The following is a 144,179-nucleotide window of genomic DNA, read 5'->3' as shown; positions in this document are numbered from 1 at the left end:
ATTAGGATATGTCCCCAAAACCTTCAAACTGCTTGTTATTAAGCCTCTCATCAAAAAAAAAAAAAAAAAAACAACTTGACCCCAAAGAACTAGTTAATTATAGACCAATCTCAAATCTCCCTTTACTGTACAAGATACTAGAACAGGTTGTATCCTCACAATTATATTCCTTCTTAGAAAAAAATGGTATATATGAGGATTTCCAGTCAGGATTTAGACCATATCATAGTACTGAGACTGCTCTCCTTAGAGTTACAAATGATCTGCTCTTATCATCTGATAGTGGATGTTTCTCTCTTATTAGTTTTATTGGATGCTGCGTTTGACACAATTGACCACAACATTCTTTTGCATAGACTTGAACACTTTGTTGGCATTAATGGAAGTGCATTAGCATGGTTTAAATCGAACTTATATGACCACCATCAGTTCGTAGCAGTGAATGGAGATGTATCATATCGATCACAAGTGCAATATGGAGTACCTCAAGGCTCAGCACTAGGGCCGCTACATTTCGCGCTTTAAATGTTACCCTTGGGAAATATCATCAGGAAACATAGTATTACAGTAGCTTTCACTGTTATGCTGATGATACTCAGCTCTATATTTCTATATTTCTTCAAACCAAAAAAAAAAACAGAAAAAAAGCTGACTCCGCCCCCTCTGCATAGAAAGAAAGTTCGAGAGAACACAAGAAGAGAAACGGGAGTTAGAAACTGCGCGAAATGGTAGTTTTGTCGTGGAACAAATTGAAGTAGATTTGAAAGAACATACCTTTATCCTGTTAATCCGTGCAACTGTTGTTGTGCTGAAGCGTTAGGTGAACGTTGCGTCATCCGGTGAAAACCTGAAAGAAAATAGGAAATATCATTAATACACAAAGGAATCGGTGAGTTAAAATGTTTATTTTAATATACATATCGAAATATGGTGATTCAGTGGTGTATTGGCGTATTTTTGAGGGAAAAATGTTCAGTTTTGTATGGAGTAAATGTATACACTGTTATAAAAATATGTACAGAGCTGTAAAAAAAAAAATGTATGTGAGTGTGGATTGATTAAGAATATTGTCCTGTGTGTGCGCAGGCAGTTTTGTTATCTTAGAATTTAGATTCTGGATTCTTCCGTTCGAGGACTGCTTTATGAACACTTCAAATGTGCACTGTGTAAAGATGGCGGGCGACCCTTGAGACAACCAAAGACACTTACCTTTTGCATTCCTGGACATCTTCATTGCTTCCAGCTCATTATTTCATTGGGCTCTTGAAGGTTTGGAGTATTTACAACATTTCATTTTTTTTTTCTGAGCACATGATCATTCTTTATAAGGAACTGAGAAAAAAGAAGAATATCATTTGTTATTATCTGGACTGACATTATCGAACTGTGCATTCTAAAAGGATACTGAACAGATTTTTGTTAATGCAATTTTATGTTTATGGTGTAAATCTGTATATGTGATTTCACATACACTGTAATTTGTTTTTGTTTTTTTTCCCCAAATGTGTTGTTAGAATTGGTTTGAGTTAATTAAAGTGTTAAAATTGAGCTAATATTGACATTAGCTCATAAGTAAAGGAAGAAATTTAGAATTTGAACATTTTGAGTCGAGAACCAAATTTAATTTATTTTGAGGGAAATAATCTCTTCTGTAAAGTTCCATTTAAAATTAATTCAGTTACCTTAATTGGTTAAAAGTCCGATTTTAAGTTAATTTATGCACCTTTGATTTACATTTCTTTTGTTTGTTTTTGTTACTTTCTATACAGTGTTATATATACATTCACAATTTGTGTATTCTGCCAGAAATCTGGAAGAAAATCCAAATCTCACCTTTATATAAATAAGTACATTTAAATCCTGTCCTTGTGTGTGTGTGTGCGTGTGTGTGTGTGTGTGTGCTCTTGCCTCTTACAAGTTCTTGAGTCTTGAGTATTAATCTGGTCTAATACGATCCTGAAAGTAATCTAGGTCAATTCTAGTGACCCATTGTTTTTTTACTATAAGTTAACCCCTAATCGGCGGACGGGGGTTACACTATTTGTGGCGAGTTCAGCCAGGAGAGGCAATAGAGAACACACATTTACTAGTATTCACTTAAAGTTCCCGTCTTGAGAAAACTAGTTATTTCTTTTTTTTTTCTTTCTCCTCCATCAATCATAGAAATAGTGACAAAAAAAAACACAAATAGAACAAAATGGAGGTTGTAGAGAATGAATGCGTGAAAGTCCCAAACGCTATTTTAATTACTGGCATAACTGAAACAGGAGTAGATGAGGAAATATTGGACTTTGAGAAACAGTACGGGTCAATTAACAGCCTATTAAGTGATACTAGCCCAGAGTCAAAGAAGTCTTTAATAGTTGAATTCAACTCAGGGCTAGCAGTGCGAACCCTCCGGACAATGCTCCCATATGTCCAACAGGCACAAGATGATCCCGAAGTCTCTTTCCATGTAACAGCCCTGTCAGATGTTTATGTTCAGAAAATGGGAGAAACCACAACCCAAACTTACCTCAATGAGCTGGAAGCATTGGCAAGCAGCAGTGGAGAAAGTTTTGAGGATGTTTTGAAGGGCGTGTTAGTTCATATTCATGAGAGGGTTGTGCCAAAGCCGTATTCTGAACCCGCTCTTGTTGAAGTTGATGACACTTTGCCTGCTCATTCGACTGCTCCATCCCAAACTGATTTCGCTCCTAAACAGTCTCAGGTGCCGATAAATGCTGCACGACATTGCACAGTTCCACCAGCATCTGCAGTCGCAGGCCCAGAATCCCCATCACTTACAGCCAGTGACTTAAACCCACCTGCAGTGCAAAAAGTTTTGGTAGAGCATCTTGTACGCACTAGTGACTTTGCGATATCTGGGAACTCACCAATAAGACTCCGTGCTTTTTCTGGGCGAACTCCCCATCCACCCAATGAAGTTGATTACAAAACTTGGCGTACCAGCGCTGAACTTCTCTTCCAAGACCCGACAGTCTCTGATTTCCACAGAGTACGCAGAATCTGTGAGAGTCTCTTGTCCCCCGCCGCGGACATTGTAAAATCACTTAGTCCTACAGCATCGCCTTCAGCCTACATTCAACTCCTTGATTCTGCTTTTGCACCCATCGAGGATGGCGATGAATTATTTGCTAAATTTTTTAACACATTTTAGAACCCAGGTGAAAAGCCATCTGCTTATTTACAGCGACTACACGTGGCATTGCAGACCACCATGCGACGTGGTGGAGTCCTTAGCTCAGAGATTAACAAGCATCTGCTTAAAAGCACAAATGCTATTTTGGGGATTTCCGTTTTTCATTTTTCCTACCTAATTTTGAATGCCTGCCTATACTAATGCTACAGTGTAAGCTCAGAAAGTTTGGTATAATTTCAAAGGAAACCCTTTGAAATTACATAAAACACTGTTGAAATTGATAAAAATGACAATATATGCTGTCTGTGTTATAATAAATAGGGGAAAAAACAAGGCGCTTTTTTATTTTATTTGTGTAAACTGTTGTTATACCAAGTTTGAAATGGTATAACTCAGGCATTGAAGGGGCTGGCAACTTCAGACCAATGTCTTGTGCTTGTTCCACTTGTCGGCTATTAGAGGAAAACAAAAATTTCTTTCTATCCTAATCTATGCAAAAGTTATTCTATTCCAACTGAAGGAAGGAATAATACCATTTTTGTATAAAATTTTTGTCTAAATAAGTATGAAGTCATCTTTTGCACACTTGCAGTATGGAATAATGTGATCTCTGTATATTATTTTACAGGAAACACTCAGAAGTTACATAAAAAGCTGCTGTTTGTGACAAATAGTATTATTTATGTTGTTTCACATATGATGAACCATCTCAATACAATGTGCTTTTTTTGTGTGTGGGTTTTCTGAACAGTCTTTGAAAGAGAATAAGTCAAATTACACAATAGCAACATGCATAAAATTATAAAAAATATCTGGTCTATCACAATCTAAAATAGAATCCACAATCACCAGCTTCATATCGTTTCATTTATGTCTATTCTGCATCGTGTAAATATTGGGAGACCTCACCTGTCTCATTCATATATAATATTTTGATTTTTTATCAGCGTGTCTGTTTGTTTCGGTTCTGATTCAGCGTAAACATGCTCCCCGAAGCTTTTGTGCAAACTTCGGAGCGTCAACAAACTAATTTATGTTTATTCCCCCAGTACTGTACGGATTACTGTACCTTCACTGAGATGCGGTCAAATATTGTACGATATTGAAAATAAACATATTAGCTTATTGCTACCGGAGCTTCCAGGCCTCAGAATAAAGAATCATATGTATAAAAGGCAAGTAGCACGCGTATAGGCTTACCAGATGCCCGTCCTGACCTCTCCACGGCGAAGGTGGCCACCCATAACTTGTTTTATGAATATTATGCATTATAAATCCGGAGATTCGGCCGCTTGTAGTTTCGCCTCGCGTGGCCTTTGTTTAGAAGCAGCAAAAAACTCCGTTTCCCAGACACCAGCGCGTCACACGGGCGGAAAGGAGTGGGCAGTCGCTGTCCAGTTCCTGTCACCCCCGCTGGTGCTGAATCACACCTTCGATTGGAGGGAACGACTTGTGAATGGCAGCAATTAGGACAAATAGCGCTTCACAAAAGAGATCAGACATCTATAGCAGAAGAAAGGCTTTTAGACCCATCTATATGAGTTGAAGATCTTGTCAAACATACAGCCCTTGGAGCCCTTTTGCGCACTTGTACAAAACACTTTATATCTCAGCAATGGAAGCACGCAGAAACGTAAAAATGGTCTTGTTTGAAAGAAGAGATTCTAATCTAAAAGATTATATCGAGTATATAGGTATGCGTGGCTGTTTGCGGCTGACTGAAGCGGTGCAAAATGAATAAATAATAAGGTGAGAAATTTTACATCGCGATTCTGTTGAAGATCATTCGATCTGTGATTGTCACACAATAAAATGATCTACATCATCAGATTCCTGAGAATGAGAGCTTTCTTGTGATATATGACTTGACTGTTTTGTGAAAAATATTTTAAATACACATTCTTACGAAAACGTATTCGCAATCGTTAGATGGAAATTTATGGGGGGGGGAATATATTTCTTAGCTTAATTTGACTACTTTATGTATCATAAAACCCCAATTAATGGTATTCTTTGTAAAGAAAACACTCTAAGCTTTCAAATGAACCCATTTTTGGGCAAATACCATATAAGGAAGGATATGCAAATGAGACACAAACATCTGGCATTCTATTTTCGGACCCGGTGCCGGGTCTGCAGAGTTTAATTAAACAGTTCTGTAGAGGATGCTGGGAGAGTTCCTTGCTTTTAGAGTTGCAATTAGAACAGAGGAAAGGTTCACCACCGTCCTTTGCAGAGCTAATGACAATGTTACCTACTGAGGAGAGCAAACACGCTTCAAAAGGTTTACGGATGAAACAACACTTGGGAAGTTCTAAGCAGCGTGTCGTTGTACAGTCTCAAACAGCTGTTGGAGAAGATGTGGCTCAGTTACATTCTGTTACTGCTCAGTTAGCAAGTCAAATAACAGAGCTCCAAAGGCAGCTTGCAGCACCAACCTCAAAACAGTCCAAAGACAAATCAAATACAAAGATGAGTGCTGTCAAACCTGGGTATAAGCAGAGCACAAGTAAAAACAAAGCTGCAGACAAATCACAGCCACTTAGACCTAAACCGGGCTACTGCTTTAGATGTGGAGAGGAGGGGCATATTGCCAGTTCATGTTCAAATGATCCAAATCCCACATTAGTGGCAGAAAAGAGAGAACAACTCACAAAGCGTCAGAAACAAGGGTTCTGCTGTATGGCAACCTCAAGCCCTGTTTAAACTAGGCGCAGTTCCTGCTGCGGGACAAACAGGAACTGAGACCGAATCAGAGTGTCCCAAACACCATAAAGCATTGATGGCACAAGCACAGGTGAACTCACGACAATAAGTTTTACCCAGAGGATTAATTGGGGCCAGATGCACTGCCCAGGTAGACATAGCAGGAATGACATGTGACTGTTTACTCGACACTGGCTCCCAAGTCACCACCATCATGCAATCCTTTTACAACAGAAATCTTGGTGACCAAAAAATTTACCCTTTAGATTATTTGCTTGAGGTTGAGAGTGCCAATGGCCAAAATGTCCCCTACCTTGGATACTTTGAAGTTACTATCACCTTTCCCAGAGATTTTGTTGGAATCAGAATGGAGGTGCCTACCTTAGTTCTTGTTATCCCCGATCTTCCCTCTGCCTTTCAACCGTCTTTACTGATTAGTACAAATACCCTGGACGAGCTCTACAAGGATTTTTCACAACAAAAACCTCGTTACTTTTCACCCTCATATGGGTACAAGCAAATCCTTAAGATCTTGGAGTTACGCCAAAAACAAGGTGTGGAAGGAAATGTTGGGGTAGTGCGTTTACCTGAAAGCAATCTCGAGTGATTCCAGCTGGTCAAAGCACAGTTCTTTGTGGGACAGCATCTGTTCGAGGAGTGTACCCCGAGAAATGGGTAGTCATCGAACACCCATCCTCCTCTTCTTTACCTGGTGGCTTGTTCGTTAAGACATGTGTAGTTACCCTTGGGGAGAGTAAGCCTTGTCAATTACCTGTAGTGATCTCCAACCCTACCACTCACGACATCGCAATTCTTTTCAGATGCATTGTTGCTGAACTAAAGGCTGTAGAGTCTGTGATCTTAAATAAACAGTCCAACAGTGTGGATGAAACAGAACCCACTCCAAAGTCTTCTCTTGAATTCAACTTTGGTGATTCGTCCATTCCACCAGAGTGGAAAGACAGGCTTATTAGACAGTTAAGAGATATGCCAGAAGTCTTTTCTTTGCATACTCAAGAATTTGGATGCACTGATAAGGTTAAGCATAAAATTAACCTTATGGATGAGACATCTTTCAAACATCGGCCAAGGCCTATACATCCAGAAGAAATGGACGCGGTAAAGAAGCATTTGCAGGAATTGCTTGATGCGGGTGTCATACAAGAATCTGTGTCCCCCTACTCTTCACCAATTGTTGTTGTGAGAAAGAAGAGTGGTGACATTAGGTTATGCATAGACTATCGAAAGTTAAACCAAAGAACCATAAAAGAAGCTTATGCCCTCCCAAAATTGGAGGACACCTTTATGGCTCTGACGGGATCTAAGTGGTTCTCAGTACTCGACCTGAAGTCTGGTTTTTATCAAATTGAAGTCGAAGAGAAGGACAAAGCAAAAAACTGTCAAAACCTGGCCGGTTCCTAGGAACTCGAAAGAACTTCGGTCCTTCCTAGGATTCGTTGGTAATTACCGTCGCTTTGTCAAAGATTTTTTAAAAAAAGTTAAGCCCTTGAATGACTTAACTTCAGGATACACCCCTACTCGCCAGGGCATCAAGTCGACAAACAATGGCCGTTATCGAAACCCAAAGGATTTCTTCGGAAGTAGGTGGACTACTGCTTGCCAAAAGGCATTTGATCAGATCATTGAGGAGCTCACTACTTCCCTTGTATTAGCATTTGCTGATCCCAAGTTACCATATATCCTGCATACAGATGCTAGCACGTCAGGACTAGAAGCTGCTCTATACCAAGAGCAGGATGGGCAAGTGAGGGTTATTGCTTATGCAAGTCGGGGACTTTTATCCAGCGAATCCAAGTACCCTGCCCATAAACTAGAATTCCTAGCTTTGAAGTGGGCAGTCACAGAGAAGTTCCACGATTTTCTCTATGGCAGCACCTTCACGGTAGTGACAGACAGCAATCCTCTAACCTATGTTCTGTCCACTGCCAAGCTGCATGCGGCAGGGTATAGGTGGTTAGCAGCACTCTCAACTTACGATTTCAAACTGCAGTACAGGTGCGGAAAGCAAAATGTTGATGCCGATGGGTTGTCTCGGCGACCTCATTCAGAGCTTCCTGAAAACGATACTTCTTACGATGAGCAGAACCGAATACTTACCTTTGCTGAGCATCTCACTGCAGAAGCTGGAGAGCAAGAGATCACTAGTGAGGTAGTAAGAGCCATATGCAACAGTCGTCTTACCCAATGGTGTGAGTATTCACGTGACTTACCTGTGGCCTTCATAAGTTATCTGACAATGCAGTCAGCTGCCGTGCCTGATGTGTATTCACAAGAGGACCAATGTGGAGGACTACCTACTCTTCCCCATACATCTTCAGAAATCCAAAGAGCACAACTGGCCAATCCCTGTATCAGAGAAGTCATTACCCAGACTCAGACTGGAGAATCCCCTTCAGGAACTGTCCGTAGTGCTTTGCCTAGGTTACCTTACCTTCTTAGGGAGAGGGAACGACTGGAGTTCCATGACGGAGTCCTTTATCGAAGGAGGAGTGTGGCTGATAAAGTCATGTATCAGTTGGTATTACCTGAAGAATTCCACTCTGACGTCCTTAATCATCTGCACGACGACCTCGGTCACATGGGAATCGACCGTACTTTGGATTTGGTACAGAAACGATTCTATTGGCCCAAAATGGCTTTGGATATAGAGCATACGATCAGAACATGTGGTCGATGTATACGGAGAAAAGTCCTACCTAAAAAAGGCAGCACCGCTCGTGAACATTTCAACCAATCGTCCCTTACAATTGGTATGCATGGACTTTCTTACCCTCGAGCCTGACCACAGTAATACAAAGGACGTGTTGGTAATAACTGATCATTTTACTAAATATGCCCTTGCTATTCCTACTCCAAATCAGAAAGCTAAGACTGTTGCGAAGTGTCTGTGGGAGCAGTTCATATGTCATTATGGTTATCCCGAACGCCTTCAAAGCGATCAAGGCCCTGATTTTGAATCACACCTAATCAAAGAATTGTGTGATATTGCTGGGGTGCGGAAAGTCAGAACAACCCCATACCATCCGAGGGGAAACCCTGTTGAAAGATTCAGCAGAACTCTGCTAAATATGCTTGGAACCCTGGAAGCCAAGAAGAAAAGCTACTGGAAGGAGTTTTCCACTTGCACACGCTTATAATTGTACCAGAAATGAGACCACCGGGTTTAGCCCTTATGAGTTGATGTTCGGGCGACAACCTAGGCTTCCAGTAGATTTAGCATTTGGATTACCCCTCAGAGATAAGTCAGATGTGACACATTCTCAGTATGTAAAGAGCCTGAAATCAAGCCTTGAGGAGAGTTTTCGGATCGCAGCTGAAAATTCCAAAAAGATGGCTGAGAAAAATAAAACTCGTTATGACAAACACGTGACAGCATCAGAGTTGAACAAACGTGACAGAGTTCTAGTGAGAAGCGTCAGATTGAGAGCGAAGAATAAACTTGCTGAAAAATGGGAGGAAACGGTATATGGTAGACCATATATGGTAGACCAATGTGGGGATTTACCTGTGTACAAAGTGTGTCCTGAGTCTCAAACAGGGCCCATTCGAACGCTGCATCGCGACTTGTTGCTTCCATGCGGAACCCTTTCCTCTGATGTGAGTGAACTCGAGTCACAAATTTCAGTTCCCAAGCGCAAAACTCGCAGTAAAGCGTTCTGTGAAAACCCTGAAGAAGATACTCCTGATTCAGAAGAGGACGTTTACTATTCAAAACCCCAATTTGAAGTTGTAAGTGAGTCTTATACAGTCCATACTTCCGGAACAACAGAACTTGGAAAGAAAGACATTACCCAATCCTTGGAAAAAGGCTAAGTGAGGGAAATGCCTGAATGTCAGGTTAATGAAGACCTACCTGTTAACCTTGATGAAAACTTACCTGAGAATCCTGGAGATCAACCTGAAAGAGAAGAATCTGTTGACTTAACCCATTTATCAACTTCAGTAAATCCAAGCTTTAATGGAGAACCTTCTATGCCAGAGTCCAGTTCCGCTGGAAAAGAGTTAAATGATGCAGGAAATATTGAAACCAACACAGAAACCTTCGAAGATGAAACACACACAGAATGAGTTGAGGAGGTTCGAGTAAAAGAGAAACCTAGAATCTTGACCTACCCTAAATTGGGAAATCCCTTGATAACCATAGTTCAGTACCTTCTCAAAGGCCTGAGTGATGCCTTCTCGGAGTCCCCGCAAGATTATTCCCAATTGAGTTTTTCCACATCACAGAAGAGTGCAGACACTAACAATATGCAAAGGGACTTGCATGATTCTAGGGGGGGGGGGGGAGGGTGTAACCCAGGTTCAAAAACATTTGTAGTGCGAGTCAGTTTTATGAATACAGTTAAGGTTAAATAATCCAAGAAATATGAAGTAAATAATAAAAGAGATAAAAAGCTGAAATACACATTTTTTTTTTTTTACATTAGATAAGGTTTATTTATAATATTAGTTAATATAAATAGTTGCAATAAAATATTATTTTATTTTGAGCTCTTTGTCTGTGCTGCGCAGGTGAGCGGCCAATCAACTGTGATTAGGAAAAAAAGCTGACTCCGCCCCCTCTGGGAAGCTGCGTAGAAAGAAAGTTCGAGAGAACACAAGAAGAGAAACGGGAAACTGCGCGAAATGTTGATTTATTAAAAGTAATTTGTAGATGTTTTGTCGTGGAACAAATTGAAGTAGATTTGAAAGAACATACCTTTATCCTGTTAATCCGTGCGACTGTTGTTGTGCTGAAGCGTTAGGTGAACGTTGCGTCATCCGGTGAAAACCTGAAAGAAAATAGGAAATATCATTAATACACAAAGGAATCGGTGAGTTAAAATGTTTATTTTAATATACATATCGAAATATGGTGATTCATTGGTGTATTGGTGTATTTTTGAGGGAAAAATGTTCAGTTTTGTATGGAGTAAATGTATACACTGTTATAAAAATATGTACAGAGCTGTAAAAAAAAAATGTATCTAAGTGTGGATTAAGAATATTGTCCTGTGTGTGTGCGCGCTGGCCAGTTTTGTTATCTTAGAATTTAGATTCTGGATTCTTCCGTTCGAGGACTGCTTTATGAACACTTCAAATGTGCCCTGTGTAAAGATGGCGGGCCACCCTTGAGACGACCAAAGACAATTACCTTTTGCATTCCTGGACATCTTCATTGCTTCCAGCTCATTATTTAATTGGGCTCTTGAAGGTTTGGAGTATTTACAACATGTCATTTTTTTTCTGAGCACATGATCATTCTTTATAAGGAACTGAGAGAAAAGAAAAATATCATTTGTTATTATCTGGACTGACATTATCGAACTGTGCATTCTAAAAGGTTACTGAACAGATTTTTGTTAATGCAATTTTATGTTTATGTTGTAAATCTGTATATGTGATTTCACGTACACTGTAATTTTTTTTTTTTTTTTTTTTTTTTTTAAATGTGTTGTTAGAATTGGTTTGAGTTAATTCAAGTGTTAAAATTGAGCTAATATTGACATAAGCTCATAAGAGACATTTTGAGTCAAGAACCAAATTTATTTTATTTTGAGGGAAAGAATCTCTTTTGTAAAGTTCCATTTAAAATTAATTCAGTTACCTTAATTGGTTAAAAGTCAGATTTTAAGTTAATTTATGCACCTTTGATTTACATTTATTTTGTTTGTTTTTGTTACTTTCTATACAGTGTTATATATACATACACAATTTGTGTATTCTGCCAGAAATCTGGAAGAAAATCCAAATCTCACCATTATATAAATAAGTACATTTAAATCCTATCCTTGTGTGTGTGTGTGTGTGTGTGTGTGTGTGTGTGCTCTTGAGTCTTCTGATGAGTATTAATCTGGTCTAATACGATCCTGAAAGTAATCTAGGTAAATTCTAGTGAGCCATTGTTTTTTTACTATAAGTTAACCCCTAATCGGCGGACGGGGGTTACACATGCAATAAAACAATAAAACTGATCTGGAGAAGAGATCTTCAAGGAGTGTAAACAACACCTATTTACGACCTTCTTCCTCCCTCTCCTCTCCCCTCCTTGCCTCTGACTCTCACTCTTCTCCTCCAAAAGCAAGAATATCCATATGCCATGTTATATCTTGTGAAAAGTTTTTTTTTTTTTTTTTTTTTTCACTTCATGTTTAGTATCATTTTAAAGGTCTCTGTGCGATTGGTAAAATGGTCTCAATTTCACAATAGTCATTTATATTATGAGAAAGATCAAGAACTTTTCTAGAATTGTGTTCTGCTGAGAAGGAGGTGTGTCCCCCTTTAGGGTTCTTTGAGGATGTTTTACTCCAACCAGGTTTAACCCTCATGTGACTGTGGGAACCTATTGAACCAAAATGACCATTATGTTTTTACAACTGATTTGAAGATTTCTTTGTGGTCTGGTCTGAGTATTTAAGGGGAGTGACAAAACAGTACAGGGCGATTCTGTAGTCAGATCAGCCCATAGTGTGGAGTATATCTCATATGCTCCATACTATGTATATCTTTCTGAAGTCGGGTATATTAATATTTACTCAAAAATGTATTTGTGTTGAACACATTGTGCCCAAAGAGCACATTGTATAGTTGTTTGTGTTACTACCCGTGCAAATTGCCTAGTTATTTTTATTCTCTAAAACATCTGAGTGCTTTGCTATACATTTTAGAACACATGTCTTAAATTAGAATAACTGTTATATGTGTGACTATGTTAAATTTGTTTCACTCCTGCGTGGATCACGTGGTCGTTGCCCATATGACTACAGTGTCTTTGCAGGAGAGGTTACAATGTGATTCGCAATTGCACTATCCTTTCTAAATTGGCTTCTAATTGTTTCATTATGTAATTGACATGATACAATTCTACCTGACTAATAATAAAATTGTTATATTTGATTTATCCTAAACTCCTAAATTTTGTTACTGCAAATCTATGTCTAGGATAGGTCAAACAGAAGGCTCGAGAATGACTAGAGCAGTAGGCACATCATCGGAGACCCTCTGATTTCTCTATATCACTGCTGTTAGCAAGTTGTATGGGAAAAGACTAAATAAACTACACTTTTGTCATAAGGAAGCAGTAGGCGGCAGGCAAAACATGTATTACTCTACCTACATCCTCTGACTAGCATCAGAATGGCGAGTTTGTGATCGTAAGATCCACGTGGAGCTAGTGTGAGACTTAAAAGAGACATTAGGTCGCCAGTGAATGGATAATTGAAAGTATAGTGAGTCCAGAATAATCAAATATCAAAATTGATACATAATCAACCTTTGTGATCAGTGTTTAATTAGAAACATTGTCTACATTTAATGGTCACATGAAATTGGAGTAAGATTGAGCATGGAGCTAGACTAAGATTTAAACTAAATCCTGATAAATTCAGAAGCGCAAGTAAAAGACTGAATATGCATTAAACCTTCGACCAGGCCGCTGGATTCTGCTATTTGGGCTGGCGGGTGGATCCTTACAATTTTTAGGCTGCATTCATTAGGAAAATCCGGAACTGGGAACACTTCCCATAACACACAATATACTTGCTTAATCATTAGAAGAATGGCATCTACGCTAATATTAGTCTGTTTCTCTCTTATTCCGAGGTCAACATAGCCACCAATTCCAGTGTGTATTCAGATCACAGGGTCACTGCAATCACCCGGATCCAGTACGTATCCAGACCAGATGGTGGATCAGCACCTACAGAGGACTTCTACAGCCCTGAATATCAGTGGAGACCAGGACAACTAGATGAGCCCCAGAGACAGATGAGAACTGACCCCCAACTGAGCCTGGTATCTCCCAAGGTTTTTTTTTTTTCTCCATTCTGTCACCGATGGAGTTTTGGTTCCTTGCCGCTGTTGACTCTGGCTTACTTAGTTAGGGACACTTAATTAGCAGCAAATTCGTTGATTGCACAGATACTATTTAAACTGAGCTGAGCTGGATGATGACATAGTTGAATTTAAAGATGAACTGCCTTTTTGCTTTATTGACACATTATTTTCCTATTAAATGCTGTTCAGTTGCTTTGTTACAATCTATTTTATTAAAAACGCTATATAAGGGAAGATCCCGTGACGCCTCGTACGTGATGGCTGCAGATCTTTAGAGCTCCTAGTACGCTCCCTCATTCTTTGATAATTAACAGGTCAAAGTAATCAAAGTGAGCATTCTAAATATACCTTTCGACAAGATGAATTGTAATAAAGCTGCATCCTCGCCTGCGAAAACCCTGACCGGGAAACGAATGAAATCTTCGACTTGCAGCGAAGACATGACGGACGCCATTACGCTAGTACTGACGAAACAACAAGATACGTTGGAAGAAGTTGTTTGGAAAGTGGTACATATTGCGATGAAAGATGTGACACAGTGCATGCAGTCCCTAAGGGCGGAATTTCACTCACAGATGACAGTTGTGCGTGGGCTTATCGACAAGGTGGATTATGTTCAGCGTGAGACGAGAGGCCTGAAACAAGATGTCGTCGGATGCAAAACGGATGTATCTAAGCTTCAAGTAAAACTGGCAGAACTGGAAGATCGAGAAAGACATAATAACGTACAAATTGTTGGTCTTTCACCGAACCGTGAGGGAGGTGATGCGATACGTTTTCTCCAGGAAATGCTTCCAAAATGGATCCCCTCGCTTTCAAACAGGCCGATAGAGATCGAACGAGCCCATTGCATCTACAGACAGCAGAGGTCCACGGAGACAGACCGCATTATGATCTTTATAGTGTAGAGATATCAAGACCGTCAGGCTATCTTAGACGGGGCCAGAGAGGTGAGCAAGAAGGGACCAATTCTGAATGGTGAGAAACAGCTGACTTTCGCCGATGTCAATCCATACGAGATGGACAAGAATTGAAACGATAATTAACCTGCCATCATTACTGGTAGGGCTGTTCAAGGAACTGTGTTTTGTTAGGACATTTTGTTACTATGGATGAACCTGACAAGTTTCAAATATTGTTACGTCTTTAAGGTTATTAGCCTATTGTTTCTAAATATGGCGTTCAGGTTTTAACGTTAAGGTTACTTTTTTGGTTCCAGATGGACATTAGAGTTTTGAAGTGTTTAACATAAGAGTTTGTTTGTTTACACATGGGAGGGAGCGGTTGAGCCTCAGATCAGTGGAACGTATGATATCGTCACGGATCCGATTCACAAACGGGGGAATTACCAGTGGTCGGGGGAGGGTGGGAGGGGGGAGTTTCGTCCAGCCATATATTTATTTATTTATGTTGGTAACGAAATGTGCAATCAAAGAAGTCATGTTTAAAACAGTTCATTATTTGACCTTCAATACAGTTCAAGTTTACAGTCTATTTGATAATGGTTAATATCTCTGTTTTATCTGTCAACATTAGAGGCTTAAATAGTGCCATAGAGAGAACAAAGTTTCTGGATAGTTTGCGTAGACACTGTGTAGATGTGGCTTTAGTACAAGAATCTCATTTAAAATCAACTGACGTTCCTCGTATGCAAAATAAATTTTATAAAGTTGTCGCCTCATCCAGTGATGGCACAAAAACAAAAGGATCTCTTATACTCATTAAACGGAATTTGCCCCTTGCGATTAAAAAATGTAGTAATGATAAATCTGGTAGATTGAGCTATTTCTGCACAAATATTCAAGGAAAGAAAATAGCTTTTGTCTCTGTCTATGCACCAGCAGTTTTTGATGTAAATTTTTTTCAGTGGTCAACGAATCAGTTGCTGATTTTAAATGATTATGCACTCATTATTGGAGGAGACATGAATGCACTTGCAGATTTGATGCTTGATAAATCCACCACTATATTTACTAAATCACAAGAGATAACATCAACAAATTTTAAGTCTTTTCTGGGAACCTTTAACCTCATAGATGTATGGCGTGTTCAGAATCCATCGATTAGAGATTATACTTTTTTTTTCTGCGAGGCATCAGACATATTCTAGAATAGATTATATTCTATGTTCTCGTGAATTCAGGATGTGTTTTGAGGGCGTTACAATCCTACCTGCAGTAATATCTGACCACAATCCACTGCTGACAAAATTTAGTTATTGCTCACATGATAGATCTCCAAGATGGCAATTTAATACAACTCTTCTACAAGACTTTTAATGGATTTTCGATAATAATTTTTGAATATAAATCTTAATAGTGTGAATAATCACATGATGGTATGGATGGCTACAAAAGGTTTTATCAGAGATTTTGTTATCTCCTTTTCATCTCATTTAAATAAAGTAAGAAAAGCACAAATTGAAGAATTAGAACAAATCTGCCTCTCCAAAGAAACGGAGTTGAAGAAGAAATTCTCAAAATCAGTTGAAAGTGCATTAAGGGGGGGGGGGGGGGGGGGGGTGAAATGCTCGTTTTCACTCAATATCCTGTTAATCTTGAGTACCTATAGAGTAGTACTGCATCCTTCATAACTCCAAAAAGTCTTTAGTTTTATTATATTCATAAGAGAAAGATAGTCTGTACCGATTTTTCCCGGAAAAACACGAGCGCCTAGAGGCGTGATGTGTGGGCGGTGCTAAAGAATCACGAGCGCCAGTAGGCTTTTGCGTTGAGAACGTTTGGAAGCTGTGACACAGATCCAGAGGCTGAAATTTAACAAGAGCAGCGTCAGCAAAGGCGTCTCTATGTGGTATGTACTGAAACTGTATATATTTGCTTAGCGGTTTTGGAAAATGACTAAGTTCCACTTTGTCGTCTTTTTTTTTTTTTTTTAAGCTGTACATGTGGAAAGTGCAGTTTGATGACAACATCGCATGTTGTTTGATGTGCTTACGCGCTGATAGCTAAGTTAACAACACAGAGATATTTGAAGCAGTTTTACTCACCGCATGTGGTTCCAACACACGATCGTGACCCTTTATCGTTGGGACTGCATTATCCTTAAGAAATAAACGATGTGCAAATCCGGCGTCAAACTGGGCCTTGTTTGTAAAACAAGCATCTTCGAAATGCAGGGAACAAACAAAAACACTTGCACAACTCCGTTGATGCTCTGTAAAAATAAACTCCATCCACTGGTCCCTTAATGCTGTTTCTCTTTTGGTAATCTGTGCAGGGTTGTCTTGCCCTGGCAACCAAAAACACACTTCTTTTGTGACTTTTCGCGACGCTCTCGCTCTGATCAGCGAATGCCTGTTCCCAGCCTCTCAGTGCTCTGCTATACGGGAGCGCGCGCTCTTCCGGGAGAAGTGCCTTAGGACCCATATAAGGAAATTCCGCTCCATCTAACGTCACACAGAGCCATACTCGAAAAAAACTTTCCGAAACTTGTGACAAACCGGAAGAGGTTTTTTTGGAACAAAAATACTCCTTCAAACGTACAACTTAATTTTTGAAACTTTGTCCATGTTTAGCATGGGAATCCAACTCTTTAACAGTTTTAAAAAAAACTCAGTATGCATGAAATAGCATTTCACCCCCCCTTTAAAGAGTTCCAGGTCCAAGTTAAATGATTTGCTTTGAAGAAAGGCTGAATTTATTATATAGAGACAAAACTATTATTTTAATGGGGCAAAGACCCAGTAAGTTATTGGCTTTACAACTCAGACAAAGTGAAGCTAGAGCTATAATTGATACCATTGATTCGCCTACAAAAGGTTTAGTAACCAATCCTAGAGAGATAAATAAGACTTTTGTAGAACATTTTAAAGATCTGTATCAACCTAAGGACAGTGCAGATATGGTTGAATGTTATAAATTTCTACAAGACCTTGATCTACCACAATTAACGCAAAGTGAAGCTCAGCAAATGAGCCAACCTATAACACTTGTGGAGCTGTATGCAGCGTTGAAAACGGCAAAGAAGAGGAAATCACCTGGGCCAGATGGGATCCCTCCAGAAATAATTTTACATTTTTGAGATATATTAGGACCAATTATGCATGCAGCAATAAACATGGCAATCCAAAATGGCCATTTTGAAAAACAAATGAATACAGCTCTAATCTCTTTCATTCCAAAAAAAAAAAAAAAGAGGCAAAGATCATACTAAATGTTTTAATTTTAGACCAATCTCTTTAATAAACTCCGATTTAAAAGTATATGCTAGGGTATTAGCTATACGCCTTGAAAAATATATTGGTAAATTAGTTCACAGTGATCAATCTGGCTTTATTCCACATCGTTCAGCTGCAGATAATATACGTCGGTTGCTACATATAATTAATGAAAGTAAAGATAAAAAGTCCCCTTATGCAGGTATATCCTTAGATGCGGATAAAGCTTTTGATAGATTAAATTGGGATTACTTATGGGAGGTGCTAGGTAAATTTGGTTTTGACAAGAAATTTATTAATATGGTACAAGTAATTTATAACAATCCATCAGCAAGCATAGCAACAAATGGCCTACACTCCCAACCATTTGATATCTTAAGAGGAACAAGGCAAGGATGCCCCCTATCTCCAACGTTATTTGTCTTATTTTTTGAGCTAAAGGCTCCAGGGATAATGCAAGACCAAATTTGTTTCATCTCAATTAAGGGTACCCAGCATGCCATATCTCTCTATGCAGATGACATTTTATTGTATTTTTCAGATTTTGGCACAATCCTAAACATACTGGAAATATTTAACTGTTTTGGGAAATTTTCTGGATATAGGATCAATTGGTCCAAATCATCTCTTTTACCATTAAACAAAAAAGCTCAGAGTATGCAGATAACAACAGATATCCCAATCACAAATCAGATAACTTATCTAGGGATTCTTATTCAGTCTGATTTAAAAGAAATTGTACATATAAATTACGACAAAGTTTTTCAAAAGCTTAAAACAGATATTGACAGATGGAGAACACTTCCTGCATCACTGCAATCCAGAGTCTCAACTGTGAAGATGAATATTTTACCTAGGGTTAACTTTCTTAGTGCCATGATTCCATTGCCACCTTCATCAAAATGGTGGAAAAAACTGGACTCCTTAATTCGTACTTTTTTTTGGAATGGCAAACAACCAAAGTTAAAATTGGCTACATTACAACGTACTAAAATGGAGGGAGGTCTCTCTTTGCCTAATTTTGAGTTATATCATAAAGCCTTCCAACTGCGTGCAGTCAAAAAATGGTTTAACACTATGATTCCCACACCCTGTAGAGAAATAGAAGAAGCAATTGTCAAACCAATTAGACTTGAAGATGTACTTTTTTCTGGACTCTCTTTAAAGTACTGCAAACAATCATTTGGCCCCATCATAACGAACACAATTAACACTTTTAAAACAGTGGAGAAATTATTAAGATATGATAACAAATGGCATCTGCAGACTCCTTTGTGGCGCAATAGGAATATTAAATGTGATTCTGAACCATTCACATCAGAACAGTGGTCGAAGCAAGGAATAAGGACTCTTGCTTACATATGGGATGATAATGGTATGCTTAGTTTTCAAAATATAGCTGTATCATTTAACGTACCTGCATCATCCTTCTTTTTATTCTTGCAATTGCGTTCGGCACTCAGAGCATACGGAGTCCCTTAGTTCCCTTACCAGTGAAACCAGTAGTGCTTCTTCTAAATGATGATTCCAGTTTAGGTTTCACTGAACTACAAAGAAAGATCTGGTTGGCAGGACTAACATCGGCCAAAAAGATAATTGCACAAAGATGGCTCCCTCCTCATACTCTATCTGTGCGACACTGGCTACTTCAGTTTCATGAAATAGTAATGTTAGAACTCTCAACAGCCAGAATAAATAAGGCTAGAGCCTCAACCATTGAGGCATGGAAAGTAGTTGCAAAGGATTTAACAGAAAAACTTCAAGTTTAGTAGAAATTAACGTGGGATATATTTTGAATGTTTAACATGATGTGTGTGGTACTTTGTTTAGCCTAAGGTTATCATATTGTAGATTGCCTCTATATTTTGTATGTATTTATTTATTTATTTCATATTTTATTTGTAAAGTTTTTTTTTTTAATTTTGGAGTATCTATTATTTATATTGCATTTTATTTATTTATTTTATTTATTTATTTTCTCTTCTTCAAATTTTGTAGGCAATTTGTTTTTTCATTGCATTTTTATTGTTAAGGTGGCCTGGACTTGGGGACCGCTGGGGGGCTGGGTGGGGTGGGTGATTGGAGGGGTTTAGAGGGTCAATTTTGTATGGTATATTTTTTGGAGAAGAAATTGTATACAATTGTATATGACCCTCTCTTTGCAAAATAAATAAAAAAAATGACCCCCCCCCCCCCCAAAAAAAAAAAAAAACGCTATATAAGTAAAGGTGACTTGACTTAATGAGCAATATTTTAAAATCTATACAATATTTGATAGGGAGCCGGTGTGGTGTTGACAGAACCAGGCTAATATGGTCATAATTCCTGGTTCTATTAAGAACTCAAGCTGCTGCATTTTGGACTAGCTAGAGTGTGTTTATTAAGCATGCAGAACAACCAGCCAATAAAGCATTACAATAATCTAACCTTGAGGTCAAGAACGCATGATTTAACATTTCTGCATTTGACATTGTGAGCATAAGTTATAATTTAGATATATTTTTGATATGGAAAAATGCAGTTTAACAAATGCTAGAAATGTAGCTTTTAAAGGAAATACTGTGTTGCTTTCAAATAGCACACCTTGCTTCCTAACTGATGACAAAGAATTGACAGAGCAGCCATCAAGTCTTAGACACATTCTAGGTTATTACATGCAGAGTTTTTATGTCCTATAATTAACACCTCTGTTTTGTTTTTGTTTTTTTTTTTCAGAATTTAGCAGTAAGAAATTACTCCTCATCCAGGTTTTTATATCGACTATGCATTCAGTTCATTTTTAAAATTGGTATGTTTCTCCGGGTCTCGAAGAAATATAGAGCTGAGTATCATCAGCATAACAGTGAAAGCTAACAGTGTGCTTCCTGATGATATCTCCCAAGGGTAACATGTAAAGCATGAAAAGTAACGGCCCTAATACTGAACATTGAGGTACTCCATACTGCACTTGTGATCGATATGATACATCTTCATTTACTGCAATGAATTGATGGCGGTGAGATGAGTACGATTTGAATCATGCTAAATGCACTTGCATTAATGCCAGCAAAGTTTTCTTGTCAAGAGAATGGTGTTGTCAATAGTGTCAAACACAGCACTAAGATCCAATAGCACTAATAGAGAGATACAACCACAATCAGATGATAAGAGGACATTATCTAAGTAGAGCATTCTCAGTGATAAACAAGTTAAAAATTAAATTACAACAGTGAGTAAACATACTAAACATTTTAATTGTTTAACTCTTGTGTAAATAGTGTGCAGCATTTGTCCCTTTTAACTCAAAAGACATCCCTAAATAGGCTATCTGCTAGAAACCATGGAGAAAACTTGGGATGAACCATGAGCAAAGTAAGGCCTGATTTATAATCCCAGTCAGTTTAGATCCAGTACTGTCAGGAACAGTGGGACTGAGCTTGATTCTCTGTCTAAATAGATTTTAAGATCAATATCACCCCACCAGTCACTTTCTGCACAATTAATCAAAAGAACATCAGCTCAACTGAAATCATTCTATGAAATAAGTGGACATCAAACTGTGAATTCAGACAAACTGTTCTTAGCAGTAATGTGAATGCTGGAACTGAGGAACAACAGAGAAAAATGTTGTTGTTTTACTTTTGTCTTTTCACATATACTTTTCCATATTTATCTTGGAAAATGATCTTCACTTAAAAAAATAATGGCAGATTTAAGGAAAAACATGTCAAAATAAATATAATATCCAGTCAAACTTTATGGCATTTTGCCACAGATTAATTTGCCATACAAGTTATAGATACATCAGGCAGATGCCAGCAGAGATACTACAAGATGGATATGTAAAGGCAAAAGACGAACAAACTCAGGTGTTAAATAGAGATTCGATTGTACCTAGGATAAACGTGTGTTGTGGTATTGTACATCAGACAGAATGAAAACAAGAGATATTAAGAAATCAATAATAAACCAAATATATTTAAATGTCACACTGTGTCCTTGATACAGTGTAATAACACAATAAGTCTCTTTAAAATGTTACCTTTTTTGTCATCAGTGGTTCCATGAAGAACCTTTAGCATAATTTCCATTGCACAAAAGAGGCCTCACTTCAATGTTCAGTTTCTTGCACAGACTGATCATTTCGCTTCATAAGACCTAAATATATCACCAGGAGTCCCCAGTATTAATTCTGTGTTGCCTAATAAGCCTTAATTTGAATCTCAAAATGACTGTGGCTGTTGACTTGCATTTTAATGAATCACAAAAGACCTTGATTTAAGCTAAAAAAAATTGTTTTAATGTTCTACATAAGAAACAACAACAACAACATATTCACTTTTAGGTGAACTATCCCTTTAACACCGACTACAGTAGGAGATCAGATTGCTTTCTTTAAAACTTATGAAATCAAACTCCAACTCTTCCTAGCAATCTTACAGTATTACTTGTGACAATTCTCTTTCTCAAAGGTACATGAAGAACACAGGACCAGATGATGGCTCTGTCACAGTGGCGTCTAGAGCTGTCAATCAACATCACGATCACTGATGAGACCCGCTGAGCCTCTGAGCTTTTCTGCCAATCAGCTGATGGATGAACTGGAGCTCAGGGCACCGGCATGTAATCATCACTCACCTCTGAAAAAAAAAAAGGAGACTTACTGTGCACCCGTTTTTGTATTAGACACCATTGAGGTCTACATGTTTCTCTGTGACACCAGTGTCTAGATAAAAAATATCCAGCACAACACACAATGATTCACTGTATATTTAAGAAAATGTGTTTAGATGTAGTCATGCAGAATAATCATGAAACGATCGACTCATGTCAGTGCCGCCCCATCCTTTCGATTGCCACTCTGCCATCAGACTAATGTCTGGAGCAGACATGACATGATGAAGACAATACTCTAATTTAAGGCCAATTCACTCAGCCAGAAAGTCAGTGTTTAATTAAAACTCTGACAGAGCAACTTCTTTTCAAGAGAAAGTTTATATGTCTATATAAAAAGTACATTTTAGCATACTTTAAAAACAGTACTTATTAACATACTTTTAAAGAACATAATGTACTTAAGTACAAAAGGAAGTTAATGTTTTCGGACACTTAATTGCATGCTATTTAAACGTATTTTAACTTTATATTAAATTTAATATCATATTAGTTGAATTGAGCAGTGATTCTTGACCCTCTTAAATAGGACTTGTGTATATATGTATATGTATATGTGTATTATGTATATATTTATGTAATTTCATAATTTTATTGTCTTTAAAATGTTATACTGACAATGTGCTGACAAGCATTTATTGTGAACAAAAATTCTGACACTAGACAAATTGACAATCTGAAAATTTACATATCTCTCACGGGAAGTGCAAAATCATGATGTACAAACAGGCCGGTTCTCTCTGTTAAAGTTGATGTCAATGCATAGTGCCTGGCTCAGTACTGCTGCAGAATTATTCATTGTGAAGTTAACAAGCTCTCACCTCTCACAGACTCTTATAAATATATGTGTCTTAAAAGTGGCAGGGCTTTTTCATCAACAGCCCAATGTCAGCCCTGGTGAACACATTTAGAAGATATTTACCCATTTGTGCATACTAATTTGGTCTAATTTGGTGATATTAACATAATGACAAATTACAGGTCTATGCTTACACATTAAAACAGAAACATCATCATTATTGATAGATAAACTGAAACAGGATGGGCTGTGTTTCTGTTTGATTAGGCAAGAGTTAACTTAATTTATTTAGTTTACCTTTGGACTCAAACCACTAATGAATTCCATTTAATTATCCAAACCGGAGCAACAGAAAGCCCATTTTACCTGCTCATAAAATGCACTACTGCACTGCTTAATTGTGCATTCAAACAAACAATCCACAAACTTGAAATAAATGATCACCTATGTTCAGCACCAATTTCTGTTATATCAGTCAGCATGATGTTATAGTTAAATAATAGTGACAATACACATTTTATACAGGCTTTATTTGAAAAAGTCCCCTTTGCCGCAGCAATACTTGATATGTGAGACATTAAATTCATGTCGACATGCATTAGCCTGGATGTCAGAATAAAATTCAAATGTACTGTAACACATTAGCAAACTATATTCAATGACACTTGTTTTAAATCAAGGTGAATATGTGATGTTTTACCTTAAAGTTACACTTGTTCTGACCCTTAAAATGACATTAATTTTCCAGTACATTCAAGCTCATTTTATCTGTAAATACATCTCCACAAAATGCCCCTGAAAAGGAGTGCATCCAATAATAAAAACAAATAAAAGAGAAAATAATAATAATAATTCATATAAATATGAAACATTTTATTAAACATTACGCTTTGACCTCGCTAAACAACAACTAATTAATGCTTACATTGTGCTTTACAGACAGGACATCCGTAACCATTACAAAACAGTCAATATGTGCAACAACTCCAGTGTTTGCACATATAAATATTTTCAATGACAAATGTAAGACTCCATGTCTTTATCTGATTTTAAATCTGGGTGGTTCGTCTCATGAAAGAAGCGTTTGATCGTGTGCGCACACAGAATGTGAGAACGCATTCCGTTGATTTCCCAAATAAAAGTTTTCAGCGGGCCAAATAGGAATACTGTGTCTTGTTTGTAAAGAGGTCATCGAAAAACATGTCCATCAGGAGGCACACAAACTTCATTTGATGGCAGGAATAATCCTCATCATGTCTCTAGTACGCGCCCACGATGACCGCCTCTACCTCTTTGGAAGGTCTCCGGTCTGTTACCAAAAAGTTGATCATCCCTTCTGACTTGATCAGCAAGTTACAGCCAAGGAAAAAGATCCCGAAGACTACGGTGAGGGAGAGGACGCACATCACCGCTATCTGAACTATTCTCATGATGAAGAGACTCCTCTCATCCGGGGCGGTCGCCGTGAAGCCGTTATCCGTCACCACCGACGACAAGTTACAGCACAGGAGGATCTCCTCAGTCCGGTTGGAAAAGATTCCGCTGTCCATTTGGTTAAATGTAGCATTCATGTCTGCTGTTCAGAAGACCGTCTAAAGAATACTTTGAAAAGTCAAAAGATTCAGGCAGATCCGAACTGGAAGTCTGAACACATGAAAAAATTGCGTAAAAAGTGAGTCGCAGCGATCCAGCGTCTCTGTTTTAGCGCACTGGCGTCCCATGACGCGCTTCTGCTCTGATTCACTGTAACTACACAGAGCTCTTCTGCTCATCATCACACCTGCTCGGTTTAAAAGGGAGGCGACTACTATTCCCCTCACTCACAAGTTCATGCCTTATGGCGCCACCTATAGCAAAACTTCTAGTATTACAGTCCACCAATGAATAATAACTACTAGCTATGTATGTGATCTTTGCATTCAAGATGCTTGTGGTTATGATTATAGCCCTGACACAGCAGCTCTAGCGGCTTCAGCAAAAGTAGTTTCTGTCACTTCTTAACCCGCTTTGGCCCAAGAGCTCCCTGTCATGAACTCAGGTCATACATCTTCTGCCATCAGCCAACGAACTGAGCCAAGATCATTAAAAAAATACATATTAGATGCTGTTAATGTGCTCACCTGAAATCAGGCTGCAAATTTCACACCTAAACAGTGATTTGAAACTAAAAAAATTTTTAAAGGTTAAAACGTTTCATGAAGTACACTTTTAATTGATAATAATAATAATAATAATAATAATAATAATAATAATTATTATTATTATTATTATTATTATTATTATTATTATTATTATTATCATCATCAATTATGGTATATAATTCTCTAATTTTGATCAGAGTTCTTTTTCAAATATCACATTAAAAAAAATGTATACTATGATTCAGAATACAATTAATTTATGAAATATGCTTACAAAATGTATGCCCTTCTACTCTAGGACTAAGCAGTGCCATTTTTTATATTTTAAATTATTGTTGTCAAACCTATGAGTTCTTCTCTTCTTTTCCTCTCTAATATCAGGACACCACTAACATGACACGGTCTCAATCTGCTGGCCAGTCTTCATAAATTAAACAGGGTGATTTTAAAGAAGTGCCAACAGGGCATTACTGTATTTATGTATTCATCAGGCAAATACTTCAGGTAGACAGAGTGTGGTCAGGAGTTAAACAGTGTAATCAGATAGCAAAATAATCACACAATGGACGCAGTAATTTATATATATATATATATATATATATATATATATATATATATATATATATATATATTTGAACAAATTACCTCTTAAATTTGGTCCATATGGTCCATATTTTATAATTTCTGCATTACCATTGTCCAAATATATAAAAGTGCAAAAATACTTTGTACACAATTGGACCATAAACTGGCATGGGAGGAGAAATCAAAAGCTATAAAGGGAAGAAAACGTATGAATTAAAATATGAAATATGAAGTCGCTGGGGTTTATTTGTAGTAACAGCCAAAAATACATTTGTATGTGTCAAAACAATAGATTTTTCTTTTATGCCAAAAATCATTATGATATTAAGTAAAGATCATGTTCCATGAAGTTATTTGGTAAATTTCCTACCATAAATATAACTTCATTTTTGATTAGTAATATGCACTGCTAAGAACTTAATTTGGACAACTTCAAATGTGATTTTCTCAGTATTAAGATTTGTTTTTTTTTTGCACCCTCAAATTCAAGATTTTCAAATAGTTGTATCTCGGACAAATATTGTCTTTTCCTAACAAACAATAAATCAATAGGAATCATTTTTTTTTCTTCTTTTTTTATCGTCTTTCAGATGTTTTTTTCAAAACAAATTTACACAAGACACTATATATATATATATATATATATATATATATATATATATACTTTATCAGTTTCCGACCAAAACACTATAGAAAATGGAAAATGCTGAACAGCCAGAATAGGTGAAGTTGGTTATTTTTTATATAGTAACGTTTAATTTATCTTGCATACAGCAGGTGTCGCTGCTGTACCTCTAAATTTTACTATGAACAACAAAAACACACCATATATGGCGAATTACAATTATCAATTATGTTTTACCAGTTATTTGTGCAATTACTTTCATAATTAGTAGGCTAAAATATAAACGATATTTGATTAAAATGTATTGTTAAAACATTTAGCATGCCCTCAACCAAAAAAAGGATGTGAAAGAGTGATGCAATAATTTAATATGTATCATACGAATTAGTTTTGTAAATAATACATGGGAAGTTCTAATTGAATACAAAGAGCACCCATATATATATATATATATATATATATATATATATATATATATATATATATATATATATATATATAATCGATGAAGGACACCATTAATTTTGTAGCAGAAAAATATAACTATTATAACTAATTATTCGAAATCTTAATGCCTTATTATTATTATTATTATTATTATTATTATTATTATTATTATTAATGATTGGCAATAATAACGACATGCATTAGAACTGCATTCATTGTCTTTTCCTCAGCGAGTGAGCTGCCATAAGAAATAGCCTACATTTACCAGATGTCCTCAGCACACTTGCGCATTGGTGTCTTCAGATGGACACGCCTCTTGTCTCCAGTCATCCTACATCCCAAATAGCCCCAACGGAACGATACCGACATCACATGAGACCCTTCGTGAGAGCAGACAAATGTTTATTCAGATGAAGACATAACCCGAGACCTGGCTCAAGCTTTCGCGTCTGACTCCGGGGATGACATCTGCTCAGTGATGCAGTGAGCTGAATGCATGCAGCATCTTTTATCACAGAGAAAATGCTGAAAGGGACAGCTCGAGATTTTTTGGGCTAAATAAATCCGGCCTATTATTTCTATTTGTTTATTCATTTATTTTTTTAAAACGGTACTATGCCGTTGTTCGGTGTTCACATCCATAACAAGAGATATGCATGAAATGGTATAATAAGAGGAAAAAAACGCAACACGTTTTTGGCTGGTCATCAGGGGCTCAAGGTGTCACTCAGCCTTCATTCAGTAAGTAAGTGTCATTGCCTTACATGTTAAACACTTCCTTAAGCAATGAGCGCATCTGTCCTGCACGACCAGAAACTAAAGACAAGCTTAAAAAAATAAACAACTAATGCAGGTTTTCATTCATTCATTAATTACGGCTTAACATTTAAATTTGCGCTTTTGGAGCTTGTTCAATTTACAAATCCGCATTTATCACAATAGCAGAATTGAAATTTTAACCAATTTCGAATTTTTGTGACTGAGAAGTGATGAGAGTTGATATTTAGCACGTGACAAATACAATGCTGTCGCTATTCTAAAAATAGACGTTAATTCAGGATAATTGGATGTTAGACAAAAGTTGCCGTTCGTAGTTAAACGAAAATCAAAACCTTTTCGAACATTGTGAACATTGATGTTTAACAAAGCAACTAGCAACAGTATTTTTTGTTGCTTTGTTAAGTGTGGACTTTTTGTAAATTAGATTGATTTTTATTTATTTAGTTATTCATGTATTTATTTTTTTGAATGTTTGTTCAGAAACATATAATTTGTATAACTTTCCTAGCTATCATTTATTCAGAGAAAAAAATAATCAAATAATTTTCAGATGTTTCCTTATAGGCACCTGATCTCATCAGTGTTGTGTTTCTATGCCATCTTGATTTGAGCCTCTAACCCTATCACTCTCTATTCTAATTATATTCTTAAAAAAAAATAAAAAATACTATAGCTTGACTTAGCTCTAATCTTTTACTATTCTATCTATTTTTTTATATTTATTATACAATTAACAAAAAAAGAAGAAAGCAAAAAAGGCCTCTAACAACAGCTTGCTCTATTAATTTTCTATTCTATCTGTTTTCTTTTTATTTATTATATATATTGCATTACATTTATTCAATTAACAAAAGCAAGAAAAGCCTCTAACACTTATTTTTGCATTATTGACACACTATTTTCCTAATTAATGTACAGTTGCTTTGAAACAATTTGTATTGTTAAAAATGCTATGTACATAAAGGTGACTTGACTTCACACTAGCTTGCTCTATTCTTTTATGTAATCATATATATATATATATATATATATATATACTACATGTACTGCATTAAGCTAAATTAGACTTTTTATATCACTTGCATTTCATTCCTCTCTTGTTGATTTTGAGTGCTTCCATTGTCCTCTTTTGACAGTTCGGATAAAAGCATCTTCTAAATGACTAAATGTAAATGTGTGAATCTTAATAGGTGTGTGTCATCTGATCACATCCCTGCATGATGATCTCACTGTCTTATATTTGCATGTGTACATTTATTCAATTGCATAATTAAGGCTACTTGTTCTGTGTGAGTTCTGCTTATATGCCATTGAGACAATGACTTAAAATAATGCATAGCTAAACTAGTCACTTTGTTACTAGTAAAGTCTGTCAAATAATTACGGCTCCAAATGAACATGGTCTCATTTGCTACAACACTGTGGATAACATATTTTGCACAGGCCCAATGTTTAGTGAAAGCCTCTTAATTACGACCCAATCAATGCTTTCCTTGGGTTTTGAATTTCTGGAGACTAATAATAATAATAGCTTAGACGTAACTGTACACCCCAGTCTGAAGGGCTGAGTTTTTAAACTTTACAAAAGTCTGCTGGTTAATCGAATCTATAAAATAAATCAGTCAGGGCGGACATTTAAACGCAAAGGAGCCTGGAATATTTCAGAGCATTCAATTTCACACTTATTCTTTTATTAATTTTTAAACTTGTCAAAGAAAATGTGATTCTAATATAGTTTACTAATTTTAACAAATCAAACCTAATGTTACCTGAGTGTTACCTTTTGAAGATATTTCTAGTTCAACATGAGCTCACAGCGTTTGGGACATGCTGTTTTATCACCACAGTCAATCAAGCAAAGTTCATGTGTACAATAATGGACTAAAACTGGAAGTCTGTGGGGAACGTCATTGGACAGGATAGATGTTAAAACATTTTAACACATTATTTCAAAAGTACTGCCACAGGACCTTTCTGCAACACTAAATAATTTATGTAAGCTTTAACAAGCTGCACATTTCTGTTTTAACCATCTGGAATTTCTTTTTCAGTAGACTTTAAATAAAGTGTACAGCAAACGTGGTTGTTGTTTATTAAAAAAAAAAAAAAAAAAAAACTGGTAATCAACAGCACATCACAGATGGTGTCCATACTGTATTTTGAAGATGAACTATTAATTTAATAATTTTCATAAACTTTTCTTAGTCCTATGAAACCATTTGTTCTATACATGTCTGTGTTTGTTTGATAGCTTTTGCTGGTGCTTTTGAGAATATATAGAATGGATTCTGGAGTTTGTGTTCACTGTGTGCTGTCCCTGGAGGATAAGGACAGACAGTCTGGAGTGAGTGCATTGTTTCCAGACTGCAGGATAGAGCCTAGAGAAGGGGGAGGGAGGAACAGAGAGAACAAGAGAAGCAATTCGTACAGTATAACAGGAGTGAACTTTTTGTGTCATGTCCCATATATATATATATATATATATATATATATATATATATATATATATATATATATATATATATATATATATATATATATTAATAGTATATATTTTTAATAACTATTTTTAATAGTTGCTGAGTTGTCTTCAAAATAGTTTAGTTTCTAGTGTTCAGCATTTTTTTAAGAAGTGTAATGTAGTGAAATTAAATGCTGCATCTCTGTTCTTTATAACAAAGGGTTTGCAACTTTACAGCTAAGCTACCTGAGGTAATAATCAAATGTAATGAACTCTTCCATATATTTAGTTGTGTGCTGTGCAAGTCTAATGTGGAGTTCAAGCAAAGTTTATAGATATTTACTGTTTTAAGTCGAACCAATTTACTGCATGAAATTCACACACATGGTTTAATAAGAATGTCCAATTCAATGTGTGCAATTTTACAATTGCTATCTATGGAAGCCAATTTCCAGCACTGAATAAAACATATATAATATATAATTACGACTTTTTTTCTCATAATTGCATGATACAAACTCACAATTCTGACTTTTCTTTTTTTTTTCGGAATTGTGGGACATAAACTCGCAATTGCGAGTTATAAAAAAACATATCAATGTTTGCTTAGTCCTATGACGGGTAGCTTGTATCTTGTGAAACTACACTGGCAGACATAGTGTATTTTTAAACATTTAAAAATGTGCATTCTTCGACTCATTGGAAATACAAGCTTGTTGTCATTATAATATTACATTGCTTCTCTCACATTTCACAATGCTTTCAAAGAGAAATGTCGTGAAGCTAAAGTAACATTCTGTTTTATTTAAAAAAAAAAAAAAAAAGGAATGTAAAATCTATCAACATTTAACTGTTAGTTGTTGAATGTATACCAGCAGTTCGGAAATGAAATGTCCCATAAGTGCCGCTAAAAGGTCTATGCTGTACCAGGTGAGCTACTGAGCATATAGTATTTACAGCATCTTTCAGCAGGTTAACCAGCCAACCAGCCAAATCTTGATCCCTGTAATAATTCACCAGAGAGAAATTAGAGTGCATATTGCAAACAACATGCAGTGCTTTTTGAATTCTGAACACAACGTGTGAAATTTCACTTTCAAGTATTTGCATTTATATACTACGTGCAAACTCTATAGATGAAAATTATTTGTATGAGAATGGTTTTAAAGCATCCACATTTTATGACTAGATAAATGACTCTGAACAGAGAATCAGGGTTTACATCAGACCTGCCTGTTAGATCAGACTTAGTCTTTAACTCATTATAATATTTGGATATGAATCTTTTCTAAAGACTAAATGAATAGTATATCTGGCTATATCTGGCTATGTGTAGTTTGAGTTCTGCAAAGAAGTATCCAACTAATATTTATGTGTTTCTTATCATTCAGTGGGATGACGTCTCAGTGTATGTCCTGTCACATCGCCCCCTGCCCCATCTCCTGTGTCCCTCTCAACTGTCCATTTGTGGGGTCCTGACGCCAGCAGGGGCCCATGAGACGCTTTATATACTGTAAGGTGGTGCTGACCACCTCTCTGGTCTGGGTGCTAGTGGACGTCTTCCTGCTGCTGTACTTCAGTGAGTGCAACAAATGCGACAACAAGAAGGACCACTCACTCCTGCCTGCGCTCAGAGGTGAACACACAGTTTTATAATTTACCTGCAGGGGTGCAGGTGTCCACTCTTCATACTTTCTACCTATTGAGCACCTGTGCAGATGCGATAGCTTTGTGGGCAGAATGGTGACAAATATTGCCTGTGTGCTTTGGGCGTCCTGTTATAACAAGTCTCAGTTAGCTTAAAGCAGTACACATAGCATTTTTTTATTATTATATAATAAAAAGAAAACAGATATAATAGAAGAAAAGAATAGAGCAAGCTAATGTTAAGTCAAATCACCTTTAATTATATAGCTCTTTTAACGATACAGATTGTGTCAAAGCAACTGTACAGCATTAATTAGGAAAATAGTGTGTAATGCAAAAATAAATGTTAGAGGCTTTTCTTGCGTTTGTTAATTGTATAATAAATTAAAATGAAACAAATAGATAGAATACAAAAAATATTAGATAAGCTAGTGTTGTTGTTTTAATAGAGTAAATAAGTATAAGTGCATGTCTGAAAAGGATTTTTTTTTTAAATAATAGAATTACAATAGAGAGGGTAGAGTTAGAGGGTCAAATAAAGATGGAAGAGATGTGTTTTTAGCAGATTCTTGAAGATGGCTGAGGACTCAGCTGCTTGGATTAAGTTGGGATAGTAATAATCTATATCTCTATGAATATATTTCTCATGTCATTGAGGCAAGGACCCTATATGCTATGTTTCGAGAAAGTGCATCCTGTTTGTTGTCTTTAATTTACAAAAGCACAACATTTTGTTGATATTGTGAATTTACACAAAAAAATATAAGTAAACCTGATGTAACAACAATGAGTTTTACATAGTAATTAACTCAAATGATATATAGGGAATTTGAATAATTAATCAAGAATTTGATTAATATATATCTCAGATGACAGTTACATTTAATTTTATTGATTATGAAAAATAGCTCAATTGCCAATACCAATACTAATCACAGGGCACTGTAATTTACTCATTAATATGTCAATATTCCATTCTTCATATCAGTTGTTGTGATATCTCTTACTGTAAATTACTGCAAATCAAACAGTGGATTGTCCAGCAAGCCAGATTGACCTATCAGTTTTCAATAGAGATATCACTTTTTATAATTCAAGGACAAATATTCTCTGGCCATGAAAACATTATCCTATCATTATGATAAATTTAGTTCCTAAATTTAAAGCTTGTAGCTAAAGACCAAAACATTTCAGTGACTCGTAATGAGAGTGGGGTGGAGTCCAAGCCAATCATTTTATATATGGGTTTTTAATAATTCAACTAGTAATACATCAAACTACAAATCACACAGAGTAAATATGCGCACGAAAATACAGACAATAAACTTTATACAATACATAACGAATCCAAATAAAAGAGAGAGAAAGAGAGAGAGAGAGAGAGAGAGAGAGAAAATAGAATGGGATCACATAAGGAGCTCAGGTATGAAAATCATAGTCAGTAACTTTTAGAAGCCAACAACAAATCAGATCATAACAACACTTTAAAGCAGCATTTAAATCTCCATAGAGAAAGTGATACTTGCAAAAGGTGTCCCATGTGAGTGGCGTGAGATCGGCGTCGAGCTTGTGAGCTTTACGCGCTGTTCCCGTTGAAACAGCCATTTGCCATGAAACGGAGGCCATGTGACGCGCATGCACGCTGCGCTTGGCGTGAGCGTGGAGCACGTGGTCCTTTGTTCTGTCCTCGCGCGGTATTTGAAAGGTTCAACAAACATTGTTCCAGAATTCGTCTTCCTTGCGTGGAGAGGCGAATAGTTGAATAAACTTAGTAAAGAAAAGAAAAGAACGAAACGAAAGCTTCTAAAGGAGCCATTAAAATGGCTTTTTCTCTCAGCCCCTGTGCTGAGGGGGTTTGCGCTGTGAGCGCGGACCTTGTTCGGTCGACTCTTATAGATTGAGATGTTCACGCCTCTTTTCGCGTGAACCACCCAATGAACATCCGCGATCTGAAGCGGCGGGAAAGTTCCTTTGTCTCTGGGAACAACCCACCCTAATGATTTAGGACTTGTCCGATTTCATCAGGGATATTCTAGCACGTTCGTAATTCCAGAATAATACATTTTTCATTACTTTACTTTAGATAAGTGGGTCTGTCAAAGCATGACGATTTGAAAAACACCAAACAATATATATATATATATATATATATATATATATATATATATAACTGATAGAAACACGAAGTTACATTCAAATGTAGAATTAAACATTTAAAGATTTACACACGATAATAAATTGCAGATAGTCCCAATTTATATGGGAAACATCTAATGTACAAAAAGGAAACAATACTATATATACACATTTAGACTACATTTGACCATTCTTTCCTAAGGCTTAGATTTCCTGTTCTGTTGCCCAGGGGTCATAAAGCTTTACGACCTGGTCAGGAGTGGGGGTTGCAGAAACATGACTCTTTGAGAAAGTATAAGGATTAAATCACGCATTTCCACTTATAAGTCAGCACTTTAACCATTTACCCAGGATTAACCATTTTTATGCAATACACAAACATTCAAAATACATATTAATAAGGACTTACAAAAAAAAAGTAACTTTGAGAAAGTTTCTTTGTGTGTGTGTGTGTTAAGGAATTTGGGGGGGGGTTTCAGGTTTCCTTTGAGGCTCGCATGGGTATCGTAAAATAATTTAAGTCCAGCCAGGCTGGCGCCAGGCCAGGCGTTTAGTACAAACAGGGTTTCATTTGTGGCTTGAATTGAACCCATGAATCGATGACCTGCATATCTGTTACACCTCCCCCTTTACGTCAGATGAAGTCCCTGTGTGGACATCATCGGACGGCAATCATCAGGATGGGCAGATGACAGGTGAATCGTGATGGTCATGCAGCAGGTGGGTCATGATGACAGGTGGTTCCTGAAGCTGAGGATTCAGCTTGGTGAGGTTCGGTATTGTCTTTGACTTTGCGTCCCTTTTCCGGGGATTCCATCGGAGACCTCCAGCCACAGTTGTCGTGAGTTTGGCTGTAGAGGTTTGCATCTCGTTGAGTATCCTGTATAGGATGAAGGTCACGCCAAGAGTCAGGGTGGGACCAATGACGGTGGAGATGCACCGTGCAGTGTCGGCAGCAGTCCAGGCTAGGACCGCAGATGACTGGTTCAGAATGGGCTGTCGAGACAGTGCTTGGAGGGCTGTATCGACAGGAGTAATGTCAATGTGTTGGGTGGTACCTTTCAGTACTTGGTCCAGCAGGTTGGCACGGGTGGCGGTGTCATGCTGGTCGTAGGTCAGCATAGCTGAGCGCACAGGAGTGTTGACGAGCCATCTGTTACCCACAATCTCTGCTTGCGTTTCTGTGACTTGTGTACGAGGCTTGGCTTCAGCAGGGCAGCGCGTATCGCTGACCCAGGGTTGCAGCTCGCAGATTCCTTCAGAGATGTGTCTGAGGAAGGGTTTGCTAAGGCAGAGATAATGAATGTTTTTGGTTAAAGTACACATGTGCATGTTTGGGGCCAGGTACAGCTGTGTGTCGCTTTCGTGGTAGGCCACCACATTTGGAATGTGTGTTTTGGTGTGGGTGTTGCTCTTCCACATCCTGACACTGACAATGTCTTTAGGTCTGTAGACTTGGCTTGACTCGCTGATGAGTTGGTTCAGGAGCACGTTCACTTCTCTCTGTTTGGGGTTTACGTGCCGTAGGAAGGCGCTATCCAGAGAGTTGGCCAGGTGTATTTGTAGCAGGTCAGCTGGCATGGTGATGGCGTAAGACAGCACAGTTAACACAAGGCTTAAAGATATCATGTACGGTGGGGTTTTACTCGTGGTTAGGCTGTCATTGGAGGAGCTAACCTCCCACAGCATGGCTGTTGTTAATGCTGTAAACAGCTGAGTCTGGGTAAAGTTCTTCTGGAAGACAGTAAACAGTGGTTTCAAGGAGTTTACAGTCTGGTTCGCTGCATTGACACTGGACATAACAATGTTAAACATTCTGGCGGCAGCAGCAGCGGCTCTAAGCAAAGCTCCCGGGAACTGTTTGGAGCGGTGGTGGTGTCCACCTAACTCCATTTGTGTAACCGTCACTTTCTCATGTTGGCTGAACAGGTGTTTGACATCGGCCTCAGTGTGAGTGAGGGAGTCCTCTCTCCATCGGAACCTTGTACAGCTGTATTCGGTTACAGTGCTGGGGTAGTGTGCCCTGTCATCGGTAGTCAGGAGTCTCAGCGGTTTTCTCGGTGGCAGCTGTCCTCTCTTTGGCTGACAGCACGGCACGGCAAACCACAGCAGCATCCTGGTACAGATAATAGGGAGAGAGAGAGAGAAAGGGGAGAAAGAAACAAACAAGGCCTGTCTTTGGTTGGACAGGACAGTCTCTTTGCTTCGTGGGCGGTGACTGGGTTTAGCTCGCCCTCGCCCATGTTTTGCCACATCTTGCTGCTGGCATGACGCTTGCTTCAGTGTTTTGTCAGTGGCTCTGGTGCTGCGTGGTGCAGCACATGCTGCGTCATGGAAATATAGTGGCCTTATCCCCCTTTTGCTCCGTGGCATTACACGCCCTGGCATTGTGATGTCAGACGGTGCACAACCCACAATATTGTTCTGTGCACGCAGCATGGTTTGTGTATCATGCAGTGGTCTGGGGCTTTGGTTGTCAGTGACTGTAGACTGGTTGCCAGGGTGGATGGAGGGGTCTGAGAGGTGGTAAAACAAAGTCATTATCAAGGTTTCAGAAGCCCGCATGTCCGCTATGTTGGTCTGTGTAGACAACGGAGCCTGCGTAAGCGATTCTGAGGTAGGCAGTTTAGCTAGTAAAGTTCTTGTGCTGTGTGTAATCACTTCAACCTTGAATGTGGGTGGGTGGGTTGGGAGTGACCACAGAATGTTGTTTAGTGTGCCAGTTTTGGCAAGGGTGTCAGTGTGATCTTTAAAGTCCTCGTCTAGACTTGGTAACTTTGAGTGTCCTTTTACCTTCTTCCAGTACACGATCACATTGTGTGTTTTTGTGATGTTATCACATTGCTGGAACAGGTGTTGGTGTTTGACATGCTTGTTTGCAAGTGTGAGTCCGAGTTCCACACATTCAGGTGAGGATTGGAAGAAACCCAGCGTGTGGTGTAAGGTTTGACCACCTTGCAGGTTGAGCCAAACAGCGACCCCTTTGGTGTAAGCTGGTACCACCGTACCCTGTTTGTTGACTAAGGTACAGAGGCTTGAACTTGGGCCTGTTGTTAGGGCGTTGTACTCATGGCTGGCTGCTGGGGTTCCCGTGACCTCTGTGACCTGACCGTCTGGCTCTGTGGGAGTTCCCGTGACCTCTGCGACCTGACAGTCTGGCTCTAGCAACCTGTGTGGCTGGAGAGAAAGAGGTTCTCGCACTTGAGCAAAGTCTTTTAGCTGTTTGAAGTTCAGAAAAGGGTCAAAGTGTTCTAGCAGGTCTTTGTCGATGAGCAATGTATGAGTGTTCATTGGTGGGACATACATGGGATGTATTAGACTCATCGGAACGAATGTCAGGTGAATGGAAACAACCTGTTCAAACTGGATGTCATCCTGTCTGTACACCTGTACATTCAGTTCATAAGTTTGAGGTGTAAGAGTTCGATCTTGTCTCTTAGCTTCAAATTGGAGTCTTTTGAAAAGGTAAGATGAGATCACCGTCAGGTTTAATCCTGTGTCGATCAGGTCTTCCCTGTTGACTCCTTTTTGACCCACCCCCTTTTTGACAGGGCTGCCCAGGAATGTTGGCATTAGGGCAGGTGGGACGATCGGTGGGTGATGAGGACCGGTCTTGTGTAGCTCGCTGCGAAGGCAGGTAGTCAAAACAGCATTTTCTGGTACCTTGTGTTTGTGGTACCTGGTGTGAGGACCTGTGCTGTCTCGTTCAGTTAGCTGTAACAGTTAGCTCTGTGGTCTGTAGATGACAGGCAGTGTTCTGGGTGCTTGGCTCATCTTCCTTGCGAGTATTCATGTGAAGAAGATCTTTCAGCACCCTCAGGATCTCTGCTGTCTCAGACGTGGCTGCACTGTGTTGCCCTCTGCTGGCTTGGAATGGTATTGACTCTCTGTAAAAATGTCTGTGACTGTGGTGTTGTAGGGCGCCATCTAGGGTTAACTCCAAGCAGTGCTCAGAGACAGAGACTTTGGGGTATTTCACAGTCTTTTCACAAATAGTCTTTTGCTTGGTGCAAGCTTTGTGGGCTAAGTTCCGTAACTCTTGTGTAGTCCTGTTACGGGGACACGCTGGGACTCTGAGATGAAAACTCCAACTAGCATGTAGGTTTAGGAGGAACAGAGTTTTTAAGTTGAAATCCTGTTCCATACCTGGTTCGTTGCATGCTCCGAAGTAGGTGTTTCGTAGCTGACTACAGAAAGTCTGTGGGTTTTCAAATCGGCCCTGTTTGAGGTCCATAGCAATAAGGAGCCCATGATCTGAGTTTGGATCAGAGAATTCAAGAATCAAAGTCTGTAGCAGTTGCTGGTAGTACGCTTTGACAGTCTCTGGTTGACGATCCAGAAAGCAATGCACATCACGGCTGGCCATGATTTTTAACAGGTACAATGTGTTCACATCTGTCACGTTGGCGACAGTTTGCAAATGAAAGTCAATGGCTTGTAAAGAAGCATGAACATCATGTCCTCCTGCAGGATCTGGAATGAATGTAGAGATGCTTCTGGCTAGCTTGTGAAGTTCTCTGTGAGCAGTGCAGGGTTTGGTGACATGCGTTCTCTGGAAGGGTTCTCTTCCCTCCGTTGTTGACAGATGTTCTTGTAAGCTGGCTGGTGATTTCCTTAGAAGTGAGCTTACATCTCCTTTTCCAGCTCTGGGTTCTTGGCTGAAAGGGTTGGAGTGGCGGCCCGGGAGAAATTTTGTGGTGTGCGTTTCTCCGATCCAGCCACTCTGTAATCTGTGAGATTGTCTCAGTTCTGTGTGAACAGTGTCAAGTTCATCTTGGAGCTTGTCTCTCTGCAGAGTAAGCTTGTTGAATTTAGCTCGGGCCGCTTGCAAGTGTGTTTGGCAGGCCCAGGTTTTATAGTCTCTTTCTTTCAGTTCAGTTTCTGCTCTTTTTAGGAGAGCGTCACCTTACTGGAGTTTTTTGTTGAGGTCTTTTCTGGCTTCTCTCTCCAGCTGTTCTCTTTGATCTGTGTCGAGGCGAAGATCTTGCAGGGCATTGTGAAATCTTTCAACTCCTTTCTGTAGCTCTGGATCTGTGTCGTCCTCTTTCTTGTGCTGGTTCTGGGTCTCGAGGAGAAGCTGATCAAGATGACTCTGGGTTGGGGCCTGGTCCTTCCAGGCCTCCTCCGCGATGTTGCTCCGTTCACTGAGCCGTGCCTGGGTGACGAGAATGTGAACTAGGCTTCCGAAGATCCTGGCGAGTTCTCCGTAGTAGTCGCTTTGGTTTGGATCGCATGCCATCAGTTCATCTAGCTCGGTGTCTAGTTGCTCTGGGTGCTGCAGGTTACTGGCGTCCTTGGGCAGGCAGGGGGTCGTCACTGCTTTCAACCATGTCGAGAGGTGGCCCCCGTGGACTGCTAGACTGGATGCCTGGAACATCCTGATTCTCTGTCGGCGAGAGAAGCACAGCACACACACACAAAAAGACCAATGCAAGTTCGTTCTGCGTTTAACGAGCTATATTCATACGGGCTGTGCCGTTTATGAGAATTTTGGGGCTGACTGATGCAAACAGTCAGACAGTTAAGTAGCCAATTAACTTGGGTCAACGAAGGACCTGAAATGGAGATTTGACAGGCAGTAGCCTAGCGGGTCGTGTGATGACACCGGCTGCTGGTGGTCGCTCTACTATTTAACTTCGTTGGTGGCTCCCAGGTTACTGTCTCTATGTGAAATGAAAGAAACAAATCACAACAGAACAGAGGGTAGAAAAAGATCAAAGTGAAACACAACACTTGAAATGAGATGAAAACAATAGAAACACAATGTGTTAGTGGGAATAAGGAGGCCTAAGCCTACTGCTAGGTTTTAAGATAGGGCCAACAGGTGAGTGGGCTATCTGGGTAGGAAACCTAGAAATATGGTGTGGCTTATAGAAGCAAAAGGGTTAAACACTTAAAACATATCCGGGGGAATATCTAATATTCTGTGGCTTATAATAAGTGGATAGGTTTTATCACTTTTGGTTCACCTGGTTGAATTGAAGTCATTCAGGTGGGAACCAGTGGCTTGGTCAACCTCCCCGGTGCTCCCCAAACACTGAACCGCAGTGTCCCCAGTCCTCCGTTACTCTGGCGTGGCGCCGTCTCGAACGGCTTGTGACTTTTAGCACAACCTTTGGAGTGCCAAAATTGCTGATGTCTCTTGAGACAAGAGGAACACCGGTCGGGCAGCCTTGCTCACTGGAAACCTGAGATGACTGTCCAATCACCGAGGGAATTCTACAATCAAATACACAAAGGATGAACAAAGGAAACTTAAAGTTAATTAAGGTTTGGTTTGTTTAACATCAATTGAGTAAGTATATATGTAGAGAGGAGAGGTAACAGCTTTACCTAATAATAATAAACAAAGCAAAGGAATTATGATAATAATGGTAATTATCAAAATAACCTAAGTCAAAAGAGAGAAGAAAAATAATAAACATCAAATTAAAAGACAGGAATGAAACAAGGGAGAAGGAGTAGCTGGTTTTCACCACAAGGGGGGGGGGGGGAAGTACTGCTTCTCTGTCTTTAACCTGCTGAGCAGAAAACTTAATTCAAATTAAAAATTCAAAACTGGTTTAAGTCAAAATTTAAAATAAGCATGTATGAATTAAAAAGGAAAATCTGAATAATATCCTATAATAACCATTGATAGCTTGTAAGTTATCATTAATGATCGTGAAATTAATCAAACAGTGTGAGATTAATCAAAGAGGGTAAAAGTGGACATGCAATTCAAACAGAATGGAAAAGACAGAGGTCTGTTAGTCGATTTAACAGGAGACTGCCACTAGATGGCTTACCTTCTAAGTGGGTCAAACCGTAGTTGACCTGAAACATCTAGATTTCCACTATTAACAATTACATTTTAATTCAAATCATGTTTGAAACAAACTCAAAGTAAATGTAAACAGTCAAAGGCAGGGAACATTCTTTTGTTTCCCTGTAATAATATTCGCACGAGCAAAGCTGTAAATGCAAATATTTATCGAGAATTTAGACATCTAATTCAAATACATCAAGGGGAAAGATTAGCAATTAGAGCGCATTATCTGAAATGGCCACAGGATGGCAGCTTTGCACTCATGCAAGCTGGAATCAAAAAGCAGGGCGTACCCTGAAATTTCTAACCCACGCGTTCCTCCTGGTGTTTAGATAGAGGAATTACAATTTCAATATGACTTAGAAATTATCTGATCGTTTGTCAGGCTGATTTTCTGCATCAAAAATCACAAGTAACAAACAGAAAGTTTTAATTTCTGAGGTGCTATATATTCACATAGGATGAAGGAAGGATCCGTTCACTTCCAAAACACAAATGTGACAAAAACAGGAATTTTCCAACTGTTGACTCCAATAAACATTTATCAAAATAGCACTTATGATTTAAATGTTTTAGGTTTAAAAATCGGGTAGCTAAGCCAATCTTAGACCAGGAGTTTTTATCGTTTTATTTTTGAATATTATTGTGGTTTACCATGAATTCAATAACGATATTTAATAAGGCCTTTTTAACTGAATCAGAGGAACATCGCTCATGTTCAGATTTACATGTTGCAACTAATAAAAGATTTCTTTATCTTTTAATTATTCATATTAAAATGTTCTCACTGTAAAAAGATTTTGGTCTTTCTTAACAGGATACTTTTAACATTATACTGCAGTTTACTTTCATTAAAAATAACAGTGACTATACTGTTAAGTTTCTACAAATACCTAGCGCTGACTGACCAGCTTTTTGCCTCAGTCAGTTGAGTGAGTTCGCGTCTTGCGACTTATCTCACCAGTAACGTTACATAATTTCATAGCGCACGTGCAGAAATTATTAAAAACCATATACACAGATTGATTGCTCACAAAACGAAGTTTGAAATGCCCGCATCCTCCACCAAAAATGTAACAACAATGAGTTTTACATAGTAATTAACTCAAATGATATATAGGGAATTTGAATAATTAATCAAGAATTTGATCAATATATATCTCAGATGACAGTTACATTTAATTTTATTGATTATGAAAAATAGCTCAATTGCCAATACCAATACTAATCACAGGGCACTGTAATTTACTCATTAATATGTCAATATTCCATTCTTCATATCAGTTGTTGTGATATCTCTTACTGTAAATTACTGCAAATCAAACAGTGGATTGTCCAGCAAGCCAGATTGACCTATCAGTTTTCAATAGAGATATCACTTTTTATAATTCAAGGAAAAATATTCTCTGGCCATGAAAACATTATCCTATCATTATGATAAATTTAGTTCCTAAATTTAAAGCTTGTAGCTAAAGACCAAAACATTTCAGTGACTCGTAATGAGAGTGGGGTGGAGTCCAAGCCAATCATTTTATATATGGGTTTTTAATAATTCAACTAGTAATACATCAAACTACAAATCACACAGAGTAAATATGCGCACGAAAATACAGACAATAAACTTTATACAATACATAACGAATCCAAATAAAAGAGAGAGAAAGAGAGAGAGAGAGAGAGAAAATAGAATGGGATCACATAAGGAGCTCAGGTATGAAAATCATAGTCAGTAACTTTTAGAAGCCAACAACAAATCAGATCATAACAACACTTTAAAGCAGCATTTAAATCTCCATAGAGAAAGTGATACTTGCAAAAGGTGTCCCATGTGAGTGGCGTGAGATCGGCGTCGAGCTTGTGAGCTTTACGCGCTGTTCCCGTTGAAACAGCCATTTGCCATGAAACGGAGGCCATGTGACGCGCATGCACGCTGCGCTTGGCGTGAGCGTGGAGCACGTGGTCCTTTGTTCTGTCCTCGCGCGGTATTTGAAAGGTTCAACAAACATTGTTCCAGAATTCGTCTTCCTTGCGTGGAGAGGCGAATAGTTGAATAAACTTAGTAAAGAAAAGAAAAGAACGAAACGAAAGCTTCTAAAGGAGCCATTAAAATGGCTTTTTCTCTCAGCCCCTGTGCTGAGGGGGTTTGCGGTGTGAGCGCGGCCTATGGCCGCGCGGAAACAACGTTGGAGAGCAGCGTATCCGAGAACGGGGAAGAGGAAGAAGAGGAAGGCGGACCTTGTTCGGTCGACTCTTATAGATTGAGATGTTCACGCCTCTTTTCGCGTGAACCACCCAATGAACATCCGCGATCTGAAGCGGCGGGAAAGTTCCTTTGTCTCTGGGAACAACCCACCCTAATGATTTAGGACTTGTCCGATTTCATCAGGGATATTCTAGCACGTTCGTAATTCCAGAATAATACATTTTTCATTACTTTACTTTAGATAAGTGGGTCTGTCAAAGCATGACGATTTGAAAAACACCAAACAATATATATATATATATATATATATATATATATATATATATATATATATATATAACTGATAGAAACACGAAGTTACATTCAAATGTAGAATTAAACATTTAAAGATTTACACACGATAATAAATTGCAGATAGTCCCAATTTATATGGGAAACATCTAATGTACAAAAAGGAAACAATACTATATATACACATTTAGACTACATTTGACCATTCTTTCCTAAGGCTTAGATTTCCTGTTCTGTTGCCCAGGGGTCATAAAGCTTTACGACCTGGTCAGGAGTGGGGGTTGCAGAAACATGACTCTTTGAGAAAGTATAAGGATTAAATCACGCATTTCCACTTATAAGTCAGCACTTTAACCATTTACCCAGGATTAACCATTTTTATGCAATACACAAACATTCAAAATACATATTAATAAGGACTTACAAAAAAAAAAGTAACTTTGAGAAAGTTTCTTTGTGTGTGTGTGTGTTAAGGAATTTGGGGGGGGGGTTTCAGGTTTCCTTTGAGGCTCGCATGGGTATCGTAAAATAATTTAAGTCCAGCCAGGCTGGCACCAGGCCAGGCGTTTAGTACAAACAGGGTTTCATTTGTGGCTTGAATTGAACCCATGAATCGATGACCTGCATATCTGTTACACTGACTAATGAGCAAAAATGACCAAGTTATCAGGGGGAAAATGAAAGTAAGTCACGCTGATGCCTCAATGTCATGAAGTAAGCACACTCGTTTTTAGGATTGGACTTTTTTTCATTAGTCCAACTGTTAGAAACTCTTAGAAATAGGAATAGCCATGCCTGTGGTGAACTTGAATATACATTACATGTTTTACACAATATGAGAGTAATCAATCAATGTGTATATTTTGTTATGTTTCTTTTCCTATTTCAGAATGAAGTGAGCTGTTCTAGCTGGCACTTCAAGAAACAAGAGACATAAGACACTATAGTGTCTTGTGTATCCTGTCTCTTGAAGTGCTCACTATCTGCCCAATTCCTACTGTTTAATCCAAATACTATCAGGTCCATGTCCACACTTCAACGCTTTGCCTGGTAAACAGGTTTTACTCATACCATAAGCTGCTTTCAGGTTTAAATGTGGTTCACCAAAAACCATAGTCACATTATTTCTCACTATAATTTCTTTAGAGCACAAGTACATCAAATCCTTGTTATGAATTTAGATTCTGTGGGCTGCTTGTTGCCTCTAATAAAGTGGACAAACAGGAAGCCAGTGTCTGTCTGAAATACAATCTTTATCCATGCATTCAGGATTTAATAATGGCAGGAAAGCTATTAGGGTATTAAACAGTCAGATGAGGCCTAAGCAGCCACAGTGCTGAGAGAGCAGGGCACTGCAGTCTGTTGGCTATTTTTCCTAGATCATTTTTTTATGAGCTCCAGGCAGTTTGAAGTTATTCTCTTATTGAGGTTATTGGCAGTGATTAACTCAGCACTGATGGTCAGGGGTGGTTATATATATAATCAAAGAAGTTCATACATTTCAGCCACACACATATAGAGTGCATATACCAAAGTGCACTATAATGGTTTTGGATCCATAATTGCTTGTTAATTTTCATCTTTATGTCTTTACATGATTTCTTATTACATAATAATTATCTTAAATATTTAGTTAATTATAGAGTTTGGCTAGCACATATCTTAGATATAAAATGTGATTGCCACAGTATTTTACTGATCTTCTGATGTGAATCTTTCCATATTTTGCCTAATGTAATAAATGTGAAGAATAATTCCACTTCCTCTATTATTTAAACAATAGTTAATACTATTTTATAATGCAGAACATTCTGTAAACAAACACACAAATCAAACACATTAATCTGCATGACAATTAGACCTTTAATCTGACCCCACACCTAAACTACTTTACAACTAACTTACTAACTATTAATATGCAGCAAATTAAGAGTTTATTGAGGCAAACGTTGTAGTTAACATTTCGTTAATAGTGAAAATTGGTACCCCACACTACATTTTGACCTAAATTTGAATTGTTTGTTTAAAATGATTGCTAGGGACAAGGTGCCTCGAGTGCTTTTAGCTGGTTGTGTGGATGTTCTAGTTCTCGGATGGCCCATGACAAAACAGCAACCCCAAAACACTGGAAAAAAGGGTGCCTGTTTTTGCAAAATGATATTACACTGGTTCTGCACTTTGCGACACTTCCAACATGTAACATCCATTGACTGGATATGAAAGTGTGTTTACTTTTATCAAAAATAGAATGCTTTGCTTTGTGTAGCAAAATAGATTCAGTCTACTTCAAGCTACATTCTGAATTCCACCTGCTGGAGACAGATCTTCAAATTTCCTATCTTGGGAAGATCATTTTGCATTTTGTCCATTCATGGCCTTTGGTTTATTTTTAGATTTAATATGCAGTAGTTGTTTTGTTGTTCTCTCTTTTAATGGTTGTAGTAGATGCATCACTTAAACAGCCACCTTAAAGAGAGCACAGATAAATAAATACAGTACCGGGATTAATGCAGAAGATATTTTTTGCTTTTCCGTCCTAATTGCCACATCATTGAGTATACATCACCCTCTTTCCAGACTCCATTTTGAACTGATGATACAACACCTTTACATTCTAATAAAACAAAAGCAATGGTGCTTAGTGGACATCAATTATTTAATGCTCTTTTATACATCTTTATGAATAACTGCAGGGAATCTCTTTAGAAAGTTCATATAGGCTCCATTCCAAAACATAATGAGATGGTTACATCTGCGTCTCATTCCCAAGGCATGCATTCAAAGGCTGGAATACACTACATGATTTTTGCCAAGACTTTTGCCCTGACTGAGTGAGTTTGCAGATTTTGTTCAGTCTGAGCTGACAGACTTCACAGAAAATCCTATGATGGGTAAAGACTCAGACTTTGATTCCATCCGGTCAGAGGATATCAAACATGTTTGATATTTTGCGATGATTTTTTAGAACACACTGGGCCAGATTTACTAAATTAAATGTGAGTGTGACTGCAGTAGGTTATGGAACAGAGCAATGGTGTCCATAATGGGACAATGTTTTCAGATTTATTTCAATGACATGATATTAGAGGCTGTCCTTGTGCCCAAATGGATGCTATTTTTAGGTTAAGCAGCTAAGACAGCAGTGTATGAGCGTGTATCAAATCCCCCGGTGTTCTGCTTTGAAATACTTTGAAGGTTGAAGAGAGATGTTCAGAAGCAGTGCTGCAGAATCTCATTCTTGCTGTTATTGTCAGAGATCTTGATGAGTTACTCTTTTTCATACTGTAGTCACAGCACTCCTTATGTTGGTGTGTTTTGATGCATGTGCAGTTTTCTGTCAGTTTGCATAAAGAGGGTTAATTGTGCCTTATCTTACCATAGATTTTCTTCTTCTTCTTCTTCTTCTTCTTCTTCTTCTTCTTCTTCTTCTTCTTCTTCTTAAAAAAAAAACAAAAAAAAAAAAAAGATAAATGATTGATTTTGTTCCTGGTGCTTATATGTATTAATGTTAATTTCTTAGTGATCAGATGCAGGGTGGTCTGTAGAAGGGAGATGATTCAGTAATTTCACATCATTGCAGACATGTGCTACTTTATTATTTTAGAAGAGCATTTTTTGTACCACAGGGGAAATCTCAAGTCACCTTTATTTATATAGAACTTTAACAATACAGATTGTGTCAAAGCAACTTTACAGTGTTAAAAAGGAAAATAGTGTCAATAATGCAAAATTACAATAGTAAACATTCATTGATGTAATCTTCCAGCTCAGTTCAGTTTAAATAGTATCAGTGCAATCAAGTCGACGATATCGCTGGATATTAAGTGACCTGATTGATAGTTTATATGAAAAATTGGCTGATGATATTTTATATGAACTTAAGCTCTATATTCACCTATATCGCACTAGATGATTCAGAAACGCCTGGTGTATCAAATATAATAGGACAAAAACCCATACAGTATAAATTTTTTCATGTTTTTTATTACATATATAAGGCTTTACAGTTATAAATGATGTCAGTTATAAATTATTTAAGATGAGGATTACTAATGTTACTGTTACTGATGACGAGTAACACAACTTATGATAAAAAAAAAAATTGAGTGTGTTTTTGCCTGAAAGTGTTGATGTTGATTTGCTTTGTTGTATTTGTAGTCTCTGTTTGATAACAATGTTAAGTCAAATTTTCAAGGACAGAAGGTGTCTTGGTTGAGAGATCCTATAACATGGATCAATGGTTCAGAATGCTGCTGCCAGTTTAGACGGGTTGTAGTTGCAGTGAAGCTACTACAAATCTGCTTTGTGTTCAATTTAAACCACACCATACAGATATATCAGTCAAATGGGCAGTGTGTGCTTGAGCTTTTCTGAGCTACCCCTTTTTAATTTGTTATAATATTATACAGTTTCAATCAAAATTAATCAACCCCCTAGAGACTGCAGTACTTTACAAATACAAGCTTTTCTGAAGATCCAGGATAAAATAAAAAATTGTATATATAACAGTTCACTGGCATATTAAAAGTGATATTGTCAATATATAATGTAATATATTTGAGTTATAAGATGTTCTAATAATACTGCTATGTCATAATTATTCAACATTGCTGTTTTTAAATCACTTATTTGCATGGTGGGGAATAAAACAGTCTCAAAACACAATTAAGCTTTTAGAAACTCTATTAAAAACAGAATTAGCTTGAGCTGTTAAGGCCCGTTCACATCAAGCACGATAACTATAAAGATAACGATAAAGATATAGTTCTAAAAATCGTTTTCAATATTAAAGAATAGCGGAGTCCCCACCACAACTATAACGATAAAGGCACAGAGAAACGATATTGTTGGAATCACTTTCAGAACGATTTTTTTTTCTTCTGATGAACGATAAAAACATTGCCAACCAATCAGAATCAATCCTGCTTTACTGAGCGCGAGAATTTAAAGCAGCAGACGCTCGTCCGCTTAGAATACACAGACAATATTGTTTCGTGTACGCTATATCGTGTGTACGCTAATATCGTTATCTTTATAGTTATCTTTGTAGTTATCGTTCTTGGTGTGAACGGGCCTTTACACATACAGTTTGGCCCATGCATGTGTTGAAGTAGAGTAGCAAAAAGGTCAACAGAGATCTGTGGTGGTTGGGTTTTAGGAAAACACAAGGAGAGGGTGGATCGAATTGCAAGTATGGTTTATTGTACAAAAAGGGAAATACAAAATAAACAGTCTTGGGAGACCAACAAAACAAAACAGGGAACCGGATGAAACGGGAACTCGGAGGAACAAGAAGGTAAGGGGAAGTCTCGGGAGACGAGAACATAAGTCACACAAAGGGTAAGGACTCCATACAAACAACAGAGAAGGACAGCTATATATAGGGAGACTATTGACAAAGGATTGTCAGCACCTGTGCGATTTAATTGGAGTGCAATTACTGTGAAGACAGGACCAGACTAGAGGAATTAAAGTGCCTATGGTGAAGTGCCTAAGGAGAAGTGAGCTCACTAGGGAACACCCAGGAAAAGAGACTGACAGCGTGACAAGATCTCACAAAAACTAAAGAGAATAAATATTGTATTACTTTAGAAAGGCTAAGGCTATATTAAGATTGCTAAGACATTTAAAATTCCTAGAGACACAGTTCTCAGCCTTATTCCTTAGCTTAAAGTGTGTTTTACCAGAAAACCTTTGAGGGTGTGGAAGAAAAAGCACAATATCATAAAATGTTTAATCAGAGCAACTGAGAAAAATCTGCAATGTTAAGCCAAAGACTTGCAAGATGACCCGATGCAAGGAGGAAAACCATTTCAAAGCAGCATGTAAGAAGAACACTAGACAAGTATGGCCTTCATGTTGAGACATCTTGATGAATACCGCTCTTGATCAAGAAGAACAAAAGACAACTTGAACTTGATCAAATTCATTTGTGTGGACCTGTGGAGTTTTGGAGGAATTTTTTATGGGGTAATGTGACCAAACTGGAACTTTTTGGACCCATGAATCAGCTGTATGCCTGCTGCAAAAAAGGCAAAGCTCATAAGCAGAAGAACACCATCTCCATCCTCAAACTTGGAGGTGGATCAGTCCTGTTATGGGGTTTCTTTACTGTAGAAGGAAGTGGAAATCATGACTGTATGAAGGACGTCATGGATTCTTTAAAGTGTCAGGCCATTTTGAAAAGAATTGTGATGCCTTTGGTGCAAAGACTGAAGCTGATGATCAATGGACTTTCCTGCAGGCCAGTCATACCAAAGTACACATCCAAATCTACTACTGATTGGTTCAGGGATCAGTCATAGAATGTACTTGAGTGACCTGTTCAGTCTCCAGGCTTAATTCTCATTTCAAATATCTGGTTGAATTTGGAGAAAGCAGTGCCAATGTGAAAACCAAAGATTATCAGTGATCTGAAAGCTTTTTCAGGTGTGGAATGGGCCAAAACTGTAGTAGAGAGGTGACAGAAGCTTCTAAACACTTTTAAAGAATAAAAGATTCTGCACAAAGGGGGTTGAATAATTTTGAACATGAATGTTTAGAGTTTCAGTTTCAATTCAGTTTGAATTTTATCATGATTCATCAATGTTCCATTCTCAGAATCACTCAACAGTGTATTAACAAACTTTCTCTAATACTTTACTGATGCCTTTGTTAACTTGATTTCATAAAATGTTATCCTCCACAGCAAATTGTCTTGCAAGTCAAGGGGGTTGAATAATTTGGATTGCAACTGTATATGAATTAAGACAGGAAATACATTTTGATTTCATTTTGATTTAATATGAAGATCATAAAAACTAAAAAAAAAGATCAACCTATTATTATTGGCATGGTAATTTAGGAATGTACAACTGCACATTTTTAGATGTCATATCTGACACTAACAAACCGATATAAGAGGAAATGTGTGGAGTAAATATGTCACCCTGCTTTCTGTGTTCTAGCGGTGATGTCCCGCACCCATGAGGCGCCAGGTGAAATGGGGAAGGCTGTGGTCATTCCCAAAGAAGAGCAGGAGAAGATGAAAGAGCTCTTTAAAATCAATCAGTTCAACCTTATGGCCAGTGACATGATTGCACTTAACAGGAGTCTGCCAGATGTCAGGCTGGACGGGTAAGCATGTGTGCTTCTCTATAGACAAAGATTAATTAATCACAGCACCCAATCAGCTGCCACGGCAATCTCAACAATACAAACCCGCATTTAAATATAAATAGACGTTTCTGTTACATTTCTTTCAAAATGAATTTTCTGTGGAAAGTTGCATTTAATCTATTTATGGGATAAATACAGGTCCTTCTCAAAAAATTAGCATATTGTGATAAAGTTCATTATTTTCCATAATGTAATGATAAAAATTAAACTTTCATATATTTTAGATTCATTGCACACCAACTGAAATATTTCAGGTATTTTATTGTTTTAAAACTGATGATTTTGGCATACAGCTCTTGAAAACCCAAAATTCCTATCTCAAAAAATTAGCATATCATGAAAAAGTTCTCTAAACAAGCTATTAACCTAATCATCTGAATCAACTAATTAACTCTAAACACGTACAAAAGATTCCTGAGGCATTTAAAAACTCAGCCTGGTTCATTACTCAAAACCGCAATCATGGGTAAGACTGCCGACCTGACTGCTGTCCAGAAGGCCATCATTGACACCCTCAAGCGAGAGGGTAAGACACAGAAAGAAATTTCTGAACGAATAGGCTGTTCCCAGAGTGCTGTATCAAGGCACCTCAGTGGGAAGTCTGTGGGAAGGAAAAAGTGTGGCAAAAAACGCTGCACAACGAGAAGAGGTGTCCGGACCCTGAGGAAGATTGTGGAGAAGGACCGATTCCAGACCTTGGGGGACCTGCGGAGGCAGTGGACTGAGTCTGGAGTAGAAACATCCAGAGCCACCTTGCACAGGCGTGTGCAGGAAATGGGATACAGGTGCCGCATTCCCCAGGTCAAGCCACTTTTGAACCAGAAACAGCGGCAGAAGTGCCTGACCTGGGCTACAGAGAAGCAGCACTGGACTTTTGGACAAATTTTGCATGTCATTCGGAAATCAAGGTGCCAGAGTCTGGAGGAAGACTGGGGAGAAGGAAATGCCAAAATGCCTGAAGTCCAGTGTCAATTACCCACAGTCAGTGATGGTCTGGGGTGCAATGTCTGCTGCTGGTGTTGGTCCACTGTGTTTTATCAAGGGCAGGGTCAATGCAGCTAGCTATCAGGAGATTTTGGAGCAATTCATGCTTCCATCTGCTGAAAAGCTTTATGGAGATGAAGATTTCATTTTTCAGCACGACCTGGCACCTGCTCACAGTGCCAAAACCACTGGTAAATGGTTTACTGACCATGGTATTACTGTGCTCAATTGGCCTGCCAACTCTCCTGACCTGAACCCCATAGAGAATCTGTGGAATATTGTGAAGAGAAAGTTGAGAGACGCAAGACCCAACACTCTGGATGAGCTTAAGGCCGCTATCGAAGCATCCTGGGATCCATAACACCTCAGCAGTGCCACAGGTTGATTGCCTCCATGCCACGCCGCATTGAAGCAGACATTTCTGCAAAAGGATTCCCAACCAAGTATTGAGTGCATAACTGAACATAATTATTTGAAGGTTGACTTTTATTGTATTAAAAACACTTTTCTTTTATTGGTCGGATGAAATATGCTAATTTTTTGAGACAGGCATTTTGGGTTTTCATGAGCTGTATGCCAAAATCATCAGTATTAAAACAATAAAAGACCTGAAATATTTCAGTTGGTGTGCAATGAATCTAAAATATGTGAAAGTTTAATTTTTATCATTACATTATGGAAAATAATGAACTTATGCAATTTTTTTGAGAAGGACCTGTAGTATGTGTGGTTACCCAGAAATGTATGGTCAAATTTTCCATCATCCCCACTATTCTGTTTTAGTTGGAAACTTAAATTTTCACACAAATAAATTTGTCTTTTCTGATTTTTGTTTTTGCTAGTTTCAGCCTGAGCAGTTCTCATTTTCCCATCCTGCAACGCGTTGTTTAAATAGCAAATGCATTTGCATTCATTTGTGTCTTAAAAAAGAGCTGTTTTCAGGTGCATTAGTGGTGTGTTGCTATTTTGAAGAAACTGAAAATAGACTGTACCATAGACCAACTCAAACCTGGTTTAAAGTCTGACGCCATATTTTTTCTTAGTAATAAGTTAGTAATTAGTAACATGCGCCTATAGGCGGGTGCACAATGCATGTACACTTAGCTTATTACACACACAGTGGCAGCATACAAACATTTAAAAAAAAAAAAAATACATTAGCTCCATTGACGCTATATTAAATGTTAGTTCATGTTTTACAGGCTGCTATTCCTTCTAGAAAGCATCTTATTCACATTAATATCAGCAGGCTAAAGAAGGTTGAATACAACAATTCAGCAGTTTTTTAGAGAGAGAGAGACGTTTGTATTTTCTGACTCTCATGGATGTATTTGAATTTTGTACAGAGACATTGGAAAGCTAACAACTTCTTTTGGAGAAATGGGCTAGACTATGAACTGACAATTAGTTAGATGTGATAGCTTTCGTTAAGTGTTATTCTTAGTTGAGCAAAAAATAGGTCGTAAAGATTAAAACATACTGTACCTTTTAGTAACTGCATGTTATTATTATTATTATTTCATCCCTCTGTCTGTCTCAGTGCAGTGAATAAGGTCTTTGTTTGAATCCAAAGAGCCCTTCGAGTTACATAATGAAATCCCAGAGAGCTGTTAGAGCAAAACATGCCACGTTCATCTGGTGTGTTTGATTTATGCCACCCTTCAGCACACTGAAGGCCATTGCCCGCATACACTTGCTCCTTCCCTCCCTTTATTCACTGATATGTGGTTCTCTTAAAATGAACATTTACTCTCTGCATTTTACCAAAGATCTGGCATTTCTGTAACATGTTGGCCAAATTTAAAATGGAAACACAAAGTCCAAATGCAAGTGTATTTGCATTGTCTTACTAGATAAGATTTTGCCATTTTGGAATAGCAATAGAAAAAATAATACATTTGCTATTCTGTTTTCTGCGTCCTGCTCCAACCCATACATAATTCAAATGGAAGTGCCTTTGTCCTTGCATTTCCAATGCCTAACACAGTCAACTGTCAATCAGTCTTGAGGGTGGGGTTTATTGATGTAGTCAGACAGTATGCCACACCCATTACTAATGGAAAACAAAGCACTGATATTCATTCACATGTAGGCATTTTTTTTGCAATTAAAAAGTGTCTGCAGTCAGCAATGGATCATATAGTGGATGCAGAGTGGTATACTGGGGTGCTTTGGAAATATTGGACTCTATATCAAATGAATATCATCATCACACACAGTGAACGTGATGAATTAAAATCAGATAATCTGTAGAAACTTGACATGATGCGAATGGTGTGTCGTCCATGTGACTGTGAGCAATTCAAGCAGAAAAATAAATAAAAATAAAAAATAAAAACAATCAATTACATTGATAGGCATTCATTTGCATCTCATGTTCAATTTGTTAAGAGGATGCTCTGAATTCTGATTCATTGAAGTATTTTATGCAACAAATTTGTATTTATTCAGAAACTATATTTGTATCTTTTTGACAAAATAAATTATCAGACATAATTTTAGGTGGCACACAGGACAAGAAATGTCTCTATGTTGTATGTAACCCTGAATGTGAATGCACTTATATACGTGCAAAAAAATCCACTTGCCAATTCTCATTGCCGTTTTCTCTTTAACTCTTTAATGTTTGGGCTTCCAAGTTAGACCCCTAATGTCATCACGACATAACTCGAAGTTACTGACAGATAGAGAATGCAGTGCCATGCCGCATCTAGGACAACTTGAATGTTTTGTTGTATGGTATTTAAATGCTTCAGGAAACTAAACTCAACACCACAATGCTAGGTTATACAAAATACGTTTGCTATGATATTCTGAGTGGTTTTAAGTTTTTTATTATGTGTTGTCTGATTATGTTGATTATGTTTTGAGATGGTTGGTAGTAGGCATTAAAAAGCCCATAACAAGGTTATCTTTTTGTATTACTGTTACCTTGTACTCAAAAACACATCTATTTCACACATCGAAAATCCTGTGATTTGAATTTACAACATTTATTTTATCAACCAAACATGCTAGAAGTACACACATCGATCCCTTTCTAAATTTGTTTGTTGTCGTCATCTAAATAATGCCGCATTTCCAGAGCAGCTGCGGCAGTATCTCCAGAGTGACTGCTGAAGCTCTGATGATGACACAGCTGTTTCACGATTGGCTATATTCACGGCATGATAACAATCACATGTGTTTCAGGTTATTCAAACTTTTTCAGTTCCAATAATGGCAACAAATCTGTGTTTTTAGAAGTTATATTGAGTCACATTTATACAATACTGATACAAGAAAGTATATATATATTGTGGCGGGGTGAGGAACTACACGACAACCGATGGACAGAGAAAGTCCCCGAAGGGTGGATTTATTAAGTAAAATAGTGCTCTTGGTGAAGGCGGTGCTCTCCTGTGGCGCTTCAAGTCCCTCGTGCTCGCTGTGTCCTGAGTGGTGGATCCCGTGCTGTGCTCTCCTTAGTGGGGCTGACGGTCACACGCTGCTCTCTGTAACAGAGGAGGAAAGGGTTAGCGTCCTTGTTGGGAGACATTCCTCACCACTCTGTCTTCCTCCTCTGCTTAAGAAGGCTCCGCTTGATGAGCTGCAGGTGCGGCCGCTCAGCCCGTGATGAGTTCGTGCCGGTGATTCCCGTGTGTTGCCAGGGCGACACTGACGAGCGCTCGGGACGCATGTCACACTCCCCCCCCCCAAGCGTCGACCTGCGCCTGCGGTACAATGGGGAGATATGGGGAGGGTGGGGAGTGGAGCCTGACAGACCTGCGAAAGCTGCCCCTATCCTGGAGAGACCGTCCGCGTTGGCGTTGGCCGTCCCCGCCCGATGTTGTATGGTGAAGTGGAAGTCCTGGAGCGCAAGGAACCAGCGGGTTACCCTGGGGTTGGTGTCCTTTGCGCGGGCCATCCACTGCAGTGGCGCATGATCTGTCAGCAGGGTGAACCGGCGTCCGAGGAGGTAATAGCGGAGCTCCAGGACTGCCCACTTGACGGCCAGTGCTTCCTTCTCCACGGCGGCATACCGTTGTTCGGTCGGGGTCAGCTTCCGGCTAATAAAGATCACCGGGTGTTCCTCGCCGTCCTGGACCTGGGAGAGAACGGCTCCCAACCCGGTGTCCGAGGCGTCGGTTTGCACCAGGAAGGGGCAGTTGAAGTCGGGGGCTCGCAGGACTGGCTCCGTGGTGAGGGCTGACTTCACCTGCTGGAACGCCTCTTCCGCTTCTAGACTCCATGCTATCTTCTCCGGTTGCCCCTTCCTGGTCAGATCTGTCAGGGGAGAGGCTAAGGAGGAGAAGTTAGGGATAAAACATCGGTAGTATCCTGCCAACCCCAAAAAGGCTCGTACCTGGGTCTTGGTAGAGGGCCGCGGTGCCGAGAGGATAGCTGTCACCTTCTTTTCCTGGGGGCGGATGAGGCCACGTCCCACGCAGAAGCCCAGGTACTTGGCTTCGGAGAGCGCCAGGTGACATTTCCGGGGGTTGGCGGTGAGCCCCGCCAGGCGGAGGTCCAGCAGCACCCTCCGGAGCTGCTCTAAATGTTCCCCCCAGGTCTCTGAATGGATGACCACGTCGTCGATGTAGGCCGCGGCGTAGGCCATATGGGGCCTCAGCAGGACATCCATGAGCCTCTGGAATGTGGCGGGGGCCCCGTGCAGGCCGAAGGGAAGGACCCGGTACTGCCAGTGGCCACTGGGGGTTGAGAAGGCTGTCTTAGGCTTGGCATCCTTAGACAGGGGGACTTGCCAATACCCTTTGGTGAGGTCGAGAGTCGAGATGAACCGGGCCCTTCCTAGTCGATCCAGGAGCTCATCGACGCGGGGCATGGGGTAGCCATCGAATTCAGAGACCTCATTTAGGCGGCGGAAGTCGTTGCAAAACCTTAGGGTGCCGTCGGGCTTCGGGACCATGACGATGGGGCTGGACCATGGACTCCGCGAGGGCTCAATTACCCCCAACTTCAACATCTCCTGCACCTCTGTCTCAATTGCGTGTCGCCGAGCCTCCGGGACACGATAGGGCCGCTGCCGGACGATGACTCCTGGTGGTGTTCGGACTTCGTGCTGGATGACGGTCGTCCGCCCTGGCCGAGGGGAGAACACATCCGAGAACTGACCGAGCAGGTGCTGCAGTTCCGTCTTCTGGGCTGCGGAGAGATGGGGATCCATGTCCACAACCACGGGAGAGGTGGCGGCGAGGGCCGAGAGCTGGGGTCCGGTCCCCACCCAGCGCTTCAACAGGTTTATATGATAGAGCTGTTCTTCCCTTCGGCGACCGGGTTGGCGCACTTTGTAGGTGATGGGTCCCACCCGTTCGGTGACCGTATATGGGCCCTGCCAGCGGGCAAGGAACTTACAGGCTGAGGTGGGGACCAGTACCATGACGTGATCTCCCGGCTGGAACTCCCGGGGTTGGGCAGCCCGATTGAAGAGGCGCTGCTGGTCTTGCTGGGCCTTGGTCAGATGCTCCCGGACCAATGGCATGACCCTGTCGATCCGCTCTCTCATGGCCTTGACGTGCTCGACGGTGGTCCGACATACCACAGGCTGTTGTTCCCAGGCTTCCCGGGCGACATCTAGGAGCCCTCGGGGCTGGCGGCCGAAGAGGAGCTCGAAGGGCGTGAAGCCGGTGGACGCCTGGGGTACCTCCCGGACCCCGAACAGTACATACGGGATCATCTGGTCCCAGTCGCGTCGGTCCTCGGCCACGACACGCCGCAGCATCTGTTTGAGGGTCTGGTTAAAGCGTTCCACGAGCCCATCGGTTTGCGGATGGTATACGCTGGTCCGGATCTGTCGGACTTTGAGGAGTTTGCAGAGGTCAGCCATGATCCGGGACATGAAAGGGGTGCCCTGGTCGGTCAGGATCTCCGCTGGTAGGCCAACCCGACTACTCAGTAGGAAGAGCTCCTGGGCGATGTTTTTGGCGGTGGCCTTGCAGAGGGGAATGGCCTCTGGGTAGCGGGTGGCATAATCCACGATAACCAGGATATGTTCATGCCCCCGGGCGGACTTCGGCAGCGGCCCCACCAGGTCCATCCCGATGCGCTCGAAAGGCACCTCAATGATCGGCAGCGGGATCAGCGGGCTGGGGGGAGGAGTATGTGGCGAGGTCCGTTGGCACGTCGGGCACGCTTGGCAGTACCGCTTGACATCCGCCTCCAGTCCTGGCCAGTGGAAGCGGTCCCGGATCCGTTGCACAGTGTTTTGGGCGCCGAGGTGGCCAGCCATCGGGTGGGCGTGGGCGAGTTCCAAGACCGCCGGGACTTTGCTCCGCGGCACCACCAACAGCGTCTTTTCCTCCCCCCTCCGCTGGCCGACATAATAGAGCAGGCCGTTTTGGATGATGAAGTGGGGTGTGGGGTGGGGAGCTGGTTGTAGATCCTCTCCTTCCGCCACCCGCACTTGAGTCCAGCAATGCTTGAGGCGCTCGTCCCCACGCTGCTCTTTGGCGAGCGTCCCCCCTCCCGCTATCTGCTGGAAGACATCGAAGAACAGGTTAGAGTTTTGGGAGGGGGACTCACCTCCTCGAGGGCTGTCCGACGTCAGCAGCGCGGGGCCTCGTCGAGGGCGCCTTGCTGGACTCCGGCGTCGGCGGTTCCCGGCCGGGCTAGCAGGCTGTGTGCTGGAGGTGAGGAGCTGATCGAACCCCGGTGATGGTCACTCGCCGAGCCGGCACATGCCTGGTGTCCCCGTGCACGCACGTTATCGCCAGCCGGGCTCTGGAGCCTGTTCGGGGTGGAAGGACAGTCGGTTGTATCAGGCTTACCCCGCTGCCCGAGTCGAGGACGGCGACGAATGGCCGGCCGTTGATGCGCACCTTGGCCCGTGGTGCTTTCGGCGCTGGACCGTGGACTGAACAGCCTGCTAGCCATGTCCGTCCTGGGGAACGCGGCGGCTCGGTGGGCATTGGCTCGTCCTGGGGGCCGGGAACCGCAGGCCTGCTCACGGGTCGCTGGGTGCCCTCCGGCGAGCGTCGCTCCTGGACCACCCTTCGGGGAAAAGGCGGCGCTCGCTCCCCTATCTCCCGGTGTTGGGCGGCCTCCGCCAGCTCAATGGCCTCCACGAGCCCGTCGAGATCGGTGGGGTTCCTCATGCCAGCCGCCTGCCTCAACGCGCGGGGGAGGGCGCGGAGGAACCGGTCGATCACCACACGCTCAGCTACCTGGTGTGCGGAGGGACCCCCGGTCAACAGCCAATGTTGGGCCAACCGGGATAGTTCGGCCGCCTGGGCGCGAGCGGGCTGTCGAGCTCGATATTCCCAGTCATGGAACTGCTGCGCCGCACAGATTGGGGAAAGGCCTACTCGGCTCAGGATCTCCTTTTTCACCTCTCCATAGTTCTGGCTTCTCTCGGCCGTCATGGTGAAATACACCCGCTGCGCTTCCCCGGTCAGCAGCGGCGCGAGGAGTCGGGCCCACTCGTCCTCGGGCCACGCCTCCCGGACTGCGGTGGCCTCAAACATCCGAAGGTACATCTCCACGTCGTCATGCGACGTCATTCGTGGCATCAGCTGGACGGCTTGGACACGGGGGTCAGGCAGCGGCGTGCGGTGGGCGGCGGCGCGGAGGGCGGCGAGCTCACGTTCGGCGTCTCCTTGACGTGAGGCCATGTGCTCCACTATTTGTTGCTGGCGGATGCTCACCTCGGTGAGGTGTTTGAGCAGTTCTTCCATGCCGGGGGAGGAGCGGCCGCCTGTGAAAACAGAGCAGATACAAATGACAGGGGAAAAAGGAAAACAAAAAAAAACAAACGGGTGGCTTTAACGGTTTCCTCAGGGGTCGGTTGTCGGTGTCCAGCTCACACTCTTGCCTGCATTCTCCACCAGTGTGGCGGGGTGAGGAACTACACGACAACCGATGGACAGAGAAAGTCCCCGAAGGGTGGATTTATTAAGTAAAATAGTGCTCTTGGTGAAGGCGGTGCTCTCCTGTGGCGCTTCAAGTCCCTCGTGCTCGCTGTGTCCTGAGTGGTGGATCCCGTGCTGTGCTCTCCTTAGTGGGGCTGACGGTCACACGCTGCTCTCTGTAACAGAGGAGGAAAGGGTTAGCGTCCTAGTTGGGAGACATTCCTCACCACTCTGTCTTCCTCCTCTGCTTAAGAAGGCTCCGCTTGATGAGCTGCAGGTGCGGCCGCTCAGCCCGTGATGAGCTCGTGCCGGTGATTCCCGTGTGTTGCCAGGGCGACGCTGACGAGCGCTCGGGACGCATGTCACAATATATATATATATATATATATATATATATATATATATATATATATATATCTTTATTCTTGAAAATATGGCGTTGTACTCCGCCCCTGACTGCAAGTAGCGGCTCTTGTTGATCACCATCTGTAGCCTGCTTCTAGTCGAACGTGTCACAGTGTCTGGTCTGTGTATCCCTGGGTGTCCACTAGAGGTCTCACTTCCCCTTCTCGTCACTGTTAATTTTATTCAACTGTTCCCACTTACATTATCTGCACCTGTCTATAAATACCTGGTTTGTTTCTGTCTTTGTTACGGAGTCCTTGTTTAATGTATAAGTTATTTCATGTCCGTCATTCTTGCCTTGCCTTGCCTTGTGTTCGTGTCTGGTTTATGTTTTGTTTTGGATCTTCTGGTTTTGACCCTGCCTGGCTTGTTTACCCGTTTGGATTACCCTTAATAAAGAATCATACCTGCACTTGGATCTCTTCTCGTTCCTGTATCACCGCACGTGACAGAAGGACTCCGTCAACACAAGAACCAGCAGTATGTCTGTCCATGTCTCATCCCCAGCCACAGAGCGGGAGAGAGGCGGTTTTGAGGGAACTCGCCTGGTGGTTTTCCGGGGGACCAGGGGAGGTCGCCGAGGAGGGAGTGGTCGAGAGGAGACTCACCATCGCTCTCAACCATGGCTTCCTTTTGACCTGGGGCTCCTGTGGAATGGGTCAGAGCCACAATCTCACCATGGTGGACGGAGAGGTGAGAAGAAGCGCACGCCCGTCATGGTGGCGCCACTGCCCATGATGGCCGCTAGGTCCGCGCCAAGAGGCAGGATGGATGCCTGCACAGCGCCACAACCCAAGATGGCCGCCAGCCCAGCGCCACAGCACCAAGTGGTCGCCAGCCCAGTACCACAACACAAGATGGCCGCCAGCCCCGCGCCACAGCACAAGATGGCCGCTAACCCAGCGCCGCTGCGGTGCATGGCCACCAACCCCGCACCACGAGGCAAGATGGAAGCCAGCCTCACACCACAGTACCAGATGGACACCAGCTCAGCGTCGACGCTCAAGATGGCCGCTGACTCATTCTTAGAGTGTTTCTCCATGCTGTCACAGATCCTAGAAGTTCCCAAGACTGTTCACGTCAAAGCTACTGAGCCAGCGCCACAACCCAAGATGGCCACCAATCCAGCACCACAGCACAAGATAACTGTCAGCCCAGCGCCACAGCACAAGAGGGCCGCTAACCCAGCGCCAATGCCCAAATTGGCCACCGGTCCAGCGCCACAGTACAAGATGGCCGCCAGTCCAGCGCCACAGTACAAGATGGCCACCAGTCCAGCGCCACAGTACAAGATGGCCGCCAGTCCAGCGCCACAACCCAAGATGGCCGCCAGCCTAGCGCCACAGCCCAAGATGGCCGCCAGCCTAACACCATAGCACAAGATGGTCGCCAGCTTAGAGCCACAGCACAAGATGGCCACCAACCCAGCACCACAGCACAAGATGTCCGACTCAACGCCCGACTGAGTCGCCAGTCAAGGTGCCACCAAAGCGCCATCATAAAGGGCGGAGGACGAGGAGACAGGCGTCTACCGTTCCTCAAAGCCTGGAGAACGTACCCGAGTGGGCCGCTGCCGTCCAGGAGGACGTTACCGAGCGGGCCGCTGCCGTCCCCGAGGCGGTGCCCGATGCAGTGACCGAGGCGGTGCCCGAGGCTGTTCCGGAGGCCGAGGTGGTGCCCGATGCTGAGGCGGTGCTCAATGCCGTTCCGGAGGCTGAGGCGGTGCCCAATGCTGTTCCAGAGACCGAGGAGGTGACTGATGCTGTTCCGGAGGCCGAGGCGGTGCCCGATGCTGTTCCGGAGGCCGAGGTAGTGCCCGATGCCGAGGCGGTGCCTGATGCTGTTCCAGAGGCCGAGGCGGTGCCCGATGCTGTTCCGGAGGCCGAGGTGGTGCACGATGCCGAGGCGTTGCCCGAGGCCATTCCCGATGCAGTGCCCGAGGCCGTTCCCGAGGCGGTGCTCGAGACCGTTCCAGAGGCAGTGCCCGAAGTCGAGGCGCCTCAGGTCTCCACAGACAGTCCAGAGTCTAGTCAGGTTCCCGTGAACTCTCCAGAGTCGAGTCATGTTCCTGTGAACTCTCCAGAGTTGAGTCAGATTCCCGTGGACTCTCTGAAGTCGAGTCAGGTACCGGTGGACTCTCTGGAGTCGAGTCGAGGTTCCCGTGAACTCTCCAGAGTCAAGTCAGGTTCCGGTGGACTCTTCGGAGTCGAGTCATGTTCCCGTGAACTCTCCAGAGTCGAGTCATGTTCCAGTGGACTCTCCGGAGTCGACTCATGTTCCCGTGAACTCTCCGGAGTCGAGTCATGTTCCCGTGAACTCTCCGGAGTCGAGTCAGATTCCCGTGGACTCTCCGGAGTCGAGTCAGGTACCAGTGGACTCTCCGGAGTCGAGGCAGTTTCCAGCGGACCCTCCGGAGTCGAGTCAGGTGTTTGTGGACCCTCCAGAGCCAGGGCCAGTCACCGATGAGTCGAGTCAGGTTCCGGTGGACTCTCCGTAGTCGAGTCAGGTTCCAGCGGACCCTCCGGAGTCAAGTCAGGTGCCAGTGGACCCTCCAGAGTCAAGTCAGGTGCCAGTGGACCCTCCAGAGTCAAGTCAAGTGTTTGTGTACCCTCCAGAGCCAGGGCCAGTCACCGATGACCCTCCAGAGCCAGGGCCAGTCACCGATGACCCTCCAGAGCCAAGTCAAGTCACTGGGTGGTCTGCTGCTCCGTCCTGGGGGACTCCGGCCTCAACCACGGGGACGTGTTGGTCATCTGCTCCGTCCTGGGGGACTCCGATGTCGACCACGAGGACGTGGTGGTTGTCCGCTCCGCCCTGGGGGACTCTGGCGGCGACCACGAGGATGTGGTGGTCATCCACTCCGCCCTGGGGGGCTTCCGCCCTGACCACACAGTTGTGGTGGTCTTCCGCTCCGCCCTGGAGGGCTCCAGCTTTGACCACAAGGCTGTGGTGGTCTTCTGCTCCGCCCTGGTGGGCACCACATGATGTTCCTTATGGACTTCTGTTTTGTGTACTTGGGTTCTGTTATGTTTCTGTCTGTTCCCCTCAGTTAGTCTGGCCCTCCATCCCTCCCCCTGAACCTCCTCCGGTCCTCCTCCCTCCTGGTCTTCCTGTTTTGTGTTTCCACTTCTGGTGTCTGTTCCTCTAGTTTTCTTATCTGGAAGCTGCTCCTTAGAGGGGGGTAATGTCTCAGTGTCTGGTCTGTGTATCCCTGGGTGTCCACTAAAGGTCTCACTTCCCCTTCTCGTCACTGTTCATTGTATTCAGCTGTTCCCACTTACATCGTCTGCACCTGTCTATAAATACCTGGTTTGTTTCTGTCTTTGTTACGGAGTCCTTGTTTAATGTATAAGTTATTTCATGTCCGTCATTCTTGCCTTGCCTTGCCTTGTGTTCGTGTCTGGTTTATGTTTTGTTTTGGATCTTCTGGTTTTGACCCTGCCTGGCTTGTTTACCCGTTTGGATTACCCTTAATAAAGAATCATACCTGCACTTGGATCTCTTCTCGTTCCTGTATCACCGCACGTGACAGAACGCACCTTATAATAATGTGACTAAATGAGACGAAATAACGTTATAACATTTAGTTTCATCTCGTTTTGGTCAACGTAAATGAAGAGACATTTAAGCATTTTTTTTTTTTTTTGTAAAACACATTTAGAGCCCTATCATACACCCGGCGCAATGTGACACGAGGCACAGCACGTCATTTAATTAGCAAATTAATTTGTGCCCATTTGTGCATTCATGGGCGTGATGGTCTAACAAAGAGGTGTTTTCAGATGCAGTGCTTGATGCATTGCTATTTTAAGGAGCTGAAAATAGACTGCGCCATAGACCAACTCAAACCTTGTCTAAAGTCTGGCGCAATGTTTTTTCTTTGTTATTTAAAGAGTGTGTTAATATAGGCGGTTCTGCAACGTGCATACACGCTGCTAATTTATAAACACAGGCATGCACAGCAGCACACAAGCATGCCAAATATTAAAAATTAAAGGATTGCAATGCATTATGATTTTGTAGGCTAATTGCCATAATGGATTGTCATCGCAATCGAGAGTCATTGCATCGAATTAGGCTATCTATTTGCTCGCACACAAACAGCTCCGTTTCATCTCGGAGACGTGTTCTGTCTTTGCACTTGCCAAATTCCACTGTGTAAATAGCAAATCCGTCATGGCACGAGTGCAACTGGCTCTTAAAGGGAATGGAAGATGAGACTCTGATTGGTTTATTGCACGTTACTCCCAAAAACACCCATTACTCATTAAGAGAATAGAGACAACCCATTTAGACCACGTGCCAATCGTTTTTGTATATCGTTGTATATATATATATATGTGTTTTTTTTGTTTTTTTTAAGCTCACTCTTTAGGCTTTATTTATGATCTCTTTTTATTTTGGACACACCTTCTCATTCAAAGAGTTTGCTTTATTTTCATGACTATGAAAACTGTAGATTCACACTGACGGCATCAAAACTATGATTTAACACATGTGGAATTATATATGGAATTATATACATGACAAAAAAGTGTGAAACAACTGAAAATATGTAATATTCTAGGTTCTTCAAAGTAGCCACCTTTTGCTTTGATTACTGCTTTGCACACTCTTGGCATTCTCTTAATGAGCTTCAAGAGGTAGTCACCTGAAATGGTCTTCCAGCAGTATTGAAGAAGTTCCCCGTGTGATGCTTAGCTCTTGTTGGGCCTTTTGCCTTCTGTCTGCGGTCCAGCTCACCCCTAAACCATCTCGATTGGGTTCAAGTCCGGTGACTGTGGAGGCCAGGCCATCTGGCGCAGCACCCCATCACTCTCCTTCTTGGTCAAATAGCCCCTGAGGCCTTCAGTGTAACTCTACAATTTTCATAGTCATGAAAATAAAGAAAACTCTTTGAATGAAAAGTTGTGTCCAAACTTTTGGTCTGTACTGTGTATATATATATATATATATATATATATATATATATATATATATATATACACACACACACACACACACATTTACATCAAATTTAAAGCAATATAAGCAGTGGTGGTAAGTAACGAAGTAAAAATACTTTGTTACATATAAGTATTTTTTTCGGGGATCTGTACTTTACTTGAGTATGCTGCCCGCAATGATCCCGCAATGATACTTCTAATTACAGGAGCGTCTTTACTGATGAGATGCTCATGGAAATTGCATTCGATTTTTTCCACAGCCCTACTGAAATTTCATTCACCCATGGCAGGCAAAAAAGACATTTCAGCCGTTAAGAAGATAAGAAAGACACTACTGTAATTAGAAGTATATCTCCAGCACGTGCGTTCAGATCAGGGCTGCCAGGTTTTCATAACAAATCCTGCCTAGTTGCTCAAATGTTGACTTACTTAATTTATTTACCATGACAAATAGTTGTGTAGACAAATAATATATATTTTTAGGACTGCAACAACTAATCGATAATGAAAATAATCAAGAAAAATTTCATTATTCCTCATCGATATTCTGAAACAGTATTACCTTGTATTTTGCACATCTTCTGTTTGATGCAGCTATAATGTTATCGAACATGTCTATTGGAAGTTCAACCCCTATACTGCGATAAGGTGCTTCATTGTCTCTTTTGATTGTAAATCTAACAAATTCTTTATTGCAGTATCTAATCTCATCATTTGTTCAATTAAAACATTGCATATCACTACCAAAACAACTGTTCTGCTTAATTATTGATATTTAGAGTTAATTTGAATATGTACTTTTTACTTCCGGTACTTAAGTATGTTAAGTATCGGATACTTTTGTACTTTTACTCAAGTGATGTTTGAATGGAGGACTTTCTACTTTTACTGGAGTAATTTTTTATTAAGATACATCTACTTTTACTTGAGTATAACTTTTGAGTACTTTTACCACCCCTGAATATAAGCTATATATCACATTTCAATGGCTTGATTGTTCATGTTGATGCAAAATATAAACTATATTATTCATGCATTTAGCTGACACTTTTATCCAAAGCGACTTACAGTGCGTTCAGGCTATACATTTTACCAGTATGTGTGTTCTCTGGGAATCGAACCCATAACCTTTTGCACTGCTAATGCAATGCTCTACCACTGAGCCACAAAAACAAAAGTTGATGTTTATCTGCTTAACACCATGACACCCAAGATGTAGGTGGCTTTGTTTCTTCAGTTGAACACAAACCAAGATTTTTAACTCAAACTGTTGCAGTTTGTCAGTCATATAATTGACGTGAATGGGAATCACAGCTTTGAGAGTAAAAAAAAAAAAAAAAAATGAAACCCTGCTGCTCTAGACCAGTGTTTCCCAAACTTTTTTTCTGGGGACCCACATTTTAAAGTCGATAAATCCTTGTGACCCAATAAACATTAGGCCCATATAGTTCATATATCACAAAGAGAATTTATGCATTAACAAAATATGTATGACAATTTTTAAGGTCAGTTAAGCTTCCACTTAACTATTTAAAAGAGATACAGCTATTTGACAAAGCACAATTATTTTTTATTTACCTGTTGTTGACAATAAGTAAAATGCAGAGGTGAAATGAGAAAGGAAGAGTTGACAGGGCATCTCATTGTTTTCATATTCTCATCATTACAGTGTACACAATTTATACTTAATGAGACAAAGTGCAAAATAGGGCAGTTAATCATTTATTTTTCTTCCTATCATCAATAAAACCAGATGGAATCAATGGATGCCTTTCATATAACAATTCAATGCTTTGCACATCTACCAGAATAATATGAACAAATTTCTTACTGAAATATTTTTTGAGAACTTTTTTATGCGTCCACTATATACACATTTTATAAAGTGCACAGTATGACAGGCTCTCATTTTTTCTTCTCAAAACAAAAATATGAATGCAAACAATCTTTAGAACAATAGTAATATGAACCTTCAGAGCTATCAAAAACATGCTTTTTAAAGTTTATTTTTATTTTTATGTTGGTCAGGCAGAAGAAGAGTAATGTTTAAGTGCACCAGTCCTTATCATCAGTTTCACCAAATCAAGGCAGTTTACCAGGCTAATGGGAGAGGTGGGCCTGCTTGTTTTTTAGAATTACATTCCAGTTTGGTGTACATGAGGAGAGTGCAACACGCATATCAGGTGCAGCATTCAGTCTATTCCTGTATTTTGTCTTTATTTTTGTGAGAACTGAGAACCCAACTTCACATTTGTATGTAGTTGTAAAAGTAATAAGCAACAGTATGCTTGCCTTGCTTAAGACAGGGTATTCAGATGAAATGCTTACCCATGTAAGGTAAACAGGTCAATTTAGCTCAAAGGGAATCATTTAAGATTTTAAAGGGAATTTGAACAGAATCACTGTTTCACGGCTGGTCACGGAGACGCCCTGCGGTTCAGTGAACGAGCTGTTTAACATCAAATCTGCGCTGGATACTAATATCCAAACTAAAGTGAAACACTATCAATTAGCACAGTAACAAGATCGGCAGTTTAAGACATCAACACAAGATACTTCTCTTTTCAATATGAATAAGGCTTTATTAGATACATCTAAGACATATAAACTAATCTAACACATAAACGCATGCACTCACACATTCACAAAAGTTGCAGGAAGATCAAAAGTTAGGGAAAGATGAGTTTAAGAGAATGGAAATATGGAATCCCAAGTTTACAGCAATACGTTAAATTGCATAGACATGAACAACCATCAATCACGTAATTAGCCCTCGCATTGAGTTCCTCAATGTGACTAAAATTATATTAGATACTCCAGCACAACAAATATCTGGGGATACGTTGCCTACGTTTCCTGTGAAAGGGACTCCTGTTGAAAGGGGTATCCCGGTGTCGCTGATTGGCTGGAAGTTCAGTAGTGGCTGAAGTGACGTCTTGGGAAGCCCGTGGTTGTTGGGCGTTGGCTGAAAGTGCAGAGTCGTGTGGGCTGGTTGAAGTTGAACGGGCACCCGAGGTCAGGCGTCGGAGACTCGATGTTACAAAACTTAACTCAGAACACGAAACTCTCAAACGGAAAAGAAAATAAATAAAGTTTGACGAGATAAGGTTGTGTTCCTTCTCATCGTGGCTAAGTAGCAGCAGGCGTGCAGGCTGTAGCACGCTGCAACTGCGCTCAAAGAACAATGATGACTAACCGCATGGCTAGATGCTACAAGCTAGCCGAAGCATAGCTAGAGACTAGAAGCAGACACTAAAAGCAGACTAAAAGCAAAGATTTTACGATATCCTAGGTATTTAAAGTGGCCTGTTGGCCACACCTCAAATGCTGTCTTGACCAATCAGATATTGTCTTGGCTCGGGGGTATCATAAATCATTTGTTTATCTTACCAAGCATGTGGTCCGAATTTTCCTGCCTCGCAGGGTCTAATTTTGGACATGATTCCTATAACACGAATACAATACATGGGACAAATAAATTATTGTCAGGGCTAATTCAAGCAAGAAGATTCGATCACACACATACCAAACACAATTATAAATCGTTAAGCTATGCCATAGTCATAAAAAAAAACATACACAATAAGTGATTATAACATGATAGTCAAATGTGTGGGTTCCACATAAATGAATATGGAGTGATGCGATGGAATGATTCATTTATAAGTCTTTTTGAGTTCATTCTGGTCCATATATATGTACAAAAGACAGTTTCTTTGTCATTCTCTGACATATGGATGTTCTGTAGAGACAGAGGTTTAAAGCTCCGCCCCCCCCCCCCCCCCCTTAGGAATTTCAGTCTGGTTCTGCTAGGTGGGGGGGGGAGTCAATAGAAGTGTTTAACTCATGGTTTAACATAATGTCCAGCGTTGCATTTAAATTACGAACAACAAATTTGACACCAAATTTCTCTTCTTCGAATTGAAATTGTAAATAATTGTTCTAGTGGTGTTAGTGTTGAAAGCTGTTGTGTGAACAAGTGGTTGGTCATATTGCTTGGTTCTTGTGGCACTAGAACTGATTTATGACTTCCTGAGGAATTCAGCTCGTGTTTCAATGCATACAGCTTTGATAGACTCTTTAATTTGTCTGGTTCGACTCATTTCTGTTACATATATCCCCCTTTCAATCGGCGAGGTGTTTAGGTGAAGACATCGTCGATCGCTGGAGAAACAAAGGCAGAAGAAGCAGACAAACACAGCAAACAGCAAGACAACACCTCCATGACAGTTACTGTACTGGTGCAGGCATCAGGTTATTTAGGTGCACGTGGTTAAGTTCAATTAGTCAATGTAGTTTAGCACATTGAGGATAGTTTAGATCGTCTTGGAAATTGTTGTTTTATTCTGATTCATCAATCAAATTTGTGGTTAACTTTGTTTGGTTCTTCTAGGTTGTCTTTACACGTTTACCGTTAGTTTTCTAGTAATTTCATTTTCAATTCAACGAATTGACCTATCATGCATGGAGCTCTCTGGCTTCCATTCAGTTTAGAGTGGCTGGCGGATATTAGGTGTTGCGAGTCAATCCTAATATCAGACCTTCGACCCTCGCAGGGTGTCTAGGCGCTTCACCTACTCAGGAAAGAGGGGAAGGAGAAGGATAGGTAAAAGAAGAACAAAACAAAACAAAGCTGCTGTGGGTTTTCCTAGCATGGGTTACAACTACTATTGAGCTAGGATGTCAGGTGCAGCTAGTGTGTCGTGAACCTTAACTTAGTGTCAGGTGTTCTACCTATTGTGAGGATGGCTGCACGTTTCTTCATGGTGGGTATGTGTAACTTTGTTACACTAAAAGTTGGATATTCTACCTGTGGGAAGAATATGTTTGTTGACTGTGTTATCAGTAGATGTGTTTACCTCTGGGTGTAGGTAATGTTGTGTGTGTTACTGGTGTAGTGCATGTGTGGTCAGATCTGTTCAAGTCTGTGTTGTCTCCCCCTTTTTCTAGCATGTCACCTAAGACTGGCTCTCTGCATCCTTGGCTTGGATGAGGGCGTGTCCATGGTCTAATGAGGGGTCAGTCCAGCAAGGCAGGAAGTTATTTAGCAGACAGTCTGAGGCAGTTTGGCATGGCTGTGTGAAGCTGGGTTGCAAAACTTTGTCTCCTATGTTGCATTCTTCTTGTGATGCCTTCTGGCTGTAGCAGACTTTCTGACCTTCTGTGCTCTGGAGGTTGCTGTTGCACAGACAGGGAATGTGGTACTTGGAGTTGGAGTTCATTTGACATTTTGTTAGTGACTGAGGTGATGTCCTTTAGTACCTCAGATTTTTCATCAACAGTTGGCCGTTCTCTGTGGTCTTGATGGAAGACTCTGGTGTTGTGATGCCACTGGGTGTCGTCCAGTGCAAGGCTTGAGTCTTTGTTGACAGAGTTCAAGAGTGTGGAGGTTCTGTTACCTTTCTTTGAGGCCAACTTCTGCCTGTTATAGACCTTCTGTGTTAGGTCACGCAACTGTTGGATGGTCATGGAGTTCGGACAGGCCATGACACCTAGATGGTGACTGACTCCAGGGTGCAGATTCTTTAGGAAGAGGGTTTTGAAGTTCACATCCTCTTCAAGGTCAGGGTTGTTGTGTGCACCAAAGTAGGCTTGTCGGAGTCGGTTGTAATAAGCTTGTGGAGTCTCTTGACGACCTTGTTTGGTTTCCAAGGCAGTTAACAGTCCATGTTCAGACTCTGGGTCTGTAAACTCTTTAATCAGGACCTCACGAAGTCGCTGGTAGTTTGACTTGGTTTGACTGGGCTGTCGATCTAGAAAGTTTCGTACCTCGGGACTGGACGTGGCTCTAAGGAGGTATAACCAGTCTCTGTCAGTCACATGAGGTCTCACTTCCAGGTGAAATTCGATATCTCGCAGGTAAGCTTGGATGTCGGGGCTCTCTATGGAGTTCGGGTTGAACCTGCTGATGTTTTTAGACAGCTTGTTGAGGTCTTTGATGGTCATCCCGTGTTCAGCTCCAAGTCCTTGGACGGGAGGTTTTCTTTTGTTGGCAGGAAAGGGTTGTGTGGCGAAGGCAGGTGAGGTTTTGTGTTGTGGCCCTTCGCTCCTTTCATCATATGCCATTTCTTGGACGTGGGACTCTGCTCTGCTCAGCAGTGATGAGGCTAAGAGAGGTTTCTCTTTCCTTGGCTCTTGTTTGTGCTTGTAAGCATTTTGGAGTTCTTTTCTGACCATGTAGAGCTCATCGTTGGTATCGTCTAGTTGTTGGGTCAGATTGTCCGTTTCAGTTCTGTACCTTTCTAGGTGGTCTTTCAAAGCACTGATTTCAGAATTCTTGTTTCTGATGTCTAGCTTGGCTTTCTCTAGTAGCTGTTCGGCATACTGGAGTCTGTTTACCAGGTCTTTCTGAGCAGCCGTAGTATGTTGCTGGCCGAGCTGAGCTGCTGCCAGGGCTGCTTGGAGCTTCATAACTTGTTCCGTTGTTTCCTGCTCCCTCTCGCTGGGTGCTTTGAGTTGATCTTGAACTTTCACTTCCAGCTTGTCTATGCGACGTTGAGCACGTGTCAGCTCCTCTTGAAGGTGGGTGATGTGCTTGTCGCTCAGTTTCAGCTGGGTTGTATAGGCATAGCTTAGTGAGCTCGTGATCTTGACTAGCTCCTCGTGGTTGTTGTTCTGGCTTGAATCTTGTGTCAGGAATCTTCTCAGGATTAGGATTATTATTAAAAATAATAACAGTTCAAATGTCTTTGGAGTGAGGCTGTCTGTCATGCCTCTCAGCCAAATATTCACATCTTCCCCATGGGAAATGGGGTCTGCAGTCTGCGGCATGTTGGCACGCTGGGGAGAAGAGAGACTGACACAGATCTGTGTGGAGTAAAAGCCTATGTGTGGTCGGACAACTAAGTGTTGTATCAGTGATTGTGAACCACTAGTGAAATGTGGCGACGACTGTGTTGGTCTCAGGGGGTCTAAGTAGACTAGAGATGCGAAGACTTTTTTTCACTCTAATGAGGAAGAGGAAAGAAGAGAAAGAGGTGAAAAACAAATTAAATGACAAGCAAAATTTCTGTTTTTCAAATGAGGAAAATTATTATTTCTCCAATTCAACGTTATCAAAACGGTAAACAATATTATTATAATTCTTGTCTTGGACTAAAGAATACAATAATAATTCTGATATCTCTTTTCTTAGTCTGACAGGATTGAGGCTGCGAACCGGGGAGGCTGCGAAGGCGACAGTTGTTCAACACATATCTCTATTAAATTGATCTCAACGTTGGATGAGATGCTAAAATTTGGATTGCGTTTTCAAATGTAGGGAGGTTAGGAAGAACAAGGGAGAGGTTTAATTACAATCAAACTCCATAAGGATGATTCGTCGTCTTTGGCACGATTGTGTATTTAATTCACTTAGAATTGATTGATGGTTCTTACATGTCCTACAAATGTAAAAAGAGAAGAGGAAAGTAAAGGAGAGAGAGGACAGAGATGGTAAGTCTCAGTAGCGGTTATCTCAACTACAAGGAGAGCATTGTGTTAGTTGCTGCACAACTAATCAAACAAAATAAATTTTAAGTGAAAGAGAGTTGTCTTTCTAATTTATTTGAACTCGTAGTGAGGGATAACCATATCTCCTTTTAGGGCTCAGGTGTGTCGTTCCCAGGCTAGGATACACAAAGTAAAGAAATGGTAAGAAAAAGTAAAATTAAAAAAAATAATAAATGGGCAAAATATGCATAAATGAAATTAAAAAGAGGAAATCAATACGTAAAACAATAGTGGTTAAGTGTATAACCAAAACAGGAAGAGGGGTAAAACGCATTCAAATAAGTAAAGGTCTGAATAGCATATATTCAGATGGGTAATAAATAAATTAGGAAGAATAAGTTTACTTAAACTTCCAAAGTTCAAGGCTTATTCATTCCTAAAATAATTAGGCCCAAAAGAGAATAATAGAAATAATAGATCATATGAAATGATCTGAGAGGGAAATTTCAAATGATTCAAAATAAATTTAATGTTTCAATTAAATTTCAATTTGTCACAATTAATAATTGTGAGTTAGTATTTCCCTTTCTAGTAAAAATAAGTGGTTTAGTGAGAAAAGAGAGCAATAAAGAGAAAGAGACTAACAAGTGTTAGTTAAGATGTTTAAAGATGGTTAAATCACATCAGTGTTGCCCAAACACACACTATTCATCCACTGGATTGTAATGCTAACGGCTAAGCTTTGAGGCTAGTGGCTTTAGTATAGACTTCAATGTAAATGCAATGGTTTCGTTAGCTTAGCGACACCGCGGAGTTTGTTTACACAAGTGTGCTGCGCGTGCACAGTTCAGAGTTGCTCCGGAAGTACGTTAAGGCATCCGGGTCACGGTCGTCACTATGGCAACCAAAACACACTCTAGTGGATAACGTTAGAACATGAATCGTTGCATTGTTGCAAATACAGTTAAGCATGTAACATGAAATGTCGGCTCATTTCAACACTGTACAAATAACAACACCGCTTTCAGTTGGTTTTGCGATGTGGCACTTAAACTCTCAGTTTGTATAGAGTTAAATTTATCTTATTTCAGATATAGCAGCTTTTGCTGTAGTTAGGGGGACACAGTGATGGCGATCTGAATCTCGGTGCCAGTTTCTCTGGACACAAACGGTTTCCTTTGCTGTTCGTACACAGTTAAAATTTACTTGATCAAGCTTTTAAAACACTCCCATTCAAATAACTCTCGGGCACACGCAGTGTTACGCGAGATTGCATTCACTTTGTGAACGGACACAGACAGGCAAACATTATTCTCTAATGTTTAACTTAGGGGAGTCAAAGATCAAATTTGATTCGGCTTTTGCTGTAGTTAGGGGGACACAGTGATGGCGATCTGAATCTCGGTGCCAGTTTCTCTGGACACAAACGGTTTCCTTTGCTGTTCGTACACAGTTAAAATTTACTTGATCAAGCTTTTAAAACACTCCCATTCAAATAACTCTCGGGCACACGCAGTGTTACGTCTCACACGTCTCGCTAGCTTTTCAGCTTTCATCGGCAACAGAAGAAAATATTAAATATCTTGGTTTATGCTCACAATTTAGATTAAACTGCCCGCATTCTCCACCATAACAATGTAAGGGAAACAGGTCAATTTAGCTCAAAGGGAATCATTTAAGATTTTAAAGGGAATTTGAACAGAATCACTGTTTCACGGCTGGTCACGGAGACGCCCTGCGGTTCAGTGAACGAGCCGTTTAACATCAAATCTGCGCTGGATACTAATATCCAAACTATAGTGAAACACTATCAATTAGCACAGTAACAAGATCGGCAGTTTAAGACATTAACTTGTGAGCACAAAACACAAGATACTTCTATTTTCAATATGAATAAGGCTTTATTAGATAAATCTAAGACATATAAACTAATCTAACACATAAACGCACGCACTCACACATTCACACAAGTTGCAAGCTGCCTTTAATAAAGTTCACAACACGAATTACTTCTTTCAATGTTTTGTCAAGCTCGGGGGGTATTCCTTTGCATGCCAAAGCTTGGTGGTGAATGAAACAGTGATTTCACATGATGTCTTTACCAGCTGCCTCCTTGATTCTTTTCACAACTCTGCTCTTTCTGCCCGTCATATTTGCAGCCCCATCACTCGTTACGCCTTTACAGTTGGCCCAGCTCAACCCGCACTCTGTAACCACGTAGTTGTTCAGTACAGAAAATATCTGTTCACCTTTCGTTCCAGTAGGAATATTCAAGCAACATAATAAATCCTCCACAAATTCTGTTTCCCACACATACCTTACGTATACCAACAAAGTTACGCAGTCCGAGACGTCGGTGCTTTCATCCAGCTGGATTGAAAATTCCGCGGCCGCCTTCAATCTTGTTATGAGCTGTTGCTCAATATTGTCTGAAATGTCATTTATCCTTCGGGAAACTGTGTTGTTACTCAGGGGGATGCATTTTAATTTTTGTGCGGTTTCTTCATCAATAACCGTGCTAACCATGTCTATTGCGGCGGGCAGAATTATATTTTCTGCAGCAGTGTGGGGCTGCTTCTCTTTGGCCACACGGTAAGAAACCATGTATGATGCTAGCTGGGCTTTGTCATTTAATGTCACATTTCTACGGAGAAGCTCAGCTGATGATTCAATCTCCTGTGCCTTCCTTTGAAAGAAATCCAGAGGTTTCTTTGCCAAGTCGAAGTGATGTGTTTCCAAATGTCTTTTTATTTTAGTTGGTTTTAAACTCTCATTTGCGAGTTTTTCGCTGCATATGACACACATGGGTCGAGCTTCTTGGTTTGTTTTGGAATAATTAACAAAACCATATTTCAGAAAGTAGTCTTTATATGGCCTTGGTCTTGTTTTTCTTTTCTTATTTGGAGGCTGTTCTCCCAAATCCTCAGAGGTAACGTTACCTGCTCCGGTGTCTGGTCGAAAGCATCCACTGGTTCCGCTTTCCTCACATTCTTCATCATTATGGCGTTTTTCACTTGAAGTAGCTTTGCTAACATTAGCTAGTTTATTTTCAAGCTGGCCTCCCTCGGGGACGGTATTTTGGCTGTTGGCAGTGCTAGCCTGATCTTTAGCTGTTTTTTTCTTCTTAATTAGCCAAGCATCCATTTTTATGGCTGGTTGCCAAATGCAGAGCGCAGCTAAAGAAAAAAAAAAAAAAAAAAAAAAAAAACGGAAGAAAACGACGAGCTCCCTCGTGCGGCTAATTGGTGAACTACACATATAACATTTTAATCAAGAGTATATAGGACACTGAAAAATAGTGCTCGACTTGGCGACCCATACAAAATCTCCCGCGACCCACTCCCGCGACCCACTTCGATATGTAAGAAACTGTAAGAAACTGAACTGTATTTATTTCGTATTTATAACAGTAGACTCTATCAACAAGCTCAATTAGGAGTGTCAGTCATCCATTTACAAGGCGGTGCACTTGTAAGTTTGCAATCTGCCATAAAGCAAGAAGAAGAAGAAGATGCATCACATACCAGCTGTTGAGTTAAAAAACTGCGTTTGTGTTCTTATGAAAATAAATTCACATACTTCTTGGACGGCCTGGGGGTAAGCAGATAAACATAAAATTTTCATATTTGGGTGAATCTCTTTAAGGTATTACAATATAATAAACATAACAATCGGGGGTTTCCTGCAAAGCGGCTTTGAAACAATGTGTATTTCTGAAAAGGCCTATGCAAACAAAATTTACTTGACTCTGTATGTCCAAAAATGGTTGGTTCTTTTTATCATATTAACTCTGTTCTTGTGTGTTCCACAGCTGTAAAACCAAGATGTACCCCGATGACCTGCCAAACACCAGCATTGTGATTGTGTTTCATAATGAAGCCTGGAGCACACTTCTAAGAACCATACACAGTGCCATAAACCGCTCGCCCAGACACTTGCTGCTCGAGATTCTGCTGGTGGATGATGCCAGCGAGAGAGGTCCTAATCACATCAATTCATTAATTGATCATTTTAGGATATTCCTTCATTATCACAATACTCACAATGTATTCAATGTGTCACTATATTCACAATGACAGAATACCTCCAGTGTCATAATTTATGTAAATGTTGGCAACAAATTATCTCAAAAGTTTTAGCTTCTTAGAGATCTGCGTGAGGAAACATTAAAGGGGTCATGAACTGAAAAATCTAAATTACTTTGATCTTTTGACATATGAGCACTATAAAAACATTCTGTAAGTTTCAGACCTCAAAACTTTCTCTTTCTCAGCTTATATTGAAGCCAATCTGCCAAAATGACAGGTTGTGGAATGTGCCACTTTATGACGTAATAGTGTGGCTAAACTCCCACTCAAGAAGATCAATGCCTACTTCTACATCACTGCCTGTCTAGCTCCGCCCACTGTTTCATGAAAGTAGTGTAAATAATTTGTTTACAAACAAGGCACAATTCAACGCATGATTTCAGAAAGATTGAAAATAAAAGACGATGCTGTGCTGACTATATTGGATCTGACAGAAATGTTGCACCATACAAGTTTGAATAACTGTTTTTTAATATGTGGTCACTATTGCTTTGTTTGTTATTACAGTTTGTTAGATATGTATCGAATATTTATGCGTTTTTATCCAAAAGCACAGCAGCATCCACCTATAAAAAACTGTCAAACATACTCCAACTCTTAGCCAATCATAGCAGTGTCCATTTACTTCGTCCCTTAATCCACCACACCTATGTTCCGATGAGAGGGGTTAAAACCGGACAGAAAATAGCCTATTATTTCTAAACTATGATGTTTTTTTATCTAAAAATTTTCATAACGTTATAAGTGTACTACGAAGCCCCGCACATGACATTCAAGAAAAAATAAATAAATCGTGCGCACAATTTACTAATTTGCTCCCTCGATTTCCTAAAATGTGTGCACAATTTACTAATTCATTCTCTCGATTTACAAATTAATAAATCGTGCGGACAATTTATAAATAAAGGGAACAAAATGGTAAATTGTGTGCACAATTTAGCCTACTTTCTTCCTGCATGCCATGTGGGGGGCTCCATAGTGTACCTCAGAGAACAGTACAAAATAATAAAGGCACTTCATGACCCCTGCGTAATGTGAAGCTGTACACCATAATCTCACCTCTGTACATGACCTCTGCTTGTATTGATTGATTGATTGCAGATTTTCTAAAGAAAAAATTAGAGGACTATGTAGTGACTCTGGATGTTCCGGTGCGAATTTTGAGGATGGAGACGCGATCCGGTTTGATCCGAGCACGATTAAGAGGGGCGGCTGCCACGCGAGGACAGGTTATCACCTTCCTGGATGCCCACTGTGAGTGCACTGTAGGGTGGCTGGAACCGCTGCTGGCCCGGATCAAAGAGGACAGGTGAGTGTGCTTGACTGTGTACACACAATATATTCCTTAGCACCAAACTTTACATTTTATAGACTTGAAAATGTTATTTTTGCTTTTTATTTGATCATTTTTTTTGCCATAAGAGAAACTAAATAACAACAAACTTCTAGTCAGACAGCAGAGAATGTACTGTAGAGCAGTGGTTTTCAGCCTCTTTGACTCTGTGACTCCCCTATTGCCAAAGACAATTTTTCAAGACCCTCATGTAAGGTATGATGTTTCTGTTCCCTTTCAATACTTCACTCGTACTTATGGGAAAAACTACTTATTCAATCATGCAGTGAAACTGATTGGCCATTGGTTCGTGCAGTGATATTAAAACAAACCAAATGCTCGGCAGCGGTGCTGCACGAACCTATGGCAGCGAAGCTTGCCAAAGCCCGCCAAAATGGGCGGGGGATCTGGCTATATTTTGGCCGCTTCGCCACAGGAATTCAGATTTCTTCTTCTTCAGCGACGATGTCATATCACTTCGCTGATCTCCGCTGAACTGCTCGCCGTTGATATGCCTAGCACTGGAACGCAACTGCCGGTCCCCCTGCAGATACATGGCTTCCCAGCGGACATCCGGTGAGAGAGAGATTAACAGAGCAAATTTCTCTAAAAAGAGCCTTTTCTACAGCGTTGTTTCAAATGCCGTCTCATCATTGCAGCTCGTGCAGAGCCCCTCTGCACGCTGATGATGGGCACAGCGAGTGTGTCATGTGCTTGGGGAAACCCCACGCTCGTGGGAAATTCCTGTTCTAATTGTTCTTTACAGGAAAGGAAGAGGAGGGGGCTAAGTCTCGCTGCGGCTGGACCACCCCCCAAACTGCCCCGTATGTGGCGCCCTCCATCTCCAGGTGTCGACGAAGTTGTTTTTGCTGCAAACAATTGGGCCCTTTTTAGCACCCAGAGAGCAAAGCACTGTTATAGCGCACAAAATAAAAAACACACTCCTTCACAAAAAGAGCTGTTTTCCTCACAAAACACTCACAAGTGCTATGTCCCCCCGCGGCAGACAAACACTTGAGTTAATCCAACCTCTGTCCATCCGGGCCTCACAATGGCAAGCCATTCCCGGGGTATCAGATTGGGTCATGGGAATAATAAAACATGGCTATTCCCTTCAGTTCGCACGATGACCACCACGCTTTCGCGGGGTGGTCACTACAGCTAGTCCAAAATGCAGCAGCAGGAGTTCTTTCTAGAACCAGGAAGTATGACCATATTAACCCGGTCCTGTCAACACGGCATTGGCTCGCTATCAAAAATCGTATAGATTTTAAAATATTGCTTATTAATTATAAAGCCCTGAATGGTTTAGCACCTCAGTTTTTGAGTGAGATCCTTTTACATTATAATCAATAATTATATTAATATATTATATAGTGCTTTAAACAAAATACATTGCGCCAAAGCACTGAACAACATTCATTTGGAAAACAGTGTCTCAATAATGCAAAATGATAGTTAAAGGCAGTTCATCATTGAATTCAGTTATGTCATCTCTGTTCAGTTGAAATAGTGTCTGTTTTAATTTGCAATCAAGTCAATGATATCGCTGTAGATGAAGTGACCCCAACTAAGCAAGCCAGAGGCGACAGCGGCAAGGAACCGAAACTCCATCGGTGACAGAATGGAGAAAAAAAACCTTGGGAGAAACCAGGCTCAGTTGGGGGGCCAGTTCTCCTCTGACCAGACGAAACCAGTAGTTCAATTCCAGGCTGCAGCAAAGTCAGATTGTGCAGAAGAATCATTTGTTTCCTGTGGTCTTGTCCTGGTGCTCCTCTGAGACAAGGTCCTTACAGTGAATCTGTATCTGGGGCTCTAGTTGTCCTGGTCTCCGCTGTCTTTCAGGGCAGTAGAGGTCCTTTCTAGGTGCTGATCCACCATCTGGTCTGGATATGTACTGGATCCGGGTGACTGCAGTGACCCTCTGATCTGGACACAGACTGGATCTGGTGGCCACGGTGACCTCGGAAAAAGAGAGAAACAGACAAATATTAGCGTAGATGCCATTCTTCTAATGATGTAGAAAGTACGGTGTTATGTGAAGTGTTCCGGTTCCAGTTTACCTAATTAATGCAGCCTATTTGGATATTAAAAGCATATTAGTATGTTATGTGTATGCCAGGTTAAAGAGATGGGTCTTTGATCTAGATTTAAACTGCAAGAGTGTGTCTGCCTCCCGAACAATGTTAGGTAGGTTATTCCAGAGTTTAGGCGCCAAATAGGAAAAGGATCTGCCGCCCGCAGTTGATTTTGATATTCTAGGTATTATCAAATTGCCTGAGTTTTGAGAACGTAGCGGACGTAGAGGAGTATAATGTAAAAGGAGCTCATTCAAATACTGAGGTGCTAAACCATTCAGGGCTTTATAAGTAATAAGCAATATTTTAAAATCTATACGATGTTTGATAGGGAGCCAGTGCAGTGTGGACAGGACCGGGCTAATATGGTCATACTTCCTGGTTCTAGTAAGAACTCTTGCTGCTGCATTTTGGACTAGCTGTAGTTTGTTTACCAAGCGTGCAGAACAACCACCCAATAAAGCATTGCAATAGTCTAACCTTGAAGTCATAAATGCATGGATTAACATTTCTGCATTTGACATTGAGAGCATAGGCCGTAATTTAGATATATTTTTGAGATGGAAAAATGCAGTTTTACAAATGCTAGAAACGTGGCTTTCTAAGGAAAGATTGCGATCAAGTAGCACACCTAGGTTCCTAACTGATGACGAAGAATTGACAGAGCAACCATCAAGTCTTAGACAGTGTTCTAGGTTATTACAAGTAGAGTTTTTAGGCCCTATGATTAACACCTCTGTTTTTTTCTGAATTTAGCAGTAAGAAATTACTCGTCATCCAATTTTTTATATCGACTATGCATTCCATTAGTTTTTCAAATTGGTGTGTTTCACCGGGCTGCGAGGAAATATAGAGCTGCGTATCATCAGCATAACAGTGAAAGCTAACACCATGTTTCCTGATGATATCTCCCAAGGGTAACATATAAAGCGTGAAGAGTAGCGCCCCTAGAACTGAGCCTTGAGGTACTCCATACTGCACTTGTGATCGATATGATACATCTTCATTCACTGCTACGAACTGATGGCGGTCATATAAGTACGATTTAAACCATGCTGATGCACTTCCACTGATGCCAACAAAGTGTTCAAGTCTATGCAAAAGAATGTTGTGGTCAATTGTGTCAAACGCAGCACTAAGATCCAATAAAACTAATAGAGAGATACACCCACGATCAGATGATAAGAGCAGATCATTTGTAACTCTAAGGAGAGCAGTTTCAGTACTATGATACGGTCTAAATCCTGACTGGAAATCCTCACATATACCATTTTTCTCTAAGAAGGAATATAATTGTGAGGATACCACCTTTTCTAGTATCTTGGACAGAAAAGGGAGATTCGAGATTGGTCTATAATTAACTAGTTCTCTGGGGTCAAGTTGTGGCTTTTTTATGAGAGGCTTAATAACAGCCAGTTTGAAGGTTTTGGGGACATATCCTAATGACAATGAGGAATTAATAATAGTCAGAAGAGGACTTATGACTTCTGGAAGCACCTCTTTTAAGAGCTTAGATGGCATAGGGTCTAACATACATGTTGTAAGTTTAGATGATTTAACAAGTTTATACAATTCTTCCTCTCCTATAGTAGAGAATGAGTGGAACTGTTCCTCAGGGGGTCTATAGTGCACTGTCTGATGTGATACTGTAGCTGACGGCTGAATGGTTGCAATTTTATCTCTAATAGTATCGATTTTAGAAGTAAAGTAGTTCATAAAGTCATTACTGCTGTGGTGTTGGGAAATGTCAACACTTGTTGAGGCTTTATTTTTCGTTAATTTAGCCACTGTATTGAATAAATACCTGGGGTTATGTTTGTTTTCTTTTAAAAGAGAAGAAAAGTAATCAGATCTAGCAGTTTTTTAATGCTTTTCTGTAGGATATGCTACTTTCCCGACAAGCAATACGAAATACCTCTAGTTTTGTTTTCCTCCAGCTGCGCTCCATTTTTTGGGCTGCTCTCTTTAGGGTGCGAGTATGCTCATTATACCATGGTGTCAAACTGTTTTCCTTAACCTTTCTTAAGCGTAAAGGAGCAACTGTATTTAAAGTGCTAGAAAAGAGAGAGTCCATAGTTTCTGTTACATCATCAAGTTGTTCTGAGGTTTTGGATATGCTAAGGAATTCGGATACATCAGGAAGATAACTTAAAAAGCAGTCTTTTGTGGTAGAAGTGATGGTTCTTCGATACTTGTAACAAGAAGTAGAATTTACAATTTTGGCTATGTGAAGTTTACACAGAACTAAATAATGATCTGAGATATCATCACTTGGCTGAATAATTTCAACACTATCAACATCAATTCCATGTGACAGTATTAAATCTAGAGTATGATTTCGACAATGAGTAGGTCCTGAAACGTGTTGTCTAACACCAATAGAGTTCAGAATGTCTATAAATGCTGATCCCAATGCATCTTTTTCATTATCGACATGGATATTAAAATCACCAACTATTAAGACTTTATCTGCAGCCAGAACTAACTCGGATGTAAAATCACCAAACTCTTTAATAAAGTCTGTATGGTGCCCTGGTGGCCTGTATACAGTAGCCAGTACAAACATAACAGGTGATTTATCATTAACATTGGTTTCTCTGGATAATGTTATATGTAGCACCATTATTTCAAACGAGTTATACTTGAAGCCTGCCCTCTGAGAAATCCTGAAAACGTTAATAATCCTCTACGTTCGCTACGTTCTCAAAACTCAGGCAATTTGATAATACCTAGAATATCAAAATCAACTGCGGACGGCAGACCCTTTTCCTATTTAGCGCCTATGTTGTATGGAAAGAGGACCAGAGAGAGAAATTCGCGGAGCAGATACAGTCTTTAATGAACGAAACACAGGAGCTTGAGAATGCTTGTAAAAAAACAGAAAGAGTTCCAAAGGGAAAAACTGGAACCAAAAAACTCGTCTTGTACAAAAAGGAGAAAACAAAAACCAAAACCGGCCGCCCAGGCGGATTCAGTACGGTGGACAGCTTTGCAACAGCACAGTAGAGAGAGATCGGCAGGTCAGGAGACGAGCAGCGGCAAAACATCTAGGCTCACACTCTCGGCAACCCCAAACAGACAGGACTAGGACTAAGACAAATGACAGGGGATAAGACATACAGGGTTAGCGATCTTTAGAGGAATAATCTGGCGAGGCAGGTAGGGAGGAGAGGGAAAGAAGTAGGAGTGCTAATCAAAGGGGAAGAGGAAACAGGTGCGGGAAGCCAAGCGCAAAGAATAGCGCAATGAGGAGCAGCTGAAGTAGATTAACAGCAGAGGAAAGGTGAGTGCAGAGTAGGAGAGGAGGAGGGAAAGAATCTGAGAGAAAAGGGGAGGGGGAAAGGGAAAGAGAACCAGGATCATGACAGCCTAAACTTTGGAATAACCTACCTAACATTGTTCGGGAGGCAGACACACTCTTGCCGTTTAAATCTAGATTAAAGACCCATCTCTTTAACCTGGCTTATACATAACATACTAATATGCTTTTAAAATCCAAATTTGTTAAAGGATTTTTAGGCTGCATTAATTAGGTAAACTGCAACCGGGAACACTTCCCATAACACCCGATGTACTTGCTACATCATTGGATGAATGGCATCTACGCTAATATTAGTCTGTTTCTCTCTTATTCCGAGGTCAACGCAGACACCAGATCCAGTCTGTATCCAGAGCAGATGGTGGATCAGCACCTAGAAAGGACCTCTACATCCCTGAAAGACAGCGGAGACCAGGACAAATAGAGCCCCAGATACAGATCCCCTGTAAAGACCTTGCCTCAGAGGACCACCAGGACAAGACCACAGGAAACAGATGATTCTTCTGCACAATCTGACTTTGCTGCAGCCTGGAATTGACCTACTGGTTTCGTCTGGTCAGAGGAGAACTGGCCCTCCAACTGAGCCTGGTTTCTCCAAAGGTTTTTTTTCCCCATTCTGTCGTTGACTTGATTGCAAATAAATGCACAGACACTATTTAAACTGAAAAGAGAAGACATCCCTGAATTCAATGATGAACTGCCTTTAACTATCATTTTGCATTATTGACACACTGTTTTCCTAATGAATGTTGTTCAGTTGCTTTGACGCAATGTATTTTGTTAAAGTGCTATATAAATAAAGGTGACTTGACTTGACTTACAGAACTTTGCTCCTCAGCCATCTGGAATGCCTGGGGTTCAGGGTGAATTTTGCCAAGAGTTCGCTGTCCCCCAGCCAACGGATATCTTTTCTGGGAACAGTGTTAGACACAGTTACGATGATGGTAACAATGGTGAAGAAGCGTGCCGCAACTCTACAGCGACTCACTGCCTCTTTCAAAATAGGTGCTTCTCGCCCCCTAAAAACTTTCCAGAAGTTGCGGGCCTTATGTCATGCTGCTATGGTCACTATGTAGACCTTGAGCATGGAGGGGGATCATCCCTTCTCCAAGAGCTCTTGTAAAAATGACAGTATCACTGATACGTTACAGGAGGTCTGGTTTTCGCCATGATCTGAGCACCATGTGGAGAACACAGACCATTTGGAAGCATAGAGGCATAGTGCAGACGGAGCTCCAGCCTGTGAAATTGTGTTTATCAAATGCTCAGGGAGTCCCGTGGGTTCCCGTCGAGTGACTTTCTCAGGCAGACGGAACGATTTGGCATTCGCACCCAGAGATGTGGTCTCTGCACCTTTGGTCACTCGACGGGAACCCACTGGACTCCCTGAGCGTTTGATAAACACAATTTCACAGGCTAGAGCTCCGTCTGCACTACGCCTCTATGCGTTGGTCATCCCCCCTTCTTAGCATGGCGTGATTGAACTGGGTTCCCATAAGCGTCTTCGACACAGTACAAGTGAAGTATTGAAAGGGAACGTACTCGGTTACTAAAGTAACCTCTGTTACCTGAAATATGGGAATGAATACTGCATTCCTTGCCATGCTAAAAGGCTGCACGACTCAGTCGTCGCTTCAGTCGAAGTAACCCGAGTTCCTGTGGCGACGCGGCCAATATATAGCCAGATTCCCCGCCCATTTTGGTGGGCTTTGCTGCCATAGGTTCGTGCAGCACTGCTGCCGAGCCATTGGTTTGTTTTAATAACACTGCACGAACCAATGGCCATGCTGTTTCACTGTGTGATTGAATAAGGCTTCAGTTCAGGAGAAAAAAGTAGTTTTTCCCATAAGAGTCTTCGACCCAGTACTCGTTCCCGTATTTCAGGGAACCGAGGTTACGTTAGTAACCGAGTATGGTATTATGATTTTATTTACTCTAGGAGTGGCAATATATTAAATAACGAAATAGCTATAATTAATTAAATTCCAGATATTACAATTTTTTATTACATGTATTGTATTAACTTGGCTTTTCAAGTCATTTAGGATTATAGGAACTTTTAAATTTGAAATGAAATTATAAGTTTTCAAAAACTGTTAAACTCTGGTTTTTCAATTAATACAGCAGTTGTTGAGTGAATGAATTACAATAAAAAAATATGATGAACTCATCTTGATTTTTTAACTGTTTTAGCTTATTATAAAGTTTGTTTTCTCTCATTCTTAATTATTTTAAACCACCTTGCGTCCCTAGTGTGTCCCGGACTTCTGGTTAAGAAAAAAACAGGGTTTCACAGCATTAAATGTTTGTTTGTTTTGGGTGGAAGCCCACGGAAACATTTATACACAAATAAACTTGATCCGGTAATTACATTTCTTCTACTGCCTGCTTGGAATGCTTACCTTACCAGCTGCTTTGGTTCATGGTCTCTCAAAGTATAATTATGTTACCGGTCAGTAAGTGTGATGTGTTCTCCATTTGTAAAGTGATCTTTATTACGTTCACACAGATTCAGGTACAGAACACAGTTTCAGAATTGCATTATTGCGAATATCTTGTTACTCTTGCAGGCACACTCCCTCAGACACTCACTTTCAGATTCTCACTCAGCCACATGCTCAGGTGCTTTGATACAGGAAACCTTTCTGTGAGAGCATATGCTATGTGCTGCATGCTTTGAATTTTTATTTCCCCATCTGGCCGAATCACAGAGCAGTAAGTGATAAGTTGGTCATTTGGGTTTGTATAGCATTATGTGGTCCGTGTATTGAGTTTGCATTGATCAGAATCAGTCTATGGGGGCTGAACTTGGAGGTGTTTATCCAGTTAACATTCTGGAAGCATGAGCTACAGTCTGGACTGTTTCTATTTGGAAATGTGTCTAGGTATTTTTTTTTTCTGCTACACAAAGGATGTCTAGTCATATGTGCATTATTGCTAAAAAAAACCCCAGACAGGCTGACCTGATGCAAAGTCATTTTAGACTGTTATACAGTTAATTGACTTTAAGGCCTGGTTTCACAGTCAGTCAGACACAGACACAGACACATACATTTAAGTATCTTTTATACACGTGCCTAAGAAAAACATTACTGGTGTGCATCTTGAGACATAAGCAATGGAACTGATATATTTTAAGATATATCACTTCAAGTTTATTTTAGTTAAAACAGCTCAGACATGCATTTTAGTCTTGGACTAGGCTTAAGCCTTGTCTGTGAAACTGCGGGTAAGTGTTTAAACTAGCTAAAACTTCCAGTTTAAACCTGAAATTCATCTGAATCCAGAATCGTAGGGAGTATGACCATTTGAGCCATTCTTAAGTGTGTAAGTTGTTGAAAAGGTGTACATCATGGGAATGCTTTAAAGACTTACTAATTTTAAAGTAAACTAAAAAGTATTATTAATAAGCATACCCCCCACCCCACCATTTTATCTTATCTCTCTCATGCTTTGTTTGTAGTCATTATTAAGGCTGTTATTTGATATGTTAAAAAGATCGAAGCAATTCTTGTCAAAACACCCTATTTTCCACTGCGACACTGAGCTGAAGGTGAATGGGTTATTTTTGTTTGTCATTCTAGGAGGGCTGTGGTCTGTCCAATCATCGATGTCATCAGTGATGAGACATTCGAGTACATGGCCGGCTCAGATATGACCTATGGGGGATTCAACTGGAAACTCAACTTCAGATGGTATCCTGTTCCTCAGAGAGAGATGGACCGACGCAAAGGGGACAGAACCCTTCCTGTTAGGTAATAACATTTGCGTTTTTCATGTGAATGATGTAAGTATAGTATTCTGTTAATTATTCACAAATGGCTCTGAGAATGAGCCATTAAATCTTCTGTGCTATATTGTTTCTTTCAAACACACACAATTCATTACAATGGTACAGAGACAGAGCCTTCGTTCCAAATAAATCAAAACTTTAATGACTGATTATTCTTGTTAATTAAACAGACAGCATGTAATGTTGGTGGCACAATGATTTAGTTGTTGTCACTGCAGCACTGCCAGTCACATTATCACTAAGATGTGAATTTAACATCTGACATTGCCAACTCTTTAAACCAGTTCTTTCATTATAAAGGCAGGTTTTAAACTGAACTACTGTATTTCATTTAAATATAATATAATATATATAAATTATATCGTTACATATTTTATATTATTATTTATTAATGTATTTATTATACACATTACATCTATATATTACATCTTATTGATCCTCATCAATGTATCATTACCCCCTTTATAAAGAAGGTTATTGATCAGAAGATGAGATATATATATATATATATATATATATATATATATATATATATATATATGTAACCTACAATGTATTCACGGTGTCAGATCGTTTAATCCTGAGGTTTTGTTTGAATTTCCCGCAGAACTCCCACAATGGCAGGAGGTCTGTTCTCTACTGACAGAAGCTATTTTGAAGAGATAGGCACTTATGATTCAGGCATGGACATATGGGGAGGGGAAAACCTTGAGATGTCTTTTAGGGTGAGAGCTCCATTTTTTGATAGTTTAAAACATTATGAACCAGGGTTCATACACGTCTCACATTATGATGATGTTCTGCCTTATCATACTCATAAATTCATGCTGAAATTAGATTTTATTGTTATTGTATGTGGCCAAGTTTTAAAGATCCTTGTTGATTCTAATTGTTTTTTTTTTTTTTTTTTTTTTTGAATGTGTGTACATAGATCTGGCAGTGTGGAGGATCTCTAGAGATAGTTACATGTTCTCATGTAGGCCATGTGTTCAGGAAGGCCACACCGTACAGCTTCCCTGGTGGAACTGGTCAGGTGATCAACAAGAACAACAGACGACTGGCTGAAGTCTGGATGGATGACTTCAAAGATTTTTTCTACATCATCTCACCAGGTAATACTCTTCAGGAAATCGCTATAAAAAAACTTCACTTACTGAGATGGAACATCACGTTATCTTTGGAGCTTATTATTATTATTATTATTATTATTATTATTATTATTGTTGTTGTTGTTGTTGTTTTTTCTCTTTTAATTGGCTGAGCAATTGAATGCACTGCTGGACAATAACCAATCATTTGTGTTCTATAATATTTTTCCTATATTTTCCTAATGGCAATTTTATTATTTGTTTATATACCAACATGCATTTTTTTTAAAAATCACATAAGGCAGAATATATATTTTGTAGCCAACTGTAACAAATGTGATGTCAATTAGTACTGCATTATTCAGATGCTTTTTATTACCTGGAGATGACTTGAAAACACACACATTAACCATATATTTATTGTCTTCATTATTATTCATTATTATTATTTATTGTCTTCATGTTTCATCAGTCAAAACTTTTCTTTTTATTCATCTTAGCTACAGCAGAGATTGCTTCGGCAATGATAGCTGGGTGCCTTTATCCATATTGAAACACACTGCATGAGATTGTTTATGCCTCGGTCCTGACTGCATCACTGTCTTTATTGGGAGTTTTTAGGGACATTTTGCATGTATTCACATGTGATTGGATTAACTACTCACATGCTAGACTGTCATCTTTTTGGCTAATGCAGGACAACTGAATGGGATTTAGAAGTGGGCATATGCCATATACCTGTGTATACCCTGCACTACACCACTGTTTATAACTACTTTCAGCCATATCTCTTTAAATAAATGCAGATGACATCACATTTTTACTATTGAACTAGTGAATTCAGAATGTGGCCCATTAAAGCTGTAACCGTGTTCTCACAGGTCTTCATTAGTGTCAGCATGAGGTATGGCTGTCTTTACAGAGATGCAGGGCTTTCTATAAATAGCATGTTGATTTGCATCTGTGGTCAGGTTGTTTTGAAAGGCTGTAATTATCTTATCGTTTTGCCTTCTCGACCCATTGCTTTGATCTGTCTTTTGCCTTCTATATCCCTGCAAAAATCCTGCTTTTCCTCAGGGAATTGTAGTGCACTAAATTTCTACAAATCCAATTCCTTAACCACATTCTCTTATCTTACTGTTTCCTTTTAGCTTTTACCTTGTCTTTCTTCTTCTCTCTCACTAGCGCGCACACACACATATAATTTTATGGAAATTAATGTATTGTTTTTAGACACTTAATTGCATGTTATTTATTGCAAATGTATTATATGTGTAAATTCATATTAAATGGAAGTTAAGAAGTTATTGTTTTGCCCCACTTAAGTAGGACTTATCTTTATTTTTAATTTCATATTTCCCTCTATAGTCTTTGAAATATGGTAAAATTGTGCAGCCAAATGTACTGACAAGCCGTTATGATAAACAAAATTTCATCATAAAGTTGCATTTTAGGACATGTAAATACTATATATAACAATCATAATGATAATAGATAACAGATCATAACAGTGTTAATTTCGTCAGCGAAGACAAGGACAAAAAATATTTGTTAACAAAAATCTTTTCTATGACTAGGACGAGACGTTGACTAGCTAAACCTAATATCTGATGATAAAAACTATGAAGAAATGTATGCTGCGTCTTCGTTAACAGGATGAGATGGGACTATAATACTGTTATTCGAGGACTACTGGACATTTAAAATACATCCTATAGGCTACTGGCTTTTCCTTTGAAATGTGCGTCCCTGCCATTGGATTGCAATCAGATAAGGGTCATTCGCATATCTATTCTCAGTATGGATAGATAGTGGATAGATAGGCTACCTAAATGTGAACTAGTGATCTGAAACGATGGCCTTAGCACCCGAAGATAGGCATACGGTGAACAGACTTCCCGTTTTTCCCGTGAGTCACAATTTGTTGTTGATTAACTAAAGTTAGTGAGTGGTCTCTCTTGTGCATGCTCCACTTCTTCAGTTCTCATATATAGCATGCGATCAGTTCTCAACACCTAAATACACACAGCAGTCCAAATGTCTTTCGTGTAGAGTATCTCACTGTAAAGTTATGGATTAAGTGACTGTGAACAGATGGGTGACAGTTGAATATGTACATGCATGCCCTCCATCTTAAAATGACAGCATTCCTATAAAATACCTATCCGTGTCATTAATGTTAACCAACAAAAGATGTTAGATAAATTTAGCCAACTCATGTTAAGTAAACCTACTGTATCTAAAAAATAAAATAGAAAATAGTTTCATTTATATTTCTTTCATGTCTAAATGTGCCTCTTTTTCAAGAAATATGAATTAATGTATATATTAAATGAACAACTATAATTTTTTAAGTTGCTCCCATTTTACTATTGTTTAAAGGGATATTCACCCAAAAATGTAAACTCATGAAACTCAAAAACTGGAATCAGAATAAGAAAATAAGAATAATTGTGAATTAAACTGAATTGAATCAAGATCAGAACTGAATTAAGAGCTTGTGCATCAAATGGAATCGTGTAATCTGTATCAATCCCCAGTGAAACATCTGAGTGATCATAAAAATAATAAATAAAAAAAAGCATCAAACAAACAAATAAATAAATAAATACATGAATAAATAAATAAATAACTAAATAAAAAAATATTATACTTACAAAGCCAACATTGATGTGATTCTAGGTGACCCTTAAAGAGTAATATGTGAGAGATAATGCATTTCTGTGTAAATCTTTATCATCAGTGTTTATCGACTATTCAGTATGTATTAAAATCGCAAATCGGTGCAAAACAAATGCTCTCCTTGCCATATTTGTGCAATTCATTTACAAGTACTGATTTCACGTATACAGTAATAATATAAACAGTAAACTACTGTAAAAAATACCCAGAATTAAGTGAATCTCTCTCTCTCTATCGCTCTCACACACACACACACACACACACACACACACACACACACACATATATATATATACAGTATTGTTCAAAATAATAGCAGTACAATGTGACTAACCAGAATAATCAAGGTTTTTCGTATACTTTTTTATTGCTACGTGGCAAACAAGTTACCAGTAGGTTCAGTAGATTCTCAGAAAACAAATGAGACCCAGCATTCATGATATGCACGCTCTTAAGGCTGTGCAATTGGGCAATTAGTTGAATTAGTTGAAAGGGGTGTGTTCAAAAAAATAGCAGTGTGGCATTCAATCACTGAGGTCATCAATTTTGTGAAGAAACAGGTGTGAATCAGGTGGCCCCTATTTAAGGATGAAGCCAACACTTGTTGAACATGCATTTGAAAGCTGAGGAAAATGGGTCGTTCAAGACATTGGTCAGAAGAACAGCGTACTTTGATTAAAAAGTTGATTAGAGATGGGAAAACCTATAAAGAGGTGCAAAAAATGATAGGCTGTTCAGCTAAAATGATCTCCAATGCCTTAAAATGGAGAGCAAAACCAGAGAGACGTGGAAGAAAACGGAAGACAACCATCAAAATGGATAGAAGAATAACCAGAATGGCAAAGGCTCAGCCAATGATCACCTCCAGGATGATCAAAGACAGTCTGGAGTTACCTGTAAGTACTGTGACAGTTAGAAGACGTCTGTGTGAAGCTAATCTATTTTCAAGAATCCCCCGCAAAGTCCCTCTGTTAAAAAAAAGGCATGTGCAGAAGAGGTTACAATTTGCCAAAGAACACATCAACTGGCCTAAAGAGAAATGGAGGAACATTTTGTGGACTGATGAGAGTAAAATTGTTCTTTTTGGGTCCAAGGGCCACAGGCAGTTTGTGAGACGACCCCCAAACTCTGAATTCAAGCCACAGTACACAGTGAAGACAGTGAAGCATGGAGGTGCAAGCATCATGATATGGGCATGTTTCTCCTACTATGGTGTTGGGCCTATTTATCGCATACCAGGGATCATGGATCAGTTTGCATATGTTAAAATACTTGAAGAGGTCATGTTGCCCTATGCTGAAGAGGACATGCCCTTGAAATGGTTGTTTCAACAAGACAATGACCCAAAACACACTAGTAAACGGGCAAAGTCTTGGTTCCAAACCAACAAAATTAATGTTATGGAGTGGCCAGCCCAATCTCCAGACCTTAATCCAATTGAGAACTTGTGGGGTGATATCAAAAATGCTGTTTCTGAAGCAAAACCAAGAAATGTGAATGAATTGTGGAATGTTGTTAAAGAATCATGGAGTGGAATAACAGCTGAGAGGTGCCACAAGTTGGTTGACTCCATGCCACACAGATGTCAAGCAGTTTTAAAAAACTGTGGTCATACAACTAAATATTAGTTTAGTGATTCACAGGATTGCTAAATCCCAGAAAAAAAAAAATGTTTGTACAAAATAGTTTTGAGTTTGTACAGTCAAAGGTAGACACTGCTATTTTTTTGAACACACCCCTTTCAACTAATTGCCCAATTGCACAGCCTTAAGAGCGTGCATATCATGAATGCTGGGTCTTGTTTGTTTTCTGACAATCTACTGAACCTACTGGTAACTTGTTTGCCACGTAGCAATAAAAAATATACTAAAAACCTTGATTATTCTGGTTAGTCACATTGTACTGCTATTATTTTGAACAATACTGTATATATATATATATATATATATATATATATATATATATATATATATATATATATATATATATATATATATATATATATGGAAATAACATTTACCAGCAATATTTAATAAGTACATACAAATTGTAAAGGTCAAAGTTGAAAGTAAAAACATAATTTTAAAGTCAAATTAAAAGAACGGGGATCCTTACTGTAAAAGCTATTCAAATGAATGAGGAAAGAAAAATATCTTGTCTGGTAAAATATAGTTTTGGGTGGTAAATTGTCTTAATTTTTTAACCTTTGTCAGCTGTGGCAAAATGTAAATTTTGCAAAATGTTTAGACACATTGTGTTACTATTCATTCACAAATTATGTTTCACAACCTTTCCTGTGAAAGTTTTAGAACACAAGTTTATCTTTTATTCCTACCATGATGCATCAATACTGTATTTTATCCCCAACTTTACCAGCCACTACTGTTTCACATCCCCCTAAAACATTTTAAGATCCATCTATCTTGGAAGTAATTGCTGATATGGACAGTCCGCAAGCGGTTCTGCTATAGTGCAGATTAGTGGAACATATATTTCACTCTGATGAGAGACTTTGCTTCTTTTATTCATGCCCGGCACTAAGGGTCTGAGTTCTGCTTCACTGCTCACGTATTCATAAACGTTCTGCTTTTCTTATCTGCATCTGGCCCCTAGGGAGACCTGGGAAATGTAGTGCTATAGTGGGGTTAGAAAGCCTCAGTAGCCTGGACAAGGACAATTGTGAGATTAACCTTTACTGAAACCTCTTTCAGTTCACTTGAGAGGGAAAGATTCAGGAGGAACTCTGTGGTAATGTGGAGTACAGGATTGGGGGATTTTTCATGGAAACGTGGCCCAGTGGTGCTTTGGTGTGCTTTCTGAAGAATGTGTGTGTGTGTGATTAATACATAGTTTGGGCTGGTATGTCTTGAGTCTATGGAAGTGGCTGTTCTGGAGAGAAAGAATTAGTGTTTTTATATTTTTTTAAAGAGATTTTTGGCACAACAGAGGGAAGTTCTTACACATTTAAAGGAATAAAATAAAATAAAAAATTGACGATTTAAGTCGGTTAATGTGTTAAATGATTCGCAACACATTTGGGGTGGGGGTTTAAACGAATGTACCTCTTTTGTAACAGACAAGCCGGTTAAAGGGTTAGTTCATCCAAAAATGAAAATTATGTCATTAATAACTCACCCTTATGCTGTTCCAAATATGTAAGACCTCCTTTTATCTTCGGAACACAGTTGAAGATATTTTAGATTTAGTCCGAGAGCTCTCAGTCCCTCCATTGAAACTGTGTGCACGGTATACTGTCCATGTCCAGAAAGGTAAGAAAAACATCATCAAAGTAGTCCATGTGACATCAGAGGGTCCGTTGGAATTTTTTGAAGCATCGAAAATACATTTTGGTCCAAAAATGGCAAAAACGACGACTTTATTCAGCATTGTCTTCTCTTCCGGGTCTGTTGTGAGAGAGAGTTCAAACCAAAGCATTCTGGATATCCGGTTCACGAACGAATCATTCAGTTCACCAAATCGAACTGAATCATTTTAAACGGTTCGCATCTCTAATACGCATTAATCCACAAATGACTTAAGCAGTTAATTTTTTTTTATGTGGCTGACAATTCCTCTGTGTTCAAACAAACCAATTTCCCGGAGTAATGCATGCACTCAAACACTACACTGACTGTGTTCATCTTCAGTTCTCTCTTCACAGCAGTTCAGTCAGTGTACTGTTTGAGTACACATACACAGCATACAATTGGGTAGACAGAACAGGAACACCCAGACTATGCTCGTTTTGGGAGTACAGTATGGGAATTATTATTATTTTTCAGTGTTTCTGTTTTCTTTGTCTCACTTCAAGGCCTGCATCAGGTCGCACTGCGCAGACGCAGCCGATGTCACTTCCTTAAGCACCACTCGTGGCATTATTTAGAAGATGACAGCAAACACAGTTCAGTCTGACACAGAGAAAGGGACTGATGTGTATACTTCTAACATGCTTGGTTGGTAAAATAAATGTTGTAAATTCAAATAAGAGCGTCTTCTGTGTCTGGAATAGATGTATTCTTGAGTCTATAAGGTAACAATAATATAATAAGATAACCTTGTTTGAAATGGGTTTGGCTAAAATAGAAATTTTGTCTGTAATACTAAGTACTTATACTATATTGATTGGGTTAAATCTAACTACCTTCATAATCTTTTATATACAGGTCCTTCTCAGAAAATTAGCATATTGTGAAAAAGTTCATTATTTTCCATAATGTAACGATGAAAAATAAACTTTCATATATTTTAGATTCATTGCACACCAACTGAAATATTTCAGGTCTTTTATTGTTTTAATACTGATGATTTTGGCATACAGCTCATGAAAACCCAAAATTCCTATCTAAAATAAATAGCATATCATGAAAAGGTTCTCTAAACGAGCTAATAACCTAATCATCTGAATCAACTAATTAACTCTAAACACCTGCAAAAGATTCCTGAGGCTTTTAAAAACTCAGCCTGGTTCATTACTCAAAACCGCAATCATGGGTAAGACTGCCAACCTGACTGCTGTCCAGAAGACGATCATTGACACCCTCAATCGAGAGGGTAAGACACAGAAAGACATTTCTGAACGAATAGGCTGTTCCCAGAGTGCTGTATCAAGGCACCTCAGTGGGAAGTCTGTGGAAAGGAAAAAGTGTGGCAAAAAACGCTGCACAACAAGAAGAGGTGACCGGACCCTGAGGAAGATTGTGGAGAAGGACCGATTCCAGACCTTGGGGGACCTGCGGAAGCAGTGGACTGAGTCTGGAGTAGAAACATCCAGAGCCACCGTGCACAGGCGTGTGCAGGAAATGGGCTACAGAGAAGCAGCACTGGACTGTTGCTCAGTGGTCCAAAGTACTTTTTTCGATGAAAGCAAATTTTGCATGTCATTCGGAAATCAAGGCGCCAGAGTCTGGAGGAAGACTGGGGAGAAGGAAATGCCAAAATGCCTGAAGTACCCACAGTCAGTGATGGTCTGGGGTGCCATGTCAGCTGCTGGTGTTGGTCCACTGTGTTTTATCAAGGGCAGGGTCAATGCAGCTAGTTATCAGGAGATTTTGGAGCACTTCATGCTTCCATCTGCTGAAAAGCTTTATGGAGATGAAGATTTTGTTTTTCAGCACGACCTGGCACCTGCTCACAGTGCCAAAACTACTGGTAAATGGTTTACTGACCATGGTATTACTGTGCTCAATTGGCCTGCCAGCTCTCCTGGCAAGGAACTCGACCGGAAGTTGAAGTCGGGTGGGGGCTGCCATCTTTTAGCAGAACTTCACTTGCGTTAGCATTACCATTGACTCCCATTCATTTTGGCGTCACTTTGACAGCGAATAACTTTACATCTGAGGCGTTTAAAGACGTTTGTCCATTATTTTTTTCTAAAGATACACGACAATGTATTAAGGGCTCCATTACCTTCTATGTTACATTATCGCCCCGTATAAACAGTTTTTGTAAAAAATAGGCTAACGATTGCGTCATAACCACTCGACTCTCTGTCGCATTACCGTACAGACAGGAGGAGAATCTCGCAGGCAATTAACTTAATATGGCATACTGGCGTTACATTTTAAAATACTATACAAAATAATTAATCAGAATACTTACTCCTGCTCACTCACGACAAAGAACTCCCCGCTCAAGCTCGCCGTCTCTGCAAGATTAATGATGGCAGTTTGTACGCACAGCCACTTAGAAGATTTACATCTGTCAGACAGGTTGCTGACGTCGTCAAGCTTCGTTTGAGTCTGCGCGTCAGAAACGGAAGTGCTAAAAAACGCTAAACATGGGCTTCACTTGTCTCAATTGAGTTCCAATGGGGTCGCTGTGTCCATTTCTTTTACTGTCTATGCCTGAACCCCATAGAGAATCTGTGGAATTTTGTGAAGAGAAAGTTGAGAGACGAAGACCCAACACTCTGGATGAGCTTAAGGCCGCTATCGAAGCATCCTGGGCCTCCATAACACCTCAGCAGTGCCACAGGCTGATTGCCTCCATGCCACGCCACATTGAAGCAGTCATTTCTGCAAAAGGATTCCCGACCAAGTATTGAGTGCATAACTGAACATTATTATTTGAAGGTTGACTTTTTTGTATTAAAAACACTTTTCTTTTATTGGTCGGATGAAATATGCTAATTTTTGAGATAGGAATTTTGGGTTTTCATGAGCTGTATGCCAAAATCATCAGTATTAAAACAATAAAAGACCTGAAATATTTCAGTTGGTGTGCAATGAATCTAAAATATATGAAAGTTATTTTTTTTTCATTACATTATGGAAAATAATGAACTTTTTCACAATATGCTATTTTTTTTAGAAGGACCTGTATAATTGAATTACTAAAAAGAGAATAAAATACAATTTTCATTGACTAAACTATCAGTTACTGTCAGTTATCACTATAGACGTAATATCATCAGTTTTCGTAGACTTAAACTATACGGAAATAGTCATGGACAATTCTTACTAAAATAAGACTAAAATGCTCAGACTTTCAGTTGACTGAAACCTGACTAGACTGAATAGATTTTGAACGTGACTAAAATGAATAAAACTAAAGTGACAGCTTCACACAAACACTAGACTAAAACTAAAATCAAAACAGATCACCAAAAACAACACTAGTCAGTAGAGGAAGTTAGCAGAACAGCAGATGTAGAAAGCATGGTCTTGGTTGGGAAATATTTAATTTCGAACTCAATTTAAAGAGACCTTTTATTGCATAAATATAATTCTAAATAGCTAAATATAATGTAATACCAAGATCGATGAAAGCTTGTGGCTTCTGGCTGACTTATGGCTATACCTGATTTGGAAAAGTATGGAGCTTGAGAACTGTTATCATCTGGTGTGAATTTATCACAAAAAGTTGGATAATTCATCCGATAATGCCGGGCATACACCGTGCGATTTCGAGTAGATAACATGCGATGTAAAGCCAAAGCTCACGATTATTATGCGCTCACTATACGGTCCGATCATTGAGTTGTGATTTGACTGCTCACACTATACGTGGGGAATCAACACGTATGATCCCTCAGAACAGGGATGTTTGTGGCTGTTTTAGAATAAACATGCTTTCCCGGGATAAACCATAGAGGGATAAACACATTGCTTTGGTGATATAGGCAATTCTGTGTGCAGTTTTGTTGGAGTTCTCATTCTGTTTCTTTTTTGCTTTAGACCTCACTCCACCTGCATTCATCCTGCATTCTGCCTGCTACGCCTGTTAAACAAACTAATCTCTTTGCTCTGCCAACATATCTCTGGCCTGTTTGGTTTCCAGCGCATATCTTCTAACAATCTTCAACAGCAAAGGAGAGATGGATCGTGTTGCTTGACTTTTGGGAATAAACTAATTTTGTTTGCATCATCTTTAGTCTGTGTTCTGCTTTTTCTATATACCATCAGATAAGATTCTCCCACACATCCATTTTCACATTATTGCACTGTGCAGCCAAATGCCAATTTCCTGCAATGCACTTATCCATACATTATTTGAATCTTTAAATCCCTAATAAATACATTTTTAAAAAGGAAGCCTGACCCAAGTCCAACCTGATAAAATAAGATGACAATTTCCCCAAGCCTGACTTGATCTGAAAGAAAAAGCAGTGATATTTGCACAGCCTGCAGCCCTGGATGCCAGTGGCAAGTGGATAATTTTTTAACCAGGTATAAATCAGACCAAAATCATATCATAATATGGACTTTTTATGAAACATTTATGTGTTTGTCCTGTTTGAAGTTTTGAAGCAGCAGCAACGTTAATGTTGCGTGGAAGAAAGAAAGTAATGTGTGTTTAGAACAACGAGAGTAAGTGAATGATTGTACAAGTTTTGGATGAACTATTCTTGTACATGTGGACTGAGCTCAGTGGGAAGAGATATAACAGGGACACAGTAACACGTAACTTAGATCCAGTGATCGCATCTGAGACCAGATCGCATCTCTGCCCCGAGGGGTCTACTGAAACACACAAGATAATTTATCATCTGTAGCACAGACAGAGAGGTACAGAGAGAGAGGAGGGGTCACAATGCAGCAGAAAATCAAGGCAGACATAAAGAGAGAAAATGCTAGACTAAGTGAAGGAATGCAGAAAAGTCAACACTCAGCAGAAAGACAGAATGTGCCTGACGCTTCAGCTGTCAGTATGTGCTCTGATCACTAAGGCTTCTGGGACGTCAGCAGCTCTCTCTGTGTTGTGTGTCATGCAGATATATTATCCCCTCTGCTTGAGTCACACACTTAAAATACACCACCTGTCTAAATCATCGCAAAATGTGCATGTTTGTTTAATATGAACTGAAATGGAAAATGGAGAATTAGAATTTGGTTGTTTTAGTGTGACACTGGGATGGGCTCTGGTATCCCCATGACTTTAGAGGGGAAAAGTGGTTTGGGGAATGGATAGGTGTAATTTTAATGTGAGCGCATAGGACATTTTATATAAACTGAGCATTTGCTGGAGAAGAATGGATAAAGTGATGTTTAAGCTCCCTCTAGTGTCTGTAGTGAAAGATGTAATTAAATTGCTTTTAAATTGAGACATTTGAGATTTTTCAATATGTCATTGAGTTTTCTTTTAGGCATTTAATGTTAGTCTGAGAATCTGCCTTTTTATAAAAAATAAGCCATTTGTTTTTAACAGGTCAGTTAGAGTGATGTGGTGGTGGCCAATGAGTTTATATACATATTTATATTTGAAATATATATATTTCTAAAAATCGTCAGTTTTCAGTAAGCTCATCGTTCTGAAAAGCAAGGTATACTCTGATTGGCCAGCTATCCAGTGCATTGTGATTGGCCGAATGCCTCAAGAATGTGACAGAAATGTTACACCATTTAAATACTGTGATGCCGTGTCCCAGCAGGACAAGACCCAGTCCAGCTGCTCTGCTCATGCACGTCCCATCATCTGTTCTCTTTTAGCAGTTCAGTCAATGTACCATTAGGAGTAACTGAATAATTCTGGATATTGGTTGATTTCGTGTCAAAGGGAGTGTCAGGCACGTTTATAAACTGAATAACTTAAACATTTTGTGGATTAGTGAGTACAGGAGACGCAAACTTTTTCAAAAGATTCAGTTCATCACTAGACAAGACAACAACCGACAACAAACGAGGCATTTGTTGCATCCAGTAGGGACATAATTACTTTATATATATATATATATATATATATATATATATATATATATATATATATATATATATATATATATATATATATATATAAATAATAACAACTTTACAGAAACAGTCTTTGTGACACAGACCCATTGTAGGCTACTGGTTCAGGAAACAGTCCTCGTCCTCCGTAAAATGTGCAGCACACATCTAAATATTTGGGTTGAACTGTTCTGGAACAGTGTTGTAAATACAACTTAATGACTGATTTCTAGTTGTGTCCTCTTTTGAAAGGCCAAACAAAATAGTTTCGCTTTCACAATTAAACACACAGCGTCTCCATGACATGGTGGTAGTGGCAACAACTGTACCTAGTTATTTATTCATTTAGCAGTTTACAAAAGATGGTCATGCATTCACATTTGACTGATATGAAAGAGCAGGATATGATGAATGTTCTGGATGTTGATTCTCCAGGTGTGGTTCGGGTGGATTATGGGGATGTTTCTGCTCGGAAGGCTTTGAGGGAATCTCTGAAGTGTAAACCCTTCTCATGGTACCTGGAGAACATCTACCCTGACTCGCAGATTCCACGCAGATATTTCTCACTTGGGGAGGTAAGAATTTTATTATTTTTTTTATGCTAATGAGATGGGATCTGGCGCACCTTTACTACTTCGCCAGGTGCGTGGAAACAAACTGTGTACAAAAATATGAAAAATAATGCAGCATTGTATGTGATGAAGGGAACTTTAATACATATAAAAATAGCCTTCCTCAGCTTCAACATACATTAAACACAGACATTTAAAAACATCTGCATATTGGATTACTCATTCACAAATTAGCAACAGTTGACAAGCTTCACTCATGACATCACACTAATCGATTAGAGTTAAGTACCCAGAAGCAACAATCACCCAAATCACTGTCTTACACATAAACAACTTACCCATACAACACAATTTAAACACCTTCACAAGAAGTCTTCAAGAGAAAAATCCTCACTCATTCCATTTGGAAACAGACTTTTCAAATAAAAGACTGTTTTCTTGTTTGACATGGTCATTAAAAGAATCAGACTTGTCAATAAAGTTTGCTTCAGTTTGTAACAATACATTTGCAGCTTTATGTGTGGGGTTATGCCAAGAGTTCTCTTCCTGCCCAGCCATGCAGTGTTGTTCTTGTTGTGTTGAGCAGTTCTCTCAGTTGAGTTGTTTCTTCAATGCAGTCTGCAATAAATGTTTTGTGCAAAAAATGTGTGTGTGTGTGTGTGTGTGTGTGTGTGTATATATATATATATATATTTGACACATTGCTTGACTGAAAGAACGCTGCATTGTATGAAATTTTCAGACTTTATTCTCTTGTGTTATTAGATCAGAAATGTTGAGACAAATCAGTGTGTGGATAACATGGGTCGTAAAGAGAATGAAAAGGTTGGCTTCTTCAACTGTCATGGAATGGGCGGCAACCAGGTGAGAAAGTTATCAAATTAAAGGATTACCATACATATACATTTACATGCAAACCAGAAACCAAAAAAAAAAAAAAAAGGAAATTCTGCATCCAACATTAAACATATCCATACAAACCTAAGTCTACAGTATGGTTTTATTTTTTCCTGTTGAAAACAAAAATGAAAAGCAATGCACAGTACGGACAATGCATTGGGACTGAGGCTGTAAAAAAATGTGAAAAGAACCAGAAAAAGTATTATGTAATCTTCTAAAGTAGTACAACAATTGTGTGAGATGAACACATTTATAAGCCATTATTAACTGGTCTTAATCTTTACCTCTGAAATGCTGAAAGCAGATCTTTGAGTCAGCGTGGAACTGAGAGCTCGAGATCTGGATCCATGTGAACTGTGATCGAATCATCCAGCACATATCTGTGAACTGGATTAATCGATTTGTGAAAAAAATATGTCTCAAAAATAATAATAAAAAATTTGTTGTAAGCTTGATAGCAAATTTATGGTTGAACTAATCCTTTACACTTTGTTGCTAAATTAAATGATTGGCTAACACAATTGCTAAGATGTTGATTATATATATAAGTAAGCAAATGTTTATGTAAATAAAGTAAGGGATTGCATAATAATTAACAGAATTAAATTCCAGCTGATTAATCCATTTTCAGGTGTTCTCATATACGGCTGACAAAGAGATCCGAACTGATGATCTGTGCCTGGATGCATCACGGCTTAACGGACCTGTTGTTATGCTGAAGTGCCACCACATGAAAGGAAACCAGATGTTTGAGTATGATGCAGAGGTACATATCACACACACACACACACACACACACACACACACACACACACACACACATCAACCACATTACTCTTGCACACACTAACTCTAAGTCAATGTAATTAAACCTCAAATTACACATAGCTTCCCTTAAAAAAAGGAAGAAGAAAAAGAAGTGTCTTCAAGTGTGCTGTTAGTACACTTATTTTAAAGCAGATATAAGAGAGTGTATTGTAATAAGTCAGCCTTGGGGTGACAGAATAGCTTTGATTAACTAGTACTAAGGTGAAGCTAAACTTTTATTGTATTTAATTTAATTGTATTTATTTATTTATTTTTTGCACAAAGAGTTATTGACCCACACAGAAACAGATAAACATTTGGCTGATTATATTTACAGTTTTTTTCCCAAGTTATGCATGTACCACATGTAAGCATGTGACATTTGATTCATACTGACTTCTACTAAATTTTTTATCACAAAACTTTAGTCAAATCAAGTCAAACAGGAGCAAGTCTTTTTATGTAGTAACTGGTTAAGGTATAAATCAAGCAGTATTCTACACGAGTTAACTGAAAGTCTACTTAACTAAATAGGAACTTGCAGTATAGAAAATACTAAACTAGTAGTTTAGACTATGCTTTAAAATGTAGTTTTAAACTAAAAGTTGTGTTAGACATATATAGCTAATGAACGTCTCGGTTACGTATGGTAAATCTTGTTCCCTGAAGGAGGGAACGGAGACGCCACGTCGGTGACCGACGAATATGGGATATCGCTTCGAGTGTAAACTAAACGAGCCAATTCACATTGGCATGCAATTATTGCATCCAGCTGCCGCTGATCACTGCGTGAGTATAAGAGGGCAGCAGGTGCAATGCATACCAGTTTTTCGCAGAGGAGCCAAGCCGGGAACCCGGCAGATCAGCGGCGGTACAGCAACCATGGCGACGGGACGTGGCGTCTCCGTTCCGTCCTTCAGGGAACGAGGGTTACCATACATAACCGAGACATTCCCTTTCAGTCGGTCACTCTCGACGCCACGTCGGTGACCGACGAATATGGGATCCCAATCAAAGCGCCATGGGTGCTGCCCCTTCCAGTGCCCTGTGCGAGCCGCCTGTGCCCCTATTAGGTGTAGGCCGGGGCTCAGAACAAGTAGTTCCACTCACCATTGTCAAAGCACTAACTCACTGGGGGAGATTGGATAACACTGGGAAAACGTACCCGGTCTGCTTGGAGATGGTTCAAGGCAAGGTGCGTTGCTAACTCTAGGCAATTGATGTGCCACTGCAGCTGCGGGCCCGTCCAAACCCCTGAGACTGCATGCCCATTGTACGTGGCCCCCCAGCCGGTGGTGGAGGCATCCGTGTAAACCACAGCATGCCTGGAGATCTGCTCTAGGGGCACCCCTGCCCTGAGAAATGAAAGATCTGACCACGGAGTGAGGGTTTGGCGACAGGCCAGTGTAACTTGGACCCTGTGAGTGCCGCGCTTCCACGCCCACCTCGGGTGTAAGTGCAGCCGAATCGTCATCTGACAGCTCTCCCTCCGATGCTGAGATCGACATCTGGTCGGGGAGCCTTGAAGAGGGCCCAGCGTGTTCCGTGGGTTGCTCCACTGGATCGGAGGTACAAGAGGAGTGGTGGTCCCCAGAGGGTTGGTTCCCTGAGGGGTTTGCCACCACTGTGACCCTCAAACCACTCGCGCTACAGCCAGAAGTGGTTCTCGTCTGTCGGCAGCCAGAACGAGCCCCAGATCGCGAATGCGGCAACGGGACTCCGCCCCCCCGAAGGTAGCGGAGCCTGGTTCGCATCTCCGAGATGGTCATATTCCAGACACGTGAGGCAGCGATTGTGACCATCACCCGTTGCCAGGTAACGACCGCACCCAGAAACGCACGGGTGAAATGGCATCCTTATAAGGACGATCCGTCGTCTTTACAAAGACGCACCCGTAAAGCTCTTTTAGAGAAATTTGCTCTTTAGGAAATGCTCTTTTAATGCTGAGGCGCATAGGGGAATTGGCCGTTTGCAACACGACAGGGGTAGTGCAGCCTGAAGGGTTCAATCCACTCGACACAGGAACGACCGCCGCTGAAGCGCCGTCTAGCCAACCACACAAAGCTTCCGAGATCGTGCTGAACTCGTAGTTCACAGCAGACACAGTTGAGCAGAGCGATACTAACGCTCGGCTCAAAGACGCACCCGTAAAGCGAAAAGCTGGTATGCATTGCACCTGCTGCCCTATTATACTCACGCAGTGATCAGCGGCAGCTGGATGCAATAATTGCATGCCAATGTGCATTGGCTCGTTTAGTTTACACTCGAAGTAGATTGGTCTATCGAAGCGATATCCCATATTCGTCATTCACCGACGTGGTGTCGAGAATGACCGACTGAAAGGGAACTAGTAACAGCATAACTTAAAGTTTACAGTAGAGCGGCATTACAAAAGATAAACTTGTGTATATATAATTAAACTTTATTATAACTTTTATTATTATTATTATTATTACTTTTTTTTTTTTTTTTGCCTAGATTTAAACTAATCTGAAGCCTAATTTTTTATATAACTCTGATTGGATTATTCTGAAAGAAGAAAGTCAAATGCACATTGGATGCTTCAAGGGTGAATAGAACATGGACAAATTTTTATTCTTGATTGAACTAACCCCTTAAGCTTAGGTGTGGAGTAGAATTAAGGGATCTAAACCCCTTAAGCTTAGGTGTGGAGTAGAATTAAGGGATCTAAAATATAGTCATTTAGAATAAGGCATTAATATGTGCATTAACGCTTTAGAATAGGTAACACTTGTTAACTATTAACTACGACTTTTCTCTCAATAAATTCTTAATTTGCTGCTATATGGGCTGTATAATAAACAGCCAATATGCTAGTTAATAGTGGGATTTGGTCCTTAAAATAAAGTGTTACCCATGTCACATTAGACCTGCAGCTAGTTGAAAGCCTCTGCTCTTAACCACCAGATGGTGCTGCATATCACATTATTATCCACTTTGTGTACTTCTTTATTTTTGGAATATCTCATATTTCTTGGATATTGATCATCATGGTGCAGAAGTGCGCATTTGCGATGCTGTGCACTTACTGGCCTTGGAAATTGATGAACTGTTCTTTCTATACATATCTTAGTATGTTGGCAAATGGGAGTATGACTTTAAGGTAAGATCATCTGAATTGTGTTTGCTGGGTTTTGTTTGAATCTTCTGGTAGTGGTGTTTGTGAACTAGACTCCCACTGTAACATTGTGAGAAACACAGTTGCATTAATTCATATAGAGCTATATTTGCAGGCCTGTACTCGAATATAGTTGTTTACTATACTGTCCACAAGCCTCTCCACACATTGATTTTCAGTGACTATATCATAATCAATATCTGAGATTCATTACAGCATTCTCAAGATATCAAGAAACACATATGACATACACCACAGCTGAATAAAGAGGAAGCTTTAGAGATCGTTGGTGCTATTGATATTTCTATTATTATAACCGATCAATCAATCAATCAATCACCTTTATTTATATAGTGCTTTAAACAAAATACATTGCGTCAAAGCACTGAACAACATTCATTTGGAAAACAGTGTCTCAATAATGCAAAATGATAGTTAAAGGCAGTTCATCATTGAATTCAGTTATGTCATCTCTGTTCAGTTGAAATAGTGTCTGTTTTTATTTGCAATCAAGTCAATGATATCGCTGTAGATGAAGTGACCCCAACTAAGCAAGCCAGAGGCGACAGCGGCAAGGAACCGAAACTCCATCGGTGACAGAATGGAGAAAAAAACCTTGGGAGAAACCAGGCTCAGTTGGGGGGTCAGTTCTCCTCTGACCAAACGAAAACCAGTAGTTCAATTCCAGGCTGCAGCAAAGTCAGATTGTGCAGAAGAATCATCTGTTTCCTGTGGTCTTGTCCTTGTGCTCCTCTGAGACAAGGTCTTTACAGGGGATCTGTATCTGGGGCTCTAGTTGTCCTGGTCTCCGCTGTCTTTCAGGGCAGTAGAGGTCCTTTCTAGGTGCTGATCCACCATCTGGTCTGGATACGTACTGGATCCGGGTGACTGCAGTGACCCTCTGATCTGGACACAGACTGGATCTCGTGGCCACGGTGACCTCGGAACAAGAGAGAAACAGACAAATATTAGCGTAGAAGCCATTCTTCTAATGATGTAGAAAGTACGGTGTTATGTGAAGTGTTTCCGGTTCCGGTTTACCTAATTAATGCAGCCTAAAAATCCTTTAACGGATTTGGATATTAAAAGCATATTAGTATGTTTTGTGTATGCCAGGTTAAAGAGATGGGTCTTTAATCTAGATTTAAACTGCAAGAGTGTGTCTGCCTCCCGAACAATGTTAGGTAGGTTATTCCAGAGTTTAGGCGCCAAATAGGAAAAGGATCTGCCGCCCGCAGTTGATTTTGATATTCTAGGTATTATCAAATTGCCTGAGTTTTGAGAACGTAGCGGACGTAGAGGAGTATAATGTAAAAGGAGCTCATTCAAATACTGAGGTGCTAAACCATTCAGGGCTTTATAAGTAATAAGCAATATTTTAAAATCTATACGATGTTTGATAGGGAGCCAGTGCAGTGTGGACAGGACCGGGCTAATATGGTCATACTTCCTGGTTCTAGTAAGAACTCTTGCTGCTGCATTTTGGACTAGCTGTAGTTTGTTTACCAAGCGTGCAGAACAACCACCCAATAAAGCATTACAATAGTCTAACCTTGAAGTCATAAATGCATGGATTAACATTTCTGCATTTGACATTGAGAGCATAGGCCGTAATTTAGATATATTTTTGAGATGGAAAAATGCAGTTTTACAAATGCTAGAAACGTGGCTTTCTAAGGAAAGATTGCGATCAAGTAGCACACCTAGGTTCCTAACTGATGACGAAGAATTGACAGAGCAACCATCAAGTCTTAGACAGTGTTCTAGTTTATTATAAGCAGAGTTTTTAGGCCCTATGATTAACACCTCTGTTTTTTCTGAATTTAGCAGTAAGAAATTACTCGTCATCCAATTTTTTATATCGACTATGCATTCCATTAGTTTTTCAAATTGGTGTGTTTCACCAGGCTGCGAGGAAATATAGAGCTGCGTATCATCAGCATAACAGTGAAAACTAACACCATGTTTCCTGATGATATCTCCCAAGGGTAACATATAAAGCGTGAAGAGTAGCAGCCCTAGTACTGAGCCTTGAGGTACTCCATACTGCACTTGTGATCGATATGATACATCTTCATTCACTGCTACGAACTGATGGCGGTCATATAAGTACGATTTAAACCATGCTAATGCACTTCCACTGATGCCAACAAAGTGTTCAAGTCTATGCAAAAGAATGTTGTGATCAATTGTGTCAAACGCAGCACTAAGATCCAATAAAACTAATAGAGAGATACACCCACGATCAGATGATAAGAGCAGATCATTTGTAACTCTAAGGAGAGCAGTCTCAGTACTATGATACGGTCTAAATCCTGACTGGAAATTCTCACATATACCATTATTCTCTAAGAAGGAATATAATTGTGAGGATACCACCTTTTCTAGTATCTTGGACAGAAAAGGGAGATTCGAGATTGGTACCGATTGAGATAAAACCGATCACACTTCTTTGTCAGCCAAGTCGATTCTGATGTTTATATTACCAAATAAATGAGTCTAAAGTTTGAATGAGTGTAAAAGAGAACATCACACTTGAGCCGTAATGAACTTTAGTGTTAAATCAGAAAGGGACTCAAGAAATCAGAAGCCATCTAAAAATAGATCTCCATCCTCTCGGTGGCTTTGGTGTTGGACATAAACATGTATCCAGTGTTTGGTTTTCACCTCTGCAGAACTTAATGATCAAAATACAAAGAAAGATAATACTGACATAATTTCGCATCCTGGAATCTCCCACCATTAAATTGTGTTTCTGTTTCCCATTAATTCATACCCAGCAACCAGATAGACATGCATTTGTTTTAAAAAAAGCTCTTAGTTTTTTCACACTGCATGTGAAAATTGATGATTTGGGTTTACTGAGATTTATTTATTTTATATATATATATATATATATATATATATATATATATATATATATATATATATATATATATATATATATTTTATGATAAGGATCCCAAATATAGTTAATTTAACTATATTTAATGCATTAACTGAAAGTACATTTTCTTACAGTATTTGTTACTGTTAGCTAATTAAACTGTTCATTGTTAATCCATGTTAGCTCAGGTCTATATAATATTAACAGATACAACATTTAACAATGATTAATAACCTTTAATAATGTATTAATAAACACTGGAATCAACATTAACTAAGATAAATAAATGCTTTACAGTATAAGAAATTCATTCTTAGTTTGCAAATGTTTTTAATTGTAGTTAACTAATGTTAACAAATATAAACTTATTGTAAAGTGTTATCAAAATGGAATAATTTTAATTCGTGGTCTCAGTCTATTTTAATTTCCCCTTTGGACACTTAATTGCAATTAAATTAAAATAATAATAATACTCTGCTAAGTAGGACTTAAGTACATATTTTTAATGCATGATTTCATAAAGATTACTTCTATTTTCTTTGAACTATGCTTTAACGTGTACTGCACAATGTACTGCAAAATGTAAATATGTACTGTACTGTAAATGTACTGCAAAATGTAAATATAATGGGTAACACTTTACAATAAGGTTCCATTAGTTAACATTAGTTAATGCATTAGTTAACATGAACTAACCATGAATGACACCTCTGTTCAGCATTAATTAATATTTGTTAACGTTAACTCACACATGTACTAATGCATCAATTCACATTAACAGCACGGTTAGTTAACATTAGTTAATGCATTAGTTAACATGAACTAACCATGAATGAAACCTCTGTTCAGCATTAATTAATATTTGTTAACGTTAACTCACACATGTACTAATGCATCAATTCACATTAACAGCACGGTTAGTTAACATTAGTTAATGCATTAGTTAACATGAACTAACCATGAATGACACCTCTGTTCAGCATTAGTTAATATTTGTTAACGTTAACTCACACATGTACTAATGCATCAATTCACATTAACAGCACGGTTAGTTAACATTAGTTAATGCATTAGTTAACATGAACTAACCATGAACGACACCTCTGTTCAGAATTAGTTAATATTTGTTAACGTTAACTCACACATGTTCTAATGCATCAATTCACATTAACAGCACGGTTAGTTAACATTAGTTAATGCATTAGTTAACATGAACTAACCATGAATGACACCTCTGTTCCGCATTAATTCATATTTGTTAACGTTAACTCACACATGTAGCCTACTAATGCATCAATTCACATAAATAAGGCATTGATTTGTTGGTAAACATAATTCTACAGCGGAAAAATGTTGTTCATGTTTATACGCACTTTACTATCATTACTTGCATTCAAATAAGCATTTATTAATGGCTTGAGTGAACCTTATTGAAAAGTGTTCACTATTTGAACCTTAACTGATGTGTTACTAACATTTGTAGACTCTTTATTGACATGACTTACCATTAATAAAGCATTTATTGATGGAATTTATGAACCTTATTGTAAAGTGTTCACTATTTGAACATTAACGGATGGGTTACTAACATTTGTAGACTCTTTATTGACATGACTTACCATTAATAAAGCATTTATTGATGGAATTTATGAACCTTATTGTAAAGTGTTCACTATTTCAACATTAACTGATGTGTTACTAACATTTGTAGACTCTTTATTGACACGACTTACCATTAATAAAGCATTTATTGATGGAATTTATGAACCTTATTGTAAAGTGTTCACTATTTGAACATTAACTGATGTGTTACTAACATTTGTAGACTCTTTATTTACATGACTTACCATTAATAAAGCATTTATTGATTGTATTTATAAACCTTATCGTGTACACTATTTCAGCATTAACTGATGTGTTAGTAATATTTGTAGGTACGTAAACAGTCAATATTTAATTTATCGGACCTTAAATGTGTGAAAGCCATTCATTATTAACATTTTCAGGATGTTGAGAAAAGACCTCTTTATTACATTATCAGAACTGGTCAACATTGGCAATCTTTGCCAGAACAAAACATACAAAACAAAATTTTTAAGGACAAAACAAAATGTGCTGCCCTATCAATTCAGGCCTATACAAGGCAAAATATATTATTGTAATATTATTTTTTTTTAGCGATTTTTTTATAACATGAAAATTTACTATTTTCTTATTGGAAGCAACTTCCCATCCGTTTTCATTGTTTGTATTATGTTTGCAATGTTCTCATCGGCCATGATTGCGTCTTGACATTTCTGGGTTATGTTTGATAATTTCTCTCCCTTTTCCTGTTTTTCATGGATTTCTGCATATTTCTCTGGTGCTGCAATCGCCAGTTCAGCAATAGCTGCACTCTGCACGATTGTGTTCCGGTCAACACCATACTTCCGGAAAGCTTCTGCCATGTTGCTCCCTCTTTTGAAAAACTCCAGGACTGATTTGTACCGCTTTACCACCTGCCATGGATCAGTAACTAAGACAGTAAAAAAAAAAAAAAAAAAAAAAAATTTCGGCAATTGTTATGTTTCTAGTAATCACATTTTAAGAACCCATTCCATTCATGTGTTTAATGGTAAACTACACAACACAGATTACAAAACACAAGTTTTCCATTCCTGGTATATTAAAAAAACTATTATTTCAATTTGCACAACCTACCCCTTTGACAGAATTTTCTCATTTGCTTGTTTTTTTTCTGTTTTTTCACTCTTTTCTTTGCTTTCTTTCCCTTCTTCTTTCTTTTCTTCTTCTCCCTCGAAGAGTCTGAGCTAGATGACTCTGAGTCAGAAGACTCAGAAGAGTCAGAATCAGTGGAGTCACTTTCTGAATCGATTTTCATTATTTTGGGGATGTCTGCAGGCTTATCTTTAATTCTGTCAGGAATGTTGTTGTCCATTTTGATGGCTTTAATCGGGGAAGAAAAAAAAAAACAGTTAAAAGTCATATTCTGTATGCCTGCATTTGTGACTATAGGTTACATGTTAACTTCACTCCAAATGACAAAAAAAAGTCCATATCAACATCACCACTGCCTGTTACATCTACCTTAGTTCAGTTTAATACGTGGGTTTACCAGATTTACCACATTTTATGTATTTAAAGAGAGATTTTAATACTAAAACAACACAAAACTTTCACAAAAACTTTACCTTCTGACAGCTGTTGTCTAAGGAAATCTCGATCTTTTGTTAAATCTTCTATTTTCTCCTGCAGATACTGACATTTCACCTTCCATGTGTCAGTCTCTGCCTTGGCTTTAGCCAAAGCTATAGACACAGTGGGCACTGCTTCAGTGGGTTTATCTATAAAGAAAAAAATAATAAATAATAAATAATAATAATAGGCTATTTAACAACAAAATCATCCTGATTATGTTAACGTTACACACACAGAGGGAGGGAGAGGGGGTTGGAGGGACTCTAATGGTTTACTTAGTAAGTAAAAATCGTTTAGTTTTCTCAGTTATTTCTACTATTCAAGCCTGGATCAACCGTTTTCTTGATGGTTTCATTTGTAAAACTTAAATAGTAGCTATCTAAAGTTAGCTAGTTGATAAACGTGCATCATTTACCGGATTTTTCTGTGCGTTCATCCCGAGACAGTTTTTTCTTCTGTCTCCCTCTGGTCTGATGGTTTAAATTGTCATCCGTCAGTCCACTTTCCATCATCAAACTTGCTTTGGCATTCGACACCTGTTTATCAGTATCCGCTGGATAACCGCTGGCCGCTCTATTTATTTAAATATTTTTTTTTTGCCGCAAAGTGCTGAAGGATTGTGGGTATGGTAGTTTTTCTTTAAATGAACTGCAGAAATTAAGCTTCTTTTTAACGAAGCTGAAATAACAATGACTGATGGCTTCGATAAAATAACAGCATTTAACAATTTGAAAGTGAATAATACGTTTGTCTTGTTTTGATTTAAAATTGTATTGCTAAAAATCTCTCGGTATTTGTACTTCCGGAAGGAACGCTACTTCCTGATGAAAAGCCGAAAAGCCCGCTCAACTCCCTCGCAAATTAACAGATGCAACGGCGAACATCACGTACAATCCAGTGACACATCATGTAAGATTTGATTACAGCTTTTAATTATGTAAATCTAAGAATTGTAAATGATAAATGTTACATAAATGTATGTTTCTTTCTTCAGCTCTAACATGAAAGCCTATATAGCACAACACTATAATTGTTTTTCTGGTATATTTATTCTTTAACTATTTTATTAAATAAATAATTCTATATATTAGAATTATAATATACTGTATATTCATCTTTATTCATGAAATGCAAAAATGCATAAAACCTTACCATAGTTAATCAGATAATATTTACATTGTTTTCAGTCAATGTATTTGTTTTGTGTGTTGAGCAGGCCTATGTCTAAACAATCTGTTGCATGAATACTAAATATTAAGGTATTAATTATTATTATTATTATTTTAAATATACTCTTTTAAATGATTGTTTATGTATTTATAAGGTGACATGGCTCCATCATTAAATCGAAAATTGCTGTCAATGATTGAAGGACGTCAAACAAAGAGGAAGAAATTGAAGTTGATTAAATGGCTCCAGAAAAAAAAAATTGCTTAAAGCTAAAATGAAGTGCAATTTATGCCAACATAAAATGAAGCTGACTCATAAACCCAACAAAGCAGACAACTATGTTTGGTAAGTATTATTATTATTATTAATTTAAAATAATTGTTTGACCAGAGCTTGCTTGATTAAATTATCTTTTTAATAATTCATAATGTTATTGTCCAGACATAGCTATACAATTTTAAATGTCAGCTATGGTTTTAGGAACAAATTTATTTAAACAAATATGACGCAGAGTCTTACTCACTAGAATCTTTTATAACATGTTTAAAGGTCCTGTACACGAAACAGACATAAGGGAAGGTTCAAGTCAGTGAGGTATGGATCACTTTTTGCCAAGTCAAAGTGTAATTTATTCTCATGGATGAAGTTCATATATCGGTATGTTTAAAACATTTTAATTGAAGTTTTAGTCTAATTTTGAAAGTAGTTGAACAGAAATATGAACACTAAAGTTTTTCACTAAATTTTTTTTTTTAACAAAGGTTTGCTCAAGGCCTTCAGTTGAGACAAATCGACATGATTGAAGATGGCATTGCTGGAAGCTCACGTACACTCAGCAGCATGGCCAAAAAAGTTCGAGCTATTTGTAAAGAATCCATGAAGTTGTATGCCAGAAGGAAGGGCCAAATGATAGGACAACCCAGGGAGTTTGTTATGATTGATGAGAGCAACTTCCGTCACAAGCGAAAGGTAATTTAAATATTCCCATAAAATGTATCTTTATTTTAGATTAATAACCTTAGTTATGTTAATGAAATTGTGTTTTACATTATGTACTTTGTACATTTGGCAACATTTGCAATTTGGCTAAACAAAAAATACCCAGTTTGGTAACACTTTACTTGAAGGGGTGTGCATAAGACTGACATGACACCATCATAATCATGACATGACAGATGTCATAAATGTGAAGGAGGTCTTATGCATGTTTATGACAACTGTCATTAAGTGTCATTCGCTCAATTATGACATTTTTAATGCAAATATGACATTGTTTGAGATGTCTTTGTTATGACAACTTGACATAAACAAATACATCATAACCTGTCAGTGTCTTTGTCATTACAACTTGACATTACCAAGACAACATAAATTGTCATAAATATGTCATAAACATGACATAGCAGATTAACTATCAAACTTAAAGGAATAGTTTGCCAAAAAATGAAAATTCTGTCATCATTTACTCACCCTCAAGTTGTTTCAAACCTGTATGATTTTTTTTTTTTTTTCTGCTGAACACAAAAGAAGATATTTTGAAAAATGTCGGTAACCAAACAGTTGATGGACCCCATTGACTTCCATAGTAGGAAAAAAAAAATACTATGGAAGTCACTGGGGTCCATCAACTGTTTGGTTACCGACATTTTTCAAAATATCTTCTTTTGTGTTCAGCAGAAAAAAGAAACTCATACAGGTTTGAAACAACTAGAGGGTGAGTAAATGAGAACAGAATTTTCATTTTTGGGCGAACTATCCCTTTAAGAAACCACTAGCTTTATGGGTTAACATTACATTAAACTGTCATGTGATTGGTTTTGACATTGGCTGTCATGAGGCCATTATAACTGTGTCATGAATGTTTTTCTTGACCTCAACTACAGTGGTACAAATTTAATTTGTCATTAAAATGTTATAATGGCTTCATGACAGCCAATGTCAAAACCAACCACATGACAGTTTAATGAAATGTTAACCCATAAAGCTAAGTCTTTGATAATGAATCTGCTATGTCATGTTTATGACACATTTATGACAGGTTGTGTTGTCTTAGTAAAGTCAAGTTGTCATAACAAAGACATCTCAAACAATGTAATGTTTGCATTAAAAATGTCATAATTGAGCGAATGACACTTAATGACATTTGTCATAAACATGCATAAAACCAAGCCTGGAAATACCAGACTCTGCTACTTCACTTTGCTTCGTAGACAGAGTCTGGAATGGCATAATAGAGAAGTGTTTTCTCTCTCGCTAGGGGGGGCTTGTCTGAAGTTTAAAATCATTGGTTACCAAATCAGATACGTTTAGTTATGACGTATGTTATGCGCCTGTACAGCCGCATCGAAGCACAGACATCATGCATCGAACTCAATTCTATGATTGAACCTCCACTGTAAACCTGTTGTTAAACACTTTTCTTGTTCTGGCTACAGTTTGAAAAAGAGTTGAATGTTCTCCATAACAGAGCGAATTGCATCCCGTGTCTCGTTTCCCATTTCCGCGGTCGTTTCGGTTTTCGATTTCTCTAACCTACAATTTAAAACTCGGCGCTTAGCATCTACGTCACGGCTCTCAGCCTGCCCTCTGCTCGTTGATTGGCCCGGCTGTTTTCAGACCGGTGGCAAACAGAAAGCTCTGACGCTGTATCAGACTGAGTACAGAAGCGAAATGAAATTGAGCGGAAGTAGGAAGTCTGACGTAGTCAGGCTACATAAAACCTCCTTCATATTCATGACATGTGTTATGTCATGATTATGATGGTGTCATGTCAGTCTTATGCACACCCCTTCAAGTAAAGTGTTACCAAGAGTTTTAAGTGTTAAGTTCAAAGAGTGTTAGATTGATTGTTAGGCCGATGAGTGTTAGAATGTATAGAAGGATTGCATTGTTTTGAATGATGTATGTCTTGTTTCCACCGAGCGGTACAGTATAGTACAGTACGATTCGTCATGGTAAACCCTGATCCGGCTTGCATTTCCACTGCCAACAGTGGGCCAACCCTTACTTGATTGGCGCGGTGTATGCCTGAAAGAAACGAACAATATAATTCTTGTAAAGTAGAAAACAACACAGAAAATAACAATGGAGTGCATACAGTATAGCAGATCTTGTTCTTGCTTCTCGGCTGTCCTTCTGCTTGTCACAAGAAGAAATGGTATTGTGTTTCAACTGTATTAAAATGGCTCCTGTTGTGTTATCATTCCTCTTATAGCAGGTGCAAGTGTTGATTATCTGTCAACAAATCAACTTTCTGCTAACTCCACCCTTTAGTACCGGACTACTGTGCTAGGTACCCTAATGAAAGGGTCTCAAAAAAGTGGTACGGTATGGTTCGGTTCAGAATTAGGGTATCATTCACATCTTCTGACAATCGAAACTACAAAAAGTGAGTACCGTACTGAACTGTACTGTGCCGTACGGCTCAGTGGAAATGAGGCATTCTATACATTTGGAAGCTTTGTATTTTTAAATATTGTATAGTTGTATACTTGTATTTCAGTATGGACGTGGAAGGTTCGCAAAGACTTGGCGTAGAAGAAAGTGGGTCTTTGGGATGCTGGGGGTTGCACCAAGAAATAGCAAGCCTATTCTGAAACTCGTTCATCGAAGGTCCCGGAACCATCTTATCCCACATATTGTACGACATGTGCATCCTGGAAGTTCCATACTTAGTGATGAATGGCGTGCTTACAGAGGGGTACTAACCGATCTTGGCTATAACCATTTTCCTGTGAAGCATAATCAGTGTTTTGTAGATCCAATAACAGGCAGCCATACACAAAATCTGGAAAGAGCATGGTTAACTTACAAAGGAAAAATATGGCGTCTTAGAGGAAATAGGACAGAGGACCTACTAAAACAACATCTAAAACTGATAGAGTGGACTTACTGGCTTGGAAATCGGTACAAAAATGGTCCTCTTGGAAGACTGTTGAAGGATATTCATCGAAAATATCACCTTTAAAACACAAAACTGATAACTCCCGAAGCCCATTATTTCTCCAGCCTAACTTGACCATGCTGGCTCACTCCCAGATCATCCATATTTTTACTCTTTTGAAACACCTCTTCCATAGTCCCATTCATTGATACAAACAGTATATATATTTCTATATTTCTTATTTTGTACATTTTGTAATTCTGCTGCAGATGATTTTTCTTGCTTCACACACTACAGTTGTACAAATGAATTTCCAATTGTCTTTTTATTAATTTGTAATATGTATACATTGTTAATTGATACCATTGTTATGTAATGTAGTAAAGGTTTTGAAAATGCAAGTGATGTGTGACTTTCACTCATTTAAGGTCCAGTAAAATCAATAATCACTGCTTTGTATCAAATCTACAAATGTTAGTACATCATGTTACAATAAGGTTCATAAATTCCAATTAATACATGCTTTAATAATGGTAAGTCATGTTTATAATGAGTCTACAAATATTAGTAATCCATAAGTTAATGTTGAAATAGTGAACACTTTACAATAAGGTTCATAAATTCCATCAATAAATGCTTTATTTATGGTAAGTCATGTCAATAAAGAGTCTAAAAATGTTAGTAACACATCAGTTAATGTTGAAATAGTGAACACTTTACAATAAGGTTCATAAATTCCATCAATAAATGCTTTATTTATGGTAAGTCATGTCAATAAAGAGTCTACAAATGTTAGTAACACATCAGTTAATGTTGAAATAGTGTACACTTTACAATAAGGTTCATAAATTCCATCAGTAAATGCTTTATTAATGGTAAGTCATGTCAATAAAGAGTCTACAAATGTTAGTAACACATCAGTTAATGTTCAAATAGTGAACACTTTACAATAAGGTTAATAAATTCCATCAATAAATGCTTTATTAATGGTAAGTCATGTCAATAAAGAGTCTACAAATGTTAGTAACACATCAGTTAATGTTCAAATAGTGAACACTTTACAATAAGGTTCATAAATTCCATCAATAAATGCTTTATTAATGGTAAGTCATGTCAATAAAGAGTCTACAAATGTTAGTAACACATCAGTTAATGTTGAAATAGTGTACACTTTACAATAAGGTTCATAAATTCCATCAGTAAATGCTTTATTAATGGTAAGTCATGTCAATAAAGAGTCTACAAATGTAAGTAACACATCAGTTAATGTTGAAATAGTGAACACTTTACAATAAGGTTCATAAATTCCATCAATAAATGCTTTATTAATGGTAAGTCATGTCAATAAAGAGTCTACAAATGTTAGTAACACATCAGTTAATGTTGAAATAGTGAACACTTTACAATAAGGTTAATAAATTCCATCAATAAATGCTTTATTAATGGTAAGTCATGTCAATAAAGAGTCTACAAATGTTAGTAACACATCAGTTAATGTTGAAATAGTGAACACTTTTCAATAAGGTTCACTCAAGCCATTAATAAATGCTTATTTGAATGCAAGTAATGATAGTAAAGTGCGTATAAACATGAACAACATTTTTCCGCTGTAGAATTATGTTTACCAACAAATCAATGCCTTATTTATGTGAATTGATGCATTAGTAGGCTACATGTGTGAGTTAACGTTAACAAATATTAACTAATGCTGAACAGAGGTGTCATTCATGGTTAGTTCATGTTAACTAATGCATTAACTAATGTTAACTAACCGTGCTGTTAATGTGAATTGATGCATTAGTACATGTGTGAGTTAACGTTAACAAATATTAACTAATGCGGAACAGAGGTGTCATTTATGGTTAGTTCATGTTAACTAATGCATTAACTAATGTTAACTAACCTTGCTGTTAATGTGAATTGATGCATTAGTACATGTGTGAGTTAACGTTAACAAATATTAATTAATGCTGAACAGAGAAGTCATTCATGGTTAGTTCATGTTAACTAATGCATTAACTAATGTTAACTAACCGTGCTGTTAATGTGAATTGATGCATTAGTACATGTGTGAGTTAACGTTAACAAATATTAACTAATGCTGAACAGAGAAGTCATTCATGGTTAGTTCATGTTAACTAATGCATTAACTAATGTTAACTAACCGTGCTGTTAATGTGAATTGATGCATTAGTACATGTGTGAGTTAACGTTAACAAATATTAACTAATGCTGAACAGAGGTGTCATTCATGGTTAGTTCATGTTAACTAATGCATTAACTAATGTTAACTAATGGAACCTTATTGTAAAGTGTTACCATATATATATATAAATCTAATACTAAATAACACACTAAAGTTAAAATTATAATTCAAATTATTTACAAATATAATCAATTACTTTAAAGTGCTAACTAACATACTATAGCAAGTGCACTTCTGTAAATTGTGCTTCTATTAAAACTATGACTTAAAATGTAAAAGACTGGGCCACATTTTGACCTCATTTTCATCATGTTTTCCTGGTACCCACCAGAAACACACCTTCCTGCACATCATCACCCAGTCATGTCTGACCATCAGTCGGCTGGAGGACGGGACATAGGCCCGACGGTGGAGTACTGTGACGATAGCCCCCTTTCAGGCCTTGATCCTCCAAAATTTCACCCGACAGGAGGTTTTTAAGAAGCTCTACTACAGCCCAACTGATTACTTTCTGTAACTACCACAACTTCCTGTAGATGGCAGGTCAGTTTTGAAAGCACCAGGAGCCCAATCCAAAATCAGCCTGTAGAGGTGATGAGGGTGTAGGTAGGCAACTGATAGTTCCAGTGTACAGTGTCCTTTTCCCCACATTCATATAGATTTATAGATGAGCCTGATTATTTTGCCCATAATTCTGGCTTTAGTTTGACTGTTACTTTAGTTTGTCCCTCAAGTGTTTTTGAGTTTTGGATATGTAATAGAGCTATGCATGGACTTGGCATGGGACATTCTCAGGAAACAATGTATAATTAAATAAATAAAAAAAGTCTTCTGCTAAACCCTTTTAAACTATACTGCAATACACGTTTGAGAAATACACTTTACAATAATAACAATAATATTAATAATAATAAGAGGAATAAAATATTAAATGGATTGAACATTAAGTAAATAAATAAATATTATAAAATTAAATGAATTATAGTTACTAATCCTAAACCAAAAACAGAAGCACATTACATTATTTTACTGAATTTATATACTTGTAATTTGAATAGATATCCTCATAATTTCTGGATTAATTACTTAGATTGAGTGTGCTTTGTAATAAATCACCCATTAGAACAGGAAGAAAGTAACTTGTGACATGGCTTTTGTGATGTTTCTCTTTTCACCAGTACTACTGATACATTAAAAATGCTTTGTGTATTTACAGTGAATATTTGTGTGATTTGTACCAAGCACATGAATTGAGAAAAAAGAAAAGAAAAGAAAAAAAGAATATTCAATACAATTCAGTAAAACAAACTAGATGTAAAGGATACAACTCAAATGTCTTCCTGAGAATGAACCACACATGGATTAATTTAATCTTAAATTAGATATTTGGTTATAGTATGTTTTGAATGTGAGGCCTTTTGATGTGAAACTGGTTTATGGAGCTCCAGCTGTGCAGTGAGTCCGCATTCAAAGCAGGTTTCCATGCGTTTAGGAGCAATTATTGTTGACCTTTTGAGAGAAATGGGAGAGGACAGCAACTGAGAGACACACAAATGCTAAAACAGACATCACAGAAGCTGCTAGATGTATGCCACTATTTCAAGGACCTTCAGAGCACCTTTGTGTCAAATTTAATTTAATTTGAAATGTGTTTTTATTTCATGCAAATTTTATGGTGAAATGATCATTTTCTGGTAGCCAGCATGTCCACCTTTTCCAGCTATTATTTAGCATCAGATCAGAGAAGGCAGTTTTAAGCTTGATTATCTGTTCATGGTGGATTGAAATGTGCCTGTCTTTGTTTACAGGCTCTTTTGATGTGATCTCATTGTGAAGGTTTCTTTCATGGCTCGGGCTTATGGAGATGGACCCTTTGCATTAGCATGCTCTCACAGCAGCTGCACTCAGCACTGACAGAACGAGGGGCTTTTATTGTCTAAACCCTGAATTTGAATGGCCAATCCAGCATTTTTAATCTGCATTCTTTTTCCGTCATATGTTTGGCCACCAATGCTTCATTAATGCTTGTGTGATTTTCGCTCATAGGTTTTTTGTTTCATCGACCATTTGCGAATGATGGCAGTACAGTATGATTTTACACAAGCACACTTTACACACATTTTCTAAAGCAGGGATTGGCAAGTAAATTTGGCATTGGGCCAAAAAAAAAAAAAAAAATGCCACTAGATGGAATGATTACTAGGTTAAAAAAATGAATTGATGGAAAATGAACCTAGAATTGCCTGTGACAGACTGTTACAGTGTCTTTTGTAACTGGTAGTGAGATGTTACTCTCTGTTAAATGCTGTAGAAGGACAGTCATTAACTTTTTCAGAGTAAACAGTGTGTGAATCCATCTCCAGTGCTTTATTCATTAACGTGGAAAGAAACAGACATGGGTCAATACACAGCAAACTAATAAAATAGACAAGACAAAGAGTAATCCAAAGGCAAGCGTGTGTCTGCGATCAGCAAACAATATTAAGAGGGCTAGGCAAAAGGGGTAATCCAAAACACACCGATGAGAATCAAAAACAGAAATTAGGCAAGGCAAAACCACAACCAAGACTAGGAGTCCAACAGGGCAAGGAAAGAGGCTCCATAGAGTAACTATCAGCTATAACAGTGATAAGCACTAAACAATACTGGGAAGTGAGAAAGAGGAAGTCCATGGCTTAAGCAAAGTGTGTTTGATTGGTTACAGCTGTTGGTGTAATCCGTGAAATGGATGATGGGAAATGTAGTCCGGAGTGAAGTGGAGCAATGTGGTGTGGTGCAAGGGTCCATAGTAATGAGCGAGTGATCTCTGGTGGAGCCTAACTTATTGTAATAATTATTTGATGTAGCCTACTAACTGAGGGTCAGTTGGGATTTTTTGAAGCATCGAAAATACATTTTGGTCCAAACATAGCAAAAACTACGACTTTATTCAGCATTGTCTTCTCTTCTGTGTCTGTTGTGAGCGAGTTCAAAACACAACAGTGTAGTGATATCCGGTTTGCGAACAAATCATTCGATTTAACCGGATCTTCTTGAACCAGTTCACCAAATTGAACTGAATAATTTTAAACGGTTCGCATCTCCAATACGCATTAATCCACAAATTACTTAAGCTGTTAACTTTTTTAATGTGGCTGACACTTACTGAACTGCTGTGAAGAGAGAACTGAAGATGAACACAGAGCCGAGCCAGATAATGAACAAAAGATTGACTTCATGAACCGGTTGCATCGGTTTTCGGATCACCAGTAGTGATGGGAAGTTCGGTTCTTTTCTGCGAAACGGTTCTTCCGTACAGTTCGATTCAATAAACCAGTTGAAGAAAACGGTTCACCAGTTCTTTTTCGCTCAAAGTAATGAAGTCACTGGCGATGATTGCCCTTGATTCAAGCCTTTGGTTTACCTGCGCTCATAGCATTAGCACAGAATCATTTCAGAATCAATCACCAAAAGAATTAGTTCAGTTCAGACGCTCTGTGTGTCGGTCTGCTTCACGCTGAATCACACATGCGCAGTATCATCAGCTCCTCGGTTCTCGAATCGGACGCATCTGACAGAGACGGTTCTTGACTCGTGAACGAGTCAATGTTTTGTTCGTTATCTGGCTCAGCTCGTGTTCATCTTCAGTTCTCTCTTTACAGCAGTTCAGTCAGTGTACTGTTTGAGTACATGAATTACTCCGGGATATTGGTTTGTTTGAACTCAGAGGGAGTGTAAACCACATTAAAAAAGTTAAAGCTTAAGTCATTTGTAGATTAATGCGTATTGGAGACGTGAACCGTTTAAAATGATTCAGTTAGATTTGGTGAACTGGTTCAAGAAGATCCGGTTACATCGAATGATTCGTTCGCAAACCGGATATGACTACAACTGTTGTGTTGCTCACAACAGACCCGGAAGAGAAGACAATGCTGAATAAAGTCATAATTTTTGCTATTTTTGGACCAAAATGTATTTTTGATGCTTCAAAAAATTCTAACTGACCCTCTGATGTCACATGGACTACTTTAATGATGTTTTTCTTACCTTTCTGGACATGGACAGTATACCGTACACACAGCTTCATTGGAGGGACTGAGAGCTCTCGGACTAAATCTAAAATATTTAAACTGTGTTCTGAAGATGATTTCTGGGTGAACTATCCCTTTAACACATTTCAAAACATTTGTCCAGTTCTTTAGATAATCACTGTATCCATTTTTTATTTTATTTTTTTTGGTACAGATGTACGGTGAAGTTATCTGTGCTAGAACCAAAGTATCATCAAGTAGCATAACAGTACAGGTAAACTAGCTGGAAGTGGATGACCAATTTTATTGATATTTTTAGCACACACACACGTGTGTTTGTGTGTGTGTGTGGTTCAAGCATCTTCTGATACAATGTAAGATTTAATAATAAATAAATACATAAATATTTTCCACATTATGCAAGAGAAATAAAAGGCCTAGTATTGCTACATTCAGTGAATATTTTTCTTGTGTGCGTTTGGGCTACTGTCCTGTAGAAATCCTATCTTTGATATGTTGAACAGAACTATATAAATATATATATATATATATATATATATATATATATATATATATATATATATATATATATATATATATATATATATATATAAAAATTCTGAAACACTAGCTCATGATACAGACTTGATACCTTCATTGCAGATGTTGTATTTAAGAGAGTAGCGAGCATTGCGTTAGTTCAGTCAGGTCATGTTAGTCACTCTTGCATCAGCTGACAGTCAGCTGTTCCTGATGTGTACCAATCCAGTCTTGACACCTATCACCTGCGGTCTATTTAAATTCCCATTCTTCAGTGTCTCTTCCACTCCCTCCTCCAACCCCAACTCCACCAACTGAACCTGTAATCTGATCTAACTTGTTCTTTCTTTACAGTGTCTTCATTGTAAGCAGTCTCTATGATATTTTGTTTACAACTCATGTAATTGTGAATTGTAAATTATATATGCTTATAATGGCTCTGTTCTGTACCCCAGTGGGGTCTGTCTTGCTGCTCTCCCCGCTCTGTCCAAGCATGGCTGCATGGACAGGCGTGTGGAGTGTTGCCCAGAACATAACCATACCGCCAACACTAACTGTATGCAATTATAATTGTCATAAATATCCTTGACGAAAGTGGTCCTGATTGAACTGTTGTTGCTGTTTCCAGTAATCTGGTACATTAGGTAAGGCACCTAAACTGAATCTGAAGTCTTTGAATGGGGGAAAATATTCCAACTAATATGGTATAATTGAGTTTTTGTAATTTTCAATTTGTGTGTTGTATTCCAAATCTTCTGCATCATCCAATAGTTATCGATGAGAAATCTTGTTTGCTGAAAATACAATTTTCAATTACAATTTTCAACAGGTCTGAGTATGCATAAGTGCAACTTAATTTTGTCTGTTCAGCTTTGCTGTAAAGTGCTATTAAAGCAGAAATTACTGAGAGCTCTGTGAGAGTTTTACAACATTAACTCACTGCTGTTCATTATGAACTCTCTGCTCAGTGATTCATTCTAAACACAAGACCGCATGCGGGCACCTCATTCGTCATGCTGTCTGCTGCATGAACTGTAAAATAGTGTCAGAGTCTGAGCAATCTACAGTTGAGGAGAGGCAGAACAGTGCGTATTCTCACCTGTCTCTCAGTGCGAGACAGTGACTGATTACCTTCATTCAGAGCTGTTGAGGAGCAATCACCCGCAGGCTCCAGGCTTTTTGGAAGGGTGTCTTGACTCAGCAGGGCAGCAGCTTTCATTATCTTCCTCTGGAGTTCTTCTGGATGGCATGATGCTTAGAGACAGTGTTGAATACCTTCTCTGCAAACTCAAACAGCTAAACAGGGTTAAAATGAGGTTAAATGTAATGTTGGAGCAAAAAGAATAAACAAATAAAAATTATGTTTCATTAATCTGCAAAGATGCAAGTTCCTTTACCACATAATTAGAGAAATAGAGAGATAAAATGTATACTTATGACATACAGCCAAGTATGGTGACCCATACTCAGAATTCGTGATCTGCATTTAACCCATCCAAAGTGCACACACACACACACGTTTGTTTTTGTGTAAAGTGTGTTCATGCCATAGGTGTAATGGTTTTTATACTGTACTGCCCTTCACCAACCCTACACCTAACCCTAACCCTCACAGGAAACTTTGTGCATTTTTACTTTCTCAAAAAAACTTATCTGTATGATTTATAAGCGTTTTGAAAAATGGGGACATGGGTTATGTCCATATAAGTCACCCTCTCCTTCTAATACCTGTGTCATACCCATGTCATTATACAAAGTCGTGTCCTGATATGTCACAAAAACATGCCCACACACACACACACACACACACGCACACAAACACACACACACACACACACACACACACACACACGCACACACACACACACACACACACACACACCTGGAGCAGTGGGCAGCCATTTATGCTGCGGCACCCGAGGAGCAGTTGGGGGTTCGATGCCTTGCTCAAGGGTAGCTCAGTCATGGTATTGCCAGCCTGAGACTCGAACCCAGTCATTTTGACACTATAGAATTATACATTGTTACCAGAAGGATTTGGAAATTCATGTAAATTGCAATACTTTACAAATAATAAATTTCTTTCTTTGACCTAGTCTAATATAAGTAAAAATGTCCCAAGCTTTTATTGAAGTAAACAATCAATCATTAGGCTTATAGAATAAAAATGAAGCAAAGACATCAAAGCAAAATCATCAAATGTAAAATAAAGTGCATAATCTACACAATATAATTGAAATATACTACAAAAGTTATTCAATAAAAGCAGTGCGTGTGTTTTCTTTTCCTTTGGTTGTTCAATCAACATACTGTAGATGACATCGGTGGCAGCAGGCATTGCCACAGGTCATGGTTCAGAGGAAGCACATGGCGAGGAAGTAATACCATAGAGTTTTTAATTATCAATACAAGAACAAAACACACAGAAACAGAGGGAGACAACAACCACAATATAACTTTATATCGCAAGACAAGGGAACTGAGGAAAAAACAAGGGTTATAGATGGTTTCATCGGGCACACGCGCTTCGCCCTAAGTTAACTTCCGGTCTGTGTTTGTTTAAAAGTTTCGCTATAGGGCAGTCTATGTACAAAAGTAGTTAAAGTTAAGGTGATGAGTAGACTGAAGTTGGGCTCAGGTGGTTGAGCCCAAACTGACTGATATTCCAAAAAGGCTTTGTTGCACGTACTGCACATTTGAAAATCAAATCATTTCAGTAAGTCTGATTTACGCAGCAAACATATTTTGCTTATAAAAAAAATATTTATTGGAAGTCTACAAATGTGCACATGCGCAGTAACGTTTGTTTATGTTGTTGTCATTGAAACCGTCTATAAACACATTCTCCAAATGTTTCTGTCATGTGTGTGTATTCAGCCATTCCAGAGCAATAAGATGCACAAGAGAACTCGGTTTGGGATAGCAGGAGCATGCTTTGAAGGATCAGACTGCCATATTGATTCAATAGCCCTATTCGGACGGGACTAGTTTTCTAAACTACGTTTGAGTTTCGATTCTTACCACCTGACGTCTGTGATTTTCATGTACCAATTCGGACGGGACTTAACATCTCGTGTTTATTACAGAGGTGGGAGGGTCTGATTTGTGCATCTGGGCGTCACAGAGATCACACGTTCTGTATGCGTGCATTGCATTCATTCAGAAGGATTGCCTTAGTATTATTACACAATAAAAACTAAATGGCTAGTATAACAAAGCCATGTTAATGTGTGGTTCCTTTAGTTTAACTTTTTTTTATTAAATGTAATTTAAACATTATGTAACTGAGTACATAAATGAACGAGAGTAATCTTACCTGATGCTGATATTACTATAGCCGTTATTGACAGTTTACACGATCTTGCTCTTGATTTTATTATTTGTATTTTTTTTTATTATTATTTATTTGCCGCTAAGCAAATATATCAAACATCCGCGCGGTAAGAGCATCTACGGTAATTCACGTTGGCCAAAACACACAAGGAAACGCGTTGTGAAATAAAATATCACCGGCAATCACAGACATTCACATTCGGACGGGATTAGTTTTCTCAGAGGATCACCGAGTTTGCTGAAAAACAGTAGGTAATTTGCTCTGGAATTATCACAGAGGTTGTGTGAGAAAAACACAGACGTGGCAGATTTGGACGGGATTAAAATCACCAAGTACGTCTGTGAAACGCAGATATCTCTAACGACCCCCTGTGAAACTAGTCCCGTCCGAATAGGGCTAATGGTTCGCCACTGATGGGTTATCTCGGTGCACTTGCATGATTCACATGTTCACACAGAACATTGCCCCCAAAAGCAAACCAGTAAAATCACTGAACTGTCTAAAACTAGTACTGGGGATAAATAATATACTGCCATATACATACACAGTTTCACCTAATCTCATGTTAATCTTGAGTACCTATAGAGTAGTACTGGATCCTTCATATATCCAAAAAGTCTTTAGTTTTATCATATTTATAAAAGAAAAATACAGCTTTCTGAGTCTTTCCGGATAAATCCGAGCTCCTGGAGGCATGCCATGAGTGGAGCTATAATACTGATGTTTCGTGTTGTTTCCACTAACATATATTCACTTATGTGCTGATTTCCGAATGTGGCAGGATAAGTCTTTTATTGGCTGGTTGATGTACAGTTGGTTCACCAATCAAATGATAGCGACAGCACTAGCGATCTCATTGGTTGGTGGGGTTAAAGTTCATATACCAATGAAACGATAGTATCTATACTATTTAAGGACCTTTATTATGGCAGTTGGGTATGTTTGTGACCTGGGGTGCTTCTCTTTCTACCTGGCATTTCCGTTTCCGTTCTGATTCCTTCCTCAGTTTTCATTTAGAGCGCGTCTGGTGGCGTTGACAGTGCGGCAACTCGCGATGTATTTCGGCTGCAGTAATCGCAGCGAGAGCAGTGAATGCTGGCTGGTAGACTGAGCTATGACACTGGTTGAGAGTAACCATATAGCGTTGCATCTAATGTTTATTCAATAACAATCGGGAATTAAAGCATCTTAGTCCTCATCCTGGCTAATGATTTCAGGCAACACAGCTGCTGTTTTGCTTAGGGACGCATTTTGGAGTCTGATCTGCACTTTACGGTCTCTTGTGCTTCAATACTTTGAGAGTTTACAAAGCTGTAAAGACTGAGTACTTTCTCCGCATGAACTATCTACCAGTTGAGGTTCTGGATTGTTTTTTTTCTAACCATAATTGTTTTTGTTTGGTTATGTCTTTTTCTAGTATTGATTTGTTTACCCTGCATTTTCTTTTGTAAGCATATTGTGTGCTGCAAGGGTTATTTCTTTTTGAGTATTTATTTATTGATTTTGATTTATGTTTTGTGCGTGGTGTTCTCTGGATGCTCGAGTGCCAGAGTCGCTACAAAGTGTTTATAAGTTTCGTTTCTTTGTATTTTCATTTCTATATTTTGTTGAATTTCTTCTTTAATGTTATTTTCTGTTTCTCCAGGGCCAGTGAGGATCGGGTGGAACTGGGGAGGCTAGCTGCTGTCTTTCTGCAGTTAGTCACAGTGTGCGGTGTGTGTGGATACAACTTCCCATTGATGGGTGTGTGTGATGGTTGCTTTGGTGTGAATTTAGGTGGGTTTTTCGATAACCATTCTGAGTTGCAGCCGGCCTGCCTGGTTCCCACTAATCCTGGCCCTGGGAATTACCTCCCTTATTGTGGAAACTGTTTGTGTGCATTTTATCTGTGTGTGTTTTTATAATAAAATCCAATCTTTTGTATTCTCGCCCCCGTCTCCCCTACCTTGCCTTCATTTGGTGAAACTTACCTGTGTCCTTTTAATGGGAATAAATTCTCTGGTTTCCTACCAGGGTGGCGTAGTCGGATAAATTCACTGATTTTCCTTTCACTTATACCGCCACATTTTGGCGTAGTCGGCAGGGTTCACCTTGTAAGGCAAGGATTTATTTTTTTATTTGGAGACGTGAGTGAAAATTGTGTTTTGATATTGGTTGTGATCTTATTTTTGGTTTTTTTCCCTCAGAGCAAAACAGCAGCATGTGTTTTTGATCCTTTGGACAGGTTGTATTTCTCTCCAGTGGCTCTGTGTTTGGGGTGAGTTTAGTGATGACCAGTATGGAGGAAGAGATGCAAGAGTTGCGAGAATTAGTGGCGCAGTTGCGAGCTGACAATGAGTGAATGCGCCGTGAGCAGGCACCAGGTGAGTTACCTGGTCCTAGTATTGCCCCAGTTGTTGGCTCTGCAGCAGTGCCTGATCCTCCCCAGCCAGTTGAGACTGATTCTGCTGTGCCGGACCGGTTTGTTTTTGTGCCCAGGGACAGACGGTGTCCAAAATTTAGTGGCAAATCCGGCACTGGTATTGATGAATGGGTGGAGGAGGCTGAGGCATGTATGGCGGGCTCGTTATTTGTCCAAAGCTGATAAAGCCTTTTTTCTCTTTGTCCATTTGGAAGGTGAAGCGCGTGAAGAAATTAGACATCGTCCTAGTGGGGAACGGGGTGATCCAGATAAAATTGTTTTCATTTTACGTGAGTTGTATGGTTGCTCTCAAGAGGGGGAATCTCTGTTAGAGTTTTCCCTGGCCTTGATGACTCTCCTGGAGAGGGTTAAACAGCAATCGCCAAATGCCATTCCTAATGCTGAAATTGTATTGCGCGATCAGTTTGTAGAATATGTTGCTGATAGCGCCCTTCACAGGGAACTGAAGCAATTGGTTCGCTGCCAGCCCGCCTCCAACCTTTTAGAAGTACGTGGGGAGGCAATCAGATGGGAGCGGGAGGGAATGCCAGGGGGCGTGAGAGGTAGGAGTCAGTCAGTTCCAATGGCTTATGGGATTCAGTATGGGGTGCAAGGGCATTCTCAGTCGGAGTTGAGAGAGCTGAGGGAGATGTTAAAACTACAGCAGAAACAATTGGATCAGCTCACTCAGAGTGTCGCTGGCATGCTGTTTTCTCAGCGTGTTCATCAGCCCTCCCTAATCTTTAATGAGGGTTTAATCTGTCGTCGATGTCAAAGACCAGGCCATTTTGCCTGTGAATGCAATGGAGAACGCGTTATTCCTCATTCATCTCTTGCCCGCCGTGAGTCCCCTTCCACAATGAGGGCTCAGCAGCCTCTTTCCCAGCCGCCGGAGAACTAGGTCCCGCCGCACTGCAGAGTCACAGTTCGGTAGGGAAAGATCATGACTCTAGGGTAAGTCCGTTGCCGCATTTAATGGCATCATGTCCTCACCTCATGGTTTGTATGGGAGGGGTACAGGTGCTCTGTTTGATCGATACTGGCTCGATGGTGTCTACCATTACAGAAAGTTGTTTTTCAGAACAGTTTGCACCATGGGGCCAGGATCGTCTCCGGGCATGTCAGTGGTTACAGCTTTGTGCGGCCAACGGGTCATTGATACCGTATGTTGGCTATATTGAGTTGGACGTTGAGCTCTGCGGTCAGACAATTGCAGGGTGTGGCGTGCTGGTTTTTAGGGACCCTCCTAATGGCACCGGTGCCCAAGTCCCTGGTATTTTGGGAATGAATGTGTTGCGGCGGTGCTATCGGGAGCTCTTTGGGCAGCACGGTACAGCTTTTTTTGAGGCAACTTCTGTGTCAGGGGCCTCTAAGCCAGTGTTTCAAGCATTACAACACTGTCGTCAGAGAAGTGATGTTCCTACAGGTAGTCGGATAGGCAGAGTGCGAATGCGGGGACCTAATGCATGTCGTGTTCCGGGTGGTGCAATAAAACTTGTGGCCGCTACTTGCTCTGAGCACTTTGCTGGGGAAACTGTGCTTTTTGAACCACCAGAAAATGGGTTGCCTGCAGGTCTGTTAGCATCACCCGCCTTAATGAGGGTGAATCGAGGCACCGTCTATGTACCTGTCATTAATGTAGGCAAGACTGATGTAATGCTTTTCCGGAATGTTATTCTGGGTACTTTGAGTAGTGTATTTATTGTGAGTTTGCCTCACGACATCTCTGAGGTTAAATCTGTGTCAGCGTCAATAAATCTCCAGATTCCGACTGTTCGCCCCTCCGTGCAGGAACAAATCAAGAGTCTTGATTTGTCAGTATTGACAGAGACTGAGCAGGAGCAGGTAAGGTCTCTATTGTTAAGGTTTCATACAGTGTTTTCGGCACATGAAGGCGATTTGGGATGTACTCGACTTCTTTCTCACGACATCCCTTTGACAGACTCTGTCCCAGTTCGACAACGGTACCGCCGAATACCGCCGTCTGAGTATGATGTAGTAAAAACACACATAAATCAAGCAGATATTGTTAGAGAAAGCTGTAGTCCCTATGCCTCCCTAATTGTGTTGTTCAAAAAGAAGGATGGCACGTTGCATATGTGTGTGGATTACCGCCAGCTGAACGCAAAAACTCGAAAAGATGCTTTCCCTCTGCCACGCATTGAGGAAACCTTGGACTCACTGACGGGGGCCCGGTGGTTTTCCACTATGGACCTCGCCAGTGGGTACAATCAGGTTCCGGTCACAGAGGGGGATAAACACAAGACCGCCTTCTGCACACCTTTTGGTCTTTTTGAATGGAATCGAATCAGAGGTTGATGGAGAGGTTGTTTGGGGATCAGCAGTGTCAGTCCCTTCTTTTGTATTTAGACGACATAGTAGTGTTTTCCTCCTCTGTGACACAACATCTAGAGCGGTTAGAGGTAGTTTTGAGTCGTTTGGAGCGGGAGGGGCTTAAGGCTAAGTTAACTAAATGTGCGTTTTTCAAGCAAGAGGTAAGTTATTTGGGTCATGTCATCTCAGACAAAGGGGTGTCGACTGATCCCAGCAAGGTAGAAGCAGTAAGACGGTGGCAACGTCCAACAGGAGTAGCAGAACTCCGTTCGTTCTTGGGGTTTGCCAGTTATTATAGGAGGTTTGTAGAGGGTTTCGCCAAGTTGGCTTCCCCTCTACATCGACTGGTAGCTGAGTTTGCAGGTCGTAAGCCTAGGGCTCGAGCAGAATCTTGTTTAGGGGCAGCGTGGACCGAGCAGTGTCAGGATAGCTTTGAGGAGTTGAAGAATAGGCTTACCTCTGCCCCTATATTGGCTTATGCAGACTTCTCCCTTCCCTTTATCCTGGAGGTAGATGCAAGCCATGGTGGACTGGGAGCAGTTCTGTCCCAGGAACAGGGAGGGAAGGTGAGACCTATAGCTTACGCTAGCCGCAGTCTTAGGCCCACTGAGCGCAACATGTCTAACTACAGCTCTATGAAGTTGGAATTTCTTGCACTCAAGTGGGCCATGACTGAAAAAGTTCTGAGAATATCTATTGGGGCAGAGGTGTGTCGTCTTCACAGATAACAACCCCCTTAGCCACCTGAGTACTGCTAAACTGGGGGCCACGGAACAGCGGTGGGCAGCGCAATTAGCTTCCTTTGATTTTGAGCTGAAGTACCGCTCTGTAAGGAGCAACCAGAATGCGGATGCTCTCTCCCGTCAGGGTCCTGCTAGTCAGGGTGAGTTGGAACAGTTACTTCCCGGTACGGCTGTCCCAGCCATGGTAAGGCAGGCTGGTGTAGCAGGGGTGGTTTCCCAAGCGGCAGTAACGGTGTTTCCCGGTTTGACTGTAGATATGCAGTCTTTACAGAGGGAGGACCCGATTATAGGTGAGGCATTGAGGTTCTGGCTGCGTGGGGTACCGCCTACTGCAGTGGAACGTCGGCTGTTGCCCAGGGCTGTGGTCAACTTGCTACGGCAATGGCGCCGGTTGTGTGAGCAGGATGGGGTATTATTTCGCTGAATATTTCGCTCTGATGGGGGAGAAGAGGTATTTCAAGTGGTGTTACCATCATCGTTGCATCCGGAAGTGTTGATGCTGCTACATCAGGAACATGGGCACCAAGGGGTGGAACGTACCACTGAATTGGTACAGCAGCGCTGCTATTGGCCGGGCCTGACAGCTGATGTGGCACAATGGTGTAGAGAGTGCGAACGTTGCCAGGTTGCCAAAGATAACCAACTCTGTTCTAGCAGTTTTATGGGCCATCTGTTGGCATCAAGGCCAAATGAAATATTGGCCATAGACTTTACGGTCTTGGAGCCCACTCGTTCGGGGCTAGAGAATGTGCTGGTAATGACGGATGTCTTCACGAAGTACACCATGGCAGTGCCTACACGAGATCAACGGGCAGAAACAGTGTCACAAGTTTTGGTGATAGAATGGTTTTACAAGTTTGGTGTGCCTAGTAGGATCCATTCTGACCAGGGCCGTAATTTTGAGTCTTCCCTAGTACAGCAACTTTGTGCTCTGTATAGGGTGGAAAAATCTCGGACTACTCCCTATCACCCAGCAGGGAATGGGCAGTGCGAGCGCTTTAACAGGACATTGCACATCTTGCATTGCATCTTCTGCGTGCCCTGCCTGTGTCCAGGAAGATGGACTGGGCCTCATGCCTTCCACAAGTGCTGTTTTGTTACAATACTACCCCTCATCAGACGACCGGCGAAACCCAGTACTTTTTAATGTTCGGGCAAGAGCCAAGACTCCCAGTAGATTTTCTGTTGGGAAGAGTCCAGGAGGTCGGAGTTGGTAGTGTGGGTGAGAGAACATCAGGCTAAGCTTCAGGTGGAGTTTGAGGGGGCACGGGGCCGACTGGAAGCTGCTGCTGGTCGGCGTAAGGCAAATTATGATGCCCACGTCCGTGAAGCACCACTGGGGGAGGGCCAGTTAGTTTATGTATGAGAGTATGGCAGGATGGATGGTCCAGTTCCGGCCATGGTAAATCCGCCTGTTTCAGAAGAGGTGCCTCCAGCAGAAGACCCGTCGGAAGAAGTTGATCTGCTTATGTTGGTCCCAGCAACCTCCCTGGTGAGTCAGGGACCAGTGCCTCAGGTGCTGGTTTCTCTGGATCTTTCTACCCCACTCTGCTTCTCTGCTTCTCTTTCTCCCTGCCATTTCCGTTTCCGTTCTGATTCCTTCCTCAGTTTTCATTTAGAGCGCGTCTGGTGGCGTTGACAGTGCGGCAACTCGCGACGTATTTCGGCTGCAGTAATCGCAGCGAGAGCAGTGAATGCTTGCTGGTAGACTGAGCTATGACACCGGTTGAGAGTAACCATATAGCGTTGCATCTAATGTTTATTCAATAACAATCGGGAATTAAAGCATCTTAGTCCTCATCCTGGCTAATGATTTAAGGCAACACAGCTGCTCTTTTGCTTAGGGATGCATTTTGGAGTCCGATCTGCACTTTACGGTCTCTTGTGCTTTAATACTTTGAGAGTTTACAAAGCTGTAAAGACTGAGTACTTTGTCCGCATGAACTATCTACCAGTTGAGGTTCTGGATTGTTTTTTTTCTAACCATAATTGTTTTTGTTTGGTTATGTCTTTTTCTAGTATTGATTTGTTTACCCTGCATTTTCTTTTGTAAGCATATTGTGTGCTGCAAGGGTTATTTCTTTTTGAGTATTTATTTATTGATTTTGATTTACGTTTTGTGCATGGTGTTCTCTGGATGCTCGATTGCCAGAGTCGCTACTAAGTGTTTATAAGTTTCGTTTCTTTGTATTTTCATTTCTATATTTTGTTGAATTTCTTCTTTAATGTTATTTTCTGTTTCTCCAGGGCCAGTGAGGATCGGGTGGAACTGGGGAGGCTAGCTGCTGTCTTTCTGCAGTGTGTCACAGTGTGCGGTGTGTGTGTGGATACAACTTCCCATTGATGGGTGTGTGTGATGGTTGCTTTGGTGTGAATTTAGGTGGGTTTTTCGATAACCATTCTGAGTTGCAGCAGGCCTGCCTGGTTCCCACTAATCCTGGCCCTGGGAATTACCTCCCTTATTGTGGAAACTGTTTGTGTGCGTTTTATCTGTGTGTGTTTTTATAATAAAATCCAATCTTTTGTATTCTCGCCCCCGTCACCCCTACCTTGCCTTCATTTGGTGAAACTTACCTGTGTCCTTTTAATGGGGATAAATTCTCTGGTTTCCTACCAGGGTGGCGTAGTCGGATAAATTCACTGATTTTCCTTTCACTTATACCGCCACACAACAAAAGACACAAATCTGATGCAATTGTACTTACATGTATGGGCTCTTTTATCACAGGGACGGCTCCATGTTTTAATAGCAAACGATGTGCAAATCCAGCATTGACTTTGGCCTTGTTTATAAAAAATTTGCACTCAAATGCCCAGAACACACAAACGCACTTGATACACTCCGTTGCTGCCCCGGAAAAAACAAACTGCATCCACTGTTCATGTAACGCTGGGTCCCCCTTTAAACAATATAGGAAAATCTGTGATGCATCACTTACTTTCAGTTTAGATGCTGTAGTTTTGTCTCTGGCTGTTTCTGAAGTTAAACATGCAAGTCTTCAATTGTACTTGATAGGTCACATTGCATCAATGTGAATAGATACTACATTCATATGAACAAATGTATTAGCAAACAATGAAATCACCATTAACTAAGATCAGTGTTGGGCATGTAAATCCAAAAGTATAATTAATTATTACTCAATACTTGCTGAAATGCTACATGAAACCTTAGTGTAAAGTGAGAGATCCATACATAACGTTATTTTTCAAATGTTGTTTGTTTTTCATTTCTCTTTCAATCTGTGTTTCCCCACAGCGGCTGACTCTGCTCCATGTGAACAGTAACCAGTGTCTGGACATGCCTTCTGAAAAAGATAAGATGGTTCTCACTCTCAGAGACTGCAGCGGTAGGCGATCACAGCAGTGGATCCTGAGGAACATGACGTTAACTGTCTGACAGAGCCGGCCACAACCAGTTCAGACCTGAATCTCGGCACACACCACACAGCACTAGACCTGGAGTCAGGTGTATGGCCTTCTTCACAGCTCTGTGATCTGTCATTTTCTGGTTCATGATCAAGTTCAGCAAGGCATTGATCAGGAGAACCAAAAACAGCCCATTTGTTGACCCATTTGTGACCAGGCTTGTGTCTCTGTTCGTGTATGGACTGTTTCCTTTAGCGCTCAGATTCACTGGTCTGGGGTCAGATCACAGCCCATGATCAGCTCTTGGCGAGGTCTGAATGCTTGCTGTCTCTGACCTGAGCATGTGTCACTGGCTATCTATGCTGCTCATCCAGTGTGGGAGTTCTGGTGCCTCTTAATATCCTACACATCAGATCTTTGACAGTAGCCCATATGTTTCTTTCAAGATGGAGTGATTGTGTCAGCTTCCATTGTGCTGAAGTGCATTTAACTCTGAGCACAATTTTAACTACGCTCTGCTTCCCTTACAGCACCTGAAGGGATTGTGTGTTGGTCAGCGGATTGTATGCCAACTGTATTACTTGCTGCTGTTTCTCAAAACTAACAAGATCTCTTTTAGGAAGGCTGCAATATATACTTGACTTGCCTTAGAGGGATAGTTGCCCAAAAATAAAATTATGTCATCACTCTTAAGTCCAAACCTGTATAAATTTATTTCTTCTGTTGAACACATTTTTTTTTTTTTTTAAACCAGGCTCAGGATTTATATTTTTCATAATGCTTTGCCATGACACTCAAAAATAAGAATACAATCTAAAATTAAATGTTTTATAATGTTGGAGTAGGATATTTAGTTATTTTGTTTCTATGCTATTTTTGGAAATGTTGTTATGTTGATGTTGTTGTTGTGAAACTGTAAACTGTTTGTTAGTTAATAAGTTATTAACAAAGCACCATCTAACTCTTTACATATGAGTTAATTGGACAGTAACAATCTGTTAATTACAGTGACGAATAAAGAACTCCCTATTTGTATAGAGTTTATTAATGCAGTAACTACAATTTATAAACTATGAATGAACTATAAAGTAATATTTTGCAAATGATTTGTATACTATGGAAGTCAATGGCCAACAGCCACTGTTTGGTTACCAACATTCTTCAAAACATAAAATTTTGTGTTCAACAGAAGAAAGATAGATATCTTTTGGGTCAACTATCCCTTTAAGGAAATTTAACCAAAAAACAATAAGGTTAATTAGTAAACATTAGTTAACTACTTTAGTTAACATGAACGAAGAATGAGCAATACTTATACAGCATTTATAAATCCTAGTTAATGTTAATTTCAACATTTCAATCAAATCAAGTTGTGCTTGTTCACATAAGTAAATTTACTGTGAATTGACATGAACTAACAATGAATGACTGTATTTTCATTAACTAACATTAACGAAGATTAATACATACTGTATTAATTAATACAATTAATAAATTCATTAATTAACAATAAATGTACTGAAAATGGTTAATTCATGTTAATTAATGCATTAACTAACATCAACTAATGGAACCTCAATGTAAAAAGCTCTTTATTCATTTTGTTTAAGCTATTAGTGTGTTATTTTTAAACAGCAGTTAATTTTGATAACATGATCCTGGAAACACATCCATACAAATTATTAACTAGGCCTTTTTGAGGATTAATGTACGTATTAAAGCAAATATTTTTCTAAGATGAAATCCAAAACTTTAGAGTAAAAATGGTGAGTGTTACTGCTAGGTGTATCTCAAATATGTTACAAATATACTGTTCAACTCTATGCATTGCTACTGTATGTACACATCTAATGCATCCACCATGTTCTGTCAATGTCTGTTTAATTCATAAAAAAAAAAAAAAAAAATATATATATATATATATATATATATATACATATATATATATATATATATATATATATATATATATATATATATATACATATATATATATATATATATATATATATATATATATATATATATATATATATATATATATACCATCATATTAATTATTGAATAGGGGGTATAAGGGTTTTTTATCTGTTTCAGAGTTATTTGATAATTTTAACATGCATATGTTTAATGCATATAAAATGAATTAATTTAGTTAAAAATTTATAATAATTAAATAAATATAATAATTAAAAATGCACACAATTTAGAGCAGTCTTATGAAAGTATATCTCATTGAATTAATAATATGAACTATTCCACATTATCATCATCCCATGCATGTTAAAGTCTGTACATTAATGTATTTTCTTTTTAACTTCATAAAAACTGAAAAAAATCTGACTTTGTACTGGTTTTAATGTGAACTGTTTGTACTTTATTTTATTTTTGTCTATGTCATAACTGACCTCATGTTTAATAGATTGATATAACACATATGTTAACTCGAATAAACCATTGTTGTGTAATGTGTCATCTTGTTGTCGATATGATAAGCACATAATATCATAGATTATCCATCTACTAGGGCTGATTTATTATTTTATTCACAGGGCAGGGGTTGTTCGGTACACCATCGTTAATTGTGGTACGCACCGTGGATGGTGTAGTACGTTTTTTTTGGTTCAGTTTAAATATTTTTTTACACCCCTATTATTTACTGTACAGTAAGTGGTTTCGGAAATGAGGCGAGATTGACCAAAAACTGAACTGTTATTTGTGTGATTCTGTAATTCAGCTAAACTTACAAACAGCTGCTTTAGGACACTTCTTGTTTTTATAGGGAGTTAGCTAAAATAACTCCCACACCCTACTTTTGACGTGTTGCTTTTGTGCATACAGAACATAGTATATAAACTAAAAGCTATTGAGTATTTAAAAACGTACACACATTTAGAAAATTGAATTCTTTAAACTGTTGCATGGGGCCAATAATTGAGAAGATTTGATTGTGGAGAACCTCTACAGATCCTCATAGGGTGCAGTGTTACGTTCCATAACAGAGGGACAGTGGACGCCTCCTCAGTAACAATAACACACACCTACAATGCTATATACACTGTAGAGATAAAGTGACCACAGTCATTTTTTTTTTTTTTTATTACCACATGAATTCACTTTAATGTCTTGTTGAAGCACACACACACATATGCACACACTCACTAACTCATTACACCACTGCTCATACATCAAATTCCCCAATCTATTCATAATGATGAACACACACTCCACTGTTACATCTCTCTCTCTCTCTCTCTCTCTCTCTATCTCACTCTCATGCACTCACATCACATAAAAGCTCAAAATCAAAATTAGAAGGCTGTTTAGATGAGCACTGACACATTTCTTTCAGCCCAGCATCAACCCTCCCCTTAACCATGAGTATCCAGGCTTAACACCATTTCTCCATGGAGACATGGCCCTAATATCCTTCTTAACATTCTAAACCAACTTTAAGGGTCCAGAATCAATCAGCTCAAAACCATAATCAAACCAATTATCTGTTATCATCAGCAGAATTTCTGAAACTCTAATTAAGCAATATTTGATATATTTGCATACGGTTTATTGCAGTGAATAGGTTTTATAGCACTTTGGCTTCTGTCCTGTTCTGTGTGAAGTCTGATCCAGCTTGATTTAAGATTGTTATACTGACATGTAACGTGACATCGATATTTTGTTTTTATGACTAGAAGATCCTTTAGAGTTTTCTAAACGGAAGGCATCTATCTCACATTAGGGATGCCTCAGGGTTCAGTGCTTGTCTCAGTTTTCATCTCCATGTACACACAACCTCACTTAAAAACAAAACTTTTATCTTTCTTTATTTTTTTTTTATAACAGCACCTTTATATCAACACAGCATTCCAACCTTCACCCATTATCTGCCATGAGACCATCTCAGCTTTCAGTTATTTTCAAAAACTTTTTCCTTCTTTTCTACTGCCTTTTCACAGAGGTGTGGTCAGATTTGTCATTGTTTGTCAAATGTTCAATGGCAGTATACTAGGGTGACCATATGAGCAATTTTCTCAGGACATAGTAGTTTGACCAATAAAAAACAGGTATGGTACATAATCAACCAATCGTTGCACGTGAGAAGGTGAGATCTACATTTACATTTAATCATTTAGCAGATGCTTTTATCCAAAGCGACTTACAAATGAGAACAATAGAAGCAGTCAGATCAACAAGAGAACAACAACAGTATACAAGTGCCATGACAAGTCTCAGTTAATAGTACAGAACGCATAGGCATGATTTATATATATATATATATATATATATATATGACAAAAAAAAAAAAGATAAAAAAAAAAATAGAAAATATACCCTGCTATGCGTTCTGTACTAGACTAACTGAGACTTTATACAGAGAATGACCAAAGCAATGCAAATACACTTACATGTTAGGTGTTTGTTCGTTCATTCAGTTTGAAGCATCGCTGCACACTGATCATTGTATGACACCAAAGTACCAAGAGAGTTATTTGAATGCATAAGGAGCCCGTCTGCTCTGCTCTCTTTGCTCTCTAAGGATTTTAGTCTAGATGGAAATAGCTGTCCACGCGCACCCCCCGGCTTTTTTTATGCCACCTGATTTTTTTAAATCCTTAAAGTGTCTTTTTTCATAATCTGTCAGGTGCCAAGCTGAAATAATGTCCAAAAGGGTTCTTTTTTAACCCTGCTGCACCTGACCGGAACCCGAAAAATCTAAAAGTGATATAGAAAGTGGCATAACATTAGAAGTAAACAACATACAGAGACAAATGAACACATTTTCCCATACAATTCTGACCGCAGGAATTTAATGGAATGGTTATTTTTGACAACATATTGACCTTATCTCTGGACAAAAATAGCAAAAAATGGCCAAAGATGTGTAGAGGATCAACTATTTTTTCGTTTTCTCAAGCGCATACGGTGATTTTCTTTTCACAACCTATTATTTCTTTATCATTCAAGTGTCTTTTTAAAGATTAAATTGGGTACCAAGCTGAAATGTCCAAAATGCTTAATTTTTAACCCTTTGCACCAAACCCGAAAAATCTAAATATGATTTAAAGTGGCATAACTTTTGATGTAAACAACTCACAGAGACAAATGGTCACATTTTTCAATATAATTCTGACCCCAGAAATTGTTATTTGTCATGTTTTATAACATCGTGACCATCTGTGATCAAAGAGAGCAAAAAAAGTTCATTTGACAGTGTTTTTATTATACTTAACAGCCTGAAATAGGGTTTAATTGAACCTTTTACTTCACCTATCCTGAACCTGAAGATATTTAAAATAGTTTTACTTTTGAAGTTAACAAAACAAAGCAAATTAGCTTAAATAAACAAACAAAATAAATAAATAAAAAACTAAAAAAAAAAAATCCTAAAAGGTCCAAAAAGTTGACCAAGCATAAACTGCAAGTTTTTAAATTTTGGGTTGTTTTGCAGTTGGTGGTCGTCAGTTCGTACTTGCAGATCACCATCTTCCACTGCTCTCCCCTTTGGAAAAATTTCAGTATTTGAAACGATAATTAAGATATACCTTTGTAGTCATACCTTAAAGTGATTTTTCAACAGTTTTTACTATTATCACAGGCTTTCGGAAATCGAATCTGTATTCTTGACTAGCAGTGTTGGTAGCTTAGTTGGGTGGGGGATATGTGATTTGAGACTCTGTAAAGATGTCAGTTCACCATACCACATGAGGGATATTTGTGTGTTAAATTACTAAAAAAAGGTATGTGGAAGGGGGGAAGGGAGGCTAAAATCCAACTCTCCAGTAACAGTCTCGAGTCTCTTGTACTCCGTCGCGGGAGTCCTTCACTCCTCTTTCCTTCTGGCTATGTGGCGACAATCAGCTTATTCACAAGTGCCCCTTTGTTCTGACTTGCAGGACGACTGTCCAGGGCCCTTTCCTTTCCTGGACGTAACAGATACAAGTGGTGAGTATTGAGAGTTTGAATGCACGATGGATACCTGCTGCTACTCGTGGCGAACTCCGAGGCGGCCCAGCGGGTTGGACTCCCGGTCGTCCAGATGGTGGTGGAGCTGCACAATTTCTGCCGGGATCCGACTGAAACCGTACTGGTAAGTGTGTGTGGGGGGGGGGGGGGGGGTTCCGCGGTTTCTGTATCCTGAGTGACGGGTCGACGTGCAGGTAGACGCTTCAAAGGGACCTGCTAGATCTGCACAAGAACATACAGGTATGTATAACAGGACTGGACACGGAGGGTGTACAGAAGGGCTGCTGGCTCTTCACTCGGGGCACAGGTAAGTCCGTAGAAAAGACAACTGGGGCTTCACTTGGGCATACAGTCGAGTGTACAACACAATATGCTGGCTTTAGCTTTGGGCATCAGGTAAGTACATCAGATGTAGCTGGGGCTTCACTTGGGCATACAGGCGGGTGTACAACACAATATACTGGCTTTAGCTTTGGGCATAAGGTAAGTACATCAAATGTAACTGGGGCTTCACTTGGGCATACAGGCGAGTGTACAACACAATATGCTGGCTTTAGCTTTGGGAAATAGCTTACGGTGAATATACAGTGAAACAGGAAGTGATGTAACCCACAGACCTTTGAGGAAATAGACGTCAGGCGTTCCTTTTCTAAGGCTTCAACCAACTGCTGATAGAGATGCGGATCGAAAGCTGCTGCTGCGTTGGGCCTTCACAGGATTTCGTCAGGCCTGAAAGGTGGTTGTTGACGACACAAACACAGCACCACACTGCAATCTCCAAGTGTATACACTCACAGCAAAGGACAAAGACTCACCCACTGCACTCCACACACTCTTGGTGAATTTAGGGTCAAAACCCCGTCTGGCCAGAGACTCTTCCTGGAAATTGTGGAGACACTGATGCAACGAATATTCAGATTAAAACGTCGCCGCCACGACACCCCAACGTTTTCTCTCGCTCACTGATTCCCGGCTCACCCACAATCCTCCTCCACGGTGGGGCCGCTCACATACTATGCCACAAACTCACAAAAAGGCTCACAGATAGTTCACTCTAGAGGATTATGCTGCTGTACGATGGTTTAGGGTACTCACACCGTTTCTAACACGAGGTCTCTTTTCCCTCCTCTTTCCAGCTCCTGGGTACTTCTCCTGCTGCCACGTGACCCGTAGAAAGGGCCTACTTTGGCGATACTTCCGGTGAGTCTTCCTGTTTTCAACCACTCAGAATTTGTTACACATGTCCATAGAGCATTTCACAGTTAGGTAGACATCCCAATATACTATATAGCCCGGTTTCTGTTTCTGCCAAACCCTTGTCTTCGTCTTCGCCCAGCCAACAATATCCTCCGCCTTCTTTCCGCTACACTCGCCCAAACACTCCAACTCGCTCGCCGTATCGGCTAGAATAAAAGACTCCTTCTTCAGTTTCTGAGGCCCTCTTTATACTCCTCCTTCTCTTCACGCTGCCCAATCCGCGATCGCCCCGCTCATCTATCCACCTGCGATCAATAAAACCCAGGCGGCAAGGAAGTCGACCGGAAGTTGAAGTCGGCCGCGCGCTGCCAGCTTGTAGCAGAACTTCACTTGCGTTAGCATTCCCATTGACTCCCATTCATTTTGGCGTCACTTTGACAGCGAATAACTTTACATCTGAGGCATTTAAAGACTCCGTTTGTCCATTATTTATTTTTAAAGATACATGACAATGTATAAAGGGCTCCATTACCTGCTATGTTACATTATGGCCCCGTAGAAACAGTTTTTGTAAAAATAGGCTAACGATTGTGTCATAACCACTCTGCATTACCGTACAGACAGGAGGAGAAGCGCGCAGGCAATTAACTTAATATGGCGTACTGGCGTTACATTTTAAAATACTATACAAAATAATTAATCAGAATACTTACTCCTGCTCACTCACGCCAAAGAACTCCCCGCTCAAGCTCGCCGTCTCTGCAAGATTAACGATGGCAGTTTGCACGTACAGCTACTAGTAGATTTACATCTGTCAGACAGGTTGCTGACGTCGTCAAGCTTCGTTTGAGTCTGCGTGTCAGAAATGGAAGTGCTAAAAAATGCTAAAAATGGTCTTCACTTGTCTCAATTGAGTTCCAATGGGGTCGCTGTGTCCATTTCTTTTACTGTCTATGATAAAACCCTGATTTCCCTTCCCGGAGTTCCCGGAAGCACCCGGTGTTTGAGGATTATGGTCCGGGCGGAACCAATCTCCGTCACTTTTAGTTCCGCTCTTACAAAGTCACTCTGTGACACATTATTTCAGCTTGGTACCCAATTTAATCTTATACTAGACACTTGACTGATAAAGAAATAATATGTTGTGGAAAACAAATCACCCTATGCGCTTGAGAAAATGAAAAAAATAGTTGATTCTGACCCAGAAATAAGGTCAATATGTTGTCAAATGTCAAAAATAACCATTCCATTAAATTCCTGGGGTCAGAATTGTATGGGAAAATGTGTTCATTTGTCTCTGTATGTTGTTTACTTCTAATGTTATGCCACTTTCTATTTCACTTTTAGATTTTTCTGGTTCCGGTCGGGTGCAGCAAAGGGTTAAAAAAGAACCCTTTGGGACATTATTTCAGCTTGGCACCTGGCAGATTATGAAAATAGACACTTTAAGGATTTAAAAAAATCAGGTGGCATAAAAAAAGCCGGGGGGTGCGCGTGGACCCCATTTCCATCTAGACTATTTCCCCTATGAAGATTTTGCAATGGGTTCAATTTGGTCACTCAAATTTCAGCAGTTGATCAACAGAAAGCAGCTAGTTTTAAAAGTGACCTTACATCGCTATACTATTGGCAATGGACATTTTTGTTTGCAGATTTCACTAATGTGACCACACTTTTAAGTAGTTTCAATTTCACTTTGGCACTGAAAATACTGAAATTCAGGATCACTGCATTTTTAATATGGTTTTATACATTATATACATTGTTTTTTT

General features: G+C 39.6%; 4 protein-coding genes across 8 annotated transcripts; 2 read left to right on the top strand and 2 right to left on the bottom strand.

Moving 5' to 3' along the window:
• Positions 1-23,833: 23,833 nt before the first annotated feature.
• LOC113053777 (protein reprimo A) lies at positions 23,834-25,051 on the bottom strand. Its single transcript, XM_026219043.1, has one exon. The coding sequence runs from the start codon at positions 24,882-24,884 to the stop codon at positions 24,573-24,575; it is 312 nt and encodes a 103-aa protein (XP_026074828.1). The 5' UTR covers positions 24,885-25,051; the 3' UTR covers positions 23,834-24,572.
• A 2,403-nt stretch (positions 25,052-27,454) lies between these two features.
• On the top strand, positions 27,455-137,135 carry LOC113053503 (polypeptide N-acetylgalactosaminyltransferase 13-like). Of its 2 annotated transcripts, none has more exons than XM_026218594.1 (12): positions 27,455-27,852; positions 31,744-31,988; positions 50,385-50,553; positions 76,017-76,183; positions 77,395-77,602; positions 86,608-86,778; positions 87,424-87,541; positions 87,748-87,928; positions 100,189-100,328; positions 101,091-101,189; positions 101,857-101,991; positions 135,137-137,135. In XM_026218594.1, exons 2-12 carry the CDS (start codon positions 31,847-31,849, stop codon positions 135,275-135,277), a joined length of 1,671 nt encoding a protein of 556 aa, XP_026074379.1. In that variant the 5' UTR covers positions 27,455-27,852; positions 31,744-31,846; the 3' UTR covers positions 135,278-137,135. The 2 variants fall into 2 exon arrangements, with proteins under 2 accessions (XP_026074379.1, XP_026074378.1); XM_026218593.1 differs by having other exon boundaries at positions 27,455-27,856.
• Positions 109,949-111,805, bottom strand: LOC113053505 (coiled-coil domain-containing protein 106-like). Its single transcript, XM_026218599.1, has 4 exons — positions 111,672-111,805; positions 111,250-111,402; positions 110,759-111,004; positions 109,949-110,573 (listed from the first exon to the last, which is right to left on the bottom strand). Exons 1-4 carry the CDS (start codon positions 111,766-111,768, stop codon positions 110,263-110,265), a joined length of 807 nt encoding a protein of 268 aa, XP_026074384.1. The 5' UTR covers positions 111,769-111,805; the 3' UTR covers positions 109,949-110,262.
• LOC113053504 (uncharacterized) lies at positions 112,055-116,660 on the top strand. Of its 4 annotated transcripts, none has more exons than XR_003277234.1 (5): positions 112,055-112,165; positions 112,581-112,771; positions 112,976-113,083; positions 113,199-113,395; positions 115,929-116,660. XR_003277234.1 is itself a non-coding variant. In XM_026218598.1 (5 exons), exons 2-5 carry the CDS (start codon positions 112,701-112,703, stop codon positions 116,391-116,393), a joined length of 789 nt encoding a protein of 262 aa, XP_026074383.1. In that variant the 5' UTR covers positions 112,055-112,165; positions 112,581-112,700; the 3' UTR covers positions 116,394-116,654. The 4 variants fall into 4 exon arrangements, 3 of the variants coding, with proteins under 3 accessions (XP_026074383.1, XP_026074380.1, XP_026074381.1); XM_026218598.1 differs by having other exon boundaries at positions 112,976-113,020; positions 113,188-113,395; positions 115,929-116,654; XM_026218595.1 differs by having other exon boundaries at positions 113,188-113,395; positions 115,929-116,645.
• Positions 137,136-144,179: the final 7,044 nt, after the last annotated feature.

Source organism: Carassius auratus, chromosome 34, assembly GCF_003368295.1.
Source record: "Carassius auratus strain Wakin chromosome 34, ASM336829v1, whole genome shotgun sequence".
Classification (NCBI taxonomy): domain Eukaryota; kingdom Metazoa; phylum Chordata; class Actinopteri; order Cypriniformes; family Cyprinidae; genus Carassius; species Carassius auratus.
The sequence above is the reverse complement of the archived record's forward strand: the minus strand, read 5'-3'. Positions and strand labels throughout refer to the sequence as shown.

Coding starts and splice junctions, on each gene's coding strand:
- LOC113053504 (XM_026218595.1), top strand. CDS start 112,701: ATGAAGTGCAATTTATGCCAACATAAAATGAAGCTGACTCATAAACCC. Junction 112,772..112,975: donor AAAGCAGACAACTATGTTTG/GTAAGTATTATT, acceptor ACATGTTTAAAG/GTCCTGTACACGAAACAGAC. Junction 113,084..113,187: donor TGGATGAAGTTCATATATCG/GTATGTTTAAAA, acceptor TTTTTAACAAAG/GTTTGCTCAAGGCCTTCAGT.
- LOC113053503 (XM_026218594.1), top strand. CDS start 31,847: ATGAGACGCTTTATATACTGTAAGGTGGTGCTGACCACCTCTCTGGTC. Junction 76,184..77,394: donor GGATGATGCCAGCGAGAGAG/GTCCTAATCACA, acceptor GATTGATTGCAG/ATTTTCTAAAGAAAAAATTA. Junction 77,603..86,607: donor GCCCGGATCAAAGAGGACAG/GTGAGTGTGCTT, acceptor TTGTCATTCTAG/GAGGGCTGTGGTCTGTCCAA.
- LOC113053777 (XM_026219043.1), bottom strand. CDS start 24,884: ATGAATGCTACATTTAACCAAATGGACAGCGGAATCTTTTCCAACCGG.
- LOC113053505 (XM_026218599.1), bottom strand. CDS start 111,768: ATGATGGAAAGTGGACTGACGGATGACAATTTAAACCATCAGACCAGA. Junction 111,403..111,671: donor TGAACGCACAGAAAAATCCG/GTAAATGATGCA, acceptor TTTTCTTTATAG/ATAAACCCACTGAAGCAGTG. Junction 110,574..110,758: donor GAGAAAATTCTGTCAAAGGG/GTAGGTTGTGCA, acceptor TTACTGTCTTAG/TTACTGATCCATGGCAGGTG.